At 45.2% G+C, this 136,587-nt stretch overlaps 5 protein-coding genes and 1 pseudogene across 16 annotated transcripts; 5 read left to right on the top strand and 1 right to left on the bottom strand.

Annotated features, from left to right (window-relative positions):
• Window positions 1-2,183: 2,183 nt before the first annotated feature.
• LOC100283967 (uncharacterized) lies at window positions 2,184-6,745 on the top strand. The gene is made up of 10 exons (NM_001371966.1): window positions 2,184-2,672; window positions 3,969-4,098; window positions 4,209-4,468; window positions 4,699-4,926; window positions 5,190-5,352; window positions 5,465-5,538; window positions 5,625-5,721; window positions 5,807-5,873; window positions 6,182-6,253; window positions 6,381-6,745. Exons 1-10 carry the CDS (start codon window positions 2,407-2,409, stop codon window positions 6,551-6,553), a joined length of 1,530 nt encoding a protein of 509 aa, NP_001358895.1. The 5' UTR covers window positions 2,184-2,406; the 3' UTR covers window positions 6,554-6,745.
• A 2,541-nt stretch (window positions 6,746-9,286) lies between these two features.
• LOC111590069 (uncharacterized) lies at window positions 9,287-9,465 on the top strand (annotated as a pseudogene).
• Window positions 9,466-10,152: 687 nt separating this feature from the next.
• On the top strand, window positions 10,153-11,089 carry LOC100280992 (uncharacterized). Its single transcript, NM_001159456.2, has 3 exons — window positions 10,153-10,297; window positions 10,400-10,496; window positions 10,678-11,089. Exons 1-3 carry the CDS (start codon window positions 10,255-10,257, stop codon window positions 10,748-10,750), a joined length of 213 nt encoding a protein of 70 aa, NP_001152928.1. The 5' UTR covers window positions 10,153-10,254; the 3' UTR covers window positions 10,751-11,089.
• Window positions 11,090-26,667: 15,578 nt separating this feature from the next.
• Window positions 26,668-112,135, top strand: LOC103636601 (insulin-degrading enzyme-like 1, peroxisomal). Of its 9 annotated transcripts, none has more exons than XM_020542555.2 (32): window positions 26,668-26,871; window positions 27,285-27,483; window positions 27,592-27,670; window positions 28,449-30,288; window positions 30,377-30,450; window positions 30,912-31,076; window positions 31,140-31,505; window positions 31,677-31,752; window positions 36,405-36,472; window positions 38,979-39,070; window positions 39,196-39,269; window positions 40,049-40,092; window positions 46,438-46,489; window positions 46,954-47,073; window positions 47,141-47,253; window positions 47,373-47,535; window positions 48,120-48,212; window positions 48,322-48,407; window positions 48,658-48,744; window positions 48,969-49,072; window positions 70,308-70,410; window positions 72,544-72,639; window positions 72,788-72,977; window positions 73,089-73,150; window positions 73,333-73,437; window positions 108,979-109,180; window positions 109,274-109,482; window positions 110,255-110,379; window positions 110,515-110,566; window positions 110,654-110,740; window positions 111,271-111,393; window positions 111,606-112,135. In XM_020542555.2, the coding sequence occupies exons 7-32, from the start codon at window positions 31,356-31,358 to the stop codon at window positions 111,858-111,860; spliced, it is 2,931 nt and encodes a 976-aa protein (XP_020398144.1). In that variant the 5' UTR covers window positions 26,668-26,871; window positions 27,285-27,483; window positions 27,592-27,670; window positions 28,449-30,288; window positions 30,377-30,450; window positions 30,912-31,076; window positions 31,140-31,355; the 3' UTR covers window positions 111,861-112,135. The 9 variants fall into 9 exon arrangements, with proteins under 9 accessions (XP_020398144.1, XP_035817849.1, XP_020398149.1 ...); XM_020542561.3 differs by lacking the exon at window positions 26,668-26,871 and having other exon boundaries at window positions 26,897-27,483; window positions 72,788-72,834; window positions 72,907-72,977; XM_035961956.1 differs by having other exon boundaries at window positions 30,912-31,505.
• A 4,845-nt stretch (window positions 112,136-116,980) lies between these two features.
• On the top strand, window positions 116,981-119,381 carry LOC100281513 (protein kinase). Its single transcript, NM_001154431.2, has one exon. The coding sequence runs from the start codon at window positions 117,154-117,156 to the stop codon at window positions 119,191-119,193; it is 2,040 nt and encodes a 679-aa protein (NP_001147903.2). The 5' UTR covers window positions 116,981-117,153; the 3' UTR covers window positions 119,194-119,381.
• A 408-nt stretch (window positions 119,382-119,789) lies between these two features.
• Window positions 119,790-130,618, bottom strand: LOC103636595 (helicase-like transcription factor CHR28). Of its 4 annotated transcripts, none has more exons than XM_035961954.1 (14): window positions 129,993-130,336; window positions 129,141-129,328; window positions 128,969-129,038; window positions 128,713-128,865; window positions 128,487-128,597; window positions 127,362-128,326; window positions 125,630-125,701; window positions 125,469-125,546; window positions 124,516-125,392; window positions 123,631-123,761; window positions 122,969-123,190; window positions 121,630-122,181; window positions 121,334-121,543; window positions 119,810-120,393 (listed from the first exon to the last, which is right to left on the bottom strand). In XM_035961954.1, the coding sequence occupies exons 3-14, from the start codon at window positions 129,015-129,017 to the stop codon at window positions 120,289-120,291; spliced, it is 3,525 nt and encodes a 1,174-aa protein (XP_035817847.1). In that variant the 5' UTR covers window positions 129,018-129,038; window positions 129,141-129,328; window positions 129,993-130,336; the 3' UTR covers window positions 119,810-120,288. The 4 variants fall into 4 exon arrangements, with proteins under 4 accessions (XP_008657175.1, XP_035817847.1, XP_035817848.1 ...); XM_035961955.1 differs by having other exon boundaries at window positions 128,713-128,862; XM_008658953.3 differs by lacking the exon at window positions 129,141-129,328 and having other exon boundaries at window positions 119,790-120,393; window positions 129,993-130,272.
• Window positions 130,619-136,587: the final 5,969 nt, after the last annotated feature.

Below are 136,587 nucleotides of genomic sequence, written 5' to 3'. Positions count from 1 at the left end.
ATATGGTTTACCTTGAGTGGTAAACTTTTCAATGATATAGGATGCTTTTGTTGATAATGAGGTTTTTATGGTGACTTCTTCAATCTCGAAGAGTTGTCAGTTTAGGCCATGTTCCAAACCTCTAAAACTAATAGGTAGCAGTTAAAATTAGCTAAGAAGTTTAGAACTGGCCGACTAATAGACCAGCTAATTGTTAGTTATACCCTCAAATAGCTATCGGTTGTTAGTTGTCTCAACCCAGCCAACAACTAATTAGCTGGCTAATAATTAGCTCTAGATATTTAGAACATAGCCTTAGTCTTAAAAGGTACTTTTCGCAAAAAAAAACTTTGTTCATGGATTGGGTCCTATATTGATTTGATAAATGTTGGTAAAACATAATCTCTATCCAAAGCTAGTTTTTTTTGTCTTGAGTCCTATACTTTAAGATGAGAGTTTAGGGCTCCTCTTTAGAGGTGCTCTCATTATCTCATAGAGGTAGAGTTTGTATAGGTGCATTTGTAGGCTTGTAGCGTAAATGTGCTTATGTCATAAATATATTTAGGATGATACTAGTATATAGATATATTGCTCGTGCTACCGCTGCGATTCTGCGGAGGGAAGGGGTCGATGGTGGCAGCGACGCGAGTGGAGGAGTTGACAACAGCACGAGTGAGGGAGAGGGAGCGATGAGGCCATGGGGTGGTGGAGATTAGGGGTCAGGGGGAGGGTAATGATGATCCAAATAATATTGTCTACTGAATTCGAGTAAGGGAGAAGAGGTTATCTAGTTATATTAACCATTAGTTTTGATGGTGTGTTAGATCTATGTGTAATTTGATTGATGGATTTAGTAGAAGTTATGAGTGTGAGGTAATTTGATTGGATAAGTTTTACAAAGTTTAAATGAGTGGATTATAGATCTGTTTGGTTTTAGAGACTAATTTTTAGTCTCTATATTAGTCCTGTTACTCTCTAAATTGCAAATACAAACACTAAAAGGGAGTAGTCACTTTTAGAGCATCTACAAGAGACTAGCTAAATGACTCGTCAAGCCAAGCTTTGGGTATTCAATAGCAAAATAACTCTCCAACAGATTAGCTATCTGACTCACCAATCTATCCGACTTCTCCAAATTAGCTCTCTCACTAGCCAAATTTGGCTAGCCACCTGACTAGCCAAAATAGATAGATAGCCTGTTGGAGTGAGATGCTCTATATAAAATGTAATTTTTATGACAAGGCAAATAAATAGTTAAATATAGAGCAAAAAAATGAAGAGTCTCTTGGAGACGCTTTTAGTCTCTGTGTTTGATAATTTAAAGACTAAAATAAAAAGACTAAAAATCAGTCACTAGAAATCAAACAGATCCTATATACTTGTATAGATTATCAATCTCGAGATTGCATGTCCTAAACACCTAGCTTAGCCTAGCATCAACTGCAATTTTAGGCATTCTCCAGCAAGAGACTGCAAATGGTTACGTACACTATATTCAACGTTTCTCATCCTCGTGAAGCCGTCCAACAGCGTCCTCTATCATGTCCGCTAAATTATAGCGCTTGTACTTCAGCCGTTACATTTGACAATTTACTGTGTATCCTCTATCCGTCCAAACCTCCAGCTCATTGTTATTCCTGACGCACGTGCGCGAATTGCCGGAGACGAGGAGAAACACACACATCAATCAGAGGAGGACGAGCTCGCGTGACATATCGAAATCCTTTTAATGCCACCACCCTGGACATAGATGGCTCCATGTTATTTGTTGTCGATGATTCAATGTGTCAAACTGTCAATGACAGGATTGCAAAAGTTTTAAAAAATATATGCAACTTTAATATTTAGCAAAGATATTGAACTTTGATCCGATGCATATTATTGTGTATATAATATACATCCCTGCCCTATCCAAATAAACAATTTGATATTAAAAATACTGATCAATTTTCCAATCCATGACCTCATAATTTAGCAGCCCCTCTTTGAACAAACCAGAGCATTATTGAAAAACAAATCAAACCCATCACTTTGGTCAAAGGCAGGAAAGAAAGACGACCAGAAACAGGAAGAGGCCATGCCAAAGACGAAGAAAAGCAGTCCACATTATAAAAGTGGCGCAACGAAGCCGAATGGAGAGGCCGCCGGGCGCGTACACAGCAGCCCACACGTAATCCTTTCCCCCTCCCTTTCACACTTAACCCTCTCAACTCCCAACTCCTTCGCAAATTCGGGTCTCGAGGAGGCGTTATATACGCCGTGCCGTAGAATTTGCGTCTCTTCCGAGGGGCTCGTCGCGAGAAGGAGCCGCAAAACTTTGCTACGGCCACACGAGCAGCAGAGCAGCCGCGCTCGGTCCTGCTCCCCGCGTCTGGTGTCGGGGACCGCCCCCCTCCTGCCCGGCACCCGCTGCGGCTGGCTCTCCCGATGAGGCCGCCGGAGGTAGCGGTGGCGGCGCTTCTTCTCGTGGCGGCCGCCGCCGTGGCCGCGGCCGCGGCCGCGGCGGAGTCGGCAGCGCCGTTACCGGCGGCGCTGCGGTTGCAGCGCGCGGTTCCGCACCAGGGGGTGCCCCTGGAGGAACTCAGGCGGCGGGACGCCGCGCGGCACCGGGTTTCGAGGAGGAGGCTGCTCGGGGGCGTAGCCGGCGTGGTGGACTTCCCCGTCGAGGGCTCCGCCAATCCGTACATGGTCGGGTGGGTGAGCTGCCGTCTCCGCTTTCCTCTGTGTTGTCTGGTGGTGGTTTAGGTTCGGTTGGGATTGGGTCAGCTGTTGGCGATTCGTGGAAGCGTGGGAAATTCGAGCCTTTTCGTTTTTTTTTTGGTTCGGGCGGCGAGCCATCAAGCAGTTCGTCGGCTAGGCTGCTTGTGCTATTCCTTTTCCCATTTGATGATTTGCCGATGCTGATTCGATTCTTTATGCTGTTAACTCAGGTGGATTTTTGCTGGTGGATTTTTGCGTGCATTCTACGAAGTTCGTTGAGTTACTTTTCCTTTAATTTTTCGTTGGTTTTTGGTTTTTTTTTTGCGAGTTCAGTTCAGTTTCGCTTCAATTCTTAGATTCATTCGTTTCATCCCAATCATGAAGCTATGTTAAAAATGAGATCTTGCGTGGTGCATTTCATTGATCTAGTCGTGTCTTTCCATACGTAACCCAATCCTAATGGATTCGCATGTTACTGAAATCCTATACGGAAAAGGATTCACTGCGCTGTGCTTTACTGCCTTCACACTTTTGGATCATATAGTTTTGTAGAATCGGTTCCACAGTGAGTCTGTTCAACGCAATCCTTGCTTATTTCATTTCTCCTCCGTTGCTTTTGGCTAAGGTCAACTCCTTCGGCGGGAAACAAATAGATTTCCTAAGACGGCAACTCAGGATTTCTCCCTTCCGTTACGCTTCCATCCTATTTCTTGAACGCCCAAATTTAGACTTTCAGAGTAGGAAGAAGTTTGTGGAGCAAAAATCGAGCAAGCTGCAGAAACAAGGTTATTTGCAGGGTATTCGTAGCCATCAATCATAGTGACATAGACAGGTAGCGTCTGGTGCCAGGGCATCGTTCTGGTTTCCGTTTACAAGATTTAGGAGTAGCAAATTTATTTTCATCAACGGCTCAATGTATTTTTGGCGATGTTTGTGGGGCGCATATGTTTAGACCACTCCCCTAATAGTAAATTCCTGACCAGTTTAACACCTTATTGAAGTCATCATTGAAAATCCACTATTATCGCACAAGCATGCTGTTCCCTTCTATCCTCAAATTATTTAGGATACACATCTCAATCTGTTACCCAACACATACTGCTGTGCTGGTGATTGATCAGCAAACTGTGGTATTATCATTTCACCAATTCATTCCAATTTTCATTCTGAGACTGGGCTTGTTGGTATTTGATATAACAGGAATACATTTTTTTTTCTTCTGTCTTCTATTTAACATATTCTAGTTGTAGTTGCCTATTTGTCTGCTAAAGTTTGATTTGAATTTGCAGGCTTTATTTTACCCGGGTGAAATTAGGAAACCCGGCAAAGGAATTCTTCGTCCAGATTGACACTGGGAGTGATATATTGTGGGTCACTTGCAGTCCTTGCACTGGTTGCCCGACATCAAGTGGACTCAATGTGAGGCCAGCTTCTTATTTTTGAATTTTAACAAATGCATAAATTTCTACGCATTGTTACTTGTTAGCCAGGGTACTCCTGATCGAATAGTTGCTTTTTTTGTTCCTCAGATCCAGCTAGAGTCCTTCAACCCTGACTCTTCATCAACAGCATCCAGAATAACATGCTCTGATGACAGATGTACAGCTGGCTTCCAAACAGGGGAAGCAATCTGTCAAACCTCAAATTCCCAAAGCAGCCCTTGTGGGTACACTTTCACCTATGGTGATGGGAGTGGCACATCAGGGTACTATGTGTCTGACACGATGTTTTTCGAAACTGTCATGGGAAACGAGCAGACCGCCAATTCGTCTGCCTCTATTGTTTTCGGGTACAGTTTCCTTGGAGTCTTATATCATTTTAATAATTGAAAGTACCTGATGTTATTTTGCTCAAGTTGCCATTTGGAGTTGAAAAATAGTTTCTTGTTCCTCTATTAGCCAGCTTCAAGGTTGCAGTTTTGTTTACTCATTACCCTAACTCTGATTTTTTTTCTTCTACCAAGATTATCAGTAGACAATTATTTACCGGCTCATGAATGTTTCAATTTCTTCCAAGCAGATGTAGCAACTCACAGTCAGGAGACCTGACAAAGGCAGATAGGGCAGTTGATGGAATTTTTGGGTTCGGACAGCATCAACTGTCTGTAATTTCGCAACTTAACTCTCTTGGGGTGTCCCCTAAGGTGTTCTCTCATTGCCTGAAAGGTTCGGATAATGGTGGTGGCATTCTTGTGCTTGGTGAAATTGTGGAGCCAGGATTAGTGTATACTCCACTTGTTCCATCACAGTAAGTTTCTTTCCTTGGAATTTCTTTTGGGTGTAAAACTTCACAAATCTGCATGCTATCTTATGTTTCAGCACCATTCTACTGCGACTGTTGTGATATTCTTTAAATATGGCAATATATGCTTATGAACCGTGACATCTAGCAATATAGTTTATGTTATGTTGGCTCTTGAACAACCATTTCTGGCATTGAGAAGTTCTGGAGCCTCGCATGTATTCCTGATACTAACCAGTGCTTATTCCAACATTTGAAATGAAATATAGGCCTCATTACAACTTAAATCTGGAAAGCATTGCTGTCAATGGTCAAAAGCTGCCCATTGATTCCTCCTTGTTTACAACATCAAATACACAAGGAACAATCGTGGATTCAGGAACAACATTGGCATACCTTGCAGATGGAGCCTACGATCCATTTGTTAGTGCGGTGAGTTTCATATGGTACACAATCTTTTCCTTATAGTGGCCATACACAGTGCGTCTACATTTCTTACTAATTCTGTGACGTGATCATTAACTGTCTTTGTTCATACCTGCAGATAGCTGCTGCAGTCTCTCCATCTGTGCGTTCTCTAGTCAGCAAAGGAAGCCAATGCTTTATCACTTCCAGCAGGTTTACTTTTCTTTCTGGGAATCAAATTAACTGCTGTTATGGTTTGTGGTCCTGGGTTCCTTATAAATGTTCTCACCATTTGGCAGCGTTGACTCATCGTTTCCAACCGTAACCCTTTATTTTATGGGTGGTGTTGCGATGTCGGTGAAGCCAGAGAACTATCTTTTACAGCAGGCTTCTGTTGTAAGTCACCGCCGTATATCTGGGTTAACTGTTTCTTGGAGAGGCTGTCTCAAGTGCTATAATACCTTGTCAATTGTGGTTGCAGGACAACAGTGTATTGTGGTGCATTGGTTGGCAAAGGAACCAGGGCCAAGAAATAACTATACTCGGAGGTTAGCCAGTCTAACTCTGGACACAGTTAACCAATTTAGATTGCGCATCTAGCTATATGATTTCAGGCTGCTGTTACATGATATGGTTTTACGAAATAAATCAAGAACATGCATTAAGCTCTAGGATATAAGTTTGAGCTTTACACTGATAGCAAAATAAAGACTTACGTGCATAAATGTCCAACCACATGATAATACCTCTGCGGAGACTCATTATTTTCTCACCGGTGCTATTATTATATATGTAACTTATCTGAAGCCTGACTGTTTCTTGTTTGGTGCTAACTGTGTGGTTCCTCTTGTCTCAGATCTTGTTTTAAAGGATAAGATATTCGTGTATGACTTGGCAAACATGCGCATGGGCTGGGCGGACTACGATTGTAAGCCCCTGATTCTTCTTAACCAATCTGGATGTTCCTTAGTTCTTCGTTACCGTCATCTGTCACCCCCATTTCCTTGTCACTCCATTGGCCCCATTTCTTTGTGGCTAACGCTATCTCTTGGCAGGTTCAATGTCGGTGAACGTGACGACGTCATCAGGGAAGAACCAGTACGTGAACACTGGGCAGTTCGACGTGAACGGCTCCGCACGGCGCGCATCTTACAAGAGCTTGATACCAGCCGGGATCGTCACCATGCTTGTGCATATGCTCATTTTCGGCACTGGCTCACGTAGATAGCAGGCGAGCCAGCTGACATCGTGATTTGATTATTATTGCCACGGCGTATTCAGAGGTAGAGACGTCGCCATCCCTGCTGCGCTAGTCGGTTAGTCGTATGGACGAAGAGTTGGCATGGCCTGAGCATTCTTACTGTACATACAGAAAATGAAAGGTCTATTGTTCATGTAGTACGGCCTCCTTTTTTTTCTCAAATTGCAGCCCGGTTCTTCTTCCGTCTCTCTGTTTGGTCGTGCTCTCAAATTTTTATCCGCCATAAAATTTGGATGCTATTGTTTTTCTACAGCAGCAGAGCCGAATTTCATTACTCAAAAGCAGTGGAATTATAGGCGTTTGTAACAACAGTATTCATGCATCAAACCTAGCGAAAAACCTTGTTGGCGTGAACATAAGACTCTCCAGCAACGGACGCTTTAGCGTTCGGTACGCTAAATTTAGCGTCTGTTAACGTCCGCAAGGCGTCCAACAACGCTCGCTATTGCGTCCGCTAAGATAGCGTTCGTTCGTGGCTGCCGCTAAATGTAGTGGTTCACTATGCGTCCTCTATCCACACAGCGGTACACTATTCCTCTTCGAATCGCTTCATCGTTCCGAGTTTTGACTGCACTTGCTGGTCATCTTCTCCACGGTCGTTCACTTCGCCGAGTCACCGAGTACACGAGCTCACGAATCCACGGTGGAGCACTGGTTACGTAGCTTCTTCCTGTGCGCAGGGGGAGCAGCCGAGGACGCCGCAGACCGCACAGTCGCCACTGTCGCCGCTCGCCATCAAAGTCGTGCTCCATCTCCTCATCCTCCCCTATGCTCTCCTGACTTGAATAAGCCAATCATGCAACAGACCAAGTGTGGCAACTAGTGGAGACGATGCTAGAGACGACGTGCAGAAGGTGTTCGACGATATGCTCAAACCAGCTTGCAGCAACCCTGTTGTGGATGTCCTGCTTAAACAACAAGAGTAGCCCCGTACTGATGTTAAGCCCTTTGTTTAATAGTATAAGTTTATTTAAAAAATATTTTGTTATAGAGGATGGGATATAGAGGATGAAATTTAGAGAACGCTTAAAAAATAATGTAGATTATTGAAATTTGGTAACACTGTAGATATAGAGAACCAAATTTAGGGGACGTTGCTGGAGACGAAAAAATATAGAGAGTAGAATCGTTTAGAGGGTGCTGTAAAGGACAGAGAATATTCCTTTAGAGAATGAAATTTAGAGAACGCTGCTAGAGACAGCCTAAAGAATTCATCCAACCGACACAAGACGGACGCTGGCCATCAAGGCATCAACCCAGCTGACGCAAAACGGCAAACCTAGGGTTAAAAGCAATCCACAATGGTACATTGCAAAACAAAGCGTCTAACCAAAAACCAACAAAACAAAGCGTCCAACCAAACGCACCATAACTACTCTTATCACATTTCCAGATGGCATCAATAAAACACAAGTTGTGTCCACGCTTCAGAAAACCTCATTCGTCTTCGACGCAACCATTCTACTCAAACAATCGTCATCGTGTTGTCACCTCCATCCGTCCGTCCTTGGTGATGAAAGTACAAAGCCGTCTTTTTTTAAGACATCTGTGTCATGCACCACCTATGCCAAGATGACAGTTTTTTGGAGCCCTGCCTAATATGTTAACATAGAACAAATCAAACTCAAGATTTCAATAAGCGCCTTCACCTAAGTTGGCTTGTTCACTGCGTTTACGACTTCTACAGTATTTTATCTCTACGGATTGTAGCTGCAGCAGTAGGAACAGCCGATTGTAGTCCAACACACCATAGCTAAACCAACAAAATAACATGTTTGCCACTCGGTAAGCATCAATTGGTTTAAACCTAGAACTGTGCAAATGAGTTAGGTCTCGTCGATACCCCCAAAGATGTGAATTCGAATACTTCAAAGTTCAAACATACTTGCTCACGGGGCAATCAAAGAGTAAGCGGTTAACAGATTCCTCCTCCTGACAAAAAGCACAAGGTAGGACTTTCCGTCTAATTTTCTTTTGAGAAGATTATCTTAGATCGAAATAGCATCTTGTAAGGTTAGCCACATGAAAATCTTGATTTTTAAGAAAAATTTGGCTTTCCACATTTGTCTATTGTCTTCACTATCACAGTTTCTAAATAACTGCTTATACATTGAAGTGACAGAAAGCAATATGGAAATCTCTCAATATAACGAGTTCACAGTATAACAATATCATAATTATCACAAGTTGAAAATAAAACAAGTTCATAAAGATTCCAAGTTTACAATTCACGAGTTGACAAGTTCTCAAAGATGACAAGTTCCCAAATCACATGCATAACAAGTTCACAATTCACAATATAACAACTTCACAAAATTCCGATAACCGATTCCATTTTCGAAAATTACTCTTTTCGAAAATTACTCTTACTGATTAATCTGATAAAAAAATAAAAATGGGTTTTGGAATTCCGGAAAATTCCGAAACCATTTCTCGGAAAAATCCGAGACCTGAATTTGGGAAATTCCAAGTAATTTCGGTAACTGAAGGAAACGTCGGTAAAACGACACACCAACTTTGATACTAATTTCCGACAATCGATTCCATAATTACCGATGAATCCGTTCGAAAAAATTGAAAACCGTTTCCAAAATTCCAAAAAATGAAACTGTTTTCATCTCTACTCCCACATAATACCACCTCGCTACGACGATCGACCGAGCGAGCTATAAGAAAAGGAGTCAGACTCTTTTTTAACTCACAATTTTCTCGGCCTTTTGGCTAAGGTAAAATATAATATTTGTTTTTATCAATTGAATATTTGGTATGTGAACCATATGTTCAATTTAATATTAAATTTATTTTTTATGAGTATCTTTTGTGGGAATGATCTACCACGCTGGTCTATTGAGTCCGTTGCATCGCACGGTCAATTATACTAGTTTTAATAAAAATATTGTGTTTTAATTAGGTTAATAAAAAAACTGATGTGGTGGTGATGTAGCTGTAGAATAATAGTATAGTCGATGCAGATAAGTGGCAGTCGAACCAGCATAAGTAGCCGCCGAAAGGTGTCGAGAATGGTGATCCGGTGTGATGGACCTGCCTTGATTGTGTGAAGGGAATAAAGAATCCATCTCCAAGCTGATGCTTTAATGGGACGACAAGATCAAAACGGTGACGGCAAAGCTCGTGTTCGCTGGATCACGCGATGCATGGTGCAGCGCTGGTCTCACGCATCAACGGCGCCCAGCAGACACAAAGAAAACTTGAATGCTAGAGACAGGAATCCGCGAAGGAGAATAAGAAAAGCAGTAGCAGAAAAAGGGCGCAAAACTGGCCGAAGGGGATTTCAGACAAAATGGCATGCACAACAGATTAAAATGCTCTGACGAAGCTTCCCTTCCATCCATGTGCTGTTCGGCCGTCGATCCGCTGACAGCGGCGCATGCACGCACGCACGGGAGAATAATATGATGCTTTGGACTCTTCAACAAGTGCCTTTGAAATGCAATTAGCAGCATACAGTGCAGATGCTCTTCCCTCCCAATGCAATGCAAGCTGTGCACTTTATGTTGCGAAGCTAGCTATTTATCTCCCCGGCCCCCCCCCTGCTCCTCTCTTCCACGGGATAACGGGAGGACGACATCACACAGCCATCGCCGGCCGGAAGCTCTCAGCTCTGAGCAGAAGGAGGCGGGTCGTCACACGGTCACACACCCGTCAGCATGAGCGACCGCAGGTACGGGTACTCGTACCCGCCGCCCCAGGGTAAGCTATATGCAGAAGCAGAAGACAACGGATTATACTACTACCGCGTTCATTCAGTTACATACATGCATTGCTTGACTGTATATGCTCCTGGGAACGCAGGGTACTACAACAACGGACCACCGGTGATGGCGCCGCCGCCGTACCAGTACGCAGCTCCTCCACCGCCGAGGAGGGAGCCGAGCTTCCTTGAAGGATGGTAAGCAGCCACGCGCGCACACGATCTACTATCTAGCTTTGGAGCACGAAAACTAGCTATACCCGGCCCATTGGAGAGAGAGGGGGGAAAATTAGTATTTGGATAAAAACTAAACCATCACTAAATAATCTGAACAGTTCGATGTTTCTCATTTCACTCGATCTTGGACACATGAATGCAGTCTCGCCGCTCTGTGCTGCTGCTGCCTCATAGACGAGTGCTGCTGCGACCCGTCGGTGATATTCGTGAGCTGATCCGGCCGCAGTCCGCAGCACATGCCATGCCACCGTCCCAGCCCAAGAGACATGTCGCATGCATACGTGTGTGTTCGCATGCACTTCGCGCCTCTGTTGGTGATATATGATGTTTTTTTCAGCCTATATGTGTCTACTACGTTGAATTAGTACAAGCGGTGAGTTGTGCGTTCAGATCTCGGGGTTAGAGAGTTTGTTGGACATGGCCCGATCCAGAATTCCATATGCTGATCATGGATCCGGCGCATGTTTACTGCATATGCACTTGTTTAAGCGCAACGCAACACGATGTATATGTGTGTACGAAATCTTTGAATAAGGCCTCCTTTGGTTATATGGACTAATCCTTAGTCTCGTTTATTCTTTTTTTTTTGTCAAACGGAAGGATTATAGTAGAGACTAATTAACTTTAGTCCTTAGTCCTTCACATGGGTGTTAAAAGGAACTAAAGGGCACCATTTACTCCAATTACCATTGCATAAAGAATCTGCACCGTACAGGCAATATGAAGAGGGGCACTTTAGTCATTGTGTACTTCATTTACTGCCTTTAGAATCTATCTAGTCGCTGGAACCAAACAGGATAGAGACTAAACTTTAGTCCTAGGATTAATGTAACCAAATAGGGCCTAACGAAGGCAGCAAACACTAATAGCATGTATTACTTTCTTATTTTGTTAGTGGATTGGAATGAGTTGATACATCACTATTTCATTATTTATAAGCTAATAATTAATAATAATATGAGGAATACGTTGATTCTATTAAACTTATGGAATAGACTTATAATGTATCACCCTATTTAAAATGGATTGATTCTTTAAACTAAACTCAGTGCGACGAGTGCCTTGCAGGAGGACCTTTCTGAATTTGTCAGTTCCTTTCTTTTAAATACTCAAATTGGCCGGCATTTGCAACTCCATGGTTAAAGAGGATTAAGTTATCTTTCCACCAAGGGCATAATATTTCTATGACTTCTGCCTATGAAGGCCTCTAGGCTGGAAACGGTTCCAGACCAGGAAATAGTGCACCACTCGATCCAGCCCAAGAATCAATCTAGCCGAGGAACTAATAGCCCAATACAGCCCAGGAACATTATTATACAAATCTTGTTCGGTTCCATTGGATGAGTGTCTCGCGTCCTGCTCTGCCAGTGTCTCCGTCGTGGCCGGATGTGATCCGGAGAGAACGAGGCAGGGATCGGTGCCGGGCTGTGAAGTGAAGAAAAATTTCAAATCGAGCCAGTTTTTGTTCTAGTTTAGATCAAAACGAACATATATAATGGAGTACACTAAATTCTAAACCAGGCCTGTTCGTTCCTCCCCGAACGAGGACTAGAACTAGCCAAACTGTTAGAAACGAACGGCCTCCTAGGTCTTGTTCGTTTACACCAATCCAGCTCTGTATTAACAATCTATGCCACAATCTATTCCCTTAGACCTTGTTCGTTTATGAGCGCCTAGGCCAAAAAGGCGTGTGGAACTACAGTCTACCGTTCATATCCGACGTTGTAGATCCTAGCGCGAATGGTTGACATCACTAGTCCTGACATCAAGCTCGGTGCAACGACGCGTTACGGACATCAAGATGTTGTCACATATGTGCCATGCCAACCGGTCATGTAAATCGTCGGAACTTTTATCTTGACGTCAATGATCAATGGTGTCGATATATGTTCCTTTAGTGTCATGGGTCGTGACACTGATCTCTTAGACGTCGATTGATATGAATATGAATATTTTTTTTTTGTAAAAGAACTAAAATGTAGGGAAAATATATATATAGGGCGGATGGCGGAGGGCGGACGGCAACCAGCGCGGCGAAGACACGAGGCAGCACGAGGGATGCCCTGATGGCCGGGCCACTTCATCGTTACGTGCGGACGAAATTGCGTAGCAGTTGCTCACATCACATATAACCAAACAAACGATCTCCAGAACCAACGTTTGGCGACCAGCTAGTCTTTTTCTTGACATACTCGAACAAGGCACCCGAATGAATCAGCATTCAGCAACGCCGTCGCCGGCACCGCTGCCGAACCGTTCCAAGTTCCATCGTTGATGCCGATGAGTGACTAACTACTCTCTAGCACAGACAACACCTTGGCCAGCGCACATGCATGTGCTGGCTTCGTCCCGACACGCACAACAGACCAAAACTGACAGTTTCATTCAGATACCGCCCACCCACGCAATCACCCGAGAGCTAGCTAATCATGAAGCTCCAGCCAATAACGCAAATTAATCATCCTCGTTTCCAAGGCTAGCTAAAAGCCTAAAACAAGGATCTCGCCGGACACCGCCTATATATGCCCGGCCTCTCCCTTCCGCCCTTTTCCCATCCCTCCCAACACGTTCATCAGCTCGCGAGCTTTGTGCTCCTCCTTCCATCTCTCGAGCACCCACCGAGAAGCCAGCTAGCGAGATGGCGGCCACCCTGAGGCTCAGAATCCTCGCCGCGGCCGCCGCGGCCGCCGTCGTGGCCTCGTCGCTCGTCGGCGTGGCCACCGCGGCCGAGGCGCCGGCTCCCTCCCCCGCCGGCCCCACCGGGGCCGCCGCCGTGACTGGCCCGGCGCTCGCTGTCGGCACGCTCGCTGTGGCCGCCGCTGGCTACCTCTTCTGCTGAGCTGCTGGGTTTTGCCATTGCGCGCGTCGTCTCCGGCTGCAGTGTCAGCAGAGCCGCCCGTGCGTTGCCGCCCCCGGCCGGACCCGGAGTGACGATACATATCAGTTCATCGCTTCTTTCTACTTGATTCTTACCAGTATTTTCATGTTGTGTGTGGTCTGATCGATTGACGTACTACGCGAGTTGCCGGTTGCTGAGTGTGTGTATGTTGGGTTCTTATACTCTCTCTATATAAAATAATACAGCAAGTTTATATTAACTGTGCGCTGGCCGGCGTGGTGCCCACATCGCTGACACATGAAGCTCTTGGCCTGCTGCTGCAAGGCTGAGCAAGCTAGCCTCGGATTTCTTGCTGGGTCTTGCGCCCGTCCAGGGTTATGGGTTCCGGAAGCCCGTCGAAGAGTGATGCCGCGGCGGCAATATAATGTTCTGGATAGCGCGGAGAAAACACGGAGGTCTCTCGTCGTCTTCCAGGATCCGCTTGTGAACATCGCGTGCCATGGCGCATGCGCCCACCATTGCCTCGAAGATGTGCGGGTGGCAGGCCCGTGTCCGTGTCCATCCCTCTTATGACCGTTCGAGGCGTGGGGGCAGAAGCTGCCACGGGCATCAACATCTCCTCTAGTGTCTCTCCTAAGTTGTCCATACTCGAGTTGCGACCTTCCGGGTGTTAGCCACGAAGCATTCGCACGTAGGACTTTGGCTCGCTGGCTTGTTGGGTTATTTCTAATCCATATAGATTGGAGGGGATTATATAGATTGAGAGATATTTTAACTTATTAGGGCTTGAAATCCCCTCAATCTCATTCAATCCATATAGATTGGAGTACAACCGAACAAATCCTGAAGGGGTGCTAGAGACAGAACTCAAATCCAGGGAATATCGTAGGTCGATTTCCCCACAAACTCGATGTCTTTGGGGGTGGGCATGTGGCCCCTGGCCATGAGGGGTGGCGATAGCTACTGCAACGTTGTGGAGGCCTGACGGGAACCCAGCCGAGGCGTCCCTGGCGAGAGCGTCCGAAGAGATTGAGCCTACTTCGGCAAGTTGTGTCATCATGTTGACAAAGCAGGAAGAGAAGGTTCGCAGATCATCATAAGACAGACTAGGTCCCATGTAGATCACGAACTGGCGCAACAGCTCTTCGAAGCCAGAGAGGGGACATGACTTCTACTCCGGAACACGGCCCCATAGAGGATCGAGCCGGAGGCCCGCGAGCACCTCCATGACAGTATCGAGGTTGTTGACCGGGGAGACTGAGGGGCGAGGGCCCTAACCAGTCCTTGCTCGGTGGTGACAATAAAGTCGAGGATCCTAAAACTTATAGTTGCCTTAGGGACCCAGTCAATGTTGCGGCTGGCAATCCGGTACCTGATGATGAGGATGACGAAAACGCGCAACGACTCTAACTGGGGCACTAACTGTCGATGTTTCGAGTAAGCAACAACGAGTAAATTTGTAATGTGTGTTCTAGGCCCAAATTATATATGTGCGAGGTGGACGCAAGAGTTATACAGGTTCGGGTCGAATGTCCCTACTCTAGTCTTCGTGTATTGCACTATCGACACCAAGTTGCTCAATAGGAGGTTACAAGCAGGCGAGAAAGAGAAAAGTTCAAAAAACTCTGGTGTGAGTGTGCGTGGGTCGGGATCGTATGACGTGAGCTATGGTCATCTAGGTCTAAGTGCTTCGAGGCTCTAGGGACTCTTACTCCTTCTCGTGTTTGTTCTTCTTGTGTGTCTCTCTTAGTCGTTGAAGCCGACCCTTCCTTTTTATAGTTCAAGGAAGGAGCTTGTTACAAGGATCCCCGTGGGGGAGTGCGTAAAGGTAAAAGGGGTCCTCTATTGTCGAGATCCTACTGTGTGCCGGTCCTGTGCTTTGTAATTACCTGCTGTACTTTGGTTGAAATGCTCTTTGTTGCTTACGCGGGTACATTGCTTCGTACCCTTGAAGGTACCTCACCTTGACTGCGAGTACTATGGAGTTGGTAGTATAGTGCCATTTATAATAGCAACGTGAAAGGGAAATAGGGTCAAACCTTTTCCTAAATAATTTTGGTAGTTGAATTGTCCAACACAAATAATTTGACTAACTAGTTTGCTCTAGATTATGCATTCTACAGGTGTCAAAGGTTCAACACAAACCAATAAAAAGAACAAGTTAGGGTTCAAAAGAAAGGAGCAAAAATCGAAGTGCTCCCTGGTCTGGCGCACCGGACTGTCCGGTGTGCCACCGGACAGTGTCCTTGGGTTATAATTCATGATGGGTTTAACCGAATAAATTTTTTTTGAGTAGGCTTAGATTATTTTGGGGATAGATTGTGACATGGATTTAATTCCAATCCATGCTAATCCATAGGTAGATTGGTGTAAACGAACAAGGCCTTAGGGGACGGGGATGGAGAATTTTCTTCTTTCACGGGAATGTAAACGGGGAAAATCTTCCCTTGACGGGTAATCGGGGATGAGGACGTGGAAGCATTCCTCATCCCTGTTCCCTGCGAGGACCCGTTAAACCTGCACGTGATGATGTTTTCGTATACTAGTTAATAATAAAAATAAATAATTACCTTGTTAAGAGATCAATCATTGTACAAATGTATTTATTTTGATGTACACATAATAATTTTTTACATGTAACAATATGTATAAGTACAAATAATGTGCATTAATAACAAAGGATATATGTTCTAATTATAATTTAAATGGGATCGGGGATCCTCGTCGGGGATCAAGAATAGAAAAGAAATGTCCCTTACAAACGTTCATAGTGATCTCCACGGAAAAAAATGTCTCAGGGACAGGTATAAGGAACTATTTCTCGACGGAGAATTTCCCATTATCATCTCTCGCCGGAGCTGGACCGGTGCGCCACAAGCTCATCATTTTCTTCGCGTGCATGATGCTTGCTTGGGCCAACACACCGCATAAGCGTGTGCAGGGGTGGGCATTTTAAAACCGAAAACCGAACCCGAACCGAACCCGAATAGACCGAATTGTCGGTCTATTCAGGTTTTCGGGTTCGGGTTCGGTTTCTATATGTGCTATATTTCGGGGTATAGGTTCGGGTTCAGTTCCTAACCTTTAAAACCCGAATAGACCTAATATCCCGAAATATAAAAAAGCTCTTAATATGTGATGGTATTATTATATGATTTATGAACTTATTAGCTAGAAATAATAATATCATCTTAACGATAGTATATATATCTTTGTATGCTAATTTTTATAGTCACTTGTTGTAGTAATAGTACTTTCAATTAATTATTTATTGTATATATTTTAGCAAAATATACTAGTCTCTCTACAATTCGGGTCTATTCGGTGGACCGAATAGACCGAACCAAAATTGTGAGTCTATTCGAGTTCGGTTCCTAAAATATTTTTAAAAATTTCGGTTCTCATTTTTCAGAACCCGAAATTTCACAAACCCGAATAGACCGAACACCCAGCCCTAGGCGTGTGGACTCGTGCATTACATTGGTTAAAAGAGTTTTTAATTTATAGAGTAATTTTTAGTTCATTGATTATATTTTATTTTAATCTTTAAATTGAAAAATACGGAAACTAAAATAAAATTTTAGTTTTTATATTTTAAAAATTTTAAAACTAAAATAAAATAAAGAGATTAAAAATTAGTCTTTAGAAACCAAACACTCTTAGAGCTGATTTGGTGACAAGGGGATCATGAGAGGATTGGAGGAGATTGAGTGAGAAATGAACTATTTTCCTCCCCAATCTCCTTCAATCCTTCCGTGATCCATGGTCACCAAATCAGTCCTTACAACGCACGTCATCGATTTACCAGCAGACAGGTCAGGTGGGTGAGGTCAGTTGAGCGACCGGGCAAGCAATGCAACAAACCGACTCGGAGAAAATTAGCATAACTTGCTGGAGAGTCAACCAAGACGGGCTCGCTCGTTATTCACATCACATGGCGTCTTCTTCATTTTCTTCAGTATTACACACCCCATAGCATGGATTGTGGCTCTGGTCACACAGCACTCCTACGGTCCAACTAACTAGCATAAGTTAATGTTGTTTTTTATAATTTATCAATTATCTTTTGTCATATTGTCTGACTATAAAAATAATTGTAAGCTATTAATTCTCTTTGTACCAACTCTACTAAAATTTTGTTAGGTTTATAGTTTTGCCTAAAGAGCTTTCTGTTCTTGGAAACGGGAACTGTGAATTATAGGTACATAATTCTAATAAAAATGTGTAATAGAAATAAAACTAAATTAGGATCTAAAATTTAGGAAGTCCCGCTGTTATCTTATGTTTGGTCTTCTTAATTGTCTCTTGTACTTGAAAAACCAATCTTAAAGTCTTTAAACTGTACGTGCTCTTAAAACTGAGTTTACCACGCTGGAGTTTGGATGTCTGATCGGCTATGATCAGCTCCCCCTCGAAGTTATAGCCGGATACAGTTGCTGGACAGGTCTAAAATAAGATATTCCATGTTTAACACTAAACAAAAAAGAGGGTTAATATCCGCTATTAGTCCGGTTACATGGCTTTTGCATTGAGGTTGCTAAACACAACTTCCTTTCTATTAGGCCGAAATTGGGAGTCCCAACTCCCAAAAGGCAGACAACAGGGAATCCTCAAGGAAACAAGAACCAGCACTAGTCCTCGAGAACCCTACCCTCTCGTCTACTCCGAGTCTCCGACCGAGTCGCCCTCGAGAAAAACGATGGCGGTGGCAACCAGTGCTTCTCATCCTCTCCTCTACCTCGAGTAGACCAGCGGTGAGCTTGTACGTCCCTCGAGTAGACCTGCGGCTGCAGCGGCGAGCAGTGCCTGTGCGGCTGTGCCACGACGCCAACGGCTCACAAGTCACCACGATGATTCCACCTGCTCGGCGACGTCGGCGTAGCACCTGAAAGCCATGTCCCAATCCCATTCCCCAGCCGCAACAATTAGCACTTTAGCAGAAAAGTTCTTTTCTCCTTTAATTTTCTGTCCTTTTTTTTGTTAGATTATATAAGATCATGAATATGAGAAATATATATCGAAGCATATGAGATTCTACATATATATCGTGGGCATAAATATAACAATTTAGAATTAGATAGGTTCTCGTCGGCTATTACGTAGTCCAGCAAATACTGAACATTAACAGAGCTATTAAACTTGAACCTAGCTCCATCACCCCATGTTTTCCAATCGTCCAAACACTGGGCCTGCACCAGAGAAAGGTTCTCGCCCAGCACTTTGAAAGCCGCTGGCGCTTCCTTTGTCGCTGACGCTGACCATGGCGATGCGTGGAGGGGTAACGGTCGTTTCCTGCCGCCTTGTGACTTGTCATCAAACTAAAGCACACACATGCGGTGCAGCCGTGCGCCCCTGCAGGTGCAGCCCTGCCCTCTGGAGTCTGGATCTCGTGTCAGACTACCTGCAGCGTGGCCCCCTTCCCCTCCCCTCCCCTAGGACTGTTCACAGTGTAGCGGCTACAGTTCCCCCCCTACGCACGCAGCGGCAAGCCCTACGGGCAGCTCTCCGTCGCGCTCCCCTTCTCTCTCACGCCAGATGAAGGGGACGACTGTAGCCTCCGCTACGCGCTCTACTCGCGGAAGCCGACGCCCGCGCGAGACGGCGGAAAGTTCCAGGTCGACTTCTCTTCCTCTAGACGGCTCTTGGCAACGGGGGCGAGAAGGGGCGACGCGGCGGCGGATCTGGCGGCGCAAGGCCGATTCCGAGCCGGTGGAGGTCGGCGGCGACGACGACCACGTCCTGTTGCTGACGAGTGAAGTTCGTTCGCCTCGGAAGCGCAAGCGCCCACAAATCCCACTCCGTTTTGCCGGTACGTCTCGCCATCGGTGGATTTCTTCTCCGTCCTTCGAGGGCTCGCTTGGATCCAGAGTTCATCGGTTCGAATCTTGTTGTTGCGGGCCGGATCTTGAGCTCATCAGGTACGAACATGGTGTTCCCCCTCTTCGTAGTTATTTGTTTGTAACTTTGTTTTGGAAATTTTTATGTTTCAGTTCCGTAGTTGACCGAACTAATGTGAATGAACGGATTCCAGTACGATGTGGCCGCCTAAGTTACCTTACATTTCGTCTTTAGGTTAGGGTTTCATGAACACAAACCGACGGCGTGACCAAACAACTCTATGTTAATCTGTTCGACGATAGATGCGTTTACGGTGATTAAGACGACAAGCAAATCAATACAGACCATACATTGGGAGCCACATTAATTTAGTTTCTGTTCTTGTCTTAGCAGCATCATTATCTGGTTACTACTACTATTAGAAATATCACATTTCTAGGAACTTCTATGTCATATTCGTATGCAACATTTGAGGACATCATTTATTTTGTCTCCCACATGTCCTGTTCTTAACACAAGAGTATGTTTGCTGCTACAGCGTGTTATTTAAATGTACAAGTTTGAAAAAAAAACTGATGCAACAATTCGTTGTACAGCTTAAGCACATCAAGTGCAAATAGTCCTGACTTTTGTGTCCCTATTGTTGTAAACAAATCATGACTTGTCCATTTACTTTCTAACTTGCTTATTAGGGTCTTCATGTTTTCAAAGTTGTCCAATTTAATTTATTTAACAGTTCATAAATTCCTTATTCAGCTTGCTGAGCAATTGTTACCAGTGAATTGTCATATATAAGTTTCTTATTTGATATAGTAGATGAATTCATGATACAATTTTTTACTTGTATTCAAATTACTGAAACATGAAAGCCTCTTAACATTATATGAACTTTGCCTCATGTATCTGTGGTTCCAGTTATGAAGGAGGACACCATCTATTTTTGAAATCATACTTATGCACTAAATGTCACCCACTGTTTACTGTTCTATACCAATGTTCCAGTATAGATATGTCTCACACAAAGTGTACCTAATGAGCTTAAAGCTTATTTCTATAATACCTTTAGACATTTTATTGTCTGATATATGCTTTTGTTACATGTCTGTACCTACATTAGTTGTTGTAGTTTTTTGCAACTTACTAATTCCATGATGCCTATCTGGTTTGTAAGGTTTTCCAGTTGTTACTTCTTTTATTAATTGTTTGCAGCACATTTGATCATGGCATCCTCGAAAGAAGATAACATGAAGGCTTTGCTGAAAGTCCTTGCGGCTGCTCCCGTAGGTGCTGCCGCCTCCTTCCACTCTCCATCCTCCTCCCAGATCTATCCACGTGCGGCCGTGCCCGCGATTCCGCCCACCCTTCTTACTCTCACAATTAGATCTGGGGACGCAAAACCCATCTCATCGCTATGACAGTCGCACGACGATCTTCTCGCCAGAGGGGCGTCTGATCTTGGTGGAGTACGAGATGGAGGCGATCGGCAACACCTTGCCAGCCCTCGGGACCCTGGCGGATAATGACATGGTCCTCGTCGGTGAGTTCCTCTCCCTCCTCCACCTTGGCTCTGCGCCGCCACCCTTCCTTCCCCGTTGTCGACAGAGGAGCAACAACAGGCTTTAGAGGTGGTGTGCCCGTCGCCTCCTCCGTTGCTGCCGTTACCAGAGCCAGTGTGTGGGACCGTGTTCCTGGAGCTGCTGGAGTCTGCGTCGTGGGTCGCTTTGGTGAGCATGGCCATGGAGGGCGGGCCGGGTTGAGTACACTGGAGGCGAGGTTCTAGCGCAGCGCCCGCCACGTGGCATCGTAGAGGGAGGAGCAGACGTTGCGACCACCGTTGGTGAGCACTGCAATGGAGGCCGTGGAGGGCAGGTGGGAGGCGAATGTCACACTGCGTTGCACGAGTGCACATAGGCCCGCCCAGGTTCCTTCTCCGGTTTTGGCATTCAGCGTGTGCCCAACAGCGACGATGATTATCGTTCGTAAGATGGGCGAGGTGGCACCGCGGATCCCAGCTACCCGGAGGAGGACGGTGTCTCGCAAGGCCGCGGGAGCAGTGGAGGCTGACCGACCTGCTGAAGATGTATCTGAGGAGAAGACATTGAAGATTACAATAGCTTTGAATATCGCATAAAAGGAGGAGAAGGGGCTGCAAGACGAACCGAAAGGTGAGAAGGTTTCATTTCCCAGATCGACTTGCTTCTACCATCCTATTGTTTGTGGACATTATTTTGGTAGCCGATATGTGTTAGCGTTACCATAAGCTAAAAGTTAAGTAGAATGAATTGGATGCACTATGTGCCAAATTAAATGAATTTTCATATGCTCATACTCGGGCTCTGCTTTGTCTTTCTTTGAACTCCATTGTGATGATTTTCCCCCTTTTTGCCTTTTCGATGCTCGTCGACTACACCATGAAGAAGATCTGTCGCTCCAAGTAGAATGCCAAGTTCCAGCGGACTGATTAGTGATTACTATGAGGTAACACAAGTGCTCCTGGCGTAGGAAGACAAGAAGACTCTTGTAGAACGGAACATCGTGAAGGAAACCCAGGTAGAATAATTTTGCTTATTCTTTCTTTTGCTTATTCTTTCTTTTGCTTATTCTTTCTTCAGAGTATGTCCGTGTGTTTGTTTATAGAGCCTAATCGTTCTAGAATTTATTTCTTGTGTTCAATCCTTTGGGTTAAGGTTTTATGTACAGTGAGCATGAAACTATGCCAGGGACAGCATATTGGAAAGTAGTTTCCCTCCCATAATTTTCTAGAAGCAATAAGTTGTTGAGTATTACGCCGCCATTTTCAGCTTGTTTGCATGAATGTCCATTTGATTTTATCTACATCATTAGGAACTACCAAAGCACATAAATGTCCATTTAATCTTTTAGTTACCTACCTCATTGAGAACTGTCAATGTGAATGTGTTCTGTCCAAATTGGCAATCTGCATTAATTATCATCTAAACAACAAATAGAGCATGTCATATGTGTAATTGGTAAACTATATATGAGTAGAGAAATTGAAAGCACAGGCTTGGTATATAAATTTGAACATTGAGTTAGCCTTGTGATATAAGAAAATATAAGAATAGACCTATGGCATGCACATTTTTTAGCTTGGCTTCCTGTTTGCTATCACGTGGCATCCAAACAAGTGTGGCACGCATACCAAAACACAAAAAATAATTTATAAGCAGATAAAACTGAAAAAAGAGAGAAGCAACAAATTTACATTAGGTAGAACAACATTTGGAATTTTCATTCAAATGATCATATTTATTATATATTGTAGTTGTACATATGAACATGTGATCAATCACATTGGCTGCAGCAGATTAATATTACTAATATGTGCAAATGATCAATCAATCATTCACTGCTGCAGATTACTATTACTACAATGCATTGTAGCATGGCCACATGTTCACGTACGTGGACAGGTTTGAGAAGAAAATCTACTGCATTTCCAGATCTGAAGCTGACATAGGTGTTAAGAGAAAAAATTAATTAAAAAGAAAGAGTCTGAGATCTTTCGTTTGGCTAGAGCTCCAACCCATTCTTTCAAGAAGACGATCGATGCTAAAAAGCCTAGAAATGAGACTGGTGGACTTGGTGCACGAAAGCTTACATCAAAGCTATGTTTTATATATTGACTGGAGAACACACAACCATTTTGTCCTGTTTCTCTACATATAGTTGTCATTTGTCAAGTAACGACCTCTATTTTTCTATTTTGTAATGTGACAAAAGGGAGTTTGCTTTATAACGACCTCTAATGGAAAAATTCAGTGCAAATGGAACCTGAAGAAAAAGGGATTGTGGATGATGACTGTTGTGAAATATGTAACCAAGACAGTGAAACTCCTTCGCACATCATCTTCCACTGCCCGTTTGCACGCCAATTTTGGAGCTCCATCGGATTCTCTGTCGCTGATGATCTGGGCACCCAGGACCTGCCAAACATCAGTCGCCCTGATCGCCTTCCGGGTGCAGAATTCAACTCCTTTGTCCTCCTCTGGTGCTGGCAATTGTGGAAACACAGAAATGGTGTCGTCTTTCGTCAGGATCATGCCACTCTTGCGGCCACTTTACATTCATGCACTTCTGAAGCAAAAGCTTGGGCGTACAGGCACAACAGGAAAGAGGCACAAGTATTAGGTGCTTGGTTGTTGGTGTTCTCTAATCCTATTACGTAATCTCATCCTTGCTTCGCCCTCCCCCTGTAACTATGCTAGCTACAATGCTGCTAGCTTGCTGTAAACTCTAGCCGCTTTGGGCGAAAAGAACTGAATGAAAATCAGGTGGGGATCCTCTCCCCCGTGACAGTCTAAAATTTTTTTTTATCAATTATCTTTTGTCATATTGTCTGACTATAAAAAATAATTGTAAGCTATTAATTCTCTTTGTACCAACTCTACTAAAATTTTGTTAGGTTTATAGTTTTGCCTAAAGAGCTTTCTGTTCTTGGAAACGGGAATTGTGAATTATAGGTACATAATTCTAATAAAAATGTGTAATAGAAATAAAACTAAATTAGGATCTAAAATTTAGGAAGTCCCGCTGTTATCTTATGTTTGGTCTTCTTAATTGTCTCTTGTACTTGAAAAACCAATCTTAAAGTCTTTAAACTGTACGTGCTCTTAAAACTGAGTTTACCACGCTGGAGTTTGGATGTCTGATCGGCTATGATCAGCTCCCCCTCGAAGTTATAGCCGGATACAGTTGCTGGACAGGTCTAAAATAAGATATTCCATGTTTAACACTAAACAAAAAAGAGGGTTAATATCCGCTATTAGTCCGGTTACATGGCTTTTGCATTGAGGTTGCTAAACACAACTTCCTTTCTATTAGGCCGAAATTGGGAGTCCCAACTCCCAAAAGGCAGACAACAGGGAATCCTCAAGGAAACAAGAACCAGCACTAGTCCTCGAGAACCCTACCCTCTCGTCTACTCCGACCGAGTCGCCCTCGAGAAAAACGATGGCGGTGGCAACCAGTGCTTCTCATCCTCTCCTCTACCTCGAGCAGACCAGAGGTGAGCTTGTACGTCCCTCGAGTAGACCTGCGGCTGCAGCGGCGAGCAGTGCCACGACGCCAACGGCTCACCAGTCACCACGATGATTCCATCTGCTCGGCGACGTCGGCGTAGCACCTGAAAGCCATGTCCCAATCCCAATCCCCAGCCGCAACAATTAGCACTTTAGCAGAGAAGTTCTTTTCTCCTTTTCTGTTCTTTTTTTTTGTTAGATTATATAATTAAGAACATGAATATGAGAAATATATATTGAAGTATATGAGACTCTACATATAGATCGTGGGCATAAATATAACAATTTAGAATTAGATAGGTTCTCGTCGGCTATTACGTAGTCCAGCAAATATATTGAACATGAACAGAGCTATTAAACTTGAACCTAGCTCCATCACCCCATGTTTTCCAATCGTCCAAACACTGGGCCTGCACCAGAGAAAGGTTCTCGCCCAGCACTTTGAAAGCCGCTGGCGCTTCCTTTGTCGCTGACGCTGACCATGGCGATGCGCGTGGAGGGGTAACGGTCGTTTCCTGCCGCCTTGTGACTTGTCATCAAACTAAAGCACACACATGCGGTGCAGCCGTGCGCCCCTGCAGGTGCAGCCCTGCCCTCTGGAGTCTGGATCTCGTGTCAGGTGCAGTGCGATGACACATCAGCAAAAACCATGCTAAGCAAACTGCACCGCAACCTTTTGTGGTGTACGTACGCACTGCCGCCGGGCGGTACTCGTTACTTCGTTAGAAGGAGCCGTGGTGTGTGATAGCCGATAGGAGTACAATACAAATACAAATAGAACGCGCGTTAGATATTACTGGCGGTCGTAGTGCGGCACGACGCCGAAAGCTGTGGCAGAGTCGCAGAGATCAATGGAAATTTTCCAAACACAGTAGCTAAAGCCTAGTGCTCTCACGCGGGGAGGAACGAAGACACCGCATCCCTTGTTTACCTAGCGTTTCTAGCACGGCTCCGATTCAGAGCCATTGTATGCTTTACTTTTGCACAAAAAGTCTCTGATTGAGTAAGTAGTGTTGGGTACTCTGCGGCTTGAGATTAAACCAACTATCTATCTCCTTAATCAGGTCCTTGATTAGGAGGGTTGATGTTAATCTCTACTACTATGAAGAAGGTAAGGGGGTAGGCTGCCTCCCTGGTTCTGCCTGTTCTGCCTCGCGTCAATCTTGGTCGTTCGTTTTACCTGGTTGATCTACACGGTCAGTTTCATTGTCACCCCCACGCCCGCGGTCCCCATCTCTGAAACGCGCCATGCCCGCCTGGCAATTCCCCTCCGCCCGCCTCCTAATTCCCTCATCCCGCCCACCCTCCTTCGCTCGCCAGGCCGCCGTGAAAGCCGTGTCGCCCCCGTCGTGCGTCTCCCACCCACGTGTGTCGTCCCCTCGCAACCACCCCTCTCACGATCCGCCGGCACCATCGCTCGCCATCCGTCCGCCGCGAAGCAACCGCAAATGTGCATTCCCCGCCCACGCTCCCCCGCATCGCTCGCAAACGCGACCGCCCCCAGACCAGTCCAACCTTCTTCCTCAATGAAATCGTAACAATCCCTGTCCATGAGGAAGCTGCGCCAGCGACGGAGCCCTATCTGGTGGCCGCGTCCTCACCGGTATCAAGGGCCGACTGGGAGGGACGGCGGTAGAGGGCTAAAGGAGCTCCAGTCGAGCCAAGATGGAGATGGAGATGGCAGTGGCGGTGATGACGATTTCGAGCACGGGCGCGGCTGTGGTCTGCCAACCTTTGGGCAGCCGCGCGCTCCCGTGTAGAGATGGCAATGGATAAATACCCACCGGGTATTACTACCCCATACCCATACCCACGACACAAAAAGAACCCCATCGGGTCACCCATATACACTGGCGGGTATGGATTTACCCCCATACCCATACCCATGTGGGTATGGGTCACCCATCGGGTCACCCGTACCCACAAAAATTAAACAACTATCAAAATATTATACTATACAAATGTCAAGTATATCCATATAAATATCATTACAAAATTTTCTAGCATCATTTAACCATCCATCTAACACACCAAATATAATTGGATAAAGTAGTAACACTATGATAGTACTACATAGCACATTACATGTTCCATTACATGGTCATTAAATTGTTGTTAAATAGTAAAAAAGTTGGATGATTAAAGTCCAAGTTTATGCTTCAGATAAGTTTATATTGGGTATTTTATACCCACGGGTTCACGGGTATAGGTGTAGGTGGAACGTTCTAATACCCGTTTACCCATTGGGTGAAGATTTCTGCCCAATAACAGATCCACGGGTAGAATATTTAGCCCACATACATACCCTAATGGAGTAAATACCCATCGGGTATCGGGTCGCGGGTACCCATTGCCATCTCTACTCTCGTGAGATTTTTCGCTCGTTATTAGTATAGAAGAGTAGAAGACGGCTGTGACTGTGAGTCCCTTCCCTTGGCTGCCTCTGTGTCTTGTCCATTCCAGGGCTCCAGCCAGCAAAGAGCTGGATTCTTCGTATCCCCTACCAAACCCCACCACCACGAGCGGCCGCCGCGCGGCGAGACCAGGACGCATGGCGACTGCCTCCTCCTTCACCGCCATCTTTTTCAGCAGTGCCTTCGTCGCATGCTTCGCGGAGGTACCGTCCGCACACCTGCATTCTTTAGTTTCTTTTTTATAGCCTCTCGCGAGCATCGCATGGCATCCATCCGTCTGAGAGGCAGAGGAGGAGCCACTGAAAAGCCACTGAAATTGGGACTACTCTCTCGCTCCCTACCTCAAGCATAGTGAGTAGTGACTGGGGCTTGCAGTAGCTCTGTTTTGATGAGCCATTGAGGCAAATTGAAGAGGGATTTGTTTGGCTTGCAAGTGGCATGATATTCTTATTTTATTTTTTGCAACTTAAAAACTATTAGTTTGGGGCTACTAGCTAGGCTAACGTTGCCATTTGCTTCTTCAAAGAAAGTTGGAGGATGTTTATTTGATCTCAAACAGAAGTGTCAACGATTTGGGCTTGGAGCCAGCTTTGATTTACCATTCCTTTCGACATAGCCAAAGTGCAGATCCAGCTGCAAAGGAAGGCACCATTACCACCACCACCTGTGGCTGCAACAGCCACAACTGCTGCTGGTGGAGGGACACTAGCCACAATCATGTGCATCGCCAGAGAGGAAGGGGTTGTCGCGCTCTAGAAGGGCGTCATCCCTGGCCTCCACTGTCAGTTTCTCTATGATGGCCTCCACATCAGCTTGTATGATCCTGTCTGTACTCCTCCACATTCTTTCAGTTGTCTTCTCCTTCGATTCAATGTGACTTCCTCACAACAATGAAGGGGAATTTCTCTTCTATAAACTTGCAGGTGAAGGCTTTCTTCGTCAGATGTGCTGTTGTGGGTGATGTCAGTTTACTAAGCAAGATTCTTGCTGCGCTTGCCACAGGTTGGTACATTTTTCTCCCTCCACTTTAACTTCAATTAACTACACATCTTTCTGATTGCCGCACATAGCAAACTTGTCTCTTATCTGCCAGACTGCCACACACAACTTACTATGCAGTTTCAATGCAACATAATAAGTCATGTGACCCATGACATATGTCTGTCCATCTTTGCATGCTTAGATAAACATGGCTGCATATGTTCATCTGAGTTTTATCGTGTCAAAATGTGGTTCACTCTTTTTAACGGTGTATCTACAAACCAGGTTGATTCAAATTTAGTCTGTCAAAGTGTCAACGTTGAGAACCATATGCACCCTAAATATGGATGCAGAATAAATCATGTGAACCTTACATCTATTTTCTTTTTTGGACCTATTGTTTAAACCATTCGTCTTGTTTACTTTTCATGTCCAAAACATGATACCTTTGGTTCATGTCTGGTTTGTCCTATGCACAAGTTTTTTTTTTCTATTTTTAGTATCGTACTCCCTCCGTTCTTTTTTATTTGTCGCAGTTTAGTTCAAAAATGAACTAGCGAGCGAAAAAAATTCGAGAACAGAGGTAGTAAAAATCTGGTCATTTCACTTTAAGACCTTGTTTGGTTGCACATGGATCGAGGGGGATTAAATACCTTTTCTATTCAATTTTGACTAGAAAAAAATTTAATCCTCTCCAATATCCTTCAATCCCTCCTAAATGAACAAGCCCTAAAGGTGCCAGGCTCGACAATGTGGAGAACCATACATTGTTTAATGATCTTTTTTGGTCTATTTTCAGGTGTGATAGCTATTGTTGTGGCAAATCCAACTGATCTCGTTAAAGTTAGGTTGCAAGCTGATGGAAAGGCTAACACAGTCAAGAGGAGTTATTCTGGAGCCCTTAATGTATATGCTACAATAATCAGACATGTTACTTTAACCATCATGGGCAGTAAGTGTACAAGATTATTTCTTTTTTCGTTGTCCTTAAAATATTTCATGTTTCCAGGAAGGTATTGGAGCTTTGTGGACTGGCCTTGGCCCAAATGTCGCACACAATGTCATAATTAACGCTGCCGAGTTGGACAGCTATGATTAGTTCAAACATGTACCTGTTGACTCTAATGTCTTTGTGGTGGGCATTATATTTCATTATCATTATTCATTCATTTGTTCTGTTCATGTAGATGTTTCTAAAACTTCCTAGGTATACTGATAACGTGTTACCCATCTTTTAGCTGGACTTGGTGCTGATTTTTTTTACTATTTGCATTGGCTCTCCGATGGATGCAAATAAGCTTTGACTAAATATCTTACTAGCAGTTCACAAGGTTCAGCAAAAAAAAAACTAAAACAACACAATTGTTTTGTATTCTTTACTTCAATAGTCATCGAGTGATTCATCCTCCATATTTTGCACAAAAACTAAGGGAACACCTAGCCTACCTACCGTGGACAAATACCATTTGAAGAATTGTTAGATAATTTCACACATGTATTTACATTTTTTTCCTAATGAGTACGTGCAGGTTTATACTATATATTAATCTACCATATCTCTATACACTTAGACATGACTAATTTTCGACTGAAATTAGCTGCAATCTCAGAAAATTCGTTGAACATTGGTTGTTTTAATTTTGGGGAAATCATGTATCTTAGAGAACCCTTATTTACATTGCACATTTGAAGCCATCATTTAAAAAATCAAACAAATTATAAATTAGGATGGATGGAATATTTGTTTACATTTTCCCTAGAGGGGGTGAACATTCTGAAGCATTAACGAACTACAGCCTAGGAAGAAATTTAGGTATTGGTACATTTGGAAAAGTGAAGATTGCAGAGCATAACCTTACATGACATAGGGTTGCTATAAAGATCATCAACTGCTACCAAATGAGAAATATGGAAATGGAAGATAAAAATATGGTTTCGGGTGAAGGAAGTTGTTAATATTAACAAATTGTTATCAACATTTGGGTTTGTACTTGCCACTCAAACTTTTATCTCTACTAATATGAAGAAGGTAAGGGGTAGGTTGCCTACCATGGTTCTGCCTACCCCTTGTTCTGCCTCCTGCGCCTCCACGCTAGGCAACCAAGAATGTTCTTAAATGAGCAACTTTTTCATGCAATCAAGAATCAGAAGTCTGTGTTGGTTTACATCTTTTCTGAAAGTGATTTACTATTTTATACTTGAGTAACTTTGTCCTATGATATGAGATATCCAAATTCATCTAATAATTAGTTAATTTGAGATGAGTTGGTCCTACAAGGGTCCATAACTGTATTGTATGCACTTGCACCCACATATATCTAATAAGTGAGTCTGAGCAGTGACATAGTCCATTGGTACCATGGGTTGTATGGATATAGGTCACTGCATTGCTGATAGTGAGGAGCAGAAAGTTCATGTTATTGCTGGTGTGCTGACCCTTACCACTCCAATTTTAGTCCACCCCTATTGACCACATAGTTGAAATGAGTATTATAGGTGTGATTACATGAGTCATATCTGCAGCATGGCTCATTTTTGAATGTTTGCTGGTGGGAGGATCGTCTCTTCTATGTCTACAAGAATATTTTGCCAGTGATGACGGTGTTTAGAGGATGGGATCCTTGCAATTGTCAAACAAGGCAAGTGAGATGTACATGTAGCGTCCGGATTGACGGTGTTCAGTGTTTACTCATCTTTGCTTATCGTGGCTTCTTTTTCTATTAGCAGATGAGAGACCCCTTGAATTGCTTGCTAAAGAATATGCTATCAACTCTTTTGACATAGATCCTCAAAACCCCTCTGTAAGCCCTTGTCTTCACCTGCTCAAGTGAACAATTTTTCTTATTTATATATAATGTTAATATTGTTATGGATTTGTGTAGGATGTTGTTTTCACGTTAGAATGGGAATCAATCGGTGTCCTACCTTGTGGCTAGAAGAAAGAAAATTTTTACTACCGAGGGATCTCAATTAGAATTTTAGGCTCATTCATACATTCACTACAATGCCTTCGAACTCATGAACATTTATCTCTGGCTCTATTGTGGTGGGTTACATGAATAGAGTTTTTGCATGTTCTTCGTTTCATATGGTGGCATACTTGTTACTATGTGACATTGTTTGATGAAACCCTTGCGACATTGTATTATTTATTTTGTTCTATATAGTCTTAACATTTTATCAAATAAGAATTTATGTGACATCACAACACATTGTACTATCATATATAGAAGTCGACATTGTATTGATGGTTGCAATGTAGTGGTCCCGTTGCAACGCACGGTGGTTGAAGACTCGATCATACGACGCCAGCAAAGAGGCCAATTCTGGTCGTTGCGCAGGCAGCGTGGCACGTCATTCGGCGATCGTGGAAAGGCCTTCTGCCATGAGCCCATGACGCGCATACGCTCGCGGCGGAAGCGAACGGGTACTTGTCACGTCCTTTCCGAGAACCTCACAGCAGAGTAGCAGACCACATTTTGTTTTGCAGCTGGTGCCGCAACCCGGACGGCCGGACCGGACGGACGGCATCTGCTCCCTGCCCGTGGGCGGCTGGCCCCGATATAAAACTGACAAGAGATAGACTAATCAAGTCTCTCAACCCGAGTCTAATCTTGGTCCCCAATCCAATCCCGCACCCACCATTGCGAGAGATCATCAGAGGACCGCGTCCAATCGAAGCGGAGAGGAGGAGAAGGGTGTGCTGATGGCGACGGCGGTGGCGGCCACGGCCGCGGCGGCGGGTGGCAGCAATGTCGAGTTCATCCGCGCGCGCAGCGACAAGCGGGAGTACCGCCGTGTGGTGCTCGCAAACGCGCTCGAGATCCTACTAATCAGCGACCCCGACACTGACAAGGTTCGTCTTCGTCTCCGTCTCCGTCTCCGGCCGCCGCCGTTCGCCTGCTCCCCTATCGCGGCGCCGCGACAGCGAGGAATGCGTGTGGGCCGAACGAAGGCTTACGGACCATCTATCTGCTTGCGCGATTGATTCGGTTGCTAACCTCTCTTTGCTTCTCGCTCTGCTCAGGCGGCGGCGTGCATGGAGGTCGAGGTGGGCTCGTTCAGCGACCCGGAGGGACTCGAGGGCCTCGCGCACTTCCTCGGTGACTTCACTGCTTCACTCCTCTCCTCAGTCCTCCACATCCCCTCGCTCATCTTGCTTTGCTCGTTTCCAACTATTTCGTTTCTCCTTCGATTCGTTGCGTGCTCCTGCTGATCGATTCAGCGGTCAGATTCGTGTTCATTCGTTGAGTGAGGTCTGAGGATCTGGTCTAGGGCTCTACCCGATGATTGGGTGGGGATTGCAAGCTGCACCTGGCCCCAGCGCGGCACTTCCGCCCTGCGAGCTGCGATTCGCTCGCTCGCGTGCGGGCCTGGCGTGGATCCCATTTTTGATCCGGCTGGTGGCTGCACTCTCGAATTGCCTCTTGATGAATCACGGAGACGCCAACTTGGCTACTAGAGTTTACCTTTTGTTGCCCGGTGCTTGCTTTCCTCGGTCAAATGATGACGTTGGGTATTTTCAGTCCAAGTCAATGGATGTTCCTCCTTTCATAGCTCGGCGTGCTCTGTCCGTCGGATCAAACAATTGACGGTTTGGATGTACAACATATAATGATATAATCAGAGCAAGATAGCCGTTGTTGTTTTCAAGAGCGTCCACAATTATTGATCCTTCGCCCTGTACTTATTATAAAATTGTTGGGTTAACGTAACTATTGAGTCGCATCTATGGAGTGATTCTGGATTTGTTTGTTTATTAGGACAGAACCGTGTTCTTAATATGGGCTTCTTTGTATGGCTCTTTGTACTGCTCCAGCTCAAATTTATCGTAAAGCTCTATTAAATGGTGATAAAAAAACAGTTTCCCGTGGAGAGTCTTTGAAAAGCTGAATCTGTTTTCTTATTAGGTGATAGAGCATAAAAAATTGCTTTCTATTGGCTTCTCCTAAAAGAAACTGTTTTATCAAACAAATTGCAAATGGGCTTAGGTTCCTACAGAAAAACAGAGTCAGAACTGTTTCCGAGTCGAAGGCCCTGCTAAAGGGGTCTAAATATAAATTGCTCCTGAACCTTGCTGGCTTGCTGTTTGGTAGGATTCTTTGCGGCTTCCTCGCTCCTATTATTTCTATGGATTCGGGACGTCCTCGTTCTTCAGAAATTAACTTACGCACTCGTCCAGTCGTCCCTTCTAATGATAGCTACTCTTCCTCTTTGCGTCTTTGCGTTTGCCCCCGCTGGGGCAGCATGGCACGGTGGGCTAGGGCCGAGGCCGTGATGACGGTGGACGAGGCCGTGGCCCCAGCGGACAGGGCTAGGGCGGCGACGAATGAGAGCGTGCTCGGGTGGATGGGAGCACGGACAGGGTTGGAGGCGACGATGAATTAGGCTGGGACAGAGGAAGACAGCGAATATGACACAGAACTAGGACGACTCCCCTTCAATAAAATACTAGATGGAACTGTTAGATCTGCACTTTGAGGCGTTGAGGTAGCACGAGCCTTTTCCTTCACCCGTGCAGCGGATAGATCAGATCTAGTTAGAACTATACGAGGAGGATATCACAATCATAAAATTTAAATTATTGCACTCCCGATTATGATACGAGGACAGTCAAACTCAATACTTTGACCGAACCAGATGAGATTAAATGGTTGTGGTTTTAGAGACTAAAGTTTAGTCCATGTCATATCGAATATTTAATACTAATTTTGAGTATTAAATATAACTTAATTATAAAACTAACTATATAGATGAAGAATAAACGACGAGACAAATTTACTAACTAATCCATAATTAGCAAATGTTTCATATAGCATAACATGAGTGGATCATGGACTAATTAGGATTAATAGATTTGTCCCGTTGTTTATTTCTCATCTATATAATTAGTTTTATAATTAGTCTATATTTAATACTCCTAACTAGCATCTATTTGACATGGACTAAATTTCAGTAGATAGAACCAAATAGCACCTAACTACAACAAGAACCATCCCAAGTTCCTAACCCAAAAACATGGAATAGAACCCTCCCATTCCAGACATCTTTAAACTAAACACAACTATGAACGAGGGACGGTTAGCATATCTTTATGTGCAGACTGCAACGGGCGGTTGAGTTTCAATAGTCACGACGCAAAGTAGAGTAGCACTTTAGGGCTTGTTCGGTTAGGGGTGGATTGAGGGGGATTGGAGGAGATTAAGTCCTTTGCTAGTCAAAATTGAATATAAAGGGATTTAATCCCCTCAATCCCTGCAATCCCTACCCAACCAAACAGGGCCTTAGTGGGTATTTGGTTCCCTGTCTAAAGCTTAGTCTGTGTCATGTCGCCACGTCACCATGTTGGATATTCGAACTTCAATTATGAGTATTAAATATAGTTTAATTATAAAGCTAATTACACAAATGAGGACTAAACAAGAAGGTAAACCTATTAAGTCTAATTATTCCATGATTCGCATATGTGGTGCTACAGTCAGTATTTGCTACTTATGAATTGATTAGGCTTAATAAATTTATCTCATCGTTTAGTCTTTATCTGTGTAATTAATTTTGTAATTAAACTATATTTAATACTTGTAATTAACTTTCAAATATCAATGTGACACGAACTAAACTTTAGTAAGGGGAACATGTGGGACTACCAATTACGCAAGCACTGAGCATTTGCAAGACTGCACTATTATTTGCCATGCATGTAAGGAAACCTGATAGTCTACGCTAGTGTGGCGTAGGGATGGCAACATGCACATTTTACCCGTGTGCCCGTGGGTAAAAACCCTATAGGATACGGGTTTGAATGTGAGTTTGTTTCTACGAGTACAAGTGTGAGTTTGATTCTCATCCCGACAGGGTTTTCTTGCGGGTATGGAAAAATAGTATACATACCCGCGAACCCGTGTTATATATATATATATATAGTTATTTGTCATCTAGGGTGAAGCTTCACCCGGACCAACCCCGCCCCACACCTCGCGCCACCCCGTCCCAGCGCGCACCCAGCCCCGCGCGCCCTGTCGCCTCAAGACCCGCGACGATGGTTATTCAGATTCGTCAGTAATAACTAACGTTTCATCAATAATAACTGAATGTTTCGTCGCACGTGATGGTTATTCAGATTCATCAGTAATAACTGAATGTTTCTACACTGTTGAAGTGATAAATTACTAAATGTTTCGTCGGTAATTGTTCTTTTTGCACTAACAATTACTTTGCTTACTGATAAATTACTGAAATTGAGCGATGAATGACTGAAAGATCACAACGTCAGTAATTACTGAACGTATTCAACTGCTAAAGTGATAAATTACTAAATGGTTCGTCGGTAATTGGTTTTTTTGCACTAACAATTTTTCTTGAATACGCAGGAGGTCTGCGTATTTTTATATTAAGAAGAAAAAGGGGGGGGGGAACCCCAAAACAGAAACAACAGTTTTACAAACTCACACCACCATTAACGCCTAAGACAACTCCTCTAAATGGAAGAAAGAGAGAGTTTTAGCGCCAGCCAAACGCCAGCACATCAACTCCTCCCTAGCTGCCGAAAGGGCGACCTCAACATTCGGGCTACAACCATCAAACACACACCTATTCCTGTGTTTCCAGATCGACCACGCACCCAATATGACCAGCGAGTTGAAACCATCCGACAAAGGCTTGCCCACCACCTCGGCACTCTTCTCCCACCAAGAGTCAAAGCAGCCATCCCCTGCAGAGGGACAGAGCACCTGGAAGTCCCCAGACCGAAGGAAAAGGAACCAAAACTGCTTCGCAAAGCTGCACTCGACCAATAAGTGATTAATAGTTTCATCCGCCTGGTCACAAAGCGGACAGCAGACGGGATGATCCATTCCCCTTTTTGCCAACCTGTCAGCTGTCCAACATCTATCATGCACAACCAGCCACATAAATGTGCTTACTAATAATTCTTGAAATTGAGTGATGAATAACTGAAAGAGCACAATTTTAGTAATTACTGAACTTTTCGTCAGTAATTACCGAATGTTTTTACATTGCCGAAGTGATAAAATTATGGAATGTTTCGTTAGTAATTGTTCGTTTTTGCATTAACAATTACTGTTCTTGCTGATAATTACCGAAATTGAGCGATAAATGACTGAAAGAGCACAAATTACTGAAAAGATGATGTGACGTTTGGCGGCTTGATGGCGCGCAATAGTCGTGGGAGGGCACGCGTGAGAGTCGCAGGTGTGGCGCACGGGAGATGCGGGTGGACGCACGCGGCTCTCGACCCGTTGGTGGGTGCTGGCTGGTTCGTTTGGTGGGGCATTTGGTTGGTTGGTTGGGTCTGGGTGAAGCTTCACCCTAGGTGACATATAACATATGTATATGTATATATATATAAATATATATTGATAAAATATATGTGTAATTATGTGCATGTGGGTAGCGAGTACGAGTAGCATATTGTTATTGTCACGGGTAACAGGTACATGTTTAATACTAACCTCGTGGGTACCAATTTGTAAACCCTGTACTCGCGGGTTTTAAACCCATTGCCATTCCTAGTGTGGCATGTGGCATGGTGCGCTTTATTTGCACAATCTATTGCTGTAGTTTTGAAGAGACAACATATATTTGATGGATACCAGTGTTGGTGAACCAAAATTCATTTTCTTCTAACCATAGTCATGATTTCTTACCATCTATTGTAACCATGAAATTAAAATATCTGTTTCTTTGCTTTCTTCCTTGTCTTTGTATTGAATTATTAACATGGTCTTGCTTACAGAGCACATGCTATTTTATGCCAGCGAGAAATATCCTGGAGAACACGAGTATACGAAATATATCACAGAGGTACATTCTAATCCAAGTGGGGGAAAATTCAGGATCATTTCATTTCGCAAATTATTTTCATCCTCTGAGTTCAACAGTTAACACGATTGCACAACCATATAGATTCGGGTGATTTCAACCCAGTTGCAGTGTGCTCTAAATGATTTTAGAAGCTAGGCCTGTCACACTGTGAGACATGAGTTAGAGAAAAGACGAGAGGAAGTGCTTTTACTAGGAAGGCAATGATAGGTGGCATTTTATAACTCGTGTGTTGTTCGGAGGACATTGCTTGTAACTTGTAAGGTTGTACCACAAAGGCATAGGGGCATAGTGTACCACAAAGGCATAGGGGCATAGTGGTTAGCAACGGCGGACACAGGACACGAATTCATGGGGGCCAAAAATACCACATGACCAAATCAAGCAAAGCCGTAAAAAACTATTGTTGCATATAATTCATATTTCATATCACTACACGATACAAGTTCAAAGAAGAAAACTATATGAACAAAAGAAGCAAAAATACCGCTAAGTTCTTGATGACCGAATGAAGCCATGTGTACCTTGTTGAATGTCGATCTCCTCGAAGGGCAGGGGTGCCAAGAAAGGGGTGGGGTCAGGCAAGGTCGCCAGCTAAGAGTCAGGGATTGCTGCCAAGCTAGCTAGCCGTCGGGGATGGGTCGCATCGTTGCGAAGAGTGAGATCCGGCTTATCGGGCAGACTGGTGTCACGACGACGACGGGGAGGGGGGAGGCACCAAGAAGGGGGTGGCAGCATAAATGAGGCATCAGGAGCTAGGGCAGTCTAGTTTGGGTGGTGTTGGGCACCCAGGAACGGGGTGCCCAAAGAAAGCCTAGGAAAATCCCTAAGAACGGCCCATTCGACCAAGTTCCCCGACGAGCAAGTCTGCGAGGCGGAGCGGACGACAATGTCTTGCTCGACGGAGCGGATGACCAAGTCCTCCGTCGAGCAAGTCAGCGAGGCGGAGCGGACGACCAAGTCCCCCACCGAGCAAGTCTACGAGGCGGAGCGGACGACCAAGTCCCCCACCGAGCAAGTCTAAAGCGTTGAGCCAGAGCCGCAAGCATACGTCGACCACGGCAATGCGTGACGCCAGGAGCCCAGGTAATAAGACACTGACACAACTCTCCTGTCAGGGACGACCTCGGCACTGGAGCCTCTATAGTGGCCGGTATAGCAGAAACGACAATACAAGACGCCATGTCGAATGGACCAGTCGACACGCACGAAAGGACAACACCGAGCCCACAATGGCGAAGGGGAACCATGCCGCGTTAGTCGAATCCTGGGCCTACACCATGGGGCCCGCCACGCATCACCATGAGGATGTCAGCCACGAACCCGTAGCAAGGACAGGAACAACATGCGACACCATGTCCAGGAGCGCTACTTCGTACAACCAGGAGAAGGAGGCCAGGCAACGGATGAAAGACTTTCTCTCTTTATTCCATCTCTCTCTCCCTCTCTCTGAAGAGGGAGCAATGTAAGGTCTGACCCTTGGGATATAAAAGGGAAGGAGCCTCTTGCTCTCAGACGGATAGGCACACAAGCACACTTGTTGTAACATGCTCAAAGCAATACTACGATCAACATTACACTGGAGTAGGGTGTGGACCCGAACCAGTATAATCCCCGTGTCTCAGATCTTCTGTTGAATCCCAGTGATTCACCATTCGGATTTAGTCCGCGCTAGCATCTCCCACCGAACACAAATCTTATTGTCCCCTGGTTTCTGAAACCACGACAGGTGACCTCAGGAAGAATAGGGCCGGACAGATAGATGTGAGGACTGGGCCAAAGAGGAGGACGGGAGGTGGGAGGACTAGACCAATTCGACGAGGAGGCTCATGGTAGGTCTTTCCAAACCTCTAGGGCTAATTGTTAGCCACATGATAAGTTGTTAGTTGGTTTTAGCTGGGTTGAGGTAGTTAACAACTAATGGTTATTTGAGGATATAGCTAACAATTAGGTGGTCAATTAGTTGATCCGTTCTAAACCTCTCAACTAATTTTAGCCCCTAATTATTAGTTTTAGAGGTTTGGAATAAGGCCTTAGCCTAATCAAAACTTCATTTTTTTTCACTTAACAGTAAATAATCATTAGGTATAAGAGGTTGTACAAAAATGAGGGGGGGGGGTCAATCTATCGGTCTTACCATACGTGAGTAATTCTGATTTAGCCGGTCGTGTATGAATATTTCAGTGAGTCATTCTCGAACAAATACAGTTAGCTCTGCAGCTCGTCTGTGTATGGATATTTCGGTAGTTTTGTTACCCTTACATGGCATGGCAAATGCTGAGAAAAAGGCAATAAAAATTTTCTTTCATAAGTCAGCGAGTTGCTAAGCTCTCTACACCTCAGACAGTTTCCGGCCTGGGAATTCTGTTATTATGATATGTTTAGTTGACTGGGCGCCGTATATAATTTTTTTTGAATAATATCCCTGGCAACTTTCAGTGTGCTTTGGCTACAATTTTGACTATTTAGTATGATGCGAAAATATCAGCACGGTGGCTCTTACAATGCATATACAAGCTCAGAGACAACAAACTTCTTTTTCGATGTCAATGTGGACAATTTTGAAGAAGCCTTAGATAGGCAAGTTTCTTGAGCAGTATTTTGTTCTCAATTAATCTCTGTATGTTAGATAAGCCGATGAGTTATGTTCTGCATTACTGCATGGTTATTCATTGAATAAAAATGTGGTTATTTCCAATGCACAGATTTGCTCAGTTCTTCATTAAGCCACTGATGTCACAGGATGCTGTTCTTAGAGAGATAAAAGCTGTTGATTCTGGTGAGCAGTTGTGTTGTGTATGGCGACTCTATTTGCATTTGGCAAGGCATATTCTTCAATTTGTAATCCAAATAAAAAACTAGTAACCCTTGGTTCAAAAATGTAAATTCTTTTAGTTTTGCTGTAAATCAAACTCCATTATCTTCGACAAAGTTTACAGAAACATGCACCAACATTTACAGATGTTGGTACTTGCTCAAAGTTAGAGAAGTGTGACATAGGCCAAAATTAAAATGACCTTATGTCTCAAAGCAACTAGCTTTGATGGCTGATTATTTTTATACTAGTCTGAGCTAACAACCATAATAAGGGTCTGTTTGGATGATGCAGTTTTCGAAAACTGTAATATCACAAAACTGTGGTTTTATAAGCCAAAGAGACATAAAACTGTGGTTTAGAAAAAAGAGGTCATTAATAGAGTTTGGACAAAACCATAGTTTTAAAGTTTACAAGATTTGTTGCGTTCAAACACCTTGTAGCTTAAAAAAACGTAAGTATTTTGTCAAACCATAGCATTTCTCCAATAATATGTAGAGGCCAGGTTCGAGCCCCAGCCTCAGCATATTATGCAGGTAAGGCTTGGCGCTTAAAGATATCCTTACCCAGACCCCGCATAGTGCGGGAAGCCCACGACACTGGGTACGCTCTCATAGTATTTCTCCAATATTTCAAAAATACTTTGCATCCAAATAGAGCCTAACTCTGTAATTTGCAAATGTTTTACTTGCAGTAAAGAGATCCACATCCTGTCTAATTTTTCAGTTTTATTGATCTTGCAGAACACAAGAAAAATTTGTTGTCCGATGGCTGGAGAATGTATCAGGTACTTGGAAGTTCAGCATCGTCAGTTAAAGATACATCAGATAAATAGTTTTGCATCCTGTGCCATCTCTGTATCAGAAACAACAGTCATAAATGCATAAAGACATTTTGAATACACAATTTTCTTATTTGCAAAGTGTGCTTCCATATAATTAAATTAACAGTTTAAATCTTTAAGGCAGTCATAATTATGTTACAAATAGAATCAACCATAGTTTGCACTATCAAAGTTTTGTTTCTCTTAAATATCCTAGTTTATCAAATTTTAATTTTATATGTTATGCTTCCATATTGTTTTCTCGAACGCGCAGGAGGACTGCACATCTTTATATATTAGAGAGAAGAAAACACTCACAAAGGGCAAAAGTACAGAACACAAACACACACACACACACTCTTCTAAAGCACACACCATGATAGGGAGACCTGCCACGCAGACCCCGGCGCTTACAAAGCAGAAACACGACCAGCCAAACCAATGCTCCCTAACTGCTTGGCCCCAGCTAGAACCCAACAAGCGAGCTCATCAAGGAAGGATCTCAACACCTTCACAATGGAAGGGGACTCCTCATGGAAGATCACCCGGTTCCTATGAAGCCAAAGGCACCATGTCCCAAGGATGATAGCATTGTTGAAGCCTTGTTCTTGTCTTTATGAATCTGATTGTTCACTCCTCCCCACCACTCTGCAATGGAGGCCTCCACAGAAGCTCTTCCAAGCACCCTTGTCTCGTGCCCAGGTGGAGGCTCTCGCTGCTCTCTTTGGATGGGTGATGCCGGATGACGAAGGTGAGGTTGTTCCCCCTGGGACAGCCACTATGGTCTGCTGATTGCAGCCCGCGGTCGCCTTTTATTACAACTGTTTCCCTATGGCCCCTTCCCTAATCTTGTTCTGGAATGTCCGCGGTCTCAACTCCGCCGCAAGACAAGATGCTGTAAGGAGTTTGGTTGACTCATTAAGAGTGGATGTAGTCTGTATACAAGAAACAAAGTTGGTTAATTGTGATCGTCGCACAGTTTTGTCAATGTTAGGCGCTGATTTTGACAATAATTTTGTTTGCCTCCCCTCGGTTGGGGCCAGTGGTGGAGTGCTGATCACTTGGAGAGCAAAATTGGGGAGAATCGTTGCCTCTCGAGTGGACTCCTTCAGTGTTTCAGTAAAATTCAACCCTGCTGATGGTGAGGCTTGGTGGCTTACCTGCGTGTATGGACCGCAAGGACATGACAGAAAAATTTCCTTTATACATGAGCTGAGAGTGATCAGAGCTGCTTGCACCGGGCCTTGGCTCCTAGGGGGTGATTTTAATCTCATTTTCAGAGACGAAGACAAAAACAACCTAAATATCAACCGGGCCATGATGGGGAGGTTCAGAAGGTGCATCAATTGTTGAGTTTGTGATCCAAATTCTGAAGAAGGCGGCCAAGTTGACGAGCGAAGCGGAGGCCCGTCGCCGGGAGGCTTGGGCCGGAGCGCAGCGAGGCTATGTTGATTCAGATTATGGTGGTGATTTAGACAGGAGGAGATCTCTTTCAGGTTATGTCTTTACTGTTGGAGATTGTGCTGTGAGTTGGAAAGCTCGTTTACAGGATACTGTTGCTTTGTCTACCACAAAAGCTGAGTATATGGCAATTGCAGAAGTTACTAAGGAAGCCTTATGGTTGAAAGGTATATATTTAGAGTTATGTGGAATTAAGTCTTGCATTACCATCTATTGTGATAGCCAGAGTGCTATTCATCTCACCAAAGATCAGATGATTACCGATAAATCCAAACATATTGATATTCGTTATCACTTCGTTCGTGATATCATTGAAAAAGGGTTGGTGAAGGTATGCAAGATCAGTACTGATAATAATCCAGCTGATATGATGACAAAGCATGTTTCTGTTGCTAAGTTTGAGCTATGCTCAAACTTAGTTGGTATTATAAATTAGCTCTTAGTGGCTGTTGGCGCCCTTAGTGGCTGTTGGCGCCGGCAAGATGATGATGCATTTGTTTAAGGTGGAGTTTGCTATTATGATGCTACAAGGAATTTGTCTCAAGGTGGAGTTGGTTGAGTTTGTGATCCAAATTCTGAAGAAGGCGGCCAAGTTGGCGAGCGAAGCGGAGGCCCGTCACCGGGAGGCTTGTGGCCCCCGCGGCACGGATCGTTTTAGGGTTTCACCTCTATAAATATCTTTGTAAGCCGCAAGAGATATCTATCTTAATTGTAAATCTCCTGCGATCTGTAACCACCCGAAAATAGTGAGAAGTTGCTGGCCGGCGCCCGTGGTTTTTCCCCCTTCGCTTTAGAGGGATTTTCCATGTTAAATATGTGTCTTCTCTGTGATTGATCCTCTTTGTGTCGTATTCATTTATAACATCAATGATTTAAGCATCAAAGATATAGATCTTTTAGGCCGGAAATATACGTGGTCTGGCGCTAATAATGTACAAGTCAGGTTGGACCGGGTTTTCTGTTCTTCGGATTGGGAGGAAAAATTCCCCAACTGTCTGCTGCAAAGCTCAGCTTCAGAGGATTCAGACCACTGTCCTCTCCTGTTGGGATTGAAGGACAACCACACCGGGAAACAGAGATTTCATTTTGAATCCTTTTGGCCCAGATTTGATGGTTTTCTGGAAGCGGTAACTAATGCCTGGGGTTCTGTTCAGTAGTCTTCTTGTCCCCTCAAGACCCTTTCCCTAAAATTCAAGGCGACAACAAAAGGGCTGCAAAGTTGGAGTGACAAAAAGGTTGGAAACTTCAAACTGCAACTTGAGCTTGCCAGAGAAATATTGCTGCAGCTTGAAGTGGCAAAAGAGAGCAGAATTCTTAATGTTTTGGAGACATGGCTGCTTGGGCGCTTGAAGAAATGCTCTCTGGCTCTTGCCTCCTTAATCCGCTCGGTGGCTAGGACTAGATCAAGAATTGCCTGGCTCAAAGATGGGGATGCTAATACAAAGCTCTTCCACTCTTGGTCTCGTCATCGGAAAAGAAAAAATTTCATAGCCAAAATTCAAGACGGGGAGCAGCTAGTGACCAGTCATAGCGATAAGGCAGAGGTGCTTCGGTCCTTGTATTCAGATCTAATTGGTACAAGGCAGCAAAGGTCCAGAATTGTCAACCTTGACACCTTAGGACTGCAGCACATTGACCTTCAGGGGCTCGAGCAGCCAACCTCAGAGGAGGAGGTGTGGAATACCATCAAACAGCTTCCTCCGGACAAAGTCCCGGGGCCTGATGGGTTCACAAGCCGTTTCTATAAGGCCTGCTGGTCAATCATCAAAAAAGACATTATGGCTGCTATCCTGGCTGTCTGGAACAAGGACTTCCGGAATTTCAGATACCTCAACACAGCCTTCATCACTCTTTTGCCTAAGAAAGAGGATGCCATCCTTGCCAAGGACTTTCGGCCTATTAGCTTGATCCACAGATTCGCAAAGTTAATCACGAAGATCATGGCAAACAGACTTAGTGGCTATATGGACAAGCTGATTTCTAAGAACCAAAGTGCGTTTATCAAGGGCCGATTCATCCAAGACAACTTCATGTTAGTTCAACAGACTGCAAGATTGTTGCACGCTCAAAAACAACCTAGAATTCTTCTCAAGCTGGACATATCCAAGGCCTTCGATTCGGTGTCTTGGTCCTTCTTACTTGAAGTATTGGAAAAGGTTGGATTCGGCCACAGATGGAGAGATGTGATCAGTGGGCTGCTTATGACCTCCTCTACCCAAATTATGCTTAATGGAGTGCCTGGGGAATACATCCAACACAAGAGGGGCCTGCGGCAGGGGGACTCGCTATCCCCTCTTCTTTTCATCATCGTTATGAATGTTCTCAATGGCCTAATTGTTAAAGCTGCTGATGAGGGTCTGCTCCAACCCCTTTCAACTCGTTCCATTCAGCACCGAATATCGCTCTATGCTGATGATGTGGTGATATTCTTGAGACCGGCTGCTAGTGATCTGCACTTGGTAACCAGGATATTGGAGTTGTTTGGGGACGCCTCGGGGCTAAAAACCAACGTACAGAAAAGCAGTGTGGCTCCCATTCACTGCTCTCCGGTGGACATGGAAATGGTAACCTAGATTTTTCCTTGCAAAGTTGAAGCGCTTCCTCTCAAATATCTCGGGCTACCTCTCTCTCTCAGGAAGTTAAGCAAGGAGCAGCTGCAGCCACTAATTGATAGGCTTGCGGACCTCTTACCTAATTGGAGGGCCGACTTGATGACTCGAGCTGGCAGAGCTATCCAAGTGCAGCATGTACTCACGACAACAGTTATATATCACGCCATGGCTTTGGATTTACCTAAGTGGGCTATCAAAGCCATTGACAAGATTAGACGTGGCTTTCTTTGGAAAGGTCGAAAGGATGTGCTCGGTGGCCACTACTTAGTTGCTTGGGGGCAAAGTGACACGCTCAAAGGAGCTTGGTGGACTTGGCATCTCAGATTTACAAAAGTTGAATTGGGCCCTTCGGGTGAGATGGTTGTGGTTGGAAAAAAACAGACCCCTCGAAGTCTTGGGCTGATTTACCTCTCCAGAGTTCCAGCATTCCGAAATCTATCCTCTCTACAGCTTTGATTACAGAAGTAGGTGATGGTCGTAACACCTTGTTTTGGAGGGACAGATGGTTGATGGGGCAGAGGATTGAGGATCCAACTCCTCATATTTTCACCCTCGTCCCGACCAGGATTGCCAATAGGAGAATGGTGGCAGAAGGTATCGTGGAGATGGCTTGGATTCGGGACTTGAGAGGCACCATCACTTGGGCTGTCCTCTCTGATTTTTTAACTCTTAGTGAAGTCATTGCAGATTTCTCCATTAGTGATGGAGTGCCAGACAAGCATATCTGGAAATTTTCTCCGACAGGCCAATACTCTTCAAAGTCGGCTTATGATATGCTATTCCTAGGATCCACTTCTTTTGGAGCATTTGAGCGCGTTTGGGAGTCTTGGGCACCTTCAAAGTGCAGTTTCTTCCTTTGGCTTGTCATGCACAACAGATGCTGGACCGCAGACCGTCTTGCTAAAAGATGACTACCCCACCCCAGTGTGTGTCCCCTTTGCGACCAAGAAGAGGAAACAATACAACATCTTCTCATCTCTTGCGTCTTTGCAAGACAGTTCTGGTACCTCTTGTTGCGCAGGTCTGGGTTGCCTAATCTTTCACCAGACAATGCTCTTTGCAGCCTTGATGACTGGTGGAGCAGGGTTGTGGAGAAGATTCCCCGTGATCTCCAATCAGACTTCAATTCTCTAGTTATTCTTGGCGCTTGGAGCCTTTGGCGCCATCGCAACGACTGTGTGTTCAATGGGAGGTCGCCGAGCCTGGCGAGTACTCTCACCCTCGCTGGCGATGAGCTCAGGATGTGGTGTAGTGTCGGGGCTAAAGGGTTGAACTTGCTTTCAACTCTTGTGTTTATGCTTGACCCAGGGGGATAGTCTTGTGTCTTGTTCAGAGTGGTTGTGTGTGGTGGCTGTATTGCGTCTTGTGTGTCTTGTTGTGTCGTGTGTGTGTTGTGTTGTACCTTCTTCTATCTATTAATGGAATGATACGCAGATCTCCTGCGTGTTCGAGAAAAAAATATGTCCTAGAAAAAAGGGGATAGAATGCCATGCCAGAACTGACGTGCAAAAACACATGTAGTTAGAAGATGTTGAACTTTGGGGGGGATGATTTCCATAAATGCTTCCATGGCTCAAAGGTGATGGAACCGGAGAATAGAACTTTGAACAAGATTTGGAAGAAAACTGCCCCGATGACTCATGCCTCCATACATGTTGGTCAGTTTATGATATCAGGACAACCTCACGAAGAGAGTCCTAAAGGATTAGGTATTGTTGCATTCCAACCAAAGTAAGAGGTAACCTGCTATCTCTGATCCACTGACCATTATTAAGGGCTTGAGTCACTGTTCTAGAGGAGGTCAACTTCTTGTCCACCTTTGAGACTACTATTGGAGCTAAATTCTTGATGGAATTCCCGCTCAACCACCTATCTGTCCAAAAGAGAGTATCATTACCGTTTCCCACATGGGAGATCACTGAAATGGCAACCAACGCCTTGACTTGTGGTTGCACAGGGATATCAAGACCAATCTAGGACCTGTTAGGGTCGGATTTCTGCAGCCACAACCACCTAGCTTGCAGCGCCCAGCTTCTGTAAAGCAGATTTGGGAGACGAGAACGCCAGTGCACATTTTTTGTAGCCACCATACTCACTTTGGAACAAGAATCGACATTGTCTAAGTCTTGCTTATCCTGAAAATATCTTACAGTTTTCGAACTTACCATTTCACTTTAAAGTTTTAATCAAATAGCCATGCTACATTGCTGCCTCAGTTTCTTCTTTTCTCTCACAGCTTCAAAAGCATCTGGCTTCAAAGGATCACCCTTACCACAAATTCAGTACAGGTAAGAATACTCAAAGTTCAGATAGTTGCAGTGATTACTCATTTGGCAGATTATTATGTTTGTTAGTTGTTGGACCTAACTAATTTGGGAAGCAAGAACTATACATAGTAGAGCAGCCAAAGGAGCTACTAGTATTGCTTTTAAATCACTCACAAAGGTTACTCATACATGTAGTACCCTACTTATATAGGCATTGAGGTCTGTCTGCTTCAGTAAACAACATAGCTACAGTAACCAACTTTCTGTCAGTACTTTTTTCTCTCTCTGGCACACACAGAGCCGCACATAATTGCATTAATAGAAGCATAGAGTTCTGATTGTTACAACTCAGTTCAAGCTAACAATCCAGGGACATCTTCTGGCCATGCATTATTGTGTACTCATGGGAGTTTTTAATCCCAAATATGTAATAAGTTTTGGATTTGTCATTTTGATTTTTTCTAGTTTTCTATTTAATATATCAGGAAGTTGGGAAACACTAGAAACTAAACCAAAAGCGAGGGGCGTGGACATCAGACTTGAACTTCTGAAGTTTTACAAGAATTATTCAGCAAACCTTATGCACCTTGTTGTTTATGGAAAGGGTAAGTGCTGCAATTTAGTACATTGGAGTAAATAAGCCTATTTGTTGCTGATTAAATGATTTTGTAGAGAGCCTCGATTACATTCAGGGCTTGGTTGAGCGTATGTTTAGTGACATAAAAAACACTGATCAGAGATGCTTCAAATGTCCAAGTCATCCTCTTTCAGAGGAACATTTGCAGGTAGAAGATGGAATGCTTGACAGCTCTATTTTCAGAGCATTTGACAGTTCTCTTTATTAGAGAAAATATTGGTTTAATGATGGCAAATGTGGGCGATTTCTCATATACTTGTTATACAGCTTCTTGTCAAAGCACTACCAATAGAAGAAGGGGACTATCTAAGAATTATATGGCCAATTACTCCTAGCATCCAGTTTTACAAAGAAGGTCCTTGCCATTATCTAAGTCACCTCATTGGGCATGAAGGCGAGGGGTCCGTCTTCCATATTATAAAGGAACTAGGTAAGTTCACTTCCACAGTTGGTTATTGTACTTAGGGGTTGTTTGGTTCCCTTTACTAAAGTTTAGTTTGTGTCATATCAAATGTTTGAATATCAATTTCAAGTATTAAATATAGTCTTACAGCGCATTTGGTTTGAGGGATGAGGTAGTCCATCATTTTCTCACTCATTTTTTTGTTTGGTTTGTAGAATGGAATGAGTTGACCCATCACCATATAATTTCTCATAGGCTAATAATTAGTAATAACATAAAGAATGAGTTTATCCACCAAATTTGTGGAATGGACTCATGATGCACCACCTCATCTAGAGTGGATTGAGTATTCAAACCAAACGCCCCCTTAATTAGGTTCAATAAATTTGTCTCGTCTTTTAGTCTTCATCTGTGTAATTAGTTTTATAATTAGACTATATTAATTATCCATAATCATCATTCAAACATTCGATGTTACAGGAACTAAATTTTAGTTAGGTGGAAGTGGAACCAAACACACCCTTATACTTTTGCTGGCCTTATCTACTCGAGATATAGTCATGTCATCCTTTACTTGTCAAACTGTAACATATCTAATCTGGCTACTGTAGGATGGGCCATGAACTTAATGGCTGGAGAGAGCACTGACAGTAATGAATATTCCTTTTTCTCAGTAAGCATCAGGCTCACCGATGCTGGTCATGGTCAGTTTCATTAATATTTGTTTACATTAACTAGCATAAATATTTTAGTTTGATGCACTTTGATATTACTTAAGCCTTTTATGCCCATATGCAAAATTGTACATTGTAGAACACATGGAGGATATTGTTGGGTTGATCTTTAAATATCTTCATCTATTAAAAGTAGACGGAGTCCACGAGTGGATATTTAATGAGGTAATGGAAAGGGTCATGGTTTAGATATTGAGTATTATTATATTCGACGAATTGTTTGTATTCACGCTATATTTTCCTTTCACAAAATATTTTTTTGACACTTCCACAAAATATTTAGTTGTTTGTTGCCAATACTGGTTAATAAGTCATAATATCAACTCTTCTGCATGTGTTTAGCATCTTGTGGAACAAATGAATTGATTTACATTCAGGTACACAAAAGATAAATGCTAATATATTCATTTTCTAGCTTGAAGCGATAAATGAAATGGAGTTCCATTATCAAGACAAAGTTGATCCAATAAGCTATGTGATGCGTACTGTCTCAACTATGCGGGTATATTTCGCTATAACTTATTACATGATCCAGCTATTGCAGTTATTTCTAATATAAATTTATCTCTGTAGGTAATATATTGTCTTGTGGTATTCTCTTTTATTGACAACACTAATCAACAAACATTCTACTGAGTACAATTTCATTACTGTTTGAACTGTAACTTCATCTGCTCATTGTTATCCTTAGACTTCAGTTTCAAATACTTGTAAACTGTATTGCAGTTGTTTCCACCAGAAGAATGGCTGGTTGGAGCAGCATTGCCATCAAAGTATGCACCACAAAGAATAAATATGATACTCGATCAACTATCACCTGAAAGAGTAAGGTACACTCTACAGTCTGCCATCCGAATCATTATCTTTTTTAGCTAGAATACAAGAAGTAAACCCCATTGTAAGATTTTTTTCTGTTAGACTGTTTGTATCTGTCTCAGTGTTATGCACCTTGAGTCCAGCCAATGTAACCCACTAGTGTTAGGTATATGTAATACAAAGATCACTATTAATGACTTAGGGTTTTTACTCTCCAACATTGGAGTTTTTTCTTTTGCACCTTCCCTAGCCGTCGCCTGCCCACTAGGGATGCCACCACCATGGTCGACGGCCCTCCTCTCCCCCTACGGGCTCTCCTCTCCTCCCTCATTGGTCTTTGGTAGATGCTGGGATTCCTTCCACCCCAACCCCACCACCATCCCCAGCCTCTAGTTGTCTGCCCCTACCATTGCGAGTGGTGGTTTGGCCTCTGCCGGGCTAGGCGCCCCTAGCCTGGTCGGCCCTAGCCTAGGCATCGTTGGCCTGGCCACTCCCGGCCTAGGCACAGGCCTAGCTGCCGGTGGCTTGACGGTTTTTCTCGAACACGCAGGAGAGCTGCGTATCATTATATTAAAGGAAGAAATAAACAAGGTCTAACATAGACCGGGGTACAACTGACGCCTTACGGCGGCCTGAACGAAACTAGCATAGACTGACTCATCTATAAAAACTCTAGGCTACATGAGATAGGGAGGCAACAAGGGATGTCAACCCCTTGGCCCCGGCAGTCTCCCACAGACGGCGCTCATCCCCCACATGGATTAGGAAATTAGCAACATTAGGGGAAAGGCCATCAAAGATGCATCTGTTCCGGTGATTCCACAAAATCCAAGCGCCCAGCATAATGAGGGAGTTTAGGCCATCTCTGAAGGACCCCTGAATAGCTTCATTTGTTTGATGCCACCACTCCATAAAATTAATATCCGTTGGTTGGGGGGCCAAACCCTGCAGCCCGAATTGCCTTAGAAGGAGGAACCAACATTCTCTTGAGAAAACACAATTCACAAGCAGATGGTCAATTGTCTCCCTTTCCTGCTCACATAAAGGACATTTTTCCGGATGATCCAGCCCCCGCTTCTCAAGTCTATCTGTTGTCCAACATTTCTTGTGAGCCACCAGCCACAAGAAGAATCGACATTTGGGCGGAGCCCAAGTTTTCCAAATCCGCTCAAAAGGTTCAAACTCCACAGATCCAATGAAGAGCCCCTCATAAGCGGCTTTAGTCGAATATTTGCCATTAGCAGCCAACCGAAAAATATGTTTGTCCTCCTTATGGGGGTCCAGATCAACATGTGCCACCAAATTCCAAATACGCAGGAAGTCTGCAAGTGCACCAACAGATAAACTCCCAGGAATATCATTAATCCAGCCATTATCCTCAATCGCCTCCTGAACTGTCCTTGTCGACCTAGGTTTGGCCAACACAGGCCTAGGCATGGCCCCCCTGCCCCGGGCGCCCCACACTGCTCCACGTCCGACATCGTGACTACTCACTCCACCTTGGTTGTGGCCCTCACAACTGCTAAAACTGTTGTGGATGCTATCTGGCAGTGTGAACGCGTCACCACCCTTGCCTAGAGCACGAACGCACCACTGCTCATACTCTCGGAAGGTAGCTTGCCGAGGTTGAGAGCCATCTGCTTGTCTCTTCCGACCTCGATCCCTCCTCGACCTATCCGATGGTCGACGCCTCCTCGATGTATGAGGTTTCCATCGCCATCCTTTGTGCACAGAAGGCAGGTGTTCAGAACATTCGCTCCTTGGTTCCTGTCTTTTTCGACCTTGCTTCCTCCAGCACCTGCTAGCGCGACCTTGTCCTCCTCACGCTGCAGCGCTACGCCCTTGACGACCACATCTTCACCGAAACAACATCTCTTGTTATCCCCTACTGGTGTCAGATGGATAGTGTGGTCCTCTCCTGGATCCTTGGGTCAGTCACTGTTGAGCCGCATGATGTCGTTCATGAGCGTGGTGGCACTGCTCGCCAGGCCTGGGTTGCCATCGAGGAGTAGTTCTTTGGCAACCATGAGGCTCGTGCTCTCCATCTTGCTGCCGCGTTCAGGACCTTCATCTAGTGGACCTCTCTGTCACCGAGTACTGCCACCGGATGAAAGGCATGGTGGCCTCCCTCTGTGACCTTGGGGAGCCTGTCTTTGTTTGTATGCTTGTCCTCAACCTTCTACGTGGCCTTAATGAGCACTACAATCACATTCGAACTTGGACACTCGATCAGTTCCCTTCCCGTCCTTCCACAGGGCCCGCAATGACTTCATCCTCGAGGAGCTCACCAAGGGGCGCCTCCTTGTTCCTACACCGCTATTGCACTTTATAGCTCCACCTATGGGGCCAGTCCTTACGCCGCCTTCCTCCACTCTTGCCTTGGGGGCTCGCCATCGTGCACTTCTATCTCTCTAGTGTCCAGCTCCACGCATACCTTCTCCCAACTTGGGCCTAGGCAGTGTGGGGTTTGGTGGTGGTCGTCGGTGATGGAAGGGTGGCTATGGGGTGGGCGTGACTATGGGGAAGCTCCTTGACCCTCTGTCTACAATCTATGGACTAGCCGCATCTCCATGTGGCCCGTCCCATTCCTAGGTGGACCTTCACCACGTCTAACTCTGCACCAGCCGGCTCATCTGACAATGCCCAGCCCAAGTAGGACTAGATATCGAGCCAGCTTGGCTCGGCTCGTTCGAATTCGGGCTAGCTCGTTATGCTAACGAGCTAGCTCGACTCGAGCTGGCTCATTAAGCTCGCGATGTAGAGCAAAAAAAACTAATATGTATATAATAATCAATTTCTAGTTAATTCTAAACTAATTTAACAATGGAAAATAGTAATTATGCTCATAATTTCACAGACCACATCAATGTAACACCAAATTAACACTCATCAATTCACAGACATGCTCATCAGTTTAACCCACAATTATATTCGCATAGACCAATTTAACACATAGATACAGTTCATCAATCATTATTTTAACTCATAGTCTATAGACACCACACATACATATAACATGTTCATCAATTGTTACGTAAATGATATACATATAGTTTCGTTTTGCTGAAATGTGATAGCTCGTTTAGCTCGCGAGTTGGCTCGTTAACGAACCGAGCTAGGATGTCAGCTCAGCACGTAAAAAATTCAAACGAGTCGATCCGAGCCGGGCTGACCACGAATCGAGCGAGCCGACGAGCCACGAGCATTTCGTCCAACCCTAAGCCCAAGGTATCCTCTCAGCCCCCCCCTCGGCGCCATCGGCACCTCAGCCACCACTATTGTCTTTGCCACCCCACTCAAGTCTATTAATACAGCACCCAGCCCCTGTTAGGGTTAGGGTTTTCCTCATGGTATAGAGCCAGTTTCTTTTTTCTCTCCTTCCCATCAGCCGCCGGCTACCCAACTTCGGCCGCCGTCCCCCTCCCCTCCTCCCGCCGGCAAACTCCTGCCCCCATGGACGCCGGCCACCTCTCCTACGCGGCCGCCGCTGCTGCGACGGCCCCTGGCGCGGGCTTGGCCTCCACCGCCGCCCCCGGCGCGGGCCTGGCCTCCACCGCCGCCCCCGGCGCGGGCCTGGCCGCCCCCACCGCACCCGACTGCGAGAGCCCGTCCCTGCTCGCCCCCCTGGGCGCGCTCCCCTCCCTAGCCACCCACCTAGGCGTGGCTCCCTCTCTAGCAGCCGGCTGGGCCACCTCCCTGGGTGCGGCCCCCACCCTGCACGCCGACCTGGTTCATTGTGATCTCTGGACGTCCCCTGTACTCAGTCTTTCTGGTTATAAATACTATTTGGTGATTTTGGATGAATTTTCCCATTTTCTTTGGACTTTTCCTCTTCGGTTGAAGTCTGACACGTTCCCCACCCTCACACACTTCTTCGCCTGGGTCTCCACCCAGTTTTACCGCTCGGTCCGTGCCCTGCAGTGTTACAACGGTCGCGAGTTCGACAACCACGCCTTCCGCTCTTTCTCTCTCATGGCGTCCAGTTGCGTCTCTCGTGCCCTTACACCTCTGCCCAAAATGGCTGGGCCGAACGCATGATTCGCACCACCACCAATATGATCTGCTGCCTTCTCTTCCAGGCGTCTCTCCCTGCCAACTACTGGGCAGAGGCCCTGCACACCGCCACACACCTTCTCAACCGTCTTCCCTCGAAGTCGGTGAGCCACCCTACTCCCTACTTCGCCCTGTACGGCAGAGCCCCCACCTACGACCACCTTCGCGTGTTCGGCTGTGCCTGCTACACTAACACTTCCGCTACTGCCTCTCATAAGCTTTCTCCTCGCTCCACCCGCTGCCTCTTCCTTGGCTACTTCCCAGACCACAAGGGGTATCAGTGTCTAGACCTCGCCTCTCACCGCATCATCATCTCACGTCACGTTGTCTTCAACGAGGATGTGTTTCCCCTTGCTGGCCCCTCCCCACCCACCGATCTCGACTCCCTCCTCGAGTCCGATCCGGTCTCCACCTCCTCCCAGGCGCCCCGCCTTGCGCCGTTACCCGCACCCCGTGCGGCCTCGACGCCGCAGCTCGCGCCTATTCCCGCGCCACGCGCGGTCCCGTCGACCCCTCCTACGCCACACGCGACCCCGTCGACCACGCCTGCGCCACGCACGGCCCCACCGACCCCTCTCGCACCAGGCATGGCTCTGTCGCCGACCACAGCTCGCTTCGCCGACCCCGCTCTCGTCTACCACCGTCGCCGCCACGTCACTACCTCGACACCTTCTGACCTGGGCCCGTCGACGAGCGCGGTGCGCTTCGCTGACCCTGCCGTCGTATATCACCGCCGCGAGTCGGCCACGCCCGGCCCCCGACGTCCCGGCAGACCGCTCCGAGCCGTCGGTGTATCACCCGGTTGACATCCACCGCGACCCCAGGCACGTCCACCCGATGGTGACCCGGCGTGCCGCCGGCGTTCTTCGACCCGTCGACCGGCTGATCTTGGTAGCTGATACGACCACCACTCCACCGGACGCCTCCCCGGTCCCCTCCTCCGTTCGCCCTGCTCTCGCCGACCCACACTGGCGACGCGCTATGGAGGAGGAGTACGCGACCCTCCTGTCCAACCACACCTGGGACCTGGTGCCGTGTCCTCCAGGCACCAACGTGGTCACCGGCAAGTGGCTATTTCGCAGCAAGCTCACCTCGGACGGCTCCCTCGACCGCTACAAGGCCCGTTGGGTCCTTCGGGGCTTCACCCAACGCCCCAGAGTGAACTATGACGAGACCTTCAGCCCCGTCGTGAAGTTCGCCACTGTTCGCGCCGTCCTCTCCCTCGCCCTCTCCCGGAACTGGGCGATCCATCAGCTCGATGTCAAGAATGCCTTCCTCCACGACACTTTGACGGAGACCGTCTACTGCAGCCAGCCCACCGGCTTCGTCGACGAAGCTCGTCCGGATCTGGTCTGCCGGCTGAACCGCTCCCTCTACAGCCTCAAGCAGGCGCCGCGGGCCTGGTACAGTCGCTTCGCCTCCTACTTGGCCTCCATCAGCTTCGTCGAGGCCAAGTCAGACACGTCCCTCTTCATCTACCGACGCGGCGACGACACCGTCTTCCTTCTGCTCTACGTCGACAACATTGTGCTTACGACATCCACCGCCGACCTTCTACAGCGCACGAACGTCGCCCTGCAGCGGGAGTTCGCGATGAAGGACCTGGGCCCCTCCACCACTTCCTCGGCATCACCGCTGAGCGCCGGTCCCAGGGTCTCTTCCTTCATCAGCGCCAGTACGTCATCGACATACTAGAGCGGGTTGGCATTGTTAGAAATATGCCCTAGAGATAATCATAGAGATGAGCATATTTCTTTGTATCCATGATATATATATTGCTTAATTGAATATCCATGGAAGGCACCTTGTATTGATTAGCAATTATGTGAATTGTTTGTGAGATTCTTTACTTATATGGTTATTCTAAATGATGTCCCTAGTCAGAGTCGATGACTAGCACATGTATTAGTTGATGACTACATTTCACAAGTCATGAACATGGAGATGTTAAACTAATAATGTGGGCGCATGTATGACATGAGGCTGGACCGACCCAACGTGAGATATTGTAATATAGTTCTCTTTTTGCAACATGAATACTGTATCCTTAGACCTGAGATTGTCGCATGTTCTCAAGATGTGAATTGACTTACTTAGGGACTATCAAACGCTATTCCGTAACTGGGTAGTTATAAAGGTAGTTTTGGGTTTGTCGGGAAGCATGCTGTGAGGCATGGTCAGTCAAGATGGAATTTGTCCCTCTCTTTGTGAGAGAGGTATCTCTGGGCCCCTCGAGTGATTGGATCAAGAAATGCATGGCCGTGCTGAAGGATTACGGGGAGGCTACGCTAGCGAAAAACAAAATTTTCAACCCCATAAAACCAAGAACTACTGCGGTTATAGGTCATGGAATTACCACTAGACGCGCAGAGCAGCAGAAGACGTCTCGATGTAGACGAACGCGTCGAGCAGTGCCGTGCAGTCGTCGGCGTCCTTCACGTCCTCGCACGGTTCGTCCTAGTGCTCCAGATGCAGCACCTCCGAGGTATCCACACGTACAGGGAGGAAGCGCCGCGTACCGAACTGCTAGGTTCGCGACGGCGGCTTAGCGAGGGCGAGAGGCGAGCGGCTACTCGTTTGCTGGTGGCGAATTAGGTTAAGCCTAACCGCGCCCCCGCCCCTCATTATATAGGCGTTATGGTGGGCTTCTGACACCGAGGCCCATCAGTAACCCTAAAGCCCAGTCTAATTTCAGATCTAATCCGAGTTAGGCTTCCTTCCCCTTAAGTGTGTGACCCTATAGGTTCACGTACAAATAGACATAGCCCGAGTACTCTTACTTGGCCCAATAATTGACAGCGGCCTCTAGCAAGACATGTCAACTCCTATGCGCACGTAAAGATCATATCAGACGAACCATTGCAACATTATGTACATGTTGTTCCCTTTGTCTCACGATATTTGGTCTGGCTCTAAGCTGACATCTCTTTCTCGATACTGTGAATTGGAATCCTTTCAATGGTTAACTCTTAACCCTAGCACGACCATGCATTTCTTGATCCAATCACTCGAGGGGCCCAGAGATATCTCTCTCACAAAGAGAGGGACAAATTCCATCTTGACTGACCATGCCTCACAACATGCTTCCTGACAAACCCAAAACTACCTTTATAACTACCCAGTTACGGAATAGCGTTTGATAGTCCCTAAGTAAGTCAATTCACATCTTGAGAACATGCGACAATCTCAGGTCTAAGGATACAGTATTCATGTTGCAAAAAGAGAACTTTATTACAATATCTCACGTTGGGTCGGTCCAGCCTCATGTCATACATGCGCCCACATTATTAGTTTAACATCTCCATGTTCATGACTTGTGAAATGTAGTCATCAACTAATACATGTGCTAGTCATCGACTCTGACTAGGGACATCATTTAGAATAACCATATAAGTAAAGAATCTCACAAACAATTCACATAATTGCTAATCAATACAAGGTGCCTTCCATGGATATTCAATTAAGCAATATATATATCATGGATACAAAGAAATATGCTCATCTCTATGATTATCTCTAGGGCATATTTCTAACAGTCTCCCACTTGCACTAGAGTTAATCTAGAAGATATCTAATACCCATAGATCTCATGTGTGCCTCATGCTTACGTTGTGGAAGAGGTTTTGTCAAAGGATCAGCAACATTCAAATCCGTATGTATTTTGCATATCTTTATCTCACCCCGCCTAACGAATTCCCGTATGAGGTGAAACTTCCGCAGTACGTGTTTGTTTTTTGGTGGTTCCTTGGCTCCTTAGCTTGCGCAATAGCCCCATTGTTGTCACAGTAGAGGTTCAATGGGCTAGATGCATTAGGAAACACACCAAGCTCGATGAGGAACTTTCTTATCCAAACACCTTCCTTCGCAGATTCAGAAGCTGCAATGTACTCGGCTTCTGTTGTAAAATCAGTCACAGTCTCCTGTTTGGAACTCTTCCAACTAACAGCACCACCATTTATTGTGAACGCAAAACCTGATTGCGATTTTAACTCGTCTGGGTCAGTTTGGAATCTAGCATCGGTGTAACCAGTTACAACGAGCTCCTCCTTACCCCCATATACCAGAAACATATCTTTAGTCCTTCTTAAGTACTTAAGAATGCCTTTTACCGCTGTCCAGTGACCCTCACCTGGATCAGCCTGGTACCTACTCGTAGCACTTATAGCGTATGAAACATCTGGGCGTGTACTTATCATGGCATACATGATTGATCCAATTGCTGAGTCGTATGGTACCTTACTCATGCGCTCCCGCTCCTTAGCCGTCGCAGGACATTGCATCTGGCTAAGGTGTATACCATGTGACATAGGTAAGAACTCTTTCTTGGACTGTTCCATGTTGAACCGTTTCAAAACCTTGTCAATGTACGTATCTTGACTTAATCCTATAAGCCTCTTCGACCTATCTCTATAGATCCTTATGCCCAAAATATATGCTGCTTCCCCTAAGTCCTTCGTAGAAAAACTCTTTTTCAGTGAAGCCTTGACGGACTCCAGCATAGGAATGTCATTCCCAATCAATAATATGTCATCCACATACAAGATCAGAAATACAACAGCGCTCCCACTTTCTTTCTTGTAAACACAAGCTTCTTCTTCATTCTGATGAAAACCAAGCCCTTTGACCACTTCATCAAAACGAATGTTCCAACTCCGAGATGCTTGCTTCAACCCATAAATGGATTTCTGAAGTTTGCATATCTTTCTAGCATTGATCGGATCGACAAAACCCTCGGGCTGTATCATATACACGTCCTCATCTAGGTTTCCATTAAGGAAAGCTGTTTTGACATCCATCTGCCAAATCTCATAATCGAAATATGCGGCAATAGCTAGAATGATCCGAATAGATTTAAGCATCGCTACTGGCGAGAATGTCTCGTCATAGTCAACTCCTTTAACTTGTCGAAAACCCTTTGCAACAAGTCGAGCCTTATAGATGTGAACATTTCCATCCATGTCTTTCTTCTTCTTATAGATCCATTTGCATTCTATGGGTCTAACACCATCAGGCGGGTCAACCAAGTTCCAAACTTGATTTTCTCCCATGGAATCTATCTCGGATCTCATGGCGACTTGTCATTTCTCGAAATCTGGGTCCATCATCGCTTCTGCATATGTTGCAGGTTCATCGTTGTCTAACAACAACACTTCCCCATTGCCCAACAATAGCACTTCTTCTCGTGCCTCGCGAAGCCTTGCTGACCTTCGTGGTTGTGGTGGTGATTCTCTTGCCATAGACGTCTCAACTTGTTCTGCTACATTAGCATCGCTTGTTGAATCTTGTCCCACTGGCTCATCCTGAACTTCTTCAAGATACACCTTTTGTTTACTTTTCTCTCTTCTGAGAAACTCTTTCTCTAAGAACACACCGTTCCGGGCGACAAACACTTTGCCCTCTAACCGGTGGTAAAAGTTATATCCTAAAGTTTCCTTTGGATATCCCACGAACATGCACTTGTCCGATTTTGGAGTGAGTTTATCCGACTGAAGTCGCTTGACGTAAACCTCACAACCCCAAATCTTCAGAAAAGACAAACTAGGAGTCTTCCCAGTCCACATCTCATATGGTGTCTTAACTACGGACTTAGACGGTACCCTATTTAGTGTGAAAGCTGTTGTTTCTATAGCGTATCCCCAAAACGACAAAGGTAGGTCCGACTGGCTCATCATTGATCGAACCATATCCAATAAAGTCCGATTACGTCGCTCAAACACGCCATTCCTCTGAGGCGTTCCAGGCGGCGTAAGCTGTGGAACAATTCCACAACTCCTTAGATGATTGCTAAACTCATGACTCAAATATTCACCTCCACGATCCGATCGCAGTGCTTTAATTTTCTTGCCACGCTGATTTTCTACTTCATTCTGAAACTCTTTGAACTTTTCTAAGGATTCAGACTTGTGTTCCATTAAGTAGACATACCCATATCTACTAAAATCATCAGTGAAGATTATGAAGTATTGGAATCATCCCCTAGCTGTCGTACTCATTGGTCCGCACACATCAGTATGTATGAGTTCCAATAAATCTAATGTCCTCTCCGGTAAACCCGTGAAGGGCGCCTTGGTCATCTTACCAAGTAAGCAAGCTTCACATGTCTCGTATGATTCAAAATCAAACGAAGTTAAAAGCCCATCAGAATGAAGCTTCTTCATGCGATTCTCACTTATATGACCCAAACGACAGTGGCACATGTAGGTAGGACTTAAATCATTAGACCGAGGCCTTTTAGCACTAATATTACAGATAGGTGCATCATCAAGATTTAAAATGAATAACCCATTCATAATGGATGCAAAAGCCACAAACATGTCATTCTTAGAGATCACACAACCATTGTTTTCACTCGCAAATGAATAACCATCCTTCATCAAACATGAAGGAGACATAATGTTTCGACTCATACTAGGAACTAGATAACAATTATTTAACTCCAAAATAAATCTTGATGGGAGGTGGAGTTGCATCGTCCCGACGGTCAACGCAGCAACTCTTGCATTATTGCCTACCCGGAAATCAACTTCTCCTCTTTTCACGCTTCTACTTCTTATCATTCCCTGCATCGAATTGCAAATATGGGCAACCGATCCGGTATCAAATACCCAAGAATTAATATAAGAATCAGCAAGAAAAATTTCTGTAATGTGAATAGCAAATGTACCTGCTGCGGCTGCACCCTTACCGCCGCGATCCTTAATAGAGGCCAAGTACTGCTTGCAATTCCTTTTCCAGTAACCAAGTTCTTTGCAATAAAAGCACTCTGCATCTGCAGCTGGTCCAGCCTTGGGCTTTTGATTTGGCTTGGATACTGTATCCTTTGCCTTGCCCTTCTTCTTTTGAGATTTACCCTTCTTCTTAAAGTTGGGTTTGTTTTGGACCGTCATCACATGGCCGCTGCTGCCAGCGCTTTTCTTTATGTCCCCCTCTGCTGTTTTCAGCATGCCACATAGTTCATTGAGGTCCCTCTCCGTCCCATGCATATGGTAGTTCGTAATGAAGTTTCCATAGCTGGGCGGAAGAGATGCCAAAATAAAGTCAGTGGCCAACTCTTGGCTTATTGGGAAGCCTAGCTTCTCCAACCTCTGACTGTAACCAACCATTTTGATTACGTGTGGCCCAACTGCTGCGCCTTCTGCTAGCTTGCAATCCAGAAAGGCTTTGGACACATTGAACCTTTCAGTCCTAGCCTGAGTCTGGAACATATCCTTGAGCGCCAATATCATATCGTGCGCCTCATGGTTTGTCTCAAACTGCATCTGTAGCTCAGGCTCCATGCAGGCAAGCATTAGGCAACTCACTTCAAGATTAGCATCCATTGCTTTCTTGTAAGCGGTTTTAGCTGCAGCAGTTGCATTTTCACCAGGATCCTCTGGCAGTGGGGTGTCTAGAACGTCTTCCTTTTTTTCAGCCCTGAGAACAATTCTCAGATTACGGATCCAATCCGTATAGTTTGTTCCATTTAACTTATCCTTTTCAAGAATTGATCGCAAAGTAAATGTTGGTGTGCTAGGTGCCATTTATCTACAACAAAATAATGCAAAATACTAAGACAAAAATATCCATGACAGAGTAAATCATATTAAACATTTAATAGTATACTCCCACTAAAATCAATATCACTCGATTGATACTTAGTGATTCAAAACCCACAACTAACAAGTCTACTAGTGAGCTTTAGCATCACCGCTAGAAGACAAGGTAGATCGGTAAGCAACTCTTTGCTAATCATATCATATATATGACTCCTGTTGTTGGGTGACATCTCTATGTCTCGGCTCCCAACCTTATGCCCCAAAGTACTTAACCATTAAGCTAACTTTGTTTAAGTTAACCAACCCTTTCTGCAGTTCGTATCCGATACAAACCTATCTAGTCAAGGAAAACTGGTGGCACCCTAATTTCATAGACCCACCACCAATTGTACAAGACTTATGATAGTGCAAGGTTTGGAAAACATTTAAGCTTAAACATTTATGAGGGATCGTCCTACTTTTATCATCGCACGCAAGGACATATATGCAATATGAACAAGTAGAACATTAAGAATGGCATTCACACAACAGTTGTGATTCGGTATGGCTTGCTGTCACATGGTGATCCCCATCTCCAATAATTTGTCCATCACGATGATCTCCATCTCCATGATATAGGTATGCCATCCTTCAGGTGATGAGTCCTTCAAGACCTATCTAACGTATGCTGGTAAACAAATTACATATACGCTTTGGATCATCACATGTTGACACGCAGGTCATTACATTAAATTTGGACAATACATGTGGCTCCAGCCGTATTGCCCTGGTCACGACACGCAGGTCATGAATAATTCATTAATATGCATCATATACACACAATAGCCATACCGATCACAAGATGTCCTGCAAAAACAGGTTAGACAAACATGTTTCTATATGTTCGCCACTACAGCAGATAGCAGGGCAGCGCCCTGAAAACCTCACAGGATTCCATGCATGGTATGTATGGAAATTCCACTGAAAATCTCATGCGGTTGATCAAATCAACCCAAATCCGAGACTTTCGACCCGAAGAAGATTACACTCATGACGTCGATCTGTTACGTCAATCTGCTGGTTGTGTACGCAGTTAGCCCCAATGGTGATTCCAGCCGGTAGGGGCAAGTCGCGCACATAACAGAGAAGGACGAACTAATCTCTTCAGTCATATCCGATGTAATCTACTTCAACCCTTTATAACCAATTGATCTAATCAAACCGTGCATCAAGTAGATCCATCTCATGAACCTAGATCCAGACCTAAAACTACGCAAAACCTGGCTCTGATACCACTGAAGGATTACGGGGAGGCTACGCTAGCGAAAACAAAATTTTCAACCCCATAAAACCAAGAACTACTGCGGTTATAGGTCATGGAATTACCACTAGACGCGCAGAGCAGCGGAAGACGTCTCGATGTAGACGAACGCGTCGAGCAGTGCCGTGCAGTCGTCGGCGTCCTTCACGTCCTCGCACGGTTCGTCCTAGTGCTCCAGATGCAGCACCTCCGAGGTATCCACACGTACAGGGAGGAAGCGTCGCGTACCGAACTGCTAGGTTCGCGACGACGGCTTGACGAGGGCGAGAGGCGAGCGGCTACTCGTTTGCTGGTGGCGAATTAGGGTAAGCCTAACCGCGCCCCCGCCCTCATTATATAGGCGTTATGGTGGGCTTCTGACACCGAGGCCCATCAGTAACCCTAAAGCCCAGTCTAATTTCGGATCTAATCCGAGTTAGGCTTCCTTCCCCTTAAGTGTGTGACCCTATAGGTTCACGTACAAATAGACATAGCCCGAGTACTCTTACTTGGCCCAATAATTGACAGCGGCCTCTAGCAAGACATGTCAACTCCTATGCGCACGTAAAGATCATATCAGACGAACCATTGCAACATTACGTACATGTTGTTCCCTTTGTCTCACGATATTTGGTCTGGCTCTAAGCTGACCTCTCTTTCTCGATACTGTGAATTGGATACGTAAAGAGAGGTCAGCTTAGAGCCAGACCAAATATCGTGAGACAAAGGGAACAACATGTACGGAATGTTGCAATGGTTCGTCTGATATGATCTTTACGTGCGCATAGAAGTTGACATGTCTTGCTAGAGGCCGCTGTCAATTATTGGGCCAAGTAAGAGTACTCGGGCTATGTCTATTTGTACGTGAACCTATAGGGTCACACACTTAAGGGGAAGGAAGCCTAACTCGGATTAGATCCGAAATTAGACTGGGCTTTAGGGTTACTGATGGGCCTCGGTGTCAGAAGCCCACCATAACGCCTATATAATGAGGGGCGGGGGCGCGGTTAGGCTTACCCTAATTCGCCACCAGCAAACGAGTAGCCTCTCGCCAAGCCGCCGTCGCGAACCTAGCAGTTCGGTACGCGGCGCTTCCTCCCTGTACGTGTGGATACCTCGGAGGTGCTGCATCTGGAGCACTAGGACGAACCGTGCGAGGACGCCGACGACTGCACGGCACTGCTCGACGCGTTCGTCTACATCGAGACGTCTTCTGCTGCTCTGCGCGTCTAGTGGTAATTCCATGACCTATAACCGCAGTAGTTCTTGGTTTTATGGGGTTGAAAATTTTGTTTTTCGCTAGCGTAGCCTCCCCGTAATCCTTCAGTGGTATCAGAGCCAGGTTCTGCGTAGTTTTAGGTCTGGATCTAGGTTCATGAGATGGATCTACTTGATGAACGGTTTGATTAGATCAATTGGTTATAAAAGGTTGAAGTAGATTACATCGGATATGACTGAAGAGATTAGTTCGTCCTTCTCTGTTATGTGCGCGACTTGCCCCTACCGGCTGGAATCACCATTGGGGCTAACTGCGTACACAACCAGCAGATTGACGTAACAGATCGACGTCATGAGTGTAATCTTCTTTAGGTCGAAAGTCTCGCATTTGGGTTGATTTAATCAACCGCATGAGATTTTCAGTGGAATTTCCATACATACGATGCATGGAATCCTGTGAGGTTTTCAGGGCGCTGCCCTGCTATCTGCTGTAGTGGCGAACATATAAAAACGTGTTTGTCTAACCTGTTTTTGCAGGACATATTGTGATCGGTATGGCTATTGTGTGTATATGATGCATATTAATGAATTATTCATGACCTGCGTGTCGTGACCAGGGCAATACGGCTGGAGCCACATGTATTGTCCAAATTTAATGTAATGACCTGCGTGTCAACATGTGATGATCCAAAGCGTATATGTAATTTGTTTACCAGCATACGTTAGATAGGTCTTGAAGGACTCATCACCTGAAGGATGACATACCTATATCATGGAGATGGAGATCATCGTGATGGACAGATTATTGGAGATGGGGATCACCATGTGACAACAAGCCATACCGAATCACAACTGTTGTGTGAATGTCATTCTTAATGTTCTACTTGTTCATATTGCATATATGTCCTTGCGTGCGATGATAAAAGTAGGACGATCCCTCATAAATGTTTAAGCTTAAATGCCTCTCCAAACCTTGCACTATCATAAGTCTTGTACAATTGGTGGTGTGTCTATGAAATTAGGGTGCCACCAGTTTTCCTTGACTAGATAGGTTTGTATCGGATACGAACTGCAGAAAGGGTTGGTTAACTTAAACAAAGTCAGCTTAATGGTTAAGTACTTTGGGGCATAAGGTTGGGAGCCGAGACATAGAGATGTCACCCAACAACAGGAGTCATATATATGATATGATTAGCAAAGAGTTGCTTACCGATCTAACTTGTCTTCTAGCGGTGATGCTAAAGCTCACTAGTAGACTTGTTAGTTGTGGGTTTTGAATCACTAAGTATCAATCGAGTGATATTGATTTTAGTGGGAGTATACTATTAAATGTTTAATATGATTTACTCTGTCATGGATATTTTTGTCTTAGTATTTTGCATTATTTTGTTGTAGATAAATGGCACCTAGCACACCAACATTTACTTTGCGATCAATTCTTGAAAAGGATAAGTTAAATGGAACAAACTATACGGATTGGATCCGTAACCTGAGAATTGTTCTCAGGGCTGAAAAAAAGGAAGACGTTCTAGACACCCCACTGCCAGAGGATCCTGGTGAAAATGCAACTGCTGCAGCTAAAACCGCTTACAAGAAAGCAATGGATGCTAATCTTGAAGTGAGTTGCCTAATGCTTGCCTGCATGGAGCCTGAGCTACAGATGCAGTTTGAGACAAACCATGAGGCGCACGATATGATCGTGGCGCTCAAGGATATGTTCCAGACTCAGGCTAGGACTGAAAGGTTCAATGTGTCCAAAGCCTTTCTGGATTGCAAGCTAGCAGAAGGCGCAGCAGTTGGGCCACACGTAATCAAAATGGTTGGTTACAGTCAGAGGTTGGAGAAGCTAGGCTTCCCAATAAGCCAAGAGTTGGCCACTGACTTTATTTTGGCATCTCTTCCGCCCAGCTATGGAAACTTCATTACGAACTACCATATGCATGGGGCGGAGAGGGGCCTCAATGAACTATGTGGCATGCTGAAAACAGCAGAGGGGGACATAAAGAAAAGCGCTGGCAGCAGCGGCCATGTGATGACGGTCCAAAACAAACCCAACTTTAAGAAGAAGGGTAAATCTCAAAAGAAGAAGGGCAAGGCAAAGGATACAGTATCCAAGCCAAATCAAAAGCCCAAGGCTGGACCAGCTGCAGATGCAGAGTGCTTTTATTGCAAAAAACTTGGTCACTGGAAAAGGAATTGCAAGCAGTACTTGGCCTCTATTAAGGATCGTGGCGGTAAGGGTACAGCCGCAGCAGGTACACTTGCTATTCACATTACAGAAATTTTTCTTGCTGATTCTTATATTAATTCTTGGGTATTTGATACCGGATCGGTTGCCCATATTTGCAATTCGATGCAGGGAATGATAAGAAGTAGAAGCGTGAAAAGAGGAGAAGTTGATTTCCGGGTAGGCAATAATGCAAGAGTTGTTGCGTTGACCATCGGGACGATGCAACTCCACCTCCCATCAGGATTTATTTTGGAGTTAAATAATTGTTATCTAGTTCCTAGTATGAGTCGAAACATTATGTCTCCTTCATGTTTAATAAAGGATGGTTATTCATTTGCGAGTGAAAACAATGGTTGTGTGATCTCTAAGAATGGCATGTTTGTGGCTTTTGCATCCATTATGAATGGGTTATTCATTTTAAATCTTGATGATGCACCTATCTGTAATATTAGTGCTAAAAGGCCTCGGCCTAATGATTTAAGTCCTACCTACATGTGCCACTGTCGTTTGGGTCATATAAGTGAGAATCGCATGAAGAAGCTTCATTCTGATGGGCTTTTAACTTCGTTTGATTTTGAATCATACGAGACATGTGAAGCTTGCTTACTTGGTAAGATGACCAAGGCGCCCTTCACGGGTTTACCGGAGAGGACATTAGATTTATTGGAACTCATACATACTGATGTGTGCGGACCAATGAGTACGACAGCTAGGGGATGATTCCAATACTTCATAATCTTCACTGATGATTTTAGTAGATATGGGTATGTCTACTTAATGGAACACAAGTCTGAATCCTTAGAAAAGTTCAAAGAGTTTCAGAATGAAGTAGAAAATCAGCGTGGCAAGAAAATTAAAGCACTGCGATCGGATCGTGGAGGTGAATATTTGAGTCATGAGTTTAGCAATCATCTAAGGAGTTGTGGAATTGTTCCACAGCTTACGCCGCCTGGAACGCCTCAGAGGAATGGCGTGTTTGAGCGACGTAATCGGACTTTATTGGATATGGTTCGATCAATGATGAGCCAGTCGGACCTACCTTTGTCGTTTTGGGGATACGCTATAGAAACAACAGCTTTCACACTAAATAGGGTACCCTCTAAGTCCGTAGTTAAGACACCATATGAGATGTGGACTGGGAAGACTCCTAGTTTGTCTTTTCTGAAGATTTGGGGTTGTGAGGTTTACGTCAAGCGACTTCAGTCGGATAAACTCACTCCAAAATCGGACAAGTGCATGTTCGTGGGATATCCAAAGGAAACTTTAGGATATAACTTTTACCACCGGTTAGAGGGCAAAGTGTTTGTCGCCCGGAACGGTGTGTTCTTAGAGAAAGAGTTTCTCAAAAGAGAGAAAAGTAAACAAAAGGTGTATCTTGAAGAAGTTCAGGATGAGCCAGTGGGACAAGATTCAACAAGTGATGTTAATGTAGCAGAACAAGTTGAGACGTCTATGGCAAGAGAATCACCACCACAACCACGAAGGTCAGCAAGGCTTCGCGAGGCACGAGGAGAAGTGCTATTGTTGGGCAATGGGGAAGTGTTGTTGTTAGACAACGACGAACCTGCAACATATGCAGAAGCGATGATGGACCCAGATTCCGAGAAATGGCAAGTCGCCATGAGATCCGAGATAGATTCCATGGGAGAAAATTAAGTTTGGAACTTGGTTGACCCGCCTGATGGTGTTAGACCCATAGAATGCAAATGGATCTATAAGAAGAAGAAAGACATGGATGGAAATGTTCACATCTACAAGGCTCGATTTGTTGCAAAGGGTTTTCGACAAGTTAAAGGAGTTGACTATGACGAGACATTCTCGCCAGTAGCGATGCTTAAATCTATTCGGATCATTCTAGCTATTGCCGCATATTTCGATTATGAGATTTGGCAGATGGATGTCAAAACAGCTTTCCTTAATGGAAACCTAGATGAGGACGTGTATATGATATATCCCGAGGGTTTTGTCGATCCGATCAATGCTGGAAAGATATGCAAACTTCAGAAATTCATTTATGGGTTGAAGCAAGCATCTCGGAGTTGGAACATTCGTTTTGATGAAGTGGTCAATAAGTGAAATGGCAGCTGGACAAATGAGGATGGGGATTAACTCCCTTGTTTTGCTTGGTGCATGGATCTTATGGAAGCATCGCAATCAGTGTGTCTTCGAGGGCGGCAGTCCGAGTGTTGCTGCTGTTCTGGAGCAGGTTGGAGAAGAGCGAAGGTTGTGGGAGATGGCAGGGGCTAAGGGGCTTATTTTCCTAGCAGCTAACCTTCCTCACGACTAATTTCTGTTCAAGGGTTTGTTGTTTTTTATCTGTTTTTTGAGGAGTTTAAACCTCAGTGTTATGGTTTGTAAGGGCTTCGGCCCCGACTTTTTTCTTCTTCTTAAATATAATGATATGCAGCTCTCCTGCATATTCGAGAAAAAAGTCAAAGGGCTTGGTTTTCATCAGAATGAAGAAGCTTGTGTTTACAAGAAGGAAAGTGGGAGCGCTGTTGTATTTCTGATCTTGTATGTGGATGACATATTATTGATTGGGAATGACATTCCTATGCTGGAGTCCGTCAAGGCTTCACTGAAAAAGAGTTTTTCTATGAACTTCCCCTTCTTGATGGAGGTGAACTTCCCCTTGTTGATCCCCTTTAGCTCCATTGTCGACTCCTTTCTTCAGTTGGACTTTTTTCTTGACACTGACCCCATGGCTACCTCTAGTCAACCACCTCCTTTTTCGCCCATAGGATCACCCATGTAGCTCTCGCATGTGGCCACAGTGCCCCTTGTGGCCTTGTGCACTTGGACCCCCTCTGGGTTGCCTTGCTACCCCTGGTTGGACCATCTGCGTCCCTGTCGGCCTCTGCCGGGCCACTAGTAGCCTTGCCTTCGACCCTGGCTTCTCTAGCCCTCTCCTCGTTGTCGATGACCTCTCCAGCACTGGCCCCTCCCCGCTACACCAACCTTGTGCATGTCTATCAGCGACGTACACAGGTGGATGCACCACCCCACTCTCGGGTCGAGCCATCGGTGTATCCCCCTTGAATGTGACCCTCATCACGTTCACCTGATGATGACTCGATAGGCCGTTGGGCTTCTTTGCCCTATCAATCGTTCCTTTTTTCCTTCTTAATATAATGATGTCAGCTCTCCTGCGTGTTCAAGAAAAATAATTGTCTTGACCTCTTCGCGACCTCTTCGTCGGTCTCCCCATGTTGTTTTTCATTCATAGCGCCCTCGATCCTCACTAGTGTTGCACTATGGAGGAAGGGTACCAGGCCACTATCAATGAATTAGGACTTTCACTCTCCAATATTTTCCCTATATCATTATCCTTGTAAACACATGAGCCACACCACCACTCAGTGAGAGTTTATAAACCAGACAATGGAATCAAAGTTATCATTCCTTTTTCCACTTTACTTACTCATGAGTATGCAGATCAAAAGCAAAGAGTAGCAAAGTTGCAATAAATCTTGTCAACTAGAGTAGCTTCTTCAATCTCATAGTTCATGTAGCAGTAGGAGAACCATTAGTAACTCTGGCAAATCTTGCGAAATCTTCCTTCCTGCCACTGGGAGCAAATACAAAAGCCTATTTGATGATTTTGTTCATTCACATATGCATATGTACCAAAAGTGATGGGAGTTAATGGACTATGCCGAGATGTATTTAAATTTAGAAAAATCATGATATGGGAAGCTCTACATGCTTAGTGTAAACTGTTAGAGAGGACGCATGCACTAACCAATTCAACCCAAAAGCTTAAGCTGATGGAGAAGGTTGACAATTCACTTATACACTTCAACACCCCCACTCACGTGTAGCCAGAGAGAAAGGCACAAACGCAGCCAAAGAGAAAGGCGCAAACGTGGAAATAAATATGTGGAGGCACAAATAAAGCCTCTACCAGGATTCAAACTCGAAACCTCTAGCTTTGATACCATGCTAGAGTGCACTACCAAGCTGGTTTGAATCCTACTAATGGCTTTATTTGTGCCTCCACCCATTTATTTCCACGTTTGCGCCTTTCTCTTTGGCTGCACATGAGAGGGGTGTTAAAGTGTATAAGTGGATTTCCTATCTTCTCTATCAGCTTAAGTTTTTGGGTTGAACTGGTTAGTGCGTTCACTCTAACATGGTATTAAAGCCAGAGGTCTCAAGTTCGAATCCTTGTAGAGGCTTTATTTGTGCCTCCATCCATTTATTTTCACGTTTGTGCCTTTCTCTTTGGCTGCGTTTGTGCCTTTCTCTCTGGCTGCACGTGAGTGGGGGTGTTGAAGTGGATTGCCTACCTTATCCATTAGCTTAAGCTTTTGGGTTGAACTGGTTACTGTGTTCACTCTAACATAAACATGTGTTTAGCCTAGTTATTTTTTTCTGAAGAATGTGTGAGAATTGTGTTTCATTGTATTAAGAAGAGAAAGAAAAGCCCTCAAACAGCCTCTAAATCCTCCTGCTAGGTCTCAAAGCAAGAGGAATGGTAGGTCGGTAGCTATCTTATAATCTAGAGTTAAATGCATTGGTGGTCGCTAAACTTGTCAAAGGATGTCACTTAGATCCACGAACTTTGAAAATGCATTTATATATTCTTGAACTTGTTAAGTGATGTGCCACACATCCCTAAACTCGTAAAAATGGTGCATCGCAGGTCCATTTTTGGACCATATCGACTATTGTGGTGTGTCACTTAACAAGTTCAAGGACCTAAAAATGTATTTTTAAAGTTCGTGGACCTAAGTGGCATTCCTTGACAAGTTAAGGGGCCGCTCATGCATTTAACTCTATAATCTATATCCACCCCACCCCAAAAATGTTAATCCCAGTAACTGATTATTCTGCTTTACATCCATAATCGAATTTGTTTTCCATATACTTTGCTCATTGTACTATATGCATTTGTTCCTTCTTTCATGCAATGCTTATTTCTCTTTATTTAGAATATTCTGGGAGTCCAAAAAATTTGAAGGATCTACGAGTTCTGCTGAGCCCTGGTATAACACACCATATTCAGTTGAAAATGTCGCTCCTACTATGATACAGGTTAACCTTTTCAAAAGTCATGTTTTCTTGTATTCTCTCTGTTAGATTGTAAACCCTAACCATAATTAGTGTAGGAAGTTGTGTGTGTGTGTATAGAAGAGAATAGTACATGGGTTGGGACAAAGCCTATTACATTAGTACCACACACAGTAATTAACAGTCACAACTCTAGCCATTATAAATGTTGAGACTGGACTGAAACTTCGAGAACATCATGAATGGGCAGCCCTTGGGTGAGGTATCAGCGAACTGGGAGGTGGTCGAGACACACAATACATGGACATCGCCGACAATGACACTCATGGACGAAGTGGAGGTCAATCTCCACGATTGGTGGAGAGGTATATCGCGCTGACGTTGTCGTAGTAGACGAGGGTGGCGCGGGCGAGAGGGCTATGAAGCTCCTGAAGCAGCTGACGGAGCCAGGATGGCTCGGCCACATCGTTGGCTACAACGTGGTACTCAGCCTCAACGCTTGAGTGGGAGACAATAGGTTGTCGCTTTGAGGACCAGGAGACGAGGTTGGCACGTAAGAACATGGTGTAACCTGAGGTGGACCGACGTGTGTCGAGGCAACCCACCCAGTCAGCGTCAGTGTAGACGACCAACTTAGATGCTGAAGAGGGACGAAGGAGAAGGCTGTGGTCAAGGGTGCCATGGAGGTAGCAAAGAATCCGCTTCACGGCGGTGAGGTGCAACTCCCTTATGGTATGCATGTGAAGGCACACCTCCTGGACAACGTAGGCAATGTCGGGCGGGTGAAGATGAGGTACTGGAGAGCCTCGGTAGGTCATCACATCGTCGACTGGGATGTCGTCGTCATCGGATATCTTCTCCTAGGTGTCGATAGACGTGTAGCAAGGTTTGCAATCGGTCATGCCAACCCGCTTCAGGATGTCAAGAGTGTACCGTCGCTGGTGAAGGAAGAGGCCCTGCGGGCGGCGCTCCACGGTGACCCCTAGGAAGTGGTGGAGAGGGTCCAAGTCCTTCATCGCAAACCCCTGCTACAGGGAGGCGGACGTGTGTTGAAGGGCGAGACTGGGCACCGTAAGCACGATGTCGTGGATGTAGAGCAGGAGGTAGAAAATGTGAGCGTTGCACCAGAGGATGAACAGGGATGTGTCCGACTTGGCCGACAAAGTCTATTGAGATCAAGACCAAGTAGGAGGCGAAGCGATTGTACCAGGCTCGTGGCGTCTGCTTGAGGCCATACAAAGAGCTGCTTGAGGCCATACAAAGAGCGGTTAAACTCAGCATCGACCAGTTGCATAGTGAGGGCATCTGCCGTGTGGTGCTCGTGCTCCCAGGCATGGCGCGACACATTCGCGTTCCCGTGCAGCGGCCACGGCGGCCTTGGCAGCGGTGAGGGTTGTGGCCAAGGTGGACTGAGCAGTAGTGACATCAGAGGAGGTAGGGGACAATAGGGGAGAAGTGGGACTGGTGTGGTCCATGCGGGCGTAGCAATAGGCAGGGCGGAGGGAAGGACCGTGGATGGGGAGGTGGCGACGCTGGCAATGGGGATCTTGGTGGGTGGAACAACGATGGAGAGGGAGAGGGACGAGATGGAGGCGGCTCGGGCTATGGCAGGCACTGATGACACGGCTCTAGCCAAGGCGACAGCAGGCGCATCGGCAACTGGAGCACCGATGACGATGGCCGCTAAGATGCAAACGAGAACGGGGGTGCAGGCGCAAATGGGCGCAGATGAGCTGTCGGGCGCGGGGGCGCGAGCGAGCACAGAGGAGGCGTTGCTGGGCGCTTAGGCGGATGCATTGGGGCCATGACGTGCACTTAGGTGCGAAAGATGGAGAAGGGTGGAAGGGAAAGGAAGGGCTACCGGTGGGCGTCTCCATGGCCGACGGCGAGGTCCTGGGTGCACTGGCAGCTTGGGGCTTGGGGAGCAAGAGGGAGGGAAGAGAGAGGCTTGATACCATGTTAGATTGAAAACCCTAACCTTGATTAGGGTAAACATTTGTATATATATAGAAGAGAAGAGTACATGGGCTGGGTCAAAGCCCATTACATCAGTAACACACACAGTAATCGAACACTCTTGTCTTATTGAATTCCATCTTATTTCACCTAACCTGTTGGTGTGCTAACATATTGTTATTGATTTTCTCTACTTGACAGCAATGGATTAAAAAGGCTCCTACTGAGAAACTCCATCTTCCAGAACCTAATATTTTCGTACCAAAGGATTTATCTCTTAAAGAAGTGCATGAAAAGGTCAGTTTTGGAGTACCTTAATGCTAACATCATTGTACTTTTTTTGCTTGAACATGCTGGAGAATCATCAGCGTACTCATATATTCATATGAATTGTTGGGACCATGTGTACTAAATAACTCTAACGAAAATGATAATGTTTTACCAGGTTACTTTTCCAACAGTGTTAAGGAAAAGCCCACTTTCACAGTTGTGGTATAAGCCTGATACACTCTTCTCCACACCAAAGGTTCACATTATCATTGATTTCCACTGTCCATTATCCAGCCACTCCTCTGAAGCAGTTGTTGCTACTGAGCTCTTTGTTGATTTGTTAGTAGATTATTTGAATGCTTATGGTAAGCACTAATCTGTAAATTTGATGTACTTTTATTTATTTTCCCAATCATAACAATCAATTTAGAGAATTTTACCATTAATCAAATGCATACTATCTGCGTTTTTTGCAGCTTATGATGCTCAAATTGCTGGTTTGTTCTATTCAATATATCTTACTTCTGCTGGATTCCAGGTATTGTTAATTATTATATGATTGCTTTTGACTTCAGCGCCCAGTGGGTGCTCCTAACAGCTATATGCTGTGCATATATAATTATCATCCTGACTGTTGCAATTCTGATGCAATTTGAAGTTACTGGCATTATGCTAATTTTTGTTAGAGCTTACACATTTAGCTTTAAATGTTTATTAAAGGTTTCTTTAGGTGGTTACAATGACAAAATGAGAGCTCTCTTAAATGCCATACTAGTGCAAATTGCGAGTTTTGAAGTTAAGCCAAACAGATTTTCTGCCCTAAAGGTAATATTGTGGATCTTTTTACTTTCAGTGTTGTTCCCTTTCATAATATTTCTAAGCCGCATTTAACCTTACAACTGGCGTGTTATGTCAGATTTGAATTGTTGACATGATATTTTAGAAGTCCTGAAAAAGTACCAAGGTTCCATGCACCTTGTGCGCTGCATGTGTGTTGTTCTTATTGATTATTGAAATATATCTGTTGGCTTACAAGTTATATGGAAGTTATGGCAGGCTTTCAAAAATCATCTAGCTAAACAGAAGGTTTTTTATACTTAAATTTAGTTTGTACAAATAAAGTGATCTAAAATAATTCTTTTAGAAAAAAAACGTCTTTATTTTGATGTCTACATAAGCTATGCACCTAAACACACATTATTACAGTGTTATCCATTACCTATCAGAGATGCTAGCAATGTGACCTTTCCAAATTATAGGTTATTTTAGCTAGTTTTTACTATGTATCTAGATTCTAGACAGCTTATATCTAAGCACATAGCAAAAGCTATGCATCTATACAAACTAAACGACCTATAATTTGGGACTAGCTAACACAAAGACACCACAATTTTTACAGGAAAAACATGAAGTACCGTATATCCTATTAATCAAGCTCGTACCTTGGATTTTGAGGATCTGGTGTGAAACACAAAATTTGGCCTTATACTAGAGAAATGCAAATGCTCCCTTCATTTCAAATTATAAGAAGTTTTGAGTTTTCTAGGTACATAATTTTTGTTATGTACTTAGATATACATTGTATATATTATGGCTAGATACATAGTAAAAATAATATATCTACAAAATCCAAAATATCTTATAATTTGGAATAGAGGAGGTAGGTTGTAACTTGGTATGTAGTTTCTAACTCTACAAGACATGGAAAAGTAATAAACCTCTTTGTTTCATGTTTAAAAAAACTCAACCGGTAGGGGAAAGACCTCCCCACAGTATTATATTAAGAAGAAGCTCAATCGAAGCCTCAACCAAGAAAGGTCACGAAAGCTGGCCCTCCGTGCGGCATGAGGTCTGCCCCCAATAGGTCAGATCTTTACTCGTTCTTTGAGCCCTCCCAGTCCTAGCCGCTACACTAGGATCTGCCCCCTATAGGTCAGTCCATCTAGTGAGCGCAAAAACAGGGGAACCAGCAAGTGGCCTTTATTAACCCCAGCGTGAAATTCTCTCCCGCTGGGATTCAAACTCAAGACATAAGGAGTGCTACTCAGACCACATAATCAACTCAGATAGAGGCCCTTTCGCTTTGTTTTATATTTCACAAATAGAACAAAGCTAAATTAAGAATAAAGTGAAGTTCATGGTGACCAATAAAGGGTGTCAATTATGATATGATCAAATCTTAATGCAAATTTGCTTACACGAGGTCAATAAAATTAAAACTCGAAGCATCCACGTCCACGAGGCAAGAATCCACAAAGATATTACACACCGTCTAGAGTAGTAACAATGTGGGCTTTGGTTGTATGTGGAACATAACCTATACTTAGGAGCAAATTAGGATTGACTTAGTTGGACTTAGTGACTGATTAGTGATTGCGGGTTCTCAGTTTTGGGGGCCTAGTGTAACGCACCGTGATAGTCGCCTAGAGGGGGGGTGAATAGGGCGAAACTGAAATTTACAAATATAAACACAACTACAAGCCGGGTTAGCGTTAGAAATAAAATCGAGTCCGCGAGAGAGGGCGCAAAACAAATCGCAAGCGAATAAACAAGTGAGACACGCGGATTTGTTTTACCGAGGTTCGGTTCTCGCAAACCTACTCCCCGTTGAGGAGGCCACAAAGGCCGGGTCTCTTTCAACCCTTCCCTCTCTCAAACGATCCACGGATCGAGAGAGCTTTCTTTTCTCAATCACTTGGAACACAAAGTTCCCACAAGGACCACCACAAGTTTGGTGTCTCTTGCCTCAATTACAAGTGAGTTTGATTGCAAAGAAGGGATCAAGAAAGAAGAAAGCAATCCAAGCGCAAGAGCTCGAAAGAACACAAGCAAATCACTCTCTCTAGTCACTATGGCGTTGTGTGGAATTTGGAGAGGATTTGATCTCTTTGGTGTGTCTAGAATTGAATGCTAGAGCTCTTGTAGTAGTTGGGAAGTGGAAAACTTGGATGCAATGAATGGTGGGGTGCTTGGGGTATTTATAGCCCCAACCACCAAAAGTGGCCGTTGGGAGGCTGTCTGTTCGATGGCGCACCGGACAGTCCGGTGCCCCCTGCCACGTCATCACTGCCGTTGGATTCTGACCGTTGGAGCTTCTGACTTGTGGGTCCGCCTGGGTGTCCGGTGCACACCGGACATCTACTGTTCCTTGTCCAGTGTACCGGAGTGGGCGCGCCTGACATCTGCGCGCGCAGAGCGCGCATTAAATGCGCGGCAGAGAGCCGTTGGCGCGGAGATAGCCGTTGCTCCGGGGATGCACCGGACAGTCCGGTGCACACCGGACAGTCCGGTGAATTTTAGCGGACTAGCCGTTGGAGTTTTCCCGAAGCTGGCGAGTTCCTGAGGCTGACCTTCCTTGGCGCACCGGACACTGTCCGGTGTACACCGGACAGTCCGGTGAATTATAGCGGAGTCGCCTCTGGAAATTCCCGAAGGTGGCGAGTTTGAGCTGGAGTCCTCTGGTGCACCGGACACTGTCCGGTGCTCCCAGACCAGAGGGCCTTCGGTTCCCACTTTGCTCTTCTGTTGAATCCAAAACTTCGTCTTTTTATTGGCTGAGTGTGAACCTTTTACACCTGTGTAATCCATACACTTGGGCAAACCTAGTTAGTCCAAATGTTTGTGTTGGGCAATTCAACCACCAAAATTAATTAGGGACTAGGTGTAAGCCTAATTCCCTTTCAATCTCCCCCTTTTTGGTGATTGATGCCAACACAAACCAAAGCAAATATAGAAGTGCATAATTGAACTAGTTTGCATAATGTAAGTGTAAAGGTTGCTTGGAATTGAGCCAATATAAATACTTACAAGATATGCATGGATTGTTTCTTTCTTATTTGACATTTTGGACCACGCTTGCACCACATGTTTTGTTTTTGCAAACTATTTTGTAAATACTTTTCAAAGTTTTTTTGCAAATAGTCAAAGGTAAATGAATAAGATTTTGCAAAGCATTTTTAAGATTTGAAATTTTCTCCCCCTGTTTCAAATGCTTTTCCTTTTGACTAAACAAAACTCCCCCTCAATGAGATCCTCCTCTTAGTGTTCAAGAGGGTTTTGATTTATCATTTTGAAATACTATTTTCTCCCCCTTTTGAACACGATAGGATACCAATTGAAAAAATATTCAACACTGATTTTTTTTTGAAATTTGAATTAGGTGGTGGTGCGGTCCTTTTGCTTTGGGCTCATTTCTCCCCCTTTTTGGCATGAATCGCAAAAACGGAATCATTAGAGCCCTCGAAGTGCTATCTTCCCCTTTGGTCATAAATAAATGAGTTAAGATTATACCAAAGACGAAGTCCTTTTGCTTGGAATTTTCCCCCTAAAGATGGAGAGAAGCGCGGAGTGGCGGCGAAGGATGAGTTACGGAGTGGAAGCCTTTGTCTTCGCCGAAGACTCCAATTTCCTTTCAATATACATATGACTTGGTTTGAGATAGACTTGAAAACACATTAGTCATAGCACATGAAAGAGACATGATCAAAGGTATATAAATGAGCTATGTGTGCAATCTAGCAAAAGAAATTGCGTGAATCAAGGATATTGAGCTCATGCCTAAGTTTGGTAAAAGTTTGTTCATCAAGTGGCTTGGTAAAGATATCGGCTAGTTGATTTTTAGTGTTAATGTAAGAAATCTCGATATCTCCCTTTTGTTGGTGATCCCTAAGAAAATGATACCGAATGGCTATGTGCTTAGTGCGACTATGCTCGACGGGATTGTCGGCCATTTTGATTGCACTCTCATTATCACATAGCAAAGGGACTTTGGTTAATTTGTAACCGTAGTCCCGCAGGGTTTGCCTCATCCAAAGCAATTGCGCGCAACAATGGCCTGCGGCAATGTACTCGGCTTCGGCGGTGGAAAGAGCAACCGAATTTTGCTTCTTTGAAGCCCAAGACACCAAGGATCTTTCCAAGAACTGGCAAGTCCCCGATGTGCTCTTCCTATTGATTTTGCACCCCGCCCAATCGGCATCCGAATAACCAATCAAGTCAAAAGTGGATCCCCGAGGGTACCAAAGGCCAAACTTAGGAGTATAAGCCAAATATCTCAAGATTCGTTTTACGGCCGTAAGGTGGGATTCCTTAGGGTCGGATTGGAATCTTGCACACATGCAAACGGAGAGCATAATGTCCGGTCGAGATGCACATAAATATAGCAAAGATCCTATCATCGATCGGTATACCTTTTAATCCACGGACTTACCTCCCGTGTCGAGGTCGAGATGCCCATTAGTTCCCATGGGTGTCTTGATGGGTTTGGCATCCTTCATTCCAAACTTGGTTAGAATGTCTTGAGTGTACTTCGTTTGGCTGATGAAGGTGCCCTCTTGAAGTTGTTTGACTTGGAATCCTAGAAAATACTTCAACTCCCCCATCATAGACATCTCGAACTTTTGTGTCATGATCCTACTAAACTCTTCACATGTAGATTCGTTAGTAGACCCAAATATAATATCATCAACATAAATTTGGCATACAAACAAATCATTCTCAAGTGTTTTGGTAAAGAGCGTAGGATCGGCTTTTCCGACTTTGAATCCATTTGCAATAAGAAAATCTCTAAGGCATTCATACCATGCTCTTGGGGCTTGTTTGAGCCCATAAAGCGCCTTAGAGAGCTTATAGACATGGTTAGGATACTCACTGTCTTCAAAGCCGGGAGGTTGCTCAATATAGACCTCTTCCTTGATTGGTCCATTGAGGAAGACACTTTTCACGTCCATTTGATAAAGCTTAAAGCCATGGTAAGTAGCATAGGCCAATAATATACGAATTGACTCAAGCCTAGCTACGGGTGCATAGGTTTCACCGAAATCCAAACCTTCGACTTGGGAGTATCCCTTGGCCACAAGTCGAGCTTTGTTCCTTGTCACCACACCATGCTCATCTTGCTTGTTGCGGAAGACCCATTTGGTTCCTACAACATTTTGGTTAGGACGTGGAACTAAATGCCATACCTCATTTCTAGTGAAGTTGTTGAGCTCCTCTTGCATTGCCACCACCCAATCCGAATCTTGGAGTGCTTCCTCTATCCTGTGTGGCTCAATAGAGGAAACAAACGAGTAATGTTCACAAAAATGGGCAACGCGAGATCGAGTAGTTACCCCCTTATGAATGTCGTCGAGGATGGTGTCGACGGGGTGATCTCGTTGAATTGCTTGATGGACTCTTGGGTGTGGCGGTCTTTGTTCCTCTTCCTCCTTGTCTTCCTCATTTACATCTCCCCCTTGATCATTGCCATTATCTTGAGGTGGCTCATTTGCTTGATCTTCTACTTCATCAACTTGAGCTTCATCCTCATTTTGAGTTGGTGGAGATGCTTGCGTGGAGGAGGAAGGTTGATCTTGTGCATTTGGAAGTTCTTCAGATTCCTTAGGGCACACATCCCCAATGGACATGTTCCTTAGCGCGATGCATGGAGCCTCTTCATTACCTATCTCATCAAGATCAGCTTGCTCTACTTGAGAGCCGTTAGTCTCATCAAACACAACGTCACAAGAAACTTCAACTTGTCCAGTGGACTTGTTGAAGACTCTATATGCCCTTGTGTTTGAGTCATACCCTAGTAAAAAGCCTTCTACAGTCTTAGGAGCAAATTTAGATTTTCTACCTCTTTTAACAAGAATAAAGCATTTGCTACCAAAGACTCTAAAATATGAAATGTTGGGCTTTTTACCGGTTAGGAGTTCGTATGATGTCTTCTTGAGGATTCGGTGTAGATACAACCGGTTGATGGCGTAGCAAGCGGTGTTGACCGCCTCGGCCCAAAACCGATCCGAAGTCTTGTACTCATCAAGCATGGTCCTTGCCATGTCCAGTAAAGTTCGATTCTTCCTCTCCACTACACCATTTTGTTGTGGCGTGTAGGGAGAAGAGAACTCATGCTTGATGCCCTCCTCCTCAAGGAAGCCTTCGATTTGAGAGTTCTTGAACTCCGTCCCGTTGTCGCTTCTTATTTTCTTGATCCTTAAGCCGAACTCATTTTGAGCCCGTCTCAAGAATCCCTTTAAGGTCTCTTGGGTTTGAGATTTTTCCTGTAAAAAGAATACCCAAGTGAAGCGAGAATAATCATCCACAATAACTAGACAGTACTTACTCCCGCCGATGCTTATGTAAGTGATCGGGCCGAATAGATCCATGTGTAGGAGCTCCAGTGGCCTGTCGGTCGTCATTATGTTCTTATGTGGATGATGAGAGCCAACTTGCTTCCCTGCTTGGCATGCGCTACAAATCCTGTCTTTCTCAAAATGAACATTTATTAGTCCTAAAATGTGTTCTCCCTTTAGAAGCTTATGAAGATTCTTCATCCCAACATGGGCTAGTCGGCGGTGCCAGAGCCAACCCATGTTAGTCTTAGCAATTAAGCAAGTGTCGAGTTCAGCTCTATCAAAATCTACCAAGTATAGCTGACCCTCTAACACTCCCTTAAATGCTATTGAATCATCACTTCTTCTAAAGACAGTGACACCTATATCAGTGAATAGACAGTTGTAGCCCATTTGACATAATTGGGAAACAGAAAGCAAGTTGTAATCTAATGAATCTACAAGAAAAACATTGGAAATAGAATGGTCAGGGGATATAGCAATTTTACCCAAACCTTTGACCAAACCTTGATTTCCATCCCCGAATGTGATCGCTCTTTGGGGATCTTAGTTTTTCTCATATGAGGAGAACATCTTTTTCTCCCCAGTCATGTGGTTCGTGCACCCGCTGTCGAGTATCCAACTTGAGCCCCCGGATGCATAAACCTACAAAACAAGTTTAGTTCTTGACTTTAGGTACCCAAATGGTTTTGGGTCCTTTGGCATTAGACACAAGAACTTTGGGTACCCAAACACAAGTCTTTGACCCCTTGTGCTTGCCCCCAACATATTTGGCAACTACTTTGCCGGATTTGTTAGTTAAAACATATGATGCATCAAAAGTTTTAAATGAAATGTCATGATCATTTGATGCAATAGGAATTTTCTTCTTAGGCAACTTAGCACGAGTTGGTTGCCTAGAGCTAGATGTCTCACTCTTATACATAAAAGCATGGTTAGAACCAGAGTGAGACTTCCTAGAATGAATTTTCCTAATTTTGTCCTCGGGATAACCGGCAGGGTATAAAATGTAACCCTCGTTATCCTGAGGCATGAGAGCCTTGCCCTTAACAAAGTTGGACAATCTTTTAGGAGGGGCACTAATTTTGACATTGTCTCCCCTTTGCAAGCCAATGCCATCCTTGATGCCCGGGCGTCTCCCATTATAAAGCATGCTACGAGCAAATTTAAATTTCTCATTTTCTAAGTTGTGCTCGGCAATTTTAGCATCTAGTTTTGCTATATGATCATTTTGTTGTTTAATTAAAGCCATATGATCATGAATAGCATTAACATCAACATCTCTACATCTAGTACAAATAGATACATGCTCAACAATAGATGTAGAGGGTTTGCAAGAATTAAGTTCAACAATCTTAGCATGAAGAATATCATTTTTATCTCTAAGATTGGAAATGGTAGCATTGCAAACATCTAGTTCTTTAGCCTTAGCAATTAAATTTTCATTTTCTACTCTAAGGCTAGCAAGAGAAATGTTTAATTCTTCAATCCTAGAGAGCAAATCATCATTATTATCTTTAGGATTAGGAATTGAAACATTGCAAACATGTGAATCAACCTTAGTATTTAAATTAGCATTTTCATTCCTAAGGTTGTCAATCATCTCACGGCAAGTGCTTAGCTCACTAGATAATTTTTCACATTTTTCTACTTCTAGAGCATAAGCCTTTTTAACCTTAACATGCTTCTTATTTTCTTTAATAAGAAAGTCCTCTTGGGTGTCCAAGAGATCATCCTTTTCATGGATGGCACTAATCAATTCATTAAGTTTCTCCTTTTGTTGCATGTTGAGGTTGGCAAAAAGGGTACGCAAATTATCCTCCTCATCACTAGCATTATCATCACTAGAAGACTCATATTTAGTGGAGGAGTTAGATTTAACCTTCTTCCGTTTGCCGTCCTTTGCCATGAGGCACTTGTGGCCGACGTTGGGGAAGAGAAGTCCCTTGGTGACGGCGATGTTGGCGGCGTCCTCGTCGTCGGAGGAGTCGCTTGAGCTTTCGTCGGAGTCCCACTCCCGACAAACATGGGCATCGCCGCCCTTCTTCTTGTAGTACCTCTTCTTCTCCTTTCTTCTTCCCTTCTTGTCGTCGCCTCGGTCACTGTCACTTGATATAGGATATTTAGCAATAAAATGACCGGGCTTACCACATTTGTAGCAAACCTTTTTGGAGCGGGACTTGTAGTCTTTCCCCCTCCTTTGTTTGAGGATTTGACGGAAGCTCTTGATGACGAGCGCCATCTCCTCATTGTCGAGCTTGGAGGCGTCTATTGGTTGTCGACTTGGTGTGGACTCCTCCTTCTTTTCTTCCGTCGCCTTGAATGCGACGGGTTAAGCTTCGGATGTAGATGGATCATCAAGCTCGTTGATCTTCCTCAAGCCTTCGATCATGCACTCAAAACTTACAAAATGCCCGATTACTTCCTCGGGGGTCATTTTAGTATATCTAGGATTACCACGAATTAATTGAACTTGAGTAGGGTTAAGGAAAATAAGAGATCTTAGAATAACCTTAACCATTTCATGGTCATCCCATTTTATACTCCCGAGGTTGCGCACTTGGTTCACCAAGGTCTTGAGCCGGTTGTACATGTGTTGTGGCTCCTCCCCCTTGCGAAGCCGGAACCGACCGAGCTCCCCCTCGATCGTTTCCCGCTTGGTGATCTTTGTGAGCTCGTCTCCCTCGTGCGCGGTTTTGAGCACATCCCAAACCTCCTTGGCGCTCTTCAACCCTTGAACTTTGTTATACTCCTCTCTACTTAAAGAGGCGAGGAGTATCGTTGTCGCTTGAGAGTTGAAGTGCTCGATTTGGGCCACCTCATCCTCATCATAATCTTTATCCCCTACGGACGGTACCTGTGCACCAAACTCAACAACATCCCATAAACTTTTGTGGAGTGAGGTTAGATGAAATCGCATTAAATCACTCCACCTAGCATAATCTTCACCATCAAAAGTTGGTGGTTTGCCTAATGGGACGGAAAGAAGAGGTGCATGTTTAGAAATGCGAGGATAGTGTAGGGGGATCTTACTAAACTTCTTACGCTCTTGGCGTTTAGAAGTTACGGAGGGCGCGTCGGAGTCGGAGGTCGATGTTGATGAAGTGTCGGTCTCGTAGTAGACCACTTTCCTCATCCTCTTTTGCTTGTCCCCACTCCGATGCGGCTTGTGGGAAGAAGATTTTTCCTTCTTCTCTTTGTGGTGAGAAGAAGATTTCTTCTCCTTCCCTTTGTTGGAGGAGATCTTCTTCTTCTCCCTCCTCTTGGTGCGGGACTCTTCCGATGAAGTGCTCCCTTGGCTTGTAGTGGGCTTTTCGCCGGTCTCCATTTCCTTCTTGGCGTGATCTCCCGACATCACTTCGAGCGGTTAGGCTCTAATGAAGCACCGGGCTCTGATACCGATTGATAGTCGCCTAGAGGGGGGGTGAATAGGGCGAAACTGAAATTTACAAATATAAACACAACTACAAGCCGGGTTAGCGTTAGAAATAAAATCGAGTCCGCGAGAGAGGGCGCAAAACAAATCGCAAGCGAATAAACAAGTGAGACACGCGGATTTGTTTTACCGAGGTTCGGTTCTCGCAAACCTACTCCCCGTTGAGGAGGCCACAAAGGCCGGGTCTCTTTCAACCCTTCCCTCTCTCAAACGATCCACGGATCGAGAGAGCTTTCTTTTCTCAATCACTTGGAACACAAAGTTCCCACAAGGACCACCACAAGTTTGGTGTCTCTTGCCTCAATTACAAGTGAGTTTGATTGCAAAGAAGGGATCAAGAAAGAAGAAAGCAATCCAAGCGCAAGAGCTCGAAAGAACACAAGCAAATCACTCTCTCTAGTCACTATGGCGTTGTGTGGAATTTGGAGAGGATTTGATCTCTTTGGTGTGTCTAGAATTGAATGCTAGAGCTCTTGTAGTAGTTGGGAAGTGGAAAACTTGGATGCAATGAATGGTGGGGTGCTTGGGGTATTTATAGCCCCAACCACCAAAAGTGGCCGTTGGGAGGCTGTCTGTTCGATGGCGCACCGGACAGTCCGGTGCCCCCTGCCACGTCATCACTGCCGTTGGATTCTGACCGTTGGAGCTTCTGACTTGTGGGTCCGCCTGGGTGTCCGGTGCACACCGGACATCTACTGTTCCTTGTCCAGTGTACCGGAGTGGGCGCGCCTGACATCTGCGCGCGCAGAGCGCGCATTAAATGCGCGGCAGAGAGCCGTTGGCGCGGAGATAGCCGTTGCTCCGGGGATGCACCGGACAGTCCGGTGCACACCGGACAGTCCGGTGAATTTTAGCGGACTAGCCGTTGGAGTTTTCCCGAAGCTGGCGAGTTCCTGAGGCTGACCTTCCTTGGCGCACCGGACACTGTCCGGTGTACACCGGACAGTCCGGTGAATTATAGCGGAGTCGCCTCTGGAAATTCCCGAAGGTGGCGAGTTTGAGCTGGAGTCCTCTGGTGCACCGGACACTGTCCGGTGCTCCCAGACCAGAGGGCCTTCGGTTCCCACTTTGCTCTTCTGTTGAATCCAAAACTTCGTCTTTTTATTGGCTGAGTGTGAACCTTTTACACCTGTGTAATCCATACACTTGGGCAAACCTAGTTAGTCCAAATGTTTGTGTTGGGCAATTCAACCACCAAAATTAATTAGGGACTAGGTGTAAGCCTAATTCCCTTTCAATCTCCCCCTTTTTGGTGATTGATGCCAACACAAACCAAAGCAAATATAGAAGTGCATAATTGAACTAGTTTGCATAATGTAAGTGTAAAGGTTGCTTGGAATTGAGCCAATATAAATACTTACAAGATATGCATGGATTGTTTCTTTCTTATTTGACATTTTGGACCACGCTTGCACCACATGTTTTGTTTTTGCAAACTATTTTGTAAATACTTTTCAAAGTTTTTTTGCAAATAGTCAAAGGTAAATGAATAAGATTTTGCAAAGCATTTTTAAGATTTGAAATTTTCTCTCCCTGTTTCAAATGCTTTTCCTTTTGACTAAACAAAACTCCCCCTCAATGAGATCCTCCTCTTAGTGTTCAAGAGGGTTTTGATTTATCATTTTGAAATACTATTTTCTCCCCCTTTTGAACACGATAGGATACCAATTGAAAAAATATTCAACACTGATTTTTTTTTGAAATTTGAATTAGGTGGTGGTGCGGTCCTTTTGCTTTGGGCTCATTTCTCCCCCTTTTTGGCATGAATCGCAAAAACGGAATCATTAGAGCCCTCGAAGTGCTATCTTCCCCTTTGGTCATAAATAAATGAGTTAAGATTATACCAAAGACGAAGTCCTTTTGCTTGGAATTTTCCCCCTAAAGATGGAGAGAAGCGCGGAGTGGCGGCGAAGGATGAGTTACGGAGTGGAAGCCTTTGTCTTCGCCGAAGACTCCAATTTCCTTTCAATATACCTATGACTTGGTTTGAGATAGACTTGAAAACACATTAGTCATAGCACATGAAAGAGACATGATCAAAGGTATATAAATGAGCTATGTGTGCAATCTAGCAAAAGAAATTGCGTGAATCAAGGATATTGAGCTCATGCCTAAGTTTGGTAAAAGTTTGTTCATCAAGTGGCTTGGTAAAGATATCGGCTAGTTGATTTTTAGTGTTAATGTAAGAAATCTCGATATCTCCCTTTTGTTGGTGATCCCTAAGAAAATGATACCGAATGGCTATGTGCTTAGTGCGACTATGCTCGACGGGATTGTCGGCCATTTTGATTGCACTCTCATTATCACATAGCAAAGGGACTTTGGTTAATTTGTAACCGTAGTCCCGCAGGGTTTGCCTCATCCAAAGCAATTGCGCGCAACAATGGCCTGCGGCAATGTACTCGGCTTCGGCGGTGGAAAGAGCAACCGAATTTTGCTTCTTTGAAGCCCAAGACACCAAGGATCTTTCCAAGAACTGGCAAGTCCCCGATGTGCTCTTCCTATTGATTTTGCACCCCGCCCAATCGGCATCCGAATAACCAATCAAGTCAAAAGTGGATCCCCGAGGGTACCAAAGGCCAAACTTAGGAGTATAAGCCAAATATCTCAAGATTCGTTTTACGGCCGTAAGGTGGGATTCCTTAGGGTCGGATTGGAATCTTGCACACATGCAAACGGAGAGCATAATGTCCGGTCGAGATGCACATAAATATAGCAAAGATCCTATCATCGATCGGTATACCTTTTAATCCACGGACTTACCTCCCGTGTCGAGGTCGAGATGCCCATTAGTTCCCATGGGTGTCTTGATGGGTTTGGCATCCTTCATTCCAAACTTGGTTAGAATGTCTTGAGTGTACTTCGTTTGGCTGATGAAGGTGCCCTCTTGAAGTTGTTTGACTTGGAATCCTAGAAAATACTTCAACTCCCCCATCATAGACATCTCGAACTTTTGTGTCATGATCCTACTAAACTCTTCACATGTAGATTCGTTAGTAGACCCAAATATAATATCATCAACATAAATTTGGCATACAAACAAATCATTCTCAAGTGTTTTGGTAAAGAGCGTAGGATCGGCTTTTCCGACTTTGAATCCATTTGCAATAAGAAAATCTCTAAGGCATTCATACCATGCTCTTGGGGCTTGTTTGAGCCCATAAAGCGCCTTAGAGAGCTTATAGACATGGTTAGGATACTCACTGTCTTCAAAGCCGGGAGGTTGCTCAATATAGACCTCTTCCTTGATTGGTCCATTGAGGAAGACACTTTTCACGTCCATTTGATAAAGCTTAAAGCCATGGTAAGTAGCATAGGCCAATAATATACGAATTGACTCAAGCCTAGCTACGGGTGCATAGGTTTCACCGAAATCCAAACCTTCGACTTGGGAGTATCCCTTGGCCACAAGTCGAGCTTTGTTCCTTGTCACCACACCATGCTCATCTTGCTTGTTGCGGAAGACCCATTTGGTTCCTACAACATTTTGGTTAGGACGTGGAACTAAATGTCATACCTCATTTCTAGTGAAGTTGTTGAGCTCCTCTTGCATTGCCACCACCCAATCCGAATCTTAGAGTGCTTCCTCTATCCTGTGTGGCTCAATAGAGGAAACAAACGAGTAATGTTCACAAAAATGGGCAACACGAGATCGAGTAGTTACCCCCTTATGAATGTCGTCGAGGATGGTGTCGACGGGGTGATCTCGTTGAATTGCTTGATGGACTCTTGGGTGTGGCGGTCTTTGTTCCTCTTCCTCCTTGTCTTCCTCATTTACATCTCCCCCTTGATCATTGCCATTATCTTGAGGTGGCTCATTTGCTTGATCTTCTACTTCATCAACTTGAGCTTCATCCTCATTTTGAGTTGGTGGAGATGCTTGCGTGGAGGAGGAAGGTTGATCTTGTGCATTTGGAAGTTCTTCAGATTCCTTAGGGCACACATCCCCAATGGACATGTTCCTTAGCGCGATGCATGGAGCCTCTTCATTACCTATCTCATCAAGATCAGCTTGCTCTACTTGAGAGCCGTTAGTCTCATCAAACACAACGTCACAAGAAACTTCAACTTGTCCAGTGGACTTGTTGAAGACTCTATATGCCCTTGTGTTTGAGTCATACCCTAGTAAAAAGCCTTCTACAGTCTTAGGAGCAAATTTAGATTTTCTACCTCTTTTAACAAGAATAAAGCATTTGCTACCAAAGACTCTAAAATATGAAATGTTGGGCTTTTTACCGGTTAGGAGTTCGTATGATGTCTTCTTGAGGATTCGGTGTAGATACAACCGGTTGATGGCGTAGCAAGCGGTGTTGACCGCCTCGGCCCAAAACCGATCCGAAGTCTTGTACTCATCAAGCATGGTCCTTGCCATGTCCAGTAAAGTTCGATTCTTCCTCTCCACTACACCATTTTGTTGTGGCGTGTAGGGAGAAGAGAACTCATGCTTGATGCCCTCCTCCTCAAGGAAGCCTTCGATTTGAGAGTTCTTGAACTCCGTCCCGTTGTCGCTTCTTATTTTCTTGATCCTTAAGCCGAACTCATTTTGAGCCCGTCTCAAGAATCCCTTTAAGGTCTCTTGGGTTTGAGATTTTTCCTGTAAAAAGAATACCCAAGTGAAGCGAGAATAATCATCCACAATAACTAGACAGTACTTACTCCCGCCGATGCTTATGTAAGTGATCGGGCCGAATAGATCCATGTGTAGGAGCTCCAGTGGCCTGTCGGTCGTCATTATGTTCTTATGTGGATGATGAGAGCCAACTTGCTTCCCTGCTTGGCATGCGCTACAAATCCTGTCTTTCTCAAAATAAACATTTGTTAGTCCTAAAATGTGTTCTCCCTTTAGAAGCTTATGAAGATTCTTCATCCCAACATGGGCTAGTCGGCGGTGCCAGAGCCAACCCATGTTAGTCTTAGCAATTAAGCAAGTGTCGAGTTCAGCTCTATCAAAATCTACCAAGTATAGCTGACCCTCTAACACTCCCTTAAATGCTATTGAATCATCACTTCTTCTAAAGACAGTGACACCTATATCAGTGAATAGACAGTTGTAGCCCATTTGACATAATTGGGAAACAGAAAGCAAGTTGTAATCTAATGAATCTACAAGAAAAACATTGGAAATAGAATGGTCAGGGGATATAGCAATTTTACCCAAACCTTTGACCAAACCTTGATTTCCATCCCCGAATGTGATCGCTCTTTGGGGATCTTAGTTTTTCTCATATGAGGAGAACATCTTTTTCTCCCCAGTCATGTGGTTCGTGCACCCGCTGTCGAGTATCCAACTTGAGCCCCCGGATGCATAAACCTACAAAACAAGTTTAGTTCTTGACTTTAGGTACCCAAATGGTTTTGGGTCCTTTGGCATTAGACACAAGAACTTTGGGTACCCAAACACAAGTCTTTGACCCCTTGTGCTTGCCCCCAACATATTTGGCAACTACTTTGCCGGATTTGTTAGTTAAAACATATGATGCATCAAAAGTTTTAAATGAAATGTCATGATCATTTGATGCAATAGGAATTTTCTTCTTAGGCAACTTAGCACGAGTTGGTTGCCTAGAGCTAGATGTCTCACTCTTATACATAAAAGCATGGTTAGAACCAGAGTGAGACTTCCTAGAATGAATTTTCCTAATTTTGTCCTCGGGATAACCGGCAGGGTATAAAATGTAACCCTCGTTATCCTGAGGCATGAGAGCCTTGCCCTTAACAAAGTTGGACAATCTTTTAGGAGGGGCACTAATTTTGACATTGTCTCCCCTTTGCAAGCCAATGCCATCCTTGATGCCCGGGCGTCTCCCATTATAAAGCATGCTACGAGCAAATTTAAATTTCTCATTTTCTAAGTTGTGCTCGGCAATTTTAGCATCTAGTTTTGCTATATGATCATTTTGTTGTTTAATTAAAGCCATATGATCATGAATAGCATTAACATCAACATCTCTACATCTAGTACAAATAGATACATGCTCAACAATAGATGTAGAGGGTTTGCAAGAATTAAGTTCAACAATCTTAGCATGAAGAATATCATTTTTATCTCTAAGATTGGAAATGGTAGCATTGCAAACATCTAGTTCTTTAGCCTTAGCAATTAAATTTTCATTTTCTACTCTAAGGCTAGCAAGAGAAATGTTTAATTCTTCAATCCTAGAGAGCAAATCATCATTATTATCTTTAGGATTAGGAATTGAAACATTGCAAACATGTGAATCAACCTTAGTATTTAAATTAGCATTTTCATTCCTAAGGTTGTCAATCATCTCACGGCAAGTGCTTAGCTCACTAGATAATTTTTCACATTTTTCTACTTCTAGAGCATAAGCCTTTTTAACCTTAACATGCTTCTTATTTTCTTTAATAAGAAAGTCCTCTTGGGTGTCCAAGAGATCATCCTTTTCATGGATGGCACTAATCAATTCATTAAGTTTCTCCTTTTGTTGCATGTTGAGGTTGGCAAAAAGGGTACGCAAATTATCCTCCTCATCACTAGCATTATCATCACTAGAAGACTCATATTTAGTGGAGGAGTTAGATTTAACCTTCTTCCGTTTGCCGTCCTTTGCCATGAGGCACTTGTGGCCGACGTTGGGGAAGAGAAGTCCCTTGGTGACGGCGATGTTGGCGGCGTCCTCGTCGTCGGAGGAGTCGCTTGAGCTTTCGTCGGAGTCCCACTCCCGACAAACATGGGCATCGCCGCCCTTCTTCTTGTAGTACCTCTTCTTCTCCTTTCTTCTTCCCTTCTTGTCGTCGCCTCGGTCACTGTCACTTGATATAGGACATTTAGCAATAAAATGACCGGGCTTACCACATTTGTAGCAAACCTTTTTGGAGCGGGACTTGTAGTCTTTCCCCCTCCTTTGTTTGAGGATTTGACGGAAGCTCTTGATGACGAGCGCCATCTCCTCATTGTCGAGCTTGGAGGCGTCTATTGGTTGTCGACTTGGTGTGGACTCCTCCTTCTTTTCTTCCGTCGCCTTGAATGCGACGGGTTAAGCTTCGGATGTAGATGGATCATCAAGCTCGTTGATCTTCCTCAAGCCTTCGATCATGCACTCAAAACTTACAAAATGCCCGATTACTTCCTCGGGGGTCATTTTAGTATATCTAGGATTACCACGAATTAATTGAACTTGAGTAGGGTTAAGGAAAATAAGAGATCTTAGAATAACCTTAACCATTTCATGGTCATCCCATTTTATGCTCCCGAGGTTGCGCACTTGGTTCACCAAGGTCTTGAGCCGGTTGTACATGTGTTGTGGCTCCTCCCCCTTGCGAAGCCGGAACCGACCGAGCTCCCCCTCGATCGTTTCCCGCTTGGTGATCTTTGTGAGCTCGTCTCCCTCGTGCGCGGTTTTGAGCACATCCCAAACCTCCTTGGCGCTCTTCAACCCTTGAACTTTGTTATACTCCTCTCTACTTAAAGAGGCGAGGAGTATCGTTGTCGCTTGAGAGTTGAAGTGCTCGATTTGGGCCACCTCATCCTCATCATAATCTTTATCCCCTACGGACGGTACCTGTGCACCAAACTCAACAACATCCCATAAACTTTTGTGGAGTGAGGTTAGATGAAATCGCATTAAATCACTCCACCTAGCATAATCTTCACCATCAAAAGTTGGTGGTTTGCCTAATGGGACGGAAAGAAGAGGTGCATGTTTAGAAATGCGAGGATAGTGTAGGGGGATCTTACTAAACTTCTTACGCTCTTGGCGTTTAGAAGTTACGGAGGGCGCGTCGGAGTTGGAGGTCGATGTTGATAAAGTGTCGGTCTCGTAGTAGACCACTTTCCTCATCCTCTTTTGCTTGTCCCCACTCCGATGCGGCTTGTGGGAAGAAGATTTTTCCTTCTTCTCTTTGTGGTGAGAAGAAGATTTCTTCTCCTTCCCTTTGTTGGAGGAGATCTTCTTCTTCTCCCTCCTCTTGGTGCGGGACTCTTCCGATGAAGTGCTCCCTTGGCTTGTAGTGGGCTTTTCGCCGGTCTCCATTTCCTTCTTGGCGTGATCTCCCGACATCACTTCGAGCGGTTAGGCTCTAATGAAGCACCGGGCTCTGATACCGATTGATAGTCGCCTAGAGGGGGGGTGAATAGGGCGAAACTGAAATTTACAAATATAAACACAACTACAAGCCGGGTTAGCGTTAGAAATAAAATCGAGTCCGCGAGAGAGGGCGCAAAACAAATCGCAAGCGAATAAACAAGTGAGACACGCGGATTTGTTTTACCGAGGTTCGGTTCTCGCAAACCTACTCCCCGTTGAGGAGGCCACAAAGGCCGGGTCTCTTTCAACCCTTCCCTCTCTCAAACGATCCACGGATCGAGAGAGCTTTCTTTTCTCAATCACTTGGAACACAAAGTTCCCACAAGGACCACCACAAGTTTGGTGTCTCTTGCCTCAATTACAAGTGAGTTTGATTGCAAAGAAGGGATCAAGAAAGAAGAAAGCAATCCAAGCGCAAGAGCTCGAAAGAACACAAGCAAATCACTCTCTCTAGTCACTATGGCGTTGTGTGGAATTTGGAGAGGATTTGATCTCTTTGGTGTGTCTAGAATTGAATGCTAGAGCTCTTGTAGTAGTTGGGAAGTGGAAAACTTGGATGCAATGAATGGTGGGGTGGTTGGGGTATTTATAGCCCCAACCACCAAAAGTGGCCGTTGGGAGGCTGTCTGTTCGATGGCGCACCGGACAGTCCGGTGCCCCCTGCCACGTCATCACTGCCGTTGGATTCTGACCGTTGGAGCTTCTGACTTGTGGGTCCGCCTGGGTGTCCGGTGCACACCGGACATCTACTGTTCCTTGTCCAGTGTACCGGAGTGGGCGCGCCTGACATCTGCGCGCGCAGAGTGCGCATTAAATGCGCGGCAGAGAGCCGTTGGCGCGGAGATAGCCGTTGCTCCGGGGATGCACCGGACAGTCCGGTGCACACCGGACAGTCCGGTGAATTTTAGCGGACTAGCCGTTGGAGTTTTCCCGAAGCTGGCGAGTTCCTGAGGCTGACCTTCCTTGGCGCACCGGACACTGTCCGGTGTACACCGGACAGTCCGGTGAATTATAGCGGAGTCGCCTCTGGAAATTCCCGAAGGTGGCGAGTTTGAGCTGGAGTCCTCTGGTGCACCGGACACTGTCCGGTGGCGCACCGGACACTGTCCGGTGGCGCACCGGACACTGTCCGGTGTACACCGGACAGTCCGGTGCTCCCAGACCAGAGGGCCTTCGGTTCCCACTTTGCTCTTCTGTTGAATCCAAAACTTCGTCTTTTTATTGGCTGAGTGTGAACCTTTTACACCTGTGTAATCCATACACTTGGGCAAACCTAGTTAGTCCAAATGTTTGTGTTGGGCAATTCAACCACCAAAATTAATTAGGGACTAGGTGTAAGCCTAATTCCCTTTCAATCTCCCCCTTTTTGGTGATTGATGCCAACACAAACCAAAGCAAATATAGAAGTGCATAATTGAACTAGTTTGCATAATGTAAGTGTAAAGGTTGCTTGGAATTGAGCCAATATAAATACTTACAAGATATGCATGGATTGTTTCTTTCTTATTTGACATTTTGGACCACGCTTGCACCACATGTTTTGTTTTTGCAAACTATTTTGTAAATACTTTTCAAAGTTTTTTTGCAAATAGTCAAAGGTAAATGAATAAGATTTTGCAAAGCATTTTTAAGATTTGAAATTTTCTCCCCCTGTTTCAAATGCTTTTCCTTTTGACTAAACAAAACTCCCCCTCAATGAGATCCTCCTCTTAGTGTTCAAGAGGGTTTTGATTTATCATTTTGAAATACTATTTTCTCCCCCTTTTGAACACGATAGGATACCAATTGAAAAAATATTCAACACTGATTTTTTTTTGAAATTTGAATTAGGTGGTGGTGCGGTCCTTTTGCTTTGGGCTCATTTCTCCCCCTTTTTGGCATGAATCGCAAAAACGGAATCATTAGAGCCCTCGAAGTGCTATCTTCCCCTTTGGTCATAAATAAATGAGTTAAGATTATACCAAAGACGAAGTCCTTTTGCTTGGAATTTTCCCCCTAAAGATGGAGAGAAGCGCGGAGTGGCGGCGAAGGATGAGTTACGGAGTGGAAGCCTTTGTCTTCGCCGAAGACTCCAATTTCCTTTCAATATACCTATGACTTGGTTTGAGATAGACTTGAAAACACATTAGTCATAGCACATGAAAGAGACATGATCAAAGGTATATAAATGAGCTATGTGTGCAATCTAGCAAAAGAAATTGCGTGAATCAAGGATATTGAGCTCATGCCTAAGTTTGGTAAAAGTTTGTTCATCAAGTGGCTTGGTAAAGATATCGGCTAGTTGATTTTTAGTGTTAATGTAAGAAATCTCGATATCTCCCTTTTGTTGGTGATCCCTAAGAAAATGATACCGAATGGCTATGTGCTTAGTGTGACTATGCTCGACGGGATTGTCGGCCATTTTGATTGCACTCTCATTATCACATAGCAAAGGGACTTTGGTTAATTTGTAACCGTAGTCCCGCAGGGTTTGCCTCATCCAAAGCAATTGCGCGCAACAATGGCCTGCGGCAATGTACTCGGCTTCGGCGGTGGAAAGAGCAACCGAATTTTGCTTCTTTGAAGCCCAAGACACCAAGGATCTTCCCAAGAACTGGCAAGTCCCCGATGTGCTCTTCCTATTGATTTTGCACCCCGCCCAATCGGCATCCGAATAACCAATCAAGTCAAAAGTGGATCCCCGAGGGTACCAAAGGCCAAACTTAGGAGTATAAGCCAAATATCTCAAGATTCGTTTTACGGCCGTAAGGTGGGATTCCTTAGGGTCGGATTGGAATCTTGCACACATGCAAACGGAGAGCATAATGTCCGGTCGAGATGCACATAAATATAGCAAAGATCCTATCATCGATCGGTATACCTTTTAATCCACGGACTTACCTCCCGTGTCGAGGTCGAGATGCCCATTAGTTCCCATGGGTGTCTTGATGGGTTTGGCATCCTTCATTCCAAACTTGGTTAGAATGTCTTGAGTGTACTTCGTTTGGCTGATGAAGGTGCCCTCTTGAAGTTGTTTGACTTGGAATCCTAGAAAATACTTCAACTCCCCCATCATAGACATCTCGAACTTTTGTGTCATGATCCTACTAAACTCTTCACATGTAGATTCGTTAGTAGACCCAAATATAATATCATCAACATAAATTTGGCATACAAACAAATCATTCTCAAGTGTTTTGGTAAAGAGCGTAGGATCGGCTTTTCCGACTTTGAATCCATTTGCAATAAGAAAATCTCTAAGGCATTCATACCATGCTCTTGGGGCTTGTTTGAGCCCATAAAGCGCCTTAGAGAGCTTATAGACATGGTTAGGATACTCACTGTCTTCAAAGCCGGGAGGTTGCTCAATATAGACCTCTTCCTTGATTGGTCCATTGAGGAAGACACTTTTCACGTCCATTTGATAAAGCTTAAAGCCATGGTAAGTAGCATAGGCCAATAATATACGAATTGACTCAAGCCTAGCTACGGGTGCATAGGTTTCACCGAAATCCAAACCTTCGACTTGGGAGTATCCCTTGGCCACAAGTCGAGCTTTGTTCCTTGTCACCACACCATGCTCATCTTGCTTGTTGCGGAAGACCCATTTGGTTCCTACAACATTTTGGTTAGGACGTGGAACTAAATGTCATACCTCATTTCTAGTGAAGTTGTTGAGCTCCTCTTGCATTGCCACCACCCAATCCGAATCTTGGAGTGCTTCCTCTATCCTGTGTGGCTCAATAGAGGAAACAAACGAGTAATGTTCACAAAAATGGGCAACACGAGATCGAGTAGTTACCCCCTTATGAATGTCGTCGAGGATGGTGTCGACGGGGTGATCTCGTTGAATTGCTTGATGGACTCTTGGGTGTGGCGGTCTTTGTTCCTCTTCCTCCTTGTCTTCCTCATTTACATCTCCCCCTTGATCATTGCCATTATCTTGAGGTGGCTCATTTGCTTGATCTTCTACTTCATCAACTTGAGCTTCATCCTCATTTTGAGTTGGTGGAGATGCTTGCGTGGAGGAGGAAGGTTGATCTTGTGCATTTGGAAGTTCTTCAGATTCCTTAGGGCACACATCCCCAATGGACATGTTCCTTAGCGCGATGCATGGAGCCTCTTCATTACCTATCTCATCAAGATCAGCTTGCTCTACTTGAGAGCCGTTAGTCTCATCAAACACAACGTCACAAGAAACTTCAACTTGTCCAGTGGACTTGTTGAAGACTCTATATGCCCTTGTGTTTGAGTCATACCCTAGTAAAAAGCCTTCTACAGTCTTAGGAGCAAATTTAGATTTTCTACCTCTTTTAACAAGAATAAAGCATTTGCTACCAAAGACTCTAAAATATGAAATGTTGGGCTTTTTACCGGTTAGGAGTTCGTATGATGTCTTCTTGAGGATTCGGTGTAGATACAACCGGTTGATGGCGTAGCAAGCGGTGTTGACCGCCTCGGCCCAAAACTGATCCGAAGTCTTGTACTCATCAAGCATGGTCCTTGCCATGTCCAGTAAAGTTCGATTCTTCCTCTCCACTACACCATTTTGTTGTGGCGTGTAGGGAGAAGAGAACTCATGCTTGATGCCCTCCTCCTCAAGGAAGCCTTCGATTTGAGAGTTCTTGAACTCCGTCCCGTTGTCGCTTCTTATTTTCTTGATCCTTAAGCCGAACTCATTTTGAGCCCGTCTCAAGAATCCCTTTAAGGTCTCTTGGGTTTGAGATTTTTCCTGTAAAAAGAATACCCAAGTGAAGCGAGAATAATCATCCACAATAACTAGACAGTACTTACTCCCGCCGATGCTTATGTAAGTGATCGGGCCGAATAGATCCATGTGTAGGAGCTCCAGTGGCCTGTCGGTCGTCATTATGTTCTTATGTGGATGATGAGAGCCAACTTGCTTCCCTGCTTGGCATGCGCTACAAATCCTGTCTTTCTCAAAATAAACATTTGTTAGTCCTAAAATGTGTTCTCCCTTTAGAAGCTTATGAAGATTCTTCATCCCAACATGGGCTAGTCGGCGGTGCCAGAGCCAACCCATGTTAGTCTTAGCAATTAAGCAAGTGTCGAGTTCAGCTCTATCAAAATCTACCAAGTATAGCTGACCCTCTAACACTCCCTTAAATGCTATTGAATCATCACTTCTTCTAAAGACAGTGACACCTATATCAGTGAATAGACAGTTGTAGCCCATTTGACATAATTGGGAAACAGAAAGCAAGTTGTAATCTAATGAATCTACAAGAAAAACATTGGAAATAGAATGGTCAGGGGATATAGCAATTTTACCCAAACCTTTGACCAAACCTTGATTTCCATCCCCGAATGTGATCGCTCTTTGGGGATCTTAGTTTTTCTCATATGAGGAGAACATCTTTTTCTCCCCAGTCATGTGGTTCGTGCACCCGCTGTCGAGTATCCAACTTGAGCCCCCGGATGCATAAACCTACAAAACAAGTTTAGTTCTTGACTTTAGGTACCCAAATGGTTTTGGGTCCTTTGGCATTAGACACAAGAACTTTGGGTACCCAAACACAAGTCTTTGACCCCTTGTGCTTGCCCCCAACATATTTGGCAACTACTTTGCCGGATTTGTTAGTTAAAACATATGATGCATCAAAAGTTTTAAATGAAATGTCATGATCATTTGATGCAATAGGAATTTTCTTCTTAGGCAACTTAGCACGAGTTGGTTGCCTAGAGCTAGATGTCTCACTCTTATACATAAAAGCATGGTTAGAACCAGAGTGAGACTTCCTAGAATGAATTTTCCTAATTTTGTCCTCGGGATAACCGGCAGGGTATAAAATGTAACCCTCGTTATCCTGAGGCATGAGAGCCTTGCCCTTAACAAAGTTGGACAATCTTTTAGGAGGGGCACTAATTTTGACATTGTCTCCCCTTTGGAAGCCAATGCCATCCTTGATGCCCGGGCGTCTCCCATTATAAAGCATGCTACGAGCAAATTTAAATTTCTCATTTTCTAAGTTGTGCTCGGCAATTTTAGCATCTAGTTTTGCTATATGATCATTTTGTTGTTTAATTAAAGCCATATGATCATGAATAGCATTAACATCAACATCTCTACATCTAGTACAAATAGATACATGCTCAACAATAGATGTAGAGGGTTTGCAAGAATTAAGTTCAACAATCTTAGCATGAAGAATATCATTTTTATCTCTAAGATTGGAAATGGTAGCATTGCAAACATCTAGTTCTTTAGCCTTAGCAATTAAATTTTCATTTTCTACTCTAAGGCTAGCAAGAGAAATGTTTAATTCTTCAATCCTAGAGAGCAAATCATCATTATTATCTTTAGGATTAGGAATTGAAACATTGCAAACATGTGAATCAACCTTAGTATTTAAATTAGCATTTTCATTCCTAAGGTTGTCAATCATCTCACGGCAAGTGCTTAGCTCACTAGATAATTTTTCACATTTTTCTACTTCTAGAGCATAAGCCTTTTTAACCTTAACATGCTTCTTATTTTCTTTAATAAGAAAGTCCTCTTGGGTGTCCAAGAGATCATCCTTTTCATGGATGGCACTAATCAATTCATTAAGTTTCTCCCTTTGTTGCATGTTGAGGTTGGCAAAAAGGGTACGCAAATTATCCTCCTCATCACTAGCATTATCATCACTAGAAGACTCATATTTAGTGGAGGAGTTAGATTTAACCTTCTTCCGTTTGCCGTCCTTTGCCATGAGGCACTTGTGGCCGACGTTGGGGAAGAGAAGTCCCTTGGTGACGGCGATGTTGGCGGCGTCCTCGTCGTCGGAGGAGTCGCTTGAGCTTTCGTCGGAGTCCCACTCCCGACAAACATGGGCATCGCCGCCCTTCTTCTTGTAGTACCTCTTCTTCTCCTTTCTTCTTCCCTTCTTGTCGTCGCCTCGGTCACTGTCACTTGATATAGGACATTTAGCAATAAAATGACCGGGCTTACCACATTTGTAGCAAACCTTTTTGGAGCGGGACTTGTAGTCTTTCCCCCTCCTTTGTTTGAGGATTTGACGGAAGCTCTTGATGACGAGCGCCATCTCCTCATTGTCGAGCTTGGAGGCGTCTATTGGTTGTCGACTTGGTGTGGACTCCTCCTTCTTTTCTTCCGTCGCCTTGAATGCGACGGGTTAAGCTTCGGATGTAGATGGATCATCAAGCTCGTTGATCTTCCTCAAGCCTTCGATCATGCACTCAAAACTTACAAAATGCCCGATTACTTCCTCGGGGGTCATTTTAGTATATCTAGGATTACCACGAATTAATTGAACTTGAGTAGGGTTAAGGAAAATAAGAGATCTTAGAATAACCTTAACCATTTCATGGTCATCCCATTTTATGCTCCCGAGGTTGCGCACTTGGTTCACCAAGGTCTTGAGCCGGTTGTACATGTGTTGTGGCTCCTCCCCCTTGCGAAGCCGGAACCGACCGAGCTCCCCCTCGATCGTTTCCCGCTTGGTGATCTTTGTGAGCTCGTCTCCCTCGTGCGCGGTTTTGAGCACATCCCAAACCTCCTTGGCGCTCTTCAACCCTTGAACTTTGTTATACTCCTCTCTACTTAAAGAGGCGAGGAGTATCGTTGTCGCTTGAGAGTTGAAGTGCTCGATTTGGGCCACCTCATCCTCATCATAATCTTTATCCCCTACGGACGGTACCTGTGCACCAAACTCAACAACATCCCATAAACTTTTGTGGAGTGAGGTTAGATGAAATCGCATTAAATCACTCCACCTAGCATAATCTTCACCATCAAAAGTTGGTGGTTTGCCTAATGGGACGGAAAGAAGAGGTGCATGTTTAGAAATGCGAGGATAGTGTAGGGGGATCTTACTAAACTTCTTACGCTCTTGGCGTTTAGAAGTTACGGAGGGCGCGTCGGAGTTGGAGGTCGATGTTGATAAAGTGTCGGTCTCGTAGTAGACCACTTTCCTCATCCTCTTTTGCTTGTCCCCACTCCGATGCGGCTTGTGGGAAGAAGATTTTTCCTTCTTCTCTTTGTGGTGAGAAGAAGATTTCTTCTCCTTCCCTTTGTTGGAGGAGATCTTCTTCTTCTCCCTCCTCTTGGTGCGGGACTCTTCCGATGAAGTGCTCCCTTGGCTTGTAGTGGGCTTTTCGCCGGTCTCCATTTCCTTCTTGGCGTGATCTCCCGACATCACTTCGAGCGGTTAGGCTCTAATGAAGCACCGGGCTCTGATACCGATTGATAGTCGCCTAGAGGGGGGGTGAATAGGGCGAAACTGAAATTTACAAATATAAACACAACTACAAGCCGGGTTAGCGTTAGAAATAAAATCGAGTCCGCGAGAGAGGGCGCAAAACAAATCGCAAGCGAATAAACAAGTGAGACACGCGGATTTGTTTTACCGAGGTTCGGTTCTCGCAAACCTACTCCCCGTTGAGGAGGCCACAAAGGCCGGGTCTCTTTCAACCCTTCCCTCTCTCAAACGATCCACGGATCGAGAGAGCTTTCTTTTCTCAATCACTTGGAACACAAAGTTCCCACAAGGACCACCACAAGTTTGGTGTCTCTTGCCTCAATTACAAGTGAGTTTGATTGCAAAGAAGGGATCAAGAAAGAAGAAAGCAATCCAAGCGCAAGAGCTCGAAAGAACACAAGCAAATCACTCTCTCTAGTCACTATGGCGTTGTGTGGAATTTGGAGAGGATTTGATCTCTTTGGTGTGTCTAGAATTGAATGCTAGAGCTCTTGTAGTAGTTGGGAAGTGGAAAACTTGGATGCAATGAATGGTGGGGTGGTTGGGGTATTTATAGCCCCAACCACCAAAAGTGGTCGTTGGGAGGCTGTCTGTTCGATGGCGCACCGGACAGTCCGGTGCACACCGGACAGTCCGGTGCCCCCTGCCATGTCATCACTGCCGTTGGATTCTGACCGTTGGAGCTTCTGACTTGTGGGTCCGCCTGGGTGTCCGGTGCACACCGGACATCTACTGTTCCTTGTCCGGTGTGCCGGAGTGGGCGCGCCTGACATCTGCGCGCGCAGAGCGCGCATTAAATGCGCGGCAGAGAGCCGTTGGCACGGAGATAGCCGTTGCTCCGGGGATGCACCGGACAGTTCGGTGCACACCGGACAGTCCGGTGAATTTTAGCGGACTAGCCGTTGGAGTTTTCCCGAAGCTGGCGAGTTCCTGAGGCTGACCTTCCTTGGCGCACCGGACACTGTCCGGTGTACACCGGACAGTCCGGTGAATTATAGCGGAGTCGCCTCTGGAAATTCCCGAAGGTGGTGAGTTTGAGCTGGAGTCCTCTGGTGCACCGGACACTGTCCGGTGCTCCCAGACCAGAGGGCCTTCGGTTCCCACTTTGCTCTTCTGTTGAATCCAAAACTTCGTCTTTTTATTGGCTGAGTGTGAACCTTTTACACCTGTGTAATCCATACACTTGGGCAAACCTAGTTAGTCCAAATGTTTGTGTTGGGCAATTCAACCACCAAAATTAATTAGGGACTAGGTGTAAGCCTAATTCCCTTTCACACCGCTTGTGCTTGCTCTTTATGGACTTGCTACGGGCCTCTTAGCCTCTAGCTGAATTGATGAGACGACTCTAGTAGCACTTCGCATATCCTCGACTCCCTATGAGAGAATTCTATACTAGGTTTCAAATAAATTTCTTTGTGAGTCTAGGGTCCGGCCTAAGGTCGTGGTTGTTCTCACGTAGGTAGGTTATAGTGTCATTGTATATAAGTGAGGCAGGAGTTCGAGAGTTTTCTCGATCTGCTTGAGAAGATCTTCTAATCAAAGTGCCCCGGGGCTATCTTATCCCCATAGGTCGAGTTTTTTTATAATAGGCACACACATTTTTTCCTTATTTTCTTTTTTCTCTCTTGAAAGCGCCGGCACATCATTATATTAAGAAGGAAAAATATTAGGCCTTAGAGGGCCAGACACAACACAAGAACTAGACACCTTTTTTGGCAGTGAAAGGTTGTAGGGTAAGGCCCTACAACACGATTTATTGAATCAAAAAGATGACAAAGTGTTAGACTACCCGTCTAGGGTTTGTGTTATTCCCTGTGTAATGACCGTTATACCCCTGTGTAATGGGCCTTGGCCCAGTTACTCTCTCTATTTAATGTCACTCCCAACCCCTGATTAGGGTATGGGTTCAGCTTCCAATATGGTATCAGATTAGGTTTAGGTCTTCTCCACACACAGCTACAGCCGCCAGGGGTTCTCTTCCCCCTGCAGCCGCCGCCGGCCCCCCAGCCGCCGGCCTTCCTCCCACCGCCGGCCCCCCCCAGCCGCCGGCTTCCCTTCTCCCTCCCTCCCTCCCTCCCTGCTCGTCGCGCCCTCCCTGCTCGCCGCGCCGCCTGCGCGCGCCGCCCTCCCCTGTTTCCCGTACCCGCGCATCCGTCGCACTCCCGCGACGCCGTGCGCTAGGCCGCGCCTGCGCTCGCGCGCCCGCCTGCTCCAGGCCGCCCGCTGCCTCCGGAGCCGCGCTCCCGTAGCCGCCGCTCGTCGCCGACTGCCGCCGAGGACCCGGCCAGGCGCGCCGAGCCCCGGCCTCCCCGCGACCAGGACCTGCCCCGCCCTCCTGCACCGAGCGCCCAGCCGAGCAGGACGCGACCCGCCCAGGCCGCCGCACCGCCTCGTCGCCACCTACCGCCGAGGACCCGACGCCCGCGCGCCGTGCTCTGCACCCCGTCCGGCCGCACGCCCCGGCGCCCTGCCGAGCCGCCCGTTCAGGGCCGCGCAGCCCCGCACCCAGGGTCGCGCCCGCCTCGCCTCCCCGACGCCCAGCGGCCCGCGACCGAGCAGCGCCACCGCTCCTGCTCAGGACGCAGCCGGCCACCTCCGGACGCCGGTCCTTCTCCACTGCTCGGCAGCCTTCTCCCTGCTTCACCCGACCAGGAGCACCCGCCCGGTGGTCCCGCGCCCCTGCTGTTCCGCGTCACGCTGCGCCCCTGCTGTCCCGTGCCGTGCACGCCCGACGCCGAGCACTCAGTCGCCTCTGCTGTTCCGCGCCCGGCTGTCCAGTCCGCGCCTCCCTGTGCCGGCCGTCATGAGCTTTACCTCGCCCGCCGCTCTCGTGACGGTGCGTGTCCTCCTCCACAACGGCCAGCTCATCCGGGGCATGTTCGTGTCCTTCGATCCCGTCTGGAACCCCATTCTTCGGGACTGCGTCGAGGTCCACCCTCAGGCGGGCCGTCACGTGCCTGGACCGCTTGTCTTCCCACGTGCTGCGATCGCCTCCCTAGCGGTTGAGCCCGTGTCATCTCCCTCCCTTCCTAGTGCCTCTGTCGGGGCACCTTCTTTGGCCCTCTCCGCTCACAACGTACCTTCGACACTTCCACCTCCCCGGACCACCACCGATTGGGTGGTTGACTCCGGGGCCTCCTTCCACACTACCCCCACCACTACTTCGTTACTCCACTCCCATCCACCCCACCCCTCACATCCTACCTCCATCGTCGTCGGCAACGGTTCCACCCTCCCGGTCACCTCAGTAGGTACATCGGCTCTTCCAGGACCATTCTGCCTTAACGACGTCCTTGTTGCTCCCGGACTAACTCATCCCCTCCTCTCGGTTCGTCGCTTCACTAGTGACAACCAGTGCTCTATGGAGTTCGACCCCTGGGGCCTCACCATACGCCACCTTCCCACACATGCTGTGCTCGCTCGCTGTGACAGCTCCGGCCCCCTCTATTCTCTTCACTTGCCCTCCACTCCCCACACCAGCGTAGCCTCATCTCCTGTACTTACTACTACCACCACTTCACATGCTCTTGCTACTACCACCACCTCCTCCGCCATTTGGCACCGTCGCCTCGGGCACCCTGGACCTGACGTCATGTCCCAGCTTTCCGGCCACTCTGACATATCATATACTCGGGGCTCTTCTGAGCGCCTCTGTCATGCTTGTCAGCTCGGCCGCCAGTCCCGTCTTCCTTTTTCTACTTCCACATCCAGGGCTGTCCAGGCCTTTGATCTTGTCCACTGTGATCTCTGGACATCTCCTGTCCTTAGCCTCTCCGGCTACAAATACTACCTGGTCATTCTCGATGACTACTCCCATTTCCTTTGGACTTTCCCCCTTCGGCTGAAGTCCGACACATTTACCACCCTCACTCACTTTTTCGCCTGGGTATCCACCCAGTTCTGGCGCCCGGTCCGTGCCCTGCAGTGCGACAATGGCCGCGAGTTCGACAACAACGCCTCCCGCTCTTTCTTCCTCACTCACGGCGTCCAGTTGCGTCTCTCGTGTCCCTACACCTCTGCTCAGAACGGCCGGGCCGAGCGCATGATTCGCACCACCACCAACATGATCCGCTGCCTTCTCTTTCAGGCGTCTCTCCCTGCCACCTACTGGGCAGAGGCCCTTCATACCGCCACACATCTCCTCAACCGTCTTCCCTCGAAGGCGGTGAGCCACCCCACACCTCACTTCGCCCTGTACGGCACAGCCCCTTCCTACGACCACCTGCGCGTGTTCGGCTGTGCCTGCTACCCTAACACTTCCGCTACCGCCCCTAACAAGCTTTCTCCTCGCTCCACTCGCTGTCTCTTCCTCGGCTACTCCCCTGACCACAAGGGGTACCGGTGCCTGGACCTCACCTCCCACCGCATCATCATCTCTCGTCACGTCGTCTTCGACGAAGATGTGTTTCCCCTTGCTGGCTCCACCCCACCCATCGATCTTGACTCCCTCCTCGAGTCCGATCCGATTCCTCCCCCACCTCCGGCTCCGCGTCTTGCGCCGTTACCTGCTCCTCGTGCGGCCCCCACGACCTCTTCCGCGCCACGCGCGGCCCCGTCGACCCCGCCTGCGCCACGCGCGGCCCCGTCGACCCCGCCTGCGCCACGCGCGGCCCCGTCGACCCCGCCTGCGCCACGCGCGGCCCCGTCGGTCCTGCCTGCACCACGCACGGCCCCGTCGACCCCGCCTGCGCCACACGCGGCCCCGTCGACCCCGCCTGCGCCACGCACGGCCCCGGCGATCCCGCCTGCGCCACGCGCGGCCCCGGCGATCCTGCCTGCGCCACGCGCGGCCCCGTCGACCCTGCCTGCGCCACGCGCGGCCCCGTCGACCCCGCCTGCGCCGCGCGCGGCCCCGTCGACTCCGGCTCGATTCGCCAACCCCGCCCTCGTCTACCATCGCCGCGGCCACGCCACTACCTCGGCACCCCCCGACGCGTGCCCATCGACGAGCGCGGCCCGCTTCGCCGACCCCGCCGTCGTCTATCACCGCCGTGAGTCGGCCCCTCCAGCCGCTCCCGACGTTCCGGTGACTCACTCTGAGTCATCCGTATACCACCCGGTCGCCATCCATCGCGACCCCGGGCACGTCCACCCGATGGTGACTCGACGCGCTGCTGGCGTTCTCCGCCCCGTCGACCGGCTCATCCTGGCAGCCGCTACGACCAGCACTCCACCCGACGCTTCCCCGGTACCCTCCTCCGTTCGCACTGCCCTCGCCGACCCACACTGGCGTCGCGCTATGGAGGAGGAGTACGCGGCCCTCTTGGCCAACCACACTTGGGACCTGGTGCCGCGTCCACCAGGCACCAACGTGGTCACCGGCAAGTGGCTATTTCGCCACAAGCTGACCTCAGACGGCTCCCTCGACCGCTACAAGGCCCGTTGGGTCCTTCGGGGCTTCACCCAGCGCCCCGGAGTGGACTACGACGAGACCTTCAGCCCTGTCGTCAAGTTCGCCACTGTTCGCGCCGTCCTCTCCCTCGCCCTCTCCCGCGACTGGGCGATCCATCAGCTCGATGTCAAGAATGCCTTCCTCCACGGCACTCTGACGGAGACTGTCTACTGCAGCCAGCCCACCGGCTTCGTCGACGCTGACCGTCCGGACCTGGTTTGCCGGCTGAACCGATCCCTGTACGGCCTCAAGCAGGCGCCACGGGCTTGGTACAGCCGCTTCGCCTCCTACCTGGCCTCCGTCGGCTTCGTCGAGGCCAAGTCGGACACGTCCCTGTTCATCTACCGGCGCGGCGACGACACCGTCTACCTCCTACTCTACGTCGACGACATTGTGCTCACGGCATCCACCGCCGACCTCCTTCACCGCACAATCGTCGCCCTTCAGCGGGAGTTCGCGATGAAGGACCTGGGGCCCCTCCACCACTTCCTCGGCGTCACCGCCGAACGTCGGCCTCAGGGTCTCTTCCTCCACCAGCGCCAGTACGCCATCGACATCCTGGAGCGGGCTGGCATGTCTGACTGCAAGCCCTGCACCACGCCTGTCGACACTCAGGCGAAGCTCTCTGAGGACGACGGGCCTCCGGTCGCCGACGCGACGTCCTACCGGAGCCTCACCGGCGCGCTCCAGTACCTCACGTTCTCCAGGCCCGACATCGCTTACGCCGTCCAGCAGGTGTGCCTGCACATGCACACTCCGCGGGAGCCCCATCTCACTGCGCTCAAGCGGATTCTACGCTACCTCCGCGGCTCCCTCGACTACGGCCTCCTCCTCCGTTCATCCCCGACGTCAGAGCTCGTGGTCTACACCGACGCTGACTGGGCTGGCTGTCCCGACACGCGCCGGTCCACCTCCGGCTACGCCGTCTTCCTGGGCGCCAACCTCGTCTCTTGGGCCGCCAAGAGGCAGCCCGTCGTCTCTCGCTCCAGCGCTGAGGCCGAGTACCGTGCCGTGGCCAACGGCGTGGCCGAGGCCTCCTGGCTGCGCCAGCTCCTCCACGAGCTTCACAGTCCCCTCCAGCGCGCCACCCTCGTCTACTGCGACAACGTCAGCGCGGTCTACCTCTCCACCAACCCCGTGCAGCATCAGCGCACGAAGCATGTGGAGATCGACCTGCACTTCGTCCGCGAGCGTGTCGCTGCCGGCGACGTCCGCGTTCTCAGCGTCCCCACCACGCTTCAGTTCGCCGACATCTTCACCAAGGGGTTACCGTCGAGTGTCTTTTTAGACTTCCGATCCAGTCTCAACATCTGTACAGGATAGAGTTGTGACTGCGGGGGGGTGTTAGACTACCCGTCTAGGGTTTGTGTTATTCCCTGTGTAATGACCGTTATACCCCTGTGTAATGGGCCTTGGCCCAGTTACTCTCTCTATTTAATGTCACTCCCAACCCCTGATTAGGGTATGGGTTCAGCTTCCAATACAAAGTATACAAGAAAGACAGATTTAAAGAAACAAAAAGGAGATGGGGGTAAAGCTAGCGAGAGTTTAGCCATAAAGCAACCCTGAATTTTCGTTAAGGGGAATTTTAATAGGCACACATATTTGTCTAGCAAAAATATCCACAACTGTTGTCTTAATGTGTGTCATGTCCATCTCATGCATGTTTGGGTCTCCTTTTGAAGCAACGGTCAGAATTGTGTCCAGTGTGTCGCTTCTAAAGATAACCTACATATGATAGTTTATTCTTGCATTGTCAAAATCAATGCCATCTTGACTCAACCAAATATCCCAACAAAAATCACTTGCCCAAACCGCAATTTCGGGCCTCAACATTGACTCTATGCCATGTAACTAATTCCTAAATAGGTGATCACTTCTTTTTTTGAGGGGGGACTACACTTTGTTGGTGGCTGCAACCCAAAAGTTGTTAGAGTATTGTTAGGGTTTCAGGGCTAGTCCCTGTGTAATTACTTGCATACCCTCAGTGTAATGGGCTTGATCCAATTACTCAGCTTATATATATGCACTCCCAACCCAATTAGGGTTAGGTTTTCCCGTTCCAACTAAAGCAATTGTAGTGCTTGACAAAACAAGCATTCACAGTCCATACCATAAACCAGTAATGTTAGTATTCATCTCGATTCCCAGTACTGTTTGGTATTTCACCTGCCAAAAATTATTCTCTGAAGAAGCACACCCTGTATAGTTCCATGATTATGATGAAATAGAGCAATATGCACGTTTCCAAAAGGCAGTGTGCTAAGATTTCTTATGAGTTTAGCCCAAATAGGGATCTTCCACCCAGGTGCTGCTGAATGGGTCTCCTGGTATTCCTATTAGGCATCGGAGAGGGCTTCGCCAAGGTGATCCCCTTTCCCCAATGCTATTTGTGCTAATAATGGACGTCCTTAGTAGTATGTTTCTGCTAGCTGAAGATAAGGGGCTGCTCCATAACCTTCTGGAAGGGAATGTCCGAAACAGAATTTCTATTTATGCTGACGATGTGGTTCTGTTTGTTAAACCTATAGTGGAAGATCTGAATTGTGTTAAGGTAATATTGGACTGCTTTGGTTCAGCGTCTGGACTGGTGTGTAATATGAACAAGAGTTGCGCCATCCCAATTAAATGTAGCGACCAGGCTGTGCAGCAGGGTTGCAACCTTCTTCTTTGCAGCTCGGCGTCCTTCCCCTGTAATTATTTGGGTCTTCCAATATCAGATAGAAAGCTCAGAAAGGCAGATCTTATGGACTGGGTTGAGAAGATAGCAGATAGACTCCCCAATTGGAAGGCTCGGCTACTTAATCTCGCTGGCAGGACGACGTTGGTGCGTTTTGTTCTCTCTGCCATCCCTATTTATCTCCTCATTGCCATGAGTATTCCCAAGTGGGTGATCAAATCGATTGATAAGATTCGCAGAGGGTTCTTATGGAGAGGCAGAAAGGACGTGAATGGAGGTAATTGTTTAGTCTCTTGGGATGTCGTTACAAGGCCGCTTCTATTTTGTGGGCTTGGGGTCCCAAATTTGTATTATCAGAGTTGGGCTCTGCAAGCTAAATGGCTGTGGCTGGAGAAAACAGATTCAAACAGGCCCTGGCATGGGCTTATGCTGCCTGTGCCGTTGCAGGTCAGGAAGTTCTTTCATGCTTCGGTTATTACTGCGGTGGGCAACGGAAACAACACTTTATTTTGGACTGATAGATGGATAAATGGCGGCTGCATCAATGATTTTGCTCCTGATGTCGTTTCCAAGGTTGATAAAATTATTGTCTCCACTAGAACAGTGGCCCAGGCTCTTGGAGGACAGCAATGGATCAGTGACATCTTGACACCTCTTTCCTGGATGGGGATCCAACAATTTTTGCTGATTTGGGATGCTGTTAGCACTATTGTGTTAACTCAGGAGGCGGATATTCACACCTGGCTGCATACTTCCTCTGGTCAGTTTTCTTCTAGGTCTTGTTACAGGGCTTTATTTTTGGGAGCTATTACGTTTGAACCTTGGAAGAGGCTTTGGAAATCTTGGGCTCCCCCTAAGTGCAAGTTTTTCTTATGGCTGGCCATTCGGAACAAATGTTGGACTTCAGATAGATTGGAGAAGAGAGGTCTGGACCACCCAGTGTCTTGCCTACTATGTGATCAAGAGCAGGAAACCATACAACATATTTTGTGTACATGTGTCTTTGCAAGACAGTTCTGGCATTCCATTCTGTTTGGATTGAATGTTGGTAATCTCTCTCCATCTGGAGATGAGATCTCCTTTGCTGATTGGTGGCGAAAAACAAGTAAGAAGATTCATAAAAGCAAGAGAAAGGGCATGAACAGCATCATTATCTTAGGGGCCTGGTGTTTATGGATCCACCGCAACAAAGCTGTCTTTGATGGGGAGACCCCTTCGCTAAGCTCTATCAGATGCGTCTTCCTTGATGAGATTGGGTGTTGGATTACGGCTGGTGCCAAGCATCTTCAGAGCTTTGGCTTAGAGCTTGCGCGTAACCTTCACAGGGTCTAGGGAGTGGTGTGTGTTTTGTGTTTTATTGTTTTTGAGTAAGCCTGCTTAGGGCTTTGTACCTTGGTCCATTTTGGACCTTTTTTCTTCTCTAATTAAAATGATGCGCAGTTCTCCTGCGCTTTCGAAAAAAAAAAGTAATTACTGACCAACATCATACAATCTCAGGAAACTTCTGTCAAGGACTACCAGAATTTCAATTTCCGACAACCTTATTCTCAAGCTTCATACTATGTCTCTCTGATATTGGAAGATAAAAAATGGCCTGTCGCTGAGAAACTTGAAGCTCTTTCTAAGCTTGAATCAGATTTTTTTGCAAAGTTTGTACCACACCTACTATCGAAGACATTTTTGGAATGTTATGTTCAAGGTTTGGCATTTGTACCAATCAGTGTTAATTTATTTATGTTTGAGTCTTGAGTGGAAAATATTTCTAATTGCACGTTTTCAATTCTCCTTGTAGGGAACATTGAACCAAGTGAAGCAAAATCTGTCGTACAAGAGATCGAAAACACTATATTTAATGCCCCCAATTCTTTGTTCAAATCCATGTCTCCATCAGAGTATCTGACTAAAAGAGTTGTCATGCTTGAAAATGAGTTAAAATGCTACTACCAAACTGAGGGATTAAACCAGAAGAATCAGAATTCATCAGTTATCCAATATATTCAGGTATAGATGTTTTATGTCCTTCCATGCAGTAAGTGCAGTCATCCTTCCATATATGACATTTAGGACAAAACGATTTAGTTAAAAAAAATAAACTAATTATAGCTTGTCCTAAACATCATATATTTGAAAACGGAGAGAGAATTAATCAAAACTTAAGTGATTGGTGATTTGTAATTTGTACCTTTAAATTTTGTGGAGAGGATTGTTGGTGGTTCACTAACCTCATTAGATTCAGCAAATTTGACCCCATTTATCTTAACTTTTAAAGCTCTGTGATAAATATTCTGCTTACATGCAAACTAATACTCCCTTTGTCCCAAAATATAAGTCATTTCAAGATTCTTGAAGAGTCAAAGTTTTTTCAAATTTGACCAAATTTATACAAATGAAGTAATAACATTTACGATATCAAATGTATACCATTAGATTCTCCATTAAATATATTTTCATACTATATCTATTCTGTGTCATAAATCTTTATGATTCTCGCTATACTTTTGGTCGAATTTTAAAAACTTTGACTCTCCAAGAATCTTGGAATGACTTATATTTTGGGACGGAGGGAGTATCAAATACTCAAACTCAACAAAAAATTATTTATAAGTCAGAATAACTTAAAGGAGTCTTCTCTGACCCATCGTCATCATAAGAATTAAACACTCCCTGATTCAGTATATCAGATTTTCTGATTACATATGGAATGTAGCTTACTAAGGGACATTCAAACTAACTGTAAGCATTCAAAGATACTAAGTATCTTTAATATATTCAGGTACATCAGGATGACGCCATTTTGAATATCAAACTTGAGCTGTTCTCTCTAATAGCAAGCCAGCCAGCCTTCAACCAGCTGCGAACTGTTGAACAGCTTGGGTATATAACAAGTCTTTCTCTGAGGTATATGCTTGAGTTTTGTTACATGTACTGCTTGCCAATTTCTCCTTTTAGGAATAACATCAAGATTTAGATCACATTTGAAAATTGAAATATATCATTTAGATCTTAGCTTACAATGATTACCACCTTCTATAGATCCGACTATGGAGTCCTGGCACTCCAGGTGGTTATACAGTCCACAGTAAAGGTACACGTTAACCTAGAGTAGTTTTTTTATTTTTGAAAAGAACTTATGGTACTTGTTGCTCCTGCTGGTATTTTGTTGCATGCCTAGGATCCTTCGTATCTTGATGGTAGAGTTGATGAATTCTTCAAGATGTTTGAAAGCAAAATCTATGAACTCTCCGACAAGGACTTCAAGGTTAGTGTCTTTGGTTTTCCATTTACACCTAATGAATATTTCTAGTAACCCTTGTGCTTTTGTGATGCAAAATTGTTGTCACTTTTGCAAGTACACCACGCAACACTCTTTACCATCTTCACCATTGCATTGAAAGAAGCTACATTCACCACAGGGACCTAGATAGTGGATCAAAAGAATGGGAAACTATAGATTAAAAAATCAGAAATATGATGTGATAGTATAAGTTTATCCTCATTTTTTATTTTACTGTATTATTGTACTATTTGTATACTCATAACCAAAGGACATTACTTCCTATCACTGAACTAGGGTGTTGTTTGGTTCACATATTTGTGACATGAACGGTAACCGATAACATTAAACCATGTTTGTTTAAGTCCAATCATAATCAGATCCCTATTTGGTATCTAGGTGTTGTTTAAGCGCAAAATGATAATTATCGTTGCTATTTACGTTACATTTCACGAAGCAAACGGCACCCTAGATCTATTGCGCTTGTAGGATTGACATGGGCTTTGTTATTTCAGAGAAATGTGAAATCACTAATTGATTCTAAACTGGAGAAGTTTAAAAACTTATGGGAGGAATCAGATTTCTACTGGGGAGAGATTCAGGCAGGAACTCTGAAGTTTGATAGGGTCGAGTCTGAGGTAAGTGTTCTCCTTTCATCAAAATCGCTTGTAAAGGAAATTGTATCAAAGCAAACAGGCTGTAGCCTTTGAAGTAAACAGATAATACTGTGATAGTTGAAAATTTTCACGAAACTTATAATTGCCACTACCTTATATTCAGAGGAAACAGAAATAAGAAGATTGTGCCAGTAATTGTCAAGATGTATGACCTTAGCTAATAAATCTGACAGGTCACTATGCTAAGAGAGCTCAAGAAAGAAGAATTCATAGAGTACTTCGACCAGTACATAAAAGTGGACGCGCCTCAAAGGAGGACACTAAGCGTGCAAGTCTTCGGCGGCAACCATTCGGCAGAATTCAAGACGGCGATCGCCGAAGCCGATCCGCCCAAAATGTACAGAATTACAGACATATTCGGCTTCAAACGATCGAGGCCGCTGTACAGCTCACTCAAGGGAGGTCCGGGCAGGATCACCATGGACTGACAGCCATCACGCAGCTATTCCCTAGTTTTCATGTACGTACGTAGTGTAACGGCCTGTTCATACGCCTGAATTCCATCCTGAATCCTGCATCAGATTCGATTGCACGATTGATGCTATTCTTAACTGATGGTTTGTTATGTTAACCAATAATGCACGACAGCGTGTCACTTTCTGGGCAGATATAGGGGGCTGTATAAATAAAGTCATGTATGTTCGCATGTCTGTATGCATTTCTTCTGACAGCTATGCATTATGTACAGTTACAGTTACAGTTACATATCCAGTGCACTAAGAACTAGAAGGCGCCATGAGGAGCGGAGAGACCAACACAAACAGCATCTTCTACACACCATACCAATATACAGTTTGGGACTGACAGCCCGTGCCGGACGCCGTCCGGAGAACCGTCAAGGCGCCGCCATCCGCGCGTGCATCGCCGGCCCGGCTTCAGCACGCCCCGGTGTGTTCGCGAACGGCCGCCGGCGCCCCCACTCGAAGCCGCTGCGGTGCCATCGGCACCTGAACGAGCCCCGGTGCGCCGTGGGCGAGCACACGCAGTAGTGGTGCGGCGCACCGTGGCGCGCCCATGGCACAGACGGTGAGAGCGACGGTGCCACGGCCGCCTGCTGCTCCCGCCGCCTGACCGCGCAGCTCGGCGGCAGTCCTGGATGGCACATGTTTCTGGGCTACAAAACGTGAGGCGATCGGCAGCTCCACCCTCTATAAAACAGGGCGCCAAAGAATGGAATCGGGTTCCGGCGTTTTCGGGTGGTGGGAGATGACTAGACGTGGGGAAAAGGGCGGCGAATATTTGTGGGATAGGTCATAGGTGGTGGTATGCGATGGTTTTGCGAGACGGTGTGACCTGGCGGGAAAGGTCAAAGGTGTGTGTGTCGTGGCCGCCCGGGAGAGAAGTGGAGGGCGTGGCGTCGAGCCGTCCGAATTTTTTGTTTTAACATTTTTTACGACAAAAATGTACATTTAGACTTATTTTATGATTTGGATCCAAAGTTCAGCGTCATAGCTCGACGCCATAGGTTATGGCACCAAGCTCTAACATGGCGGTTGTGGCTACCGGCGGCTAGGGCTCGCGTGGCCCCGACGCGGCCTCCTAGCTCGACACCACGGATGTTGGCGCCGAGCTAGGAAGTCCTATAAATCGATCGTTCTGCTGGCCGAGAGGAACTTATTTTCTCTCCATTCAAATCTAGCTCGACGCCACAGATCTTGGCGTCGAGCTAAGAAGTCCTACAAATCGTTCGTTCTGCTGGCCGAGAGGAGCTCATTTTCCCTCTATTCAAATCTTCTTCAAAGTCGCTCCATTCAAAGATTCGAGTTGAAATACTTTGTATACCAAGGTATGGTGTCAACTGGGATCGGCCGTGGAATGGTGAATTAGTTTGGTTCTTCGCTTCTTCCACGCGAGTTAACGCGACCGGGGTGCGCGCTGGCCAACGAGCTAACGAGAGATTGGACACGATGGTGGTAGAGCGGACTTAATCACTTTCTATATGGCCACAAATCCAAGTATCCAACACAACATACATATTTCCGTAACACTTGTCAATTCAACATGTCGTCTTTTATAGAACATAGCAGGTCTAATCGTCACAACTTGTCTTTTAGCTTATATGCTATCCTTTTGTTACATAGAACAACATATGCTTGGCGCCACTTTCACCATGCTATTTTGATTTTATGTCTAACATCTTCATCAACATCTCATCTCTCTATAACATTGTTATAAATACCAAAAGATATCCTTGCTAGGTACTACTTAAATTTCCAAACTAATGATGAAAACCATGTGTACGTCCTTCTTTTGCTTCCTATATCACTTTATAACTTGTCTTATTAAGAAAATGACCTATATGGTTGACCTTCCAGACATAAAACCAAATTGGTTCATAGAGATCCTTATTATTCCTCTCAGATGATGCTTGATAATTCTCTCACATAGTTTCATAGTGTGGCTCATCAACCAGAAGATATGGTTGCACAATTTGATTAGCTATAATATAGCTATGTCCCCGAGGCACCTCCATATCTTGATTGGGACACCACAAGGATCAACCTTACACCTTTCATACTTTTTAATGCCTTTATCCTAAGATTCTTAGATCATATGTACAAAGTGTCTATTGATGTCATCACAAGAGTCATCTAACTGAAAGGTTGTGTCTCCATTTTCCATCAAACAATTTGCCAAAATTATCTCGCCATCTATGATTGATCTCATCCATGTGCAAGAAGGCACAACCAATTTCATAAATTCAGGAAACGACATTGACGCCTTTTTAGTTTTTGTTGGACCAATTGTGGAACACAAGAAGGCACAAGTTTGCTAGACATCTTTTCTTTCAAAAGAAAAGAAAATTACCAAACATTCCATGTTAACTTTGGTCTTTTTTACAATTCCAGTTCACCTGTTTTATTTAATTATCGAACATTTCTTGTTAACTTTGGTCTTATTTACAATTACCGTTCACCTATTTTCATTTAGCAGTAACCAATGAAACACTACACTACAGTAAACGAAACAACTTCCAACGGCCAAAGCCGTCGGACATAAGCTTTAAACCGTCGGACGTAGCTTATATCCGACGGCTTTTGGTTATGTCCGACGGTCTCTGGTCGTCGGACATAAGGGGTCGGAAATAGCGTTATGTCCGACGGCTGCCGTCGGACATAATCTATCTCCGACGGCCGCAACCACTCGTCGGAGATAGTAAATGTCAACCGTTTTACGAGTCGACTAGTGGGACCCACAACTGTTATGTCCGACGGCCTGCGTCAGCCGTCGGACATAAGCAGCCCTTATGTCCGACGGCTTTAATATAAACCGTCGGACATAAGCAACCCTTATGTCCGACGGTTGACGCCAGGCCGTCGGACATAACAAATTTTAGAAATTACACAAAATTCTGTTTTTTTAAAAAATCTGACATCTATAAAAACAAAACAGATTTCATGCTGATATATACATTCACAATCACAAATATACTCACATAAGTATTCACAATCACAAATATACTCACATAAGTATTCACATTCACAAATTCAACATAACGACATATAGTTCCAAATGGTTGCAACAAGTGTTTTACATCAACATATAGGTCCAAAATAAAAAATGAAATTGTTCGACGGATAGTCTTTCACATGAATAGTAATAGTTCCAATTTAAACACATTTGATAAACTATCACTCATATCCATCGCCTGGTTGGTTCGAGTTATAGTCACTTCCTCCGGCTAGACTCTGCGTGTTGAAAAGGTTGTTCACCCATGAATGTGATGTGTCGTCTTGACCAGACTCATCTCCAGGTGCGACAACTGAAGCGGGTGGTGTCTAAAATCCCTATAACGCACGCACATGAAATAGTAACCACTCAGTTTTTCATTTAAACACATAAGACATCTATGAACATGTTACACACGCATATGTGTATATACTGTAGGGAATTGTGACGGAGGCGGAGGTGGAAGCGCCAGCATTGGCAGTGGCAGTGCAAAGTCCGGAGGCGGCATCCCATTTGTCGACATCGGGACGCCCGCTTGTTGGACTAGTTGCTAAAAATTATATACAAGCCATTGTTGAGCAAATAAGATACACATCATATGTTTTGCAAAATAATGTACAAAATGTTACTTCAACTTGATTACGTTTAGTTGATTATTTAAGTAAATCACCCTCTATATCTATAGGAAAGAATAAGTAAATTATGTAGTTCAACTAATAAACTACCACTAAGTAAACTAAAACAATGTCACGAGTTCAACTAATAAACTACCACAATAATATATACGAAATAACATATAATATATACGAAATAACATTGTCACGAGTGCCAAATTATATAAAATAACCTTATTTCCGAGGGCATAATAAAAACCCTCGGAAATTAAAAGTTTAAATTATCTAAACACCACTAAGTAAACTAAAACAAATTAAATTTATTACATAATCAAATTTTGATCGTCGGACATAACAAGCTAAAAATATTAAATATACAAAAAATTAAAACTGAAAAAAGACAACTAGAAAATAATATATACATTGACAAAATTAAAAATACCCACTTATCGGCTTGACGGTGGGACGGTGGTAGGCGTGGGCGGGGCGGGGGATGAGTCGGAGCCACCGGCGTCGGGACAGGTGTCGGGGCATTGACCACCGGCGGTGGTGGGCGCCTGGGCGACGGGCACTGGCATGGGCGGTGGCGGCGGCTTAAGCAGGCGACGGCGGCAGCGATGGCGGAAGCGCGACAGAGAGAGGAGCGGATGCGGAAATGAAACGGCGCACGGTGACTGGCCCGCGTTAAAATATCTTATGTCCGACGGCTATCGATTCGCCCGTCGAACGTAAGCTTATGTCTGACGGCTTCTCTGACAGCCGTCGAACATAAGACACTATTTTCGAGGGCCAGCAGAGACCGTCAGACATAAGCTTATATTCGACGGTGTCGTAGATAGCCGTCGGATGTGCGTCGTTTTACTAAGGTGCTACTGAGTCTGACACTCTGACGCACAGGGACGGTATCGAAGCCTTCTAATTGAAAGTGAATCCGTGGAGTACAAGAACGTTACGGTTTATACACGAATTTGCTAGACAGTTATTCCTTCTTAGAGCATCTCCAACAATATGACCTATAAAAATGCCATATAATTTAAAAATAAGTATATTTTATAGAATTTAGGTCAACAACAAAACACCCCGCTCCAACAGTAAAGCCCCAAATCTAGATTATAGGGCAGCCCACTACGGTGTAGTATATTTGAGTCACTTGAGAGGATGACTTATAGTTTTTTGACAAAATTTTATGAAATGAGACACTGTTGGAGTAGTTTTTACTGTGTAGAGCCCCATATTTCAATTTGATGCACTAGTTTAAGGCATTGTTGGAGATGCTCTTAAAAGATCACTGTATAATTCAAACCGACTGTGATCCTACCTATCTTCGCATTTAGATTCCTTTTAAAACGTAGTAATTTCACACAAAAATATATAAAAGTTTCATAACAACAAGTTCATTTATAAAAATAAACACATGAGACAAAAAAAAACGCGCTCCGGATGCCACAGTTATCGCGGTGCAACATCTTCTACGACGTCGAGAGAAACGGCACAGTACATCAATCCCAGTCCCAGTCCCAGTCCCAGCTTACGAACGAGACGACCTTGTGGACACCTGATTGGAAGTCAACACCCCCTATGAGCAGTCCCAGTTTGCTCATCCTCTGCGGACTGCGGCCGAACGCCCATCACGCCACGCGCCCCTTCCCCAATCCCCATGGAGATCTCCGCCGGCGTCACCACTGTCACCGCCGTGTCGATCCTCATCCTCCTGTTGCTGCCGCAACCCGCGGCGCCGTTCTCCTTCACATACAACTTCACCTCGCCCTCGGACACGCCGCCGCCCGGGATTGCCTTCCAGGGGGACGCCTTCTACAACAAGGCCATCCGCCTCACCCGCGACGAGCGCCTCGGCCCCATCACCAGCAGCACCGGCCGCGCCTTCTACTCCCACGCCGTCCCGCTCGCCGACCCCGTCTCCCGCCGCCCGGCCTCCTTCGTCACCGCCTTCGCCTTCTCCATCGCCGCCCCCGACCCGGCCTCCGCCTCGGGCGACGGGCTTGCCTTCTTCCTCTCCCCGTTCCCATCCGTCCTCCCCGAATCCTCGGCGGGGGGACTACTCGGCCTCTTCAATTCATCCTCGGTCCGCGCCGGCACGCTCGTCGCCGTCGAGTTCGATACCCACAAGAACGAGTGGGACCCCAGCGGCGACCACGTCGGCGTCGATCTCGGGGGGATCGTCTCCTCCGCCACCGCCGACTGGCCTACCAGCATGAAGGACGGCCGCACGGCCCACGCGCGCGTCGAGTACGACGGCGTCGCCAAGAACCTCACCGTCTCGCTCTCGTACGGCTCCGCGCGCCCGAACACCACGGGTGACGTCCTTCTCTGGTATGCCGTCGATCTGAGGGACCACCTGCCGGACTCCGTCGCCGTAGGCTTCTCCGCAGCCACGGGCGAGGCCGCGGAGCTGCACCAGGTGCTCTACTGGGAGTTCACCTCCACCGTCGACCCTAAGGAGGAGACGGTGGTCCTGTGGGTGGTGTTAGGGCTGTGCGCTTTGCTTCTCGTACTCGTCGGCGCGGGCATCGTCTGGTTCGTCAGGCAATGGAGGAAGGCCGGACAATTCGACGACGGTGACATCGAGGTCGACGACGTCATGGGTGGCGAGTACGACGAGCTCGCGGACGAGTTCGTTGTCCAGTGCGGCCCGAGAAGGTTCAGGTACGCCGAATTGGCGGCGGCCACGAAGAATTTCGCGGAGGAGCGGAAGCTCGGGCAAGGCGGGTTCGGCGCCGTGTACCGGGGGTTCCTGAAGGAACTCGGCTTTGAGGTTGCCATCAAGAGGGTGTCCAAGGGCTCAACGCAGGGGCGCAAGGAGTACGCCGCCGAGGTGCGCATCATCAGCCAGCTGCGCCACCGGCACCTCGTCCGCCTCGTCGGTTGGTGCCACGAGCACCGGGGCGACTTCCTGCTCGTGTACGAGCTGATGCCCAACGGCAGCGTCGACCACCACCTCTACGGCAAGGGCATGCTCCTCACCTGGCCGATGCGGTACGACATATCGCTGGGCCTCGCGTCGGCGATGCTCTACCTCCACGAGGAGTGTCCACAGTGCATCGTCCACAGGGATGTCAAGCCCAGCAATGTCATGCTGGACGCCGCCTTCAACGCGAAGCTCGGAGACTTTGGCCTCGCCAAGCTCGTGGAACATGGTAGCCAGCCGTACACCACTGTCCTGGCCGGCACCCTGGGCTACTTGGCGCCGGAGTGCGTGATGACAGGCAAGGCGAGCCGGGAGTCGGACGTGTACAGCTTCGGTGTCGTTGCACTGGAGATCGCGTGCGGCCGACGGCCCGCAGAGCTCAACAACGAGCCAAGCAAGGCGAGACTGGTGCCTTGGGTGTGGGAACTGTATGGCAAGAACGCCCTCCTTGAAGCAGCAGACTGGAGGCTGAAGGGGCAGTTCGATGAGAAGCAGATGGAGCGCCTGATGATTGTGGGTTTGTGGTGTGCTCACCCTGACTATGCGCATAGGCCAAGCATCAGGCAGGCCCTGAACGTGCTTACGTTTGAGGCGCCATTGCCGGTGCTGCCGGAGAAGATGCCGGTGCCGACGTATTTCCCCTTGCCTGATCTCGTTGCTTCGATTTCTGTTGGGGGAACCTCGAGCGCCGAGGATCCAGATCCAGGTGTTAGTGATTATGGGTCCTCGGGTAAAGTTTCATCAGTCAGGGATAGGCTGCTGGAGCCATGAGCCGATGACGGAGTTTTCTGTGTTTTACTGCAAACACGAGGAGTGAATCTACGGTTTTCAGATTCAGGTGTATAGCATCGAAATGTATTGATTGTTAATTCATAGGTAAGGGTGGCAAAATAATTTGTGCTGTTTTATTTTTTTCACATACAAGTTTGCTATCATAATATGCAGTTTTGATTTTGTTACTGCTAAGTTCAGAGTACGTGACTTTTTAACGTTTCTCAAGTGAGAATGATCTGTGCCAGATTCCTGTGAAATTCTTGTATTATTAAACATCTCTTCTAAAGCCGACTTATAATATGGATAAGCATACAAGAACCACCATTAACCGCTATCAACACCATTGAAATTCTCGTCCTCTGCGTATGAATTCTCCCAAAAGAAAATATAAAATTAGAAGACTATATTAAGCTGTGCCTTATAAAAGAAAATGAAGATATTAGCGTTGAGTAGAGAACCCTGGAGGCTCTGATTTATTGCTGGAGCTGTGTTATGGTGTTGTGAACTTATGGTTATGGAACACACAACCCACCAAAGCAGAAGTCATATCTGCCAGAGTGATTCAGATGGTTGAGAACAAGCCCTCCGTAATATGGCCCAATATTCTCGATGGTTTATCGGATACGAGAAGAATATGTACATATATATCATCTGAGCTTCATTGTCGTTATCTTCATTACATTAAGGGGTGTCTTTAGTCTCTCTATTTTAGTCCCTTTTAGCCCCTAAATTGCTAAACACATAGACTAAAAGAGAGATTATCTCTATTTTAGTATCTGTGTTTGACAATTTAGGAAGTAAAAGAAAATAAAATGGAGGAACTAGAAATTAGTACATAGAAAACACCCCCCAAGTTAACAGGCACTATAGCAGCTATCTGAAGAATTCACCTAGTTCAGCATCTTACTGCTTCCCGTGCAAAAAGAATTGGAAGACACGTCGCTAGCAACCCCTAAATCTCTGCAACTGTACAAGCTACAAGAACTAATAATCCCTAAATGAAAGCATTTTGTTATTTTTTCAGAGAACATTTTTATCTACCACGTCTAACACCAATCCAATGAGCAAAACTGTTCACTCTCAGGAGCGATTCTACACCATAAACAGATAATTCAGGTCTTCAACGGTCAATCGAGTCTGTCGGGAACCAGATTTGTCTTCTCCAAACGCAGAAGCAACCATCTCCCGCTTTTTCTCCTGACATATTGTACAGCTTAGGTAAGCATCAAGAGCTTGTAGATTACAAAGTTGTTACTACCAACAAAATTAAGAGTGAGTTTACACGTAAATAAGTGGTATTGAAGACAATAATCATGTGTTGGAAATTTAGAAGAATCCAGTACCTATGTTTTTATAGTATTCAGGTGAAGCATATTCTGAATCATAGTTCCAGTTTATGTCAATTAAAAAAACCTGCTTGCTATCTAAAAATCACCAGAGAAAAACTTATACAGAATAATGGTATTCACACCAACTCCGTTGCAAAAAAGAATGCAATTCTAGGTGTATTCTCAGTTAAGTTGACTAAAGTTTCACCAAATATATAGGTAAAAATATTAATATTTATGACATCGAAACAATATATTATTAGGTTTTTTATATAAATTTGGTCAAATTTGACATAGTTTACATAGCACTATTTTAAAATTGCATCTGTTTTTGGGACTGAGGGAGTAACTACTAAGAGACCTTATGTTCACACTCCTCTAACAGTATCACAGTATTGGCCTCTAGTAAAGTTTTGGATAGGGTACGTTTGGTTGGGCTGTGGCTGTGAAAAAAGATGTTGTTGGCTGTGAGCTGTGGAAAAAGCTGTTGTAAGCTGTGAGCTGTTAAAAAACTAAAAACGGCTTGGTGAAAACCACTAAAAGCCGTTAAAAGTTTTTCGAAGGTCAAAGGAGGCTTTCAATTTTGCACTACGAGAAAGTCAGCTTTTTATAAAAAGCTACTTCCTGGATCTAGCCCTTTGTTTGGCTTTTGGCTTTTAGAGGACAAAAGCCAAAGCCAAAAACCAAACCAAACACACCGTGACAGGCCGTTTTTGACCAGATTCTTGCCAGAATCCAAACTGAAGCTCAATGCCTGCTGATGAATAACAAATGCAGATAACTCAGCCAAGAAAAACTTCAAACTTTACCTGGAGAGCAAGAATACGATCTTCCACGGTGTCTTTTATAGTTAATCTTGATACCGTGACAGGCCGTTTTTGACCAATACGGTGTGCCCTATCCACAGCTTGGTCCTCGGTGGTTGGGTTCCACCAAAGATCTAGCATAAGTACGTGGCAGGCAGCAACCATATTCAAGCCAAGACTTGCAGCTTTGAGTGACATGATCATAACAGTAACCTGCCAATAGTGCAAGTCAAAAGCAGAACTCATATTCCTGAAAGCATATTATGTATTTCATTCGCCAGAAATTGTAGAATGCTAACCTCTGGAACCATATTGAAGTCGTTCACAGCTTTATCCCGTGCAGCAACAGACATTGTTCCATCAAGCCTTCGATATGTCACATGAGAAGCTTTCAAATGGACTTCAAGCAAGTCTAGCATTCTAGTCCATTGAGAGAAAACAATGGCCTTCTCTGTCAACTTGGTGTCAGTTTGTTCTGAAATACCCTTTCCATCAAACTTCTCAGATTCAATCCCGATTGAACATTTGCTATCAATAGTGGGATCTATTTTAGGCAATGAGAGAAGAATATCTAATGCAGCTCTCAATTTTGAAGATGCGTAGGATGAATCCATCCCAGGGCGCTTTTCAGCATGTATCATTTCCATACATGTATCATCAGACTTGAAATCAGAGGCTAATTTACTCAGAGAGCATTCAAGAGTGCCTCTGGAGAAGAGTGAGGATGTGTTTAGTCGGACTCTGCAATTAGACACTGGGCATACACTGTCGTCACCAGTGAGTTGCTCCAGTATGCACTGGTTGCAAAAAACATGACCACATAGAGTGACAACAGGATCTTCTGGCGCATCCTGCATAATCCACATGTTAAGAACCAGAAGTGTTTCCACAGCAAAATATATCCACTACAATTGGGATATGACCCAGGCAGATTCAGTTCAAGCTAGTTGGCAACAAATCGCATTCACAGAACACAAACTTAATACTAATAATTGACAATTAACTGCAATATATATTTCACATCCAGACAACCAGCACAGCAGCACATTAATAATTATTTTTCTCCACCATGGTAAAATGGAATTGCATTACCTCTCACCAATGAAATTACAAAAGTTCACAGTGCACAGACAGAACCGCCCACCGCCAACTTCCCCACGCCCGCGCCTCTGACCACTAGATCAGTCAGCACTGGCCCTACCGAAACCCTCAAGCAAGATAGCAAAACAAATAAAGTTTGCCAGCAAAAGCCAGCCCAACTACGGGCTACGTATGCTTCTTCCTACACAGACGAGAAACCCTGTCATCTGCTCGCAGGCTAGAAAGCAGTCAACTGCAGAAAACCATCATCCAGCATAATGAGTACAAGCATTATTAATAATTGTTGTTGCCATATGACACAATCTAAACATTCTGGGATTTTATGTTCACATGGTAATCATAGCTCAAAGTACATCTGCCAATATACAAACTTAATTATGCAAGCTTAGTCGCAACAGGTACTCAAATGAAGACCATCAGTCCAGACCATGAAAGCAAAGTCAGATATATAGTACATACTACAGAACAAGGTGTGAGGTATGGAAAGACCAGACACAATGACGTGCAAATTTTAAAAAATGAAAGGAATTCACTTACATTGCATAGAGCACAAAACGCAGAACAAGATTGCAAGCAAATAAGTAATTTGTGCTGCCGTTCCATGGGAAGTTTCTTCACCATCTCCAACGAAGACATCCAACTAGAACAGGAGTCATAGCCTCTAACTAGGTGAGGGTGATCGCATGCCTGTCTTAGCCGCAAAAGCATCAATAGAATGTTGACATAATTTTGCTTTACAGTACCAGCAGCTGCATATTCCTGCAAAGCAGTTGTAGTGAGCATAGCCTTCTAATAGACTAATAGTCGCAAATGAAACGGATAAGTTTTGCATCAATGTATCAACTTCAGAGTGACCTAAAACAGGCAACTGGATGAGCAATAAATCATGTTTTTTTCTCGACAACGTAGGAGAGCTGCGCATCTTTGTAATACTCCTCTAAAGTTCACTTGTAAAAGTTATTCAACATGTGTCATCGTCCTTTAAAGTTCACTTGTAATCCAGCAACATAATGTCGAACTACCTACCATACACTGGTCCTGTAAAAGATATTCAACTATGTATGCAAACCTTCCCTAATTGGTTTAGCTTGCCTCATGTGGAAGTCCATATGTCTAAATGTGATATCCAAAGATCAAGCTGATTGACAAAACAGAAGAATGTAAGAAACAAGGCTATTAATCAAATACTGTGAACTGACCTTGAACTGTTCTCGTGATTCAACTTCTAAAGTGTTATAAAAACCACGCTCCTCGCTAGTGAAGTCCACCGTCTTAAGTGAAACAGTCTTGGGTGGTAAGGATATGATCGGTTCCCCATCAAGCATGGTTGCTACAAGATGACAGATCACAAATGACAAATAATAACTTAAGAATAAGATATTGTGAAACAAAGTTGTCTAATTTAATTATGTAAACTATCAAGTCTACATTTATGCATCAAGCAAGCCCATCAAATTTAATCTTGATTTAAATCGCTGTAGTATACAATTTTCCTCAATTAAGGCCCTTAGTAATACAAAATTGTCCCATTAGGCCCTTGCAGCTTTATAGCTATGACACAGGTGTTAAGTGAAGACAAGGATTTTTAGTTGAAAATCAACACAAGTAGTATGTGGAGCTATTTGCTATTTCTGGGAGAAAATTTCGTAAAAACCAGTTGGTCAAAAATGTGAATTTTCAATAATATAGTTTAATATTCTGTCCACACCGACAAATGTTTATTAGTTTCTCTAATCTGTTGATTTTGACAGCTAGTAAAATATGATATTTTACTTTGGTAAACAACAGAACCTTGCTGTCAGCACAAACACACACTAATCAGGAGAAAATTAGGTGTTTATCATTAAAATTAACATGATGGGATCTGAACAATACAGCTCATGTTGACCCATAATTGTTATTCTGCTCAAGACCTATTCAAATTATATTGGTTAAGCTCAACACAAATATGATATGATAACTACTGAAATCGTATTCGACATGACACAGTTACATAATTTTTTGGTAACAAAAAACAACCTACGACTAAAGTGTTACATATGAATAAGCAAGATCAGTAGGGCAATGATAACCTATTTACTGACCTTTAGTCCGGCGTAGCATTACCGGCTTTAAAACAGCTTGAAGCTTCTTGTAACCGTTATTTGGGTTCCTACTGATTGGAATCTTTATCAGAGTGCAAAACTGCTTATATACAGCGTAAGGATTGTATCTGAGAAATCTGAAGTAGCTATAGAGATCCTCAACAGCATTCTGTATAGGTGTCCCAGACAAACACCATCTTCTTTTGGCTCGCAAACCCCAGCAAGCCCTGGCAACCTGAGTTCGGTAGTTCTTAATGCTTTGTGCTTCATCAAGAATAACCCTAAACCAAGCAACTTTCGCAAGAGGTTTTTCAGGCAAGCAACTCTCTGCAACACTTTTATTTTTTGTTTTCTTAGAAGAGGATGCCTTTCTCTTTTTGCTCCCTGAAGAGGACACAGGTGCACCATACGGGTCAGGCTTCCCTTTCTCTTCTCCATCACTATCAGGATTTGATTGTTTTGGTACTTCCATGCTTACTATAGAATATGTAGTAAGCACAACATCATATTTGGTAAGTTCGTTAGGATCCTTGGTGCGATTGCTACCATGATATATCAGAAAAGATAAATTAGCTTTACTTGTAACTTTGTTCTTCAGTTCTCCTGCCCACTGTCGCAAAACACTTGTTGGGCAAACAACCAAAGTACCAGCAGCTGGCCTTGCCTTAACCGCTACAATAGGATTTTCTTGCTTCACTGTGTTACTTGTCACTTGAGAGCTACATGTCCGCATCAGCTTTTCCGAATGAGGTCCAATACAGTCATCGTCTTCATCTAGAGTTACAGCTTCACATGGCTCGTTCTTAGTAGATGACTGTGGAACTGGTGGGCGCTCAGTAAGAATCAGTGATATGGCTGATACAGTTTTACCAAGGCCCTGAAAAATACCAAATGACCTTAAGACACAATTGACCATTTGTCTTGGCAACATGGAAGGTGTTAGCTAGTTATACCTGATCATCTGCAAGAATTCCACCATAGCAAAGCGAGATACTAGTCTCCTTTTTCACCATCCATGACAAGGCAATTTTCTGTCCGAAGTAATAACAGTTAACAAAGGAGTGGTAATACTATTTTTCATCATAAAATAACACAACATGAGTTGCAAGGTAACCTGATGCCTCAATAAAGGAACCGCTAAAACCCCATCAGGTGGATTAGCCTCAGAATTTGGCTGTGAAATATCCTGCCAATCACCAAATATGTCAAATGTGCTGAAGAAGCAAAAAGAAAGATAGCACTAAAATCAAATGCTCTGTTAATTTTTCTGAGCTAATGTTTTGTATTGTAGTATATAAGAACATAGAAACAAAAAAGGATCGGAGACATTAGCACCTGCGACTGAAAATAGAAAATAAGTGTTCATATGCCAAAATACTACATTGATTGAAGATAGAAGCACTACTTTAAAAACCTAGTATTACCAGATTTTGAGATGTCAACGAACCAAACCGTCTGCTTATAGTTGGTTGCAGCCTACGATGTTTGGGCAGGTGCCCTGTAAGAAACACTTAGTTGTGCTTGCAGGGTTTTTTGGTCAGTCGTTAATCTCTTCGATTCTGGTAGTGATGGTAATTTCTGTTGTTCATGCAATCCTTCCCTTGGTGAGAAGTTGCATGGGTACATTTCTGTCTGTGTTAACATTTTTTTCGTTGCTGTTAAACTGTTGAACTCTGTAATTTCGTTACTTTGGTAATGAAATACGGTTTTGATCGGTGTTAAAACAGAGTCTTGTTTTTTCTTAAACACGCAGGAGAGCTGCGCATCATTAAATTAAGAGAAGAAAACAGTCCAAAATGGACCAAAGTACAATGCCAAAATAGGCAAAACACAAAACCACCAACTCCTGCTGCGCACAGAACTGCAGCCTCCATATATGTGCCTGGAAACAGCAGCACGCAATAGGAGACCGAACAGCAAAAAGTGCCAGCAGACCACACACACCTGCTCTTCACTAATCACCCAAAAGAACCCTTGACCTAAAAATTCCAGCACCAGGAACCAAAGCCTCAAGATGCCTAGCACCGGCAAGCCCCCAGAACTCAACTTCATCCAAAAAAAATGCCTTTATGCCAATAATTGAAGGACTGACACCATCAAAAACCACCTTATTACGATGAAGCCATAAACACCAAGCCCCCAAGATGATGATACTGTTAAAGACTCTTCTTTTGGATTTGTGCACTTGCTTACTTACTTTCGCCCACCAGTCAGCAAAAGTGGACTCATTAGAGTCAGGAGAAAGATTAGCCATCCCCAACGAAGAAAGAATGTAATACCAAAACTGCCGCGCAAAAAAGCAAGTGCAAAGGAGGTGTTGGATATTTTCCGCGAAAAAGAGTCTTGTTGCAATTGCGAGCTCATGAAACATTAACTCAGCTTGTTGATTTATACCAGTAGCCAGTTTGACAGGTCAAGCTATCAAGAGCAGTGATCACTACCACAGTTTGAAAAGGTAAGACTTGACCGAGCCAACTAACTCTAGTAGTGAGTCGAATTAGTAAAAAATGACTTAAAAATCAAGATATCCCCTTTCCTACATCTAGTAACCTAAACTAAAGCATGAAACACATTTATGTAAGGGTCAAACATCATCAACAAAAAGACAAAATGATGTTATTCAACCAAGGTTTAGCATTTCATTCTTCACATAATGTTTTGCTAATGGTTATTCATTATATATCACCACTCAGAAACAGGGGCACAGGACTAAGGAAATATAGTACGAGGATCCTAAACAAAGTAATAAGCATGGAAAAAAAATTTCTCGAAAGCGCAGGAGAGCTGCGCGAAAATATATTAAGCATGGAAAAATAAGCAAGCAACAGCCTAGAGAACTATATGACCTGCAATGCAAGGCGCAGAGTGGTTCTTTCATCGTGTGGTTTGTATCTCGTACCACCAAATGCAGGAATGATGGAATTACCATACACAGGTTGCTGAAAATTATGATGGAACTTCCCCTGATAAGGCCATAGGTGAGCAGGAGCAGGATTCCTATTACCCTCTAGCACACATAAATCAGAAACCATGTCCCCATCTCTACTGAAGCAACCTTTTGTTGAATTGTGAATAGAAGAGTTGTTGCTTCTATATGCATATTGTTTATCCAATACCAGAGGTTTTTGATATTCCATGTTCTTAAACGTGTGTTGGTTGCTGAAAGGAACGATTTTGGAGTCCAGCAACTGTTTTGATGGTTGACCTAAGTATTTATCAGCATCCTCTGTGGTGGAATTTCTGCTAGAGGGTACTGGAGAAGAGTCAGTGCTAGACTCGCTCTTGAAAAAAATATCTTCAGGCTGGTTCTGCTCACAGGATATTGACTCTGGGGAGGATACATCCATGTAAAAATCTGATAAAGATGTATCATCACAATATTGGTCCGGAGAGGAACAATATTGGTCCGGAGAGGCCATCTGCATAGAACCACTTTCACATATATTCTGTGGGAGCTGCTCCATCTCATACTGCTCATTGTTTTGTGATAACCCATGTGGCAAATCATGCAGTGATCTTTCATCAATCATATCAACAGATATATAATCTGGATGAGGATATCCTCCACATTCTGCCTGTAAATGTTCTTCCTGCATAGTAAGGCAACTACTGTTGCCATTGCGAATGCTTTCCGTTCTCTCACCCATGTTGGACTCAATGCAAGAAAGATCAAGAATATCTGTGTTATTGGTAAGACAAAACATGCCCATCGGAGTGAAATGGTCATCATCCTGACCAGTATTACCAAGCATCTCATCTGTACTCCCCCATTTAATTTCACTCCAATCTGAGTGCTCTGTGGATATACCACCTGAGAAATATGCACCAGGATACCAGATATATTTATTAATTAATTAATGGTTCCTTTATGGAACTAACACATAAAATATACACCTGAAGAGGAAAACAGCATGCGAGTGTTCATTTGTGTCTCCAACCAGAGTATATAGTTTTTTTCCGAAGGTACATACCATTTGAGAGATCATATGGAGGTCCAGTTGCTTCAACATTAGCGTGGTTTGATGCATCCCTTGGAAAATGTTCATTGTCCAAGTTGGAAGTTCTTGATTGGCTCTGCAGATCTGCAAAGCCATAACCATTTTTTGTAAATTACAAGATATACATTTGCTATTCAGTGAGCAATGAAAAAGTTAACAACAATTCAGTTTCATCTACAGCCGCCTTTGTATATCTCACCGTTGCTAAACAATTCATATCGGCTAGCTTCTGTGTGATCAATCATTTGTTCTCCTTCGTTCAGCTCCATGTTAACTTCCATATGGCACTCCAGATGCTCCACAGGGGAGTAGTTTGACTTTGACCAAAATTCTGCGTTCTCAAGCATTTCTGCTGATCTCACAAAGCGACAACATTAGCAATAAATCAACGGTTATAGGGAAGAAAATTTGTGCATCCTGCAAAATCATATGCTAAAATGGCCACATCATTATACCTTCATGGCTTTGGAATAAATCTTCAGAACAATCAGTGTTGGCAGGCATCTCTAAACAACCTTGATTGACCTGTATTCAGCAACATAAGAAATACAACAGTCTAAGGTTATACAAGACTCGAAACACAAAAGAAAATATTATATATGATATTTTTCTCACAACATTTAGGACCTGTTTTCTTTGCTCCCAGGCAGCTTTGACAGGCACTGTGGGCGTCGCCAGGCATCCGATTTTGGGCACCTGGGGATGACATCCTTGCCTGGCAACGAAGCTGCCTGGGAAGCTCTGAACCAAACGGTCCGTTACTGCATGAGTGCTCAGTGGTGGGCTGGAGGTATAACCTGTATACTGAGTGCTGGCTGCTTATAACCCCCCAACCCCAAGAATGACCAATTTTATCAAACAAACAAAAAAAATATGTAATGCAAGATATGCAAGAAAAACTGGAAAAAAAATGACAACTCTTAAATTCCTTTCTGTTCCATTCCTAGTACAAAAAATAAGGTCATTGGTTCAACAATACAAATATCACCATCTCAAGTTGAATGAGCCATCCAAAGACTTATATTGCCAAACAACCATAAGCAATTAATGCTACAGCCTTTATCTATTTCCGTAGAAATGTGAAAATTGAGGATCAATAGATCAAGAAAAACAAAGCATTCATGTAGCTATCGTTTCCAGAAAAGCATTTAAAAGGCAGAACAAGCAAGGAAATCCAATTGGTGATGAACAGCAACAAGAAAAAACAGTTGATAAACTAAAAGGTCGCACTAATCACTTAAGCTTGATGCCTCGATCACGCCTGGCCCTGCGGTTCATCGACACCCCAACCCGACGGAAGGACTATAGTCTAAGCCCCACATAATCCAAAATCGCAAGGCCAAACCAACAAATTCAACTAAAAATCGACGTATTCGGTCCCCTCGCAGCCCAAAACCCTAGCCTAAACGCAGCCCCATCCGATCCGACATCGCGAAATCCGACGCAAAGAGGATTAGGGCACGGCGAGAGGCAACTCACCGCAGGCTGCATCTGCTGCTCCTCCTTCCAGCCTTCCTCGGGTGACGTGGGCTCAGTTTCGAGGAACGCCATGAAGTCGCCGAGGGACATCGACAGGTTGTCCTCCGCGCCACCGGCGCCAGCATCACCGGCGGCCTCGAAGCCATCATAACCGACCACCGGTTCCTCCGCCATCACCCGCCGCGCGATTCGATCACATACGATTCACGGCGGCGGGCAAACCGCAAACGCCTTGCCTTCTCCGGAAGAGCGAAACCCCTTTTCCAATCAGCGCGGCTGTGGACCTGTGGTGGTGGTGACGGGAGGGGGCTAAAAAGAAGATGGCATCCGCGTCGAACGAAAGGAAAATTCGCTCCGAGATGGGATTTAAATAAAAAGGAACGGGTCTGGCGTTCGGAATGGCCGAGCCGGAATCGGGGTCGTTATTTTCGGAGGCGGACCGGGGTGGGTGGTTTCGTGGTGCGACTGATCGTCACGAGGCGGTGCAGCCGGTTGCCTCGTTTGTGACCAACCGCCGGTGGTGTGGTCCGGGCGGACGAGGCCATGCTCCGACTTCCGAGTCGTGGAACGGGCGCGTGTGCTACACGCCACCGTGGAGCGAGCGGTTTTTTCCATGTGAGTCCTAGAATGGTTTTACTAAATGACAGCATTTTGTCATGGTATATAGGTCGGCGTGTCGAGTAAGGATCGGCCACTTAATTTAACAATGAATGTTTTAGGTTTGGATGGTGTACAGTTTATATTGATTCAGATAGAATGTCTCTTCTCTAGTCTTCGAGTGTATTACACTACCGACGTCTGATTTCTTGTAATAAGGGGATACAAGCGAGTCGGGAAATGGAGTTTGAGAAAGTCGAGCCCCCTTCTTTCGTCATCTTCCCCCTTTTATAAGTCAAATGAGGGGTCATTTACAGTCGTGGAGAAGGAAAAGATGATGTCTATGTGACGTTGTGTTTCTCCGCTAATGTCATCCTTCTTTATTGTTCGTTCTCATATAGCCATGTCCTTGCTCATATGTTTTGACCAAAGGGTTTGCGTGGAGTTCGTGGGGTGCGGTGTCCCGTACGAGCGTATAAGGCTATGGTGGGGCACATGTTTTGATATGTATAAGGGTTTGCTCATATGTTTTGATCCTAGCACACATCTGAGATAGCATCTGGATTTGTCCTTAAATTCGAGTGGGACAAAGAGCAATAAGTTTGATAAGTGGTCGTTAAATTAGGAAGATCCTTATAAAGTGATCAAACCAGTATTTGGTGATATATATGTTGCACACATTACAAAGTGATAGCCTTCCAAGGGCTATTAATTGTAGGCAATTGAAATGGTATTTTTCTAAGTGTTTATCAAGAATCCTAAAGTTCTTTCACAAATAATGGTTGATATATGTATCACCTTTAAAATAAATTTGGTTGATTTATACATCACTCTTAGATAATAGATAGTCGAAGAGTTGGGCATCATTGCTATTTGGTACTTCCTACATTTTTTCGTTCCCATAAGATTCACCTAAGAATAGGAGCATATGTTGATGAAAAAATGGCAAGGGTGTATGTGACAATGTTCTTAGTGATAAAATAGTTATAGAAAATAATTTGGATCATCGTATTGGAAATGAAGAAGCAAAACAACGTCCAGCTTATAGAATCGACTTAGTTGGTTTCCCTTTGTGTCGACTAAGCCGCACCCTTGGACCCGAGAAAATATTCGCCTTTGTCTAAATCATTTTCTTATCAAATTGATTTTGGATCTATTCTAGGTATAGGAAACTTGAAGATCATGTTTGAAACTTATTTTCCACAGAGATAAGACCCTCCTATATAAATTAGAAGAACACGACTGGTTGATGAATCCAACTTCTAATTGTAAAAAATACACAAAGACTTCTTTTACCCTATCCCTCTCACTACCATGTTGTTCGTCACATTTATCGACAAGATCTGATGGCATCCTGAAAGTCGCCTAGAGGGGGGTGAATAGGGCGAAACTGAAATTTACAAAGTTAATCACAACTATAAGCCGAGTTAGCGTTAGAAATATAATTGGGTCCGAGAGAGAGGGTGCAAAACAAATCGCAAGCGAATAAAGAGTGTGACACGCGGATTTGTTTTACCGAGGTTCGGTTCTCGCAAACCTACTCCCCGTTGAGGTGGTCACAAAGACCGGGTCTCTTTCAACCCTTTCCCTCTCTCAAACGGTCCCTCGGACCGAGTGAGCTTCTCTTCTCAAGTCAATTGGGAACCAAACTTCCCGCAAGGACCACCACACAATTAGTGTCTCTTGCCTTGTTTACAATTGAGATGATCGCAAGAACGAATGAGAAAAAGAAGCGATCCAAGCGCAAGAGCTCGAAAGAACACAAGCAAATCTCTCTCACTTAACACTAAAGCTTTTGTAGAATTTGGGAGAGGATTTGATCACTTGGGTGTGTCTAGAATTGAATGCTAGAGCTCTTGTAAGTAGTTGGAAGATAGAAAACTTGGATGACTTGAATGTGAGGTGGTTGGGGTATTTATAACCCCAACCACCAAACTAGCCGTTTGGTGGAGGCTGCTGTTGCATGGCGCACCGGACAGTCCGGTGCGCCACAGGACAGTGTCCGGTGTGCCAGCCACGTCACCAGGCCGTTGGGTTCCGACCGTTGGAGCTCTGACTTGTGGGCCCGCCTGGCTGTCCGGTGGTGCACCGGACAAGTCCTGTAGACTGTCCGGTGTGCCACCCGTGCGTGCTCTGCTCCTCTGCGCGCGCTGGCGCGCATTTAATGCGTTGCAGTCGACCGTTGGCGCGAAGTAGTCGTTGCTCCGCTGCCTCACCGGACAGTCTGGTGTGCACCGGACATGTCCGGTGAATTATAGCGGAACGGAAATCCGAAGCTGGCGATTTCAGAGTCGCTCTCCCCAGGGGCACCGGACACTGTCCGGTGTGCACCGGACAGTCCGGTGAATTATAGCGAAGCGCCTCTGAGAATTCCTGAAAGTCGCCTAGAGGGGGGGTGAATAGGAAGAAACTGAAATTTACAAAATTAATCACAACTACAAGTCGGGTTAGCGTTAGAAATAGAAACGAGTCCGCAAGAGAGGGTGCAAAACAAATCACAAGCGAATAAAGAGTGTGACACGCGGATTTGTTTTACCGAGGTTCGGTTCTCGCAAACCTACTCCCCGTTGAGGTGGTCACAAAGGCCGGGTCACTTTCAACCCTTTCCCTCTCTCAAACGGTCCCTCGGACCGAGTGAGCTTCTCTTCTCAAATCAATTGGGAACCAAACTTCCCGCAAGGACCACCACACAATTGGTGTCTCTTGCCTTGTTTACAATTGAGATGATCGCAAGAACGAATGAGAAAAGAAGCAATCCAAGCGCAAGAACTCAAAAGAACACAACAAATCACTCTCACTTAACACTAAAGCTTTTGTGGAATTGGGAGAGGATTTGATCACTTGGGTGTGTCTTGTATTGAATGCCTAGCTCTTGTAAGTGGTTGGAAGTTGGAAAACTTGGATGACTTGAATGTGGGGTGGTTGGGGGTATTTATAACCCCAACCACCAAACTAGCCGTTTGGTGGAGGCTGTCTGTCGCATGGTGCACCGGACAGTCCGGTGCACACCGGACAGTGTCCGGTGCGCCAGCCATGTCACCAGGTCGTTGGGTTCCGACCGTTGGAGCTCTGAATGCTGGGCCCGCCTGGATGTCCGGTGGCACACCGGACATGTACTGTAGAGTGTCCGGTGTGCCACTTCGCGCGTGCCTGACTTCTGCGCTCTCTGGCGCGCATTAATTGCTGTTGCAGGTGACCGTTGGCGCGAAGTAGTCGTTGCTCCGCTGGCTCACCGGACAGTCCGGTGTGTACCGGACATGTCCGGTGAATCATAGCGGAGCGGATTCCCGAAGCTGGCGAGTTCAGAGTCGCTCTCCTCTGGAGCACCGGACAGTCCGGTGAATTATAGCGGAGCGCCTCTGGATTTTCCCGAAGGTGAAGAGTTCAGTGTGAAGTCCCCTGGTGCACCGGACATTGTCCGGTGGTGCACCGGACATTGTCCGGTGGTGCACCCGACAGTCCGGTGCGCCAGACCAGGGCACACTTCGGTTATCCCTTGCTCTCTTTGTTGAACCCAATTCTTGGTCTTTTTATTGGCTAAGTGTGAACCTTTGGCACCTGTATAACTTGTACACTAGAGCAAACTAGTTAGTCCAATTTATTTGTGTTGGGCAATTCAACCACCAAAATCATTTAGTAAATAGGTGTAAGCCTAATTCCCTTTCAATCTCCCCCTTTTTGGTGATTGATGTCAACACAAACCGAAGCAAATATAGAAGTGCATAATTGAACTAGTTTGCATAATGTAAGTGCAAAGGTTGTTTGGAATTGAGCCAATATAAATACTTATAAGATATGCATGGATTGTTTCTTTAAATTTTGACATTTTGGACCACGCTTGCACCACATGTTTTGTTTTTGCAAATTCTTTTGTAAATATTTTTCAAAGTTCTTTTGCAAATAGTCAAAGGTAAATGAATAAGATTTTGTGAAGCATTTTCAAGATTTGAAATTTTCTCCCCCTGTTTCAAATGCTTTTCCTTTGACTAAACAAAACTCCCCCTCAATGAAATTCTCCTCTTAGTGTTCAAGAGGGTTTTGATATATCAATTTTGAAATACTACTTTCTCCCCCTTTTGAACATAATAAGATACCAATTTAAAATTTCCAATTGAAAATCATTTTAAAATTAGGTGGTGGTGCGGTCCTTTTGCTTTGGGGCTCATGCTCTCTCCCCCTTTGGCATAAATCGCAAAAAAACGGAATCATTAGAGCCCTTGAAATTACTTTCTCCCCCTTTGGTAAAAGACATAGGAGTGAAGATTATACCAAAGCCGGAGAGTTGCTCGGAGCGACGGCGAAGGATGAGTTACGGAGTGGAAGCCTTTGTCTTTGCCGAAGACTCCAATTCCCTTTCAATACACCTATGACTTGGTTTGAAATTCACTTGAAAACACATTAGTCATAGCATATATAAAAGAGACATGATCAAAGGTATATGAATGTACTATGTGTGCAAATCAACAAAAGAAGTTCCTAGAATCAAGAATATTTAGCTCATGCCTAAGTTTGTTAAAGGTTTGTTCATCAAGAGGCTTGGTAAAGATATCGGTTAATTGATCTTTAGTATTAATGTATGAAATCTCGATATCTCCCTTTTGTTGGTGATCCCTTAGAAAGTGATACCGAATGGCTATGTGTTTAGTGCGGCTATGCTCAACGGGATTATCCGCCATGCGGATTGCACTCTCATTATCACATAGAAGAGGAACTTTGGTTAATTTGTAACCGTAGTCCCTAAGGGTTTGCCTCATCCAAAGTAGTTGCGCGCAACAATGGCCTGCGGCAATGTACTCGGCTTCGGCGGTAGAAAGATCTACGGAATTTTGCTTCTTTGAAGCCCAAGACACCAAGGATCTTCCCAAGAACTGGCAAGTCCCTGATGTGCTCTTTCTATTAATTTTACACCCCGCCCAATCGGCATCTGAATAACCAATCAAATCAAAAGTGGATCCCCTAGGATACCAAAGCCCAAACTTAGGAGTATAAACTAAATATCCCAATATTCGTTTTACGGCCGTAAGGTGAGCTTCCTTAGGGTCGGCTTGGAATCTTGCACACATGCATACGAAAAGCATAATATCCAGTCGTGATGCACATAAATAGAGTAAAGAACCTATCATCGACCGGTATACCTTTTGATCCACGGACTTACCTTCCGTGTCGAGGTCGAGATGCCCATTGGTTCCCATGGGTGTCTTGATGGGTTTGGCATCCTTCATCCCAAACTTGCTTAGAATATCTTGAGTGTACTTCATTTGGCTTAGGAAGGTGCCCTTTTGGAGTTGCTTCACTTGAAATCCCAAGAAGTACTTCAACTCCCCCATCATAGACATCTTGAATTTTTGTGTCATGATCCTACTAAACTCTTCACATGTAGATTCGTTAGTAGACCCAAATATAATATCATCAACATAAATTTGGCATACGAACAAATCATTTTCAAGTGTTTTGGTAAAGAGTGTAGGATCGGCCTTTCCGACTTTGAATCCATTAGTTATAAGGAAATCTCTAAGGCATTCATACCATGCTCCTGGCTTGCTTGAGCCCATAAAGCGCCTTAGAGAGTTTATAGACATGGTTAGGGTACTCACTATCTTCAAAGCCGGGAGGTTGCTCAACATAGACCTCTTCCTTGATTGGTCCATTGAGGAAGGCACTCTTCACGTCCATTTGATAAAGCTTGAAGCCATGGTAAGTAGCATAGGCTAATAATATACGAATTGACTGAAGCCTAACTACGGGTGCATAGGTTTCACCGAAATCCAAACCTTCGACTTGGGAGTATCCTTTGGCCACAAGTCGAGCTTTGTTCCTTGTCACCACACCATGCTCATCTTGCTTGTTGCGGAACACCCATTTGGTTCCTACAACATTTTGGTTAGGACGTGGAACTAAATGCCATACCTCATTCCTTGTGAAGTTGTTGAGCTCCTCTTGCATCGCCACCACCCAATCCGAATCTTGTAGTGCTTCCTCTACCCTATGTGGCTCAATA

Source organism: Zea mays, chromosome 8 (genome assembly GCF_902167145.1).
Source record: "Zea mays cultivar B73 chromosome 8, Zm-B73-REFERENCE-NAM-5.0, whole genome shotgun sequence".
Classification (NCBI taxonomy): Eukaryota; Viridiplantae; Streptophyta; class Magnoliopsida; order Poales; family Poaceae; genus Zea; species Zea mays.
This window is presented reverse-complemented; position numbering and strand designations above follow the sequence as displayed.

Coding starts and splice junctions, on each gene's coding strand:
- LOC100281513 (NM_001154431.2), top strand. CDS start 117,154: ATGGAGATCTCCGCCGGCGTCACCACTGTCACCGCCGTGTCGATCCTC.
- LOC100280992 (NM_001159456.2), top strand. CDS start 10,255: ATGAGCGACCGCAGGTACGGGTACTCGTACCCGCCGCCCCAGG. Junction 10,298..10,399: donor CTCGTACCCGCCGCCCCAGG/GTAAGCTATATG, acceptor CTGGGAACGCAG/GGTACTACAACAACGGACCA. Junction 10,497..10,677: donor CCGAGCTTCCTTGAAGGATG/GTAAGCAGCCAC, acceptor ACATGAATGCAG/TCTCGCCGCTCTGTGCTGCT.
- LOC103636601 (XM_020542555.2), top strand. CDS start 31,356: ATGGCGACGGCGGTGGCGGCCACGGCCGCGGCGGCGGGTGGCAGCAAT. Junction 31,753..36,404: donor GGGCCTCGCGCACTTCCTCG/GTGACTTCACTG, acceptor TCTTGCTTACAG/AGCACATGCTATTTTATGCC. Junction 109,181..109,273: donor TTTGGAATGTTATGTTCAAG/GTTTGGCATTTG, acceptor TTCTCCTTGTAG/GGAACATTGAACCAAGTGAA.
- LOC100283967 (NM_001371966.1), top strand. CDS start 2,407: ATGAGGCCGCCGGAGGTAGCGGTGGCGGCGCTTCTTCTCGTGGCGGCC. Junction 4,469..4,698: donor TCTGCCTCTATTGTTTTCGG/GTACAGTTTCCT, acceptor TCTTCCAAGCAG/ATGTAGCAACTCACAGTCAG. Junction 5,722..5,806: donor TTTTACAGCAGGCTTCTGTT/GTAAGTCACCGC, acceptor TTGTGGTTGCAG/GACAACAGTGTATTGTGGTG.
- LOC103636595 (XM_008658953.3), bottom strand. CDS start 130,166: ATGGCGGAGGAACCGGTGGTCGGTTATGATGGCTTCGAGGCCGCCGGT. Junction 128,327..128,486: donor TCCATATGATCTCTCAAATG/GTATGTACCTTC, acceptor CATATTTCTCAG/GTGGTATATCCACAGAGCAC. Junction 125,702..127,361: donor CTCTGCGCCTTGCATTGCAG/GTCATATAGTTC, acceptor GGTGATTGGCAG/GATATTTCACAGCCAAATTC.